The sequence below is a fragment of the Homo sapiens genome, chromosome 21 (genome assembly GCF_000001405.40).
Source record: "Homo sapiens chromosome 21, GRCh38.p14 Primary Assembly".
NCBI classification, from domain to species: Eukaryota; Metazoa; Chordata; class Mammalia; order Primates; family Hominidae; genus Homo; species Homo sapiens.
Genome location: NC_000021.9, coordinates 30,681,184 through 30,825,362, shown reverse-complemented (window position 1 = coordinate 30,825,362; position 144,179 = coordinate 30,681,184). Strand labels below are relative to the sequence as shown.

General features: G+C 36.4%; 4 protein-coding genes, 1 long non-coding RNA gene and 3 pseudogenes across 5 annotated transcripts, besides 2 other annotated features; all 8 read left to right on the top strand.

The window, feature by feature from the left end:
- The first annotated feature begins 12,088 nt into the window (after window positions 1-12,088).
- KRTAP8-1 (keratin associated protein 8-1) lies at window positions 12,089-12,666 on the top strand. Its single transcript, NM_175857.4, has one exon. It carries the CDS (start codon window positions 12,143-12,145, stop codon window positions 12,332-12,334), a length of 192 nt encoding a protein of 63 aa, NP_787053.1. The 5' UTR covers window positions 12,089-12,142; the 3' UTR covers window positions 12,335-12,666.
- KRTAP8-3P (keratin associated protein 8-3, pseudogene) lies at window positions 18,263-18,373 on the top strand (annotated as a pseudogene).
- On the top strand, window positions 22,998-23,120 carry KRTAP8-2P (keratin associated protein 8-2, pseudogene; annotated as a pseudogene).
- On the top strand, window positions 69,935-70,348 carry KRTAP21-1 (keratin associated protein 21-1). Its single transcript, NM_181619.2, has one exon. It carries the CDS (start codon window positions 69,985-69,987, stop codon window positions 70,222-70,224), a length of 240 nt encoding a protein of 79 aa, NP_853650.1. The 5' UTR covers window positions 69,935-69,984; the 3' UTR covers window positions 70,225-70,348.
- Window positions 70,349-78,103: 7,755 nt separating this feature from the next.
- KRTAP21-2 (keratin associated protein 21-2) lies at window positions 78,104-78,569 on the top strand. The gene has a single exon (NM_181617.3). It carries the CDS (start codon window positions 78,161-78,163, stop codon window positions 78,410-78,412), a length of 252 nt encoding a protein of 83 aa, NP_853648.1. The 5' UTR covers window positions 78,104-78,160; the 3' UTR covers window positions 78,413-78,569.
- Window positions 82,640-83,140: an enhancer, noted in NCBI's record as "H3K27ac hESC enhancer chr21:32114541-32115041 (GRCh37/hg19 assembly coordinates)". NCBI's record gives its function as "activates a minimal SCP1, AML or CMV promoter by ChIP-STARR-seq in naive H9 embryonic stem cells {active_cell/tissue: H9 hESC(naive)}" and the evidence as "EXISTENCE:reporter gene assay evidence [ECO:0000049][PMID:30033119]".
- KRTAP21-4P (keratin associated protein 21-4, pseudogene) lies at window positions 82,749-83,582 on the top strand (annotated as a pseudogene).
- Window positions 83,141-83,641: an enhancer, noted in NCBI's record as "H3K27ac hESC enhancer chr21:32114040-32114540 (GRCh37/hg19 assembly coordinates)". NCBI's record gives its function as "activates a minimal SCP1, AML or CMV promoter by ChIP-STARR-seq in naive H9 embryonic stem cells {active_cell/tissue: H9 hESC(naive)}" and the evidence as "EXISTENCE:reporter gene assay evidence [ECO:0000049][PMID:30033119]".
- LOC105372773 (uncharacterized) lies at window positions 99,617-121,250 on the top strand. Its single transcript, XR_937655.3, has 3 exons — window positions 99,617-99,846; window positions 103,087-103,263; window positions 118,054-121,250. It is a non-coding gene; the product is annotated as an uncharacterized LOC105372773 (long non-coding RNA).
- KRTAP21-3 (keratin associated protein 21-3) lies at window positions 106,586-106,838 on the top strand. The gene has a single exon (NM_001164435.1). The coding sequence runs from the start codon at window positions 106,604-106,606 to the stop codon at window positions 106,778-106,780; it is 177 nt and encodes a 58-aa protein (NP_001157907.1). The 5' UTR covers window positions 106,586-106,603; the 3' UTR covers window positions 106,781-106,838.
- Window positions 121,251-144,179: the final 22,929 nt, after the last annotated feature.

Sequence of the window (144,179 nt, the reverse complement as noted above, 5' to 3'; positions counted from 1 at the left end):
GCCGAGATCATGCAACTGCACCCCAGCCTGGGCGACAGAGTGAAACTCTCTCTCAAAAAAAAAAAAAAAAAAGGTAAGGGCCGGGCACGGTGGTCACGCCTGTAATCCCAGCATTTTGGGAGGCTGAGGGGGTTGGATCACTAGGTCAAGAGATTGAGACCATCCTGGCTAACATGGTGAAACCCTGTCTCTACTAAAAATACAAAAATTAGCCGGACATGGTGGCGGGCACCTGTAATCCCAGCTACTCGGGAGGCTGAGGCAGGAGAATTGCTTGAACCTGGAAGGCGGAGTTTGCAGTGAGCCGAGATTGCGCCACTGCACTCCAGCCTGGCAACAGAGTGAGACTCCATCTCAAAAAAAAAAAAAAAAGTAAGATATGGGTGCTAAGGGAGCTCACTGCTGTGCTGTCATTGCTGCGTATCATATGGTATGACAATCATTGCTATGATCCTTAATTGTCCTTTCTGATTTAAGAATGACACACTCAGAAGCTGCGCTGGAGCTCTGTGTGTGGGAACAGAATTCATTGAGGGACAGAATTTGCTTACGGTAAGAGAGAGGCTGAGCTTTTGGTAGGAGGGGAGGTCTTCAAATGCCAGAGTGTAAAGGTCCTTTGTGCTGACCAAGTGACTACACCAGTGGCCTCAGAACCCCCTGTTCTTCAACTAGATTTCGTACCACCTTTCCTCTGTTTCAGCCTTAATCCTGGCATTGATTCTTAATGTTGTGAGTCTCGGTTCTCTATGGGAGTTTGAAGGCTCACTCCTTCCTTTAGCTCCCTCTTGTCACAATTTCTGCTATGGCTCCTTTTTCTTTGTGATTTTCCTTCATCTCCTTTGCAACTTCCAGAAATGTAGTTTACCTTTATTCAATTGACATCATCCTTACAATTCTCTGTTATTGTTGGCTTCCACTCCTTCACTCCCTTACTATAATTTAATGGCTTCTGGGGAAGAAGGAGGGCGAAATCTGTAGGGTAACTCTGACATCTTGCACCTAAAAACCACGTATTCCTTGAGGAGGGTCAAGAAGGGATTAACAAGTTACAATGACAACTTGCCTTCTCTTGCAGCAACAGTGTGACAGATACAATAATAGACAATTTCACTACTTGCATAATAATTTTTAGAGGTAGATTTTATTATCCACCTATTATTGAAGAAGCCAAAATTCAGAAGTTAAATAATTTGTTTCAGGCTGTATCATTCATCTGTGAAGTAAAACACTAATATATAAGTAAGGAGGGTCTGACTCCCAATCCATTCCTCCACTTTAAAACAAACTGTACATCACTTTCCAAATTATAGAGCTGTTCCCTAGAAATATCCCTGCAGAATACCTCTTATGCCATTAATAATTATACCTCCTATGTTTACATAGTGAGTTAAAAAATACTTCCCTAGAATTTTATTTAATTCTGACAACTATCTTGGGAAATCAATATCATGAGGAAATTGATGGAGACTAAGTAATTTGCCTAAGTGGGCAAATGTTCAATAGGTGAGAAAGGTGAAGCTTGAATAAGAAGTTTTCTTTGTTCCAGTTTAGAAGTCCCATCTCTGTTTACTCTTATATCATATTCTCACACTGCACTGTTGAAGCCTGCCAACCAGGACCACCAGGAATACTCCTACAGATAAACAAAGTTGGGTTTATTAACTTGTTGCCACAACAGAGACCTTACAATAGGAGAAACAGCAAGATATCTCAATAAGATGGAGTGAGGAGGGTTTGTTACAGGATTTGGGCTTGCATTAGGTAATTTTGGAGAAGACTGTAGGAAGCCAGGTCTCTTCTAGGTTGCATACTGTATTAGTTCCAGAGCATCAAGCTGACATCTCTGATTCCTCCCATGCCCATTGTCCTGCCACTGATAACAAATGCAGAACATTGATCATGAGTCTTCCAATTTGACTTAATTAATTGTATTTGTCCATTCTCATATTGCTATAAAGAACTACCCGAGACTGAGTAATTTCTAAAGCAAAGAGGTTCAGTTGGCTCATGGTTCCATAGGCGGTATAGGAAGCATGGCTGGGGAGGCCTCAGGAAACTTACAATCATGGTGGAAGGCCAAGGGGAAGCAGTCACATCCTACATGGCTTGAGCAGGAGGAAGAGGGCAAAGGGGGAGGTGCTACATGCCTTTAAACAACTTTGAAACTCCTGAGGACTCTGTCATAAAACAGCACTAGCGGGATGGTGCTAAGTCATTGGAAACCACCTCCGTGATCCAACCACCTCCCACCAGGCCCCACCTCCAATATCTGGGATTAAAATTCAACATGAGATTTGGGTGGGGACACAGAGCCAAACTATATCACCTATTTTATCAAGATTCTCTGCCATTTTCACAAGCTTTCCAAAAAGATTTTAATAATTATTAGGCTTTATTCTTTATGTTGATACCAAGTCCTTAGATTTTCTAAGAAATCCTGTCAGGACTTCATTCCTGATATTTCTGCCTCAGTTCACACCTGCATCATTTCTTGCCTGGGTTACTAGCCCAGCTACTTATCCATTCTGCCAGGCAGTCTCCAATCCATCTTCCATGCAACAGGCACAATAATCTCTCGAAATGCAAGTCTAATTGTGTAGCTCTTTTCTGCAAACTCTTTGGTGATTTTTTTTTTATTTCTTACGGTTTTCAGGACAATGATCAAGTAGAGGCTCACAGATCTACCAAATTTTCTAGCCTTATTTCCTACTTCTCCTTAATGTGCTTCCTTTTCCCCTGCAGTGGGGACTATCACAGGTTTTTGTTCCCTTCTGCACTCTTTTCAATCTAGTGAACTCCTACAGATCCTTCAAAAGATCTTCCTCCACCCCAGGGTGCTCTCCTTTTCCCAGTTGAAAAGTCTCATCTCTGTTTACTTTGATGTCATATTGTTCACACTGCACTGTTGAAGTCCACTAACCAAGACCACCAGAAATACACCTATAGTCAAACAAGTTAGGCTTATTAACTTGTTGCCACAGTGGAGATCACAGAACATGAGAAACTGCAGGATATCTCACTAAGAGGGTGCGAGGAGGGGTTTGTTATGGGATTTGGGCTTGAATTAGGTGATTTTCCAGAAGATCGAAGGAGGCAGAGGTCTCTTCTACATTGCATACTGTATTAGTTTCCCATTGTCGTTGTCACAAATTACCACAAATTTAGTGGCTTAAAATAACACAAATGTATTCTTGTATAGTTCTGGGGGTCCGATGTTCAAAATGGGTCTTACTGGGCTCAAATCAAGGTGTTGGTAACGCTGCATTTATTCTGGATGGTCTAGAGCAGAATTCATTTCCTTGCATTTTCCACTTTCTTGAGGCTGCCTGCCGGCTGGATGTCCAGGCACCGCATTTCTTTGGCCTCAAGCTCCTCATCTGTCAAATGTATGTCCTGTTCCTGACCTGCTGCCTCTGCTTGGGGGCCAGGGTTGGGGTAAAGGGGTTTAAGAATCAAAGCTGATGCCATCCCTCCCCTGCTTAAAACCCTTTTGTGGCTCCACACTGCTCTCAAAAAAAGACATGTGTCCTGGATGTGACTGTGTGGGCTGGTCCTGCCTGCACCCCAGCCCTCCCACCCAGCCATTTCTTGGCTGTGTCCCTTCTGTCTTCAAAGGACAACCGCACGGCACCTTCCCAGCTCTCTCCTTGATTCGGATACTGATACAGGAGTCTCCTGTCTTCCCTTTCTATTTATAAGAACCCTTGTGATGACACTGGGTTTGCCCAGGTAATCCAGGATCATCTCCCTAACTTAAGGTCAGCAGATTGGCAACTTTAATTCAGACTTGCTGTATAACATACAGGATTAGAATGATGACATCTTCAGGGAACATTATTCCGCCTATCGCAGCCTAATTCTAGGATCAGCTGTTTCAAAGGATTTTATTTAGGAGGTGGAACAAGACTATGTTTGTAATTGGTAAAGAAGCAGCAGTCACCAAAGGTAACGTGTGGTCATGGTTATGGTTTGTGTAGCTCACTGCACTTGTTTTTCTCCCTTCTCAGATGTGATTACAGATGGATCTTATTTTTGTCTCACTCTGGCATCATCACAGCCTGACCTCATCTGATTTGGTGTTCTGGAAGTTGCAGATGGGAAGTTCTGGTTTACTGTTAGTGTTATTGGGGCTGCTGTTTCTCTTTCTTACTGGTGCCTTCATTAGCTGATGCCTGTGATTCCCTCATTACACGATGTATTCTGTAGGTTCTTTGAGGTCAAGCACCATGTTTTATTCAATGTTACATCACCTGTGCTTTGGATCCCAGACATTTGATAATTTTTTTTTTTTGAGACTGAGTTTCTCTCCGTCACCCAGGCTGGAGTGCAGTGGCACAATCTTGGCTCACTGCAACCTCTACCTCCCGTTTTCAAGCGATTCTTGTGCCTCAGCCTCCTGAATAGTTGAGATTACAGGCACCCACCACCACGCCCAGCTAATTTTTGTATTTTTAGTAGAGACAGGGTTTCACAGTGTTGGCCAGGCTGGTCTCTAACTCCTGACCTCAGGCAGTCCACCTGCCTTGGCCTCCCAAAGTACTGGGATTACAGGTGTGAGCCACCATGCCCAGCTGATAAATTTTTTTGAATTAATGTAATTATTTAAAACCTTAGAGAAAAAAAAGCCCATTTCCTTGTTACTTAAAATATGGCCTGCAGGCTGGGCATGGTGGCTCACACCTGTAATCTCAGCACATTGGGAGGCCAACGTGGGAGAATCACTTGAGGCCAGGAGTTTGAGAGCAGCCTGGGCAATATGATGAAACTCCATCTCTACCAACACCACCACCATCACCACCAGCACCACCACCAACAACAACAAAAACGAAAATTAGCTGGACATGGTGGTGTGCACCTGTAGCCTCAGCTACTCAGGAGTCTAAGGCTGGAGGATTGCCTGAGCCTGGGGAGGTTGAGGCTGCAATGAGACATGATCACACCACTGCACTCCAGCCTGGGCAACAAAGTGAGACCCCATCTCAAAAAAATATGATCTGCAGACAGGACACATTGGCATCACCTTGTGCTTGTTCAAAATTCAGAATCTCAGGCCTCTCCTCTATTAAATTAGACTCTACACTTTAACAAGATTCTCAGGTGATTTGTGTGCACATAAAGTTTCAGGACTGGCCCAGTTCTGTTGACTCTTATCCCAAAGGAAGTAGAAAGGGAGATAATTCTCACTGTTGATTCTTAAAATAATTGATGAAATAGTATTGACATTTTTATCAAGAAAAGAAAATTTTCTCTTTCTTATTATTTTTCCTATACTTTTGTTCATTTTTTTATTGCTATTTACAGAAAAACCAGATTATGTTTTTCATTTCCATTGAGGATAGAGGAAAAGCACTTAAAATTGTAGCAGGAGAGCCTTCTATTAGATAAAGGGACATATTTCCAGATTCTAAAGCTTGCTAGGCAGGGAACTCTTTGGGTATTCTATAAAACTAAACATGTTAAGCATTGTTGTCTCTGAAAATAAGCTGTTATTTCTCAGACTTCAATTCCTTTTTAGTGACTTGCCTCTGAGGCTTCTGACATTATCTTTGATAACGGTATTTGCACTGCTGTGTCCTGTTTCTTTTTCTTCCCTTTCCAATCATCCTTCCCTCTTAGAAATCTGCTTTGCAAGTGTGCCTTCCAATTTCCATTTTGAAGCTTCTATATCTAATGTACTAGGGTGCAACTTCAGAATTTTTAAGACTTTCCTCATGAACAACCTTAAATTTTAAGAAAGAAATCTTTGGAACTGGTCATACTTTTGGTTAAATTTAAATTTTATTTTATGTTTAGTTTTGGTCAGCAAAGACTTTGATGACATAATGCTTTGAAGTTGCCATTTGCTGTTTGGCAGTAACAGGAAGCATTATTTTAAAGGTTGTCAGAAGGATTTGCCCTCGGTCTTCCGGAGGCCAACCAGTGGGTAAATGATTTGAAGCATCATGATTCTATTCTTCAGTGAGATCATCTTCACACTGAGGGGGTACAACTGACCCTATCTGTTACCCTTTCCACTAACTCAGCTTGCAGGCTGGTGCTTTAATTTAAATTTATACACAATTCCAGTTGCTGGCTCTAACTCTGCCTTGGTGTCACAAGAAGAGGACCTTAATTCCTCTGTTTTGCATCCCCAAGAATAGAGAATAGATGTCAAAACTGACCTTCTTATCCTACCAGTGATGAAAAGCGTGCAGCAGAAACGTGCCTTCCTTTGAACTGCTTTTTCATGTTCATTATAAATCACATGTAAGGTGTTTCTGACCAGAGTCCATGAATCTACTGTGCATCCAGGCATTGTTGTGGTATCACGTTATTTCTTAAGAAAACCACATAGGTTCTGCATCAAATGAAGTTAAGCTTCATTAACCAGATGCTTGCTGTGATAATTAACCACACAGCCTCACAAACGTGGCTTATCCCTCAAAGTGCTGTGGTAGCAACGTACTGAAATTTTGTCTTAAATTAGCCTAAGTCTTGGTCAGCAAGTTCTGATCCTGTCACATGACAGGTTTTTTTTTTTTTAAATATATTTTGCCTGGCAATTTTATTTGACTTGGTGTGATTTTTGACTTCAGAGCAGGTTTCTTGACCTCAGCTCTATTGACATTTTGAGCTGGGTAATTCTTTGTATTGTGAGGGCTGTCCTGTGCATTGTAGAATGTTTGGCAGCATCCCTGGCCTCTACCCATTAGATGCTAAGTAGCACCCCTTCCAACTCTGAGTTATGACAAACAAAAATGTCTCCAGACATTGTCAAATGTCCTCTTGGGAGCACAGTTGCCCATAATGATGTCACATCAGCTCTAGTCTTAGCCATTAAACCTGGCTGAAAGAGTGTCTCTGTTTTCTCCTTCACCGTTCCACATTCATCCCATTTTATGTTGTATATTTTGCTAAAGAGGACACCTTTTCAGGTACCTTATTAAAGAGCACTGCACATTTCTCAAAGTTTGACCAAAGCACCGCCTTTATTGGAATCACCTCGTCTGCTTATTAAAAATGCAGATTCCTTGGCCCCACATGAGACCCACGGAATCAGAATCTAAAGGAATGGAGCTCAGAAATATTTGTCTAAAACAAGTATCCTGGGAGATTCTTGCACAGATTAAACTTTTAAAACTCTTATGATATTCTTGTGAAGGTTTCAATATTTCTGTGATTCCTGTCACTGCATTTTGTTTTTCAAAGTGATGGCAGCTGGAAGCTCATTAGTTTGTCTTAGTAGGAATGTGTAATAAGATGAGAAAAAGCACTCTCCATAGTCGCATGCCTAATTGACCAAATTCCAATGAGAGAGTGTTGAATTGTCATATTGACTCATCAGTGATTTTTGATGGGAGAATCATACAATGTTTAGGGTGGCAAGTCCCAGGAAGTCAACTTGTCCCATTTTTCAGTCGGGTCACGCGAGGCCCGGAAAAATGATTTGCCTCAATCCTCACAGCAAGTGAGTAGCCAAGTTAGGTTTAGAATATTCTTTCATTAATTCATTCAACTGAAACTTATGGAAAACCTATATTACGCCCAGTAGTGAGTGAGGCAGTGAGGAATCAAGGCTGATTAAAAATACTATCTTGCTCTCCTGGAAATAAGCATGTTAATGAGGCAGACAGATACCCATCACACAAGTGAAGGTTATATAGGAACTACGATTAAGTCCTACAGATACGAGGAAGAGGTTGGCCTACTGTTATGCTACAGATGGGCTCCAGCTAATCAGGAATGGCAGAAAGGCCTCCCAAAGGAAGTGATTGAGCTGGCATGTGAAGGTTGCATGGGAGTTGATCAGAAGGAGAGGAAGGAAGAGAATTCCTCACAGAACAAACGGCATGTGTCAAAGCTTAAGAGTGAGAGGAGCATGCGAAGTTTGAAGAACTAAAAGACAGCAAAACTTAACGAAGAGAGAGTTGAGAACTTTTAGGTCAGTTTAAAGATTAAAAAATATTATCCTAAAAACAATAGGAGCAATTGAAACACTTTTTTTTCTTGTTTTATTTCTAAGACTGTTACTGATTTATTCATTTGTTATGTTGAGGTACATGCCTTCTATACCTAATTTGTTGAGAATTTTTATCATGAAGGATTGTTGAATTTTGTCAAATTCTTTCTCTGCATCGATTGAGATGAACAAATAATTTTTATCCTTCATCCTATTCATGTGTAAAGTATATTACACTGATTAATTTTTGTATGCTGAACCACTCTTGCTTATCAGAGGTAAATCTACTTGATCATGTGTATGATCTTTTTAATGTGCTTTTAAATTTGGTTTGCTAGTATTTTTGCATCTATGGTCATTAGGGATATTGTCCTATCATTTTATTTTCTCATAGTGTCCTTGTCTGACTGGTATTAGAGTAATGCTGGCCTCATAAAATGAGTTTGAAAGTGTTTCTTCCTCTTTAATTGCTTGAAGGACTTTGAGAAAGATTAGTATTAGCTCTTCTTAAATGTTTTATAGAATTCAATGGTGAAGCAATCTGGCTCTGGATTTTTCTTTGTTGGAAGATATTTTATTACTGATTCAATCTCATTATTTGTTATTGGTCTGTTAAGATTTCCTATTCATGATGTATTCTTGGTAGGTGGCACGTTTCTAGGAATTTGTCCATTTATTGGAGGTTATTGAATTATTTTGGCATATAATTGTTCACAGTAGTCTCTTATGATCTTTTATATTTTTGGAGTATGTTATAATATCTCTTCTTTTATTTCTGATTTTATTTGTCTTTTCCCTTGTTTTATTAGTCTAGCTAAAGGTTTGTCAATTTTGTTTATCTTTTAAAAAACCAACTCTTAGTTTTGTTGCTCTTTTCTGTTTTTCAGATTATATTTCAGTTATTTCTGCTTTGATCTTTATTCCTTTTTTCTTGGTAACTTTGGACTTAGTTTGTTCTTTTTCTTCTAGTTCCTTCAAATATAAAATTATGTTGTTTAGTTGAAATTCTAATTTTTCTTAATGTAGAGTTTATTGCTATAAACTTCTGTCTTAGAATTTTTGCTGCATTCCAAAATTTTGGTTTTTTTTTTCTGTTTTGTGTGTGTGTGTGTGTGTGTGTGTGTGTGTGTGTGTGTGTGTGTGTGGAGATATTTTTCATTCCTCATTTGACCCACTGGCTGTTCAGGAAATGTTTAAGTTCCTCATATTTGTGAATTTTCCAGTTTTCCTCCTGTTATTGATTTCTAGTTTCATACAATTATAGTTGAAAAAGATGCTTGATATGATTTCATTCTTCTTACATTTGTTAAGACTTATTTTGTGGCCTAACGTGTGATATACACTGGAGAATGTTCTGTGTGTGCTTGAGAAGAATGTGTATTCTGTTGCTGTTGGATGGACTATCTGTACACGTCTGTTAGGTCCATTTGGTCTAAGTTCAAGTACAATGTGTCATTATTGGTTTTCTTTTTGGATTACCCATTCATTGTTGAAAATGGGGTATTGAAGCTCTGTACTATAATTATATTTCTATCTATTTCTTTTTTCAGGTCTATTAATATTTGCTTTATATATTTAGGAGTTTAATTTTTTTGTGATTTTTTGAGCATCTCAACAAATACTTTTGTACTTAATTTTATATTTATTACATTGTATACTTTTTAAGAAAAAGGGCTTTCAGCATTGTATACTTTCAGGCTTTATGAAAACCTTGCTCTTTCTTTGATAAGCCTATTATCAGAATAAAGCTTTCATAGGCTCAATATAGGATTAACTTCGCTATTAATTTTTAAATGACTTGTTGATAAATGATATGTTTCCCTAAAATTTTCTTCTGTTAGAATTTTCTGTAGACTTTCTAGAGAAAATCCAAGCCATTCTCTGTAAATAGGGCTTAAGTTTTAAAAAAGACAACATATTTTAATTACTATTCATGTTCAGAGCTAGGTTTTGTGCTGCAGAAGGCAAAGCTAGCATCTTGTCAGATTGGGTAGGCGAATGGGAGAATTCTTTTAAATAGAGCAACATAATTGACCTTTGGCAATATTAATTCAAAAATTTTAAATTATCCATTATACAATGCTATTTTTTGTCTAATTTTTCTTTTTTCCCTAACATTACCAGCTTTTCTATCATGAAACACAGCAATGTGATGCCAGTAGAAATAGTATGTAAATCATTCTATGATTTTTAGGGAATGATCTGTGGTTGAATACCTTTATGTTTTGGGAATAAATCTAATTTCAATTCCCTGAACTTGTTTAGCTATAAGCCACATATCGTGTTTGAATTTTAATTACTGAATCCCCATAGGCAGCCATCCAGGTTTGCTCACGAAGCAGGGTACTGTAGGTGTTTTCATTCTCCAGAATGTGATTATTACGCATTGCATATCTGTATCAAAACATCTTATGTACTCTATAAATATATAAACCTACCATGCACTCACAAAAACTAAAAATAAAAAAATTTAGGCCAGGCGCGGTGGCCCACGCCTGTAATCCCAGCTCTTTGGGAGGCCGAGATGTGCAGATCACTTGAGGTCAGGAGTTCGAGACCAGCCTGGCCAACATGCTGAAACCCTGTCTCTACTAAAAATACAAAAATTAGCCTGGCGCAGTGGCATGCACCTGTAATCCCAGCTACTCGGGAGGCTGAGGCAGGAGACTCGCTTGAACCAAGGAGGTGGAGGTTGCAGTGAGTCCAGATTGCACCACTGCACTCCAGCCTGGGCAATAAAGCAAGACTCTGCCTCAAAAAAAAATTATATATATATCTATATTTAAAAAAAATGCCTCTGCTGTAATTAGTCTACTGCTGGCTAGAACACTGGCATGGTTTTGAATTTTCCAAGTGTCTCATCTTGTTCTTGGATTCAGCCTTTGATTCCTAGCTGCTGATAGCAGGGAGCAAAGTTACCTCTGGGTTATGAAGTAAAATCTGGGAGAGCTCATGTGTAATACATATCTGTTTTGTGGCCTTCTAGAATGATTCCTATTATCTCTGTGCCTATTTCTGTTCCATATGCCCTCTTTGGTATTTGTTCTGTAAGTTCTCTACTAAGTGCCACTGTAAGAAATCTTAATGCAGGTGTCTGAGAATAATATATCAGGTCTTACATGATCCAAGATAGTTTTGATCAGCCTTATCCCTCCTTTAACTCATGCTTGAGAACTGACTCTCTGTTTAGAAAGGAATAACATTCCTTCTTTATCCTGGGGTGCATGATCATTGTAAAAGTGAAATAACTGATTTCATGTTGTCATCTGGCCCTTTATAATATCATCACATTTGTCAGACAATCTAGTTTCATTAGATCTAAGAGAAAAAAAATTTTAAATCTTACAATAAATTTTTTAATTCATTTTTCTGTGTTTACCTTATTAGTTTCAATGTTTAGTTTGAAATATGTTTCAGGCCAAAAAATTAAATTTGTTTGACAATTCAGTACAAGGATTAATCCAAATACTCCGTTTTAAAATCTCAATACTATTAATTCAAGTAGTCTTCTAGAAATGTGATGTTAGGTATAGTTTAGGAGGGGACTATGATTAAGATTACACTTTTAACCAGTTTCCCAAACACGGTAGCTGTAGTAGAGGAAAAAAAAAAGACTCTTTCTCATGAGTTCCATTGCACTTGTCTTTCATATTCCAAAAAAGAGAATCCTTGAAGCAGGTGAATACTAAGACATACTTTAATTTTGAGAATTTTGAGATAGACTCACTATCCATTTGTTATTTTATATATTAATGTATTTAACACATATTTATTGAATTTCAACTGTGTGTTGTGGAAATTCAGAGAGCAAGAGGACTGCATAACAGCTAACAACCTCAGAATATTTCTTGATATTATATACCTGCTTACAGAGTTATATGGGGTCTATAAGACAGAGTGCTTTGAAGTCCTGGCAATAATTTTTTTTTTTTTAGGAAGGGAAATAATTTGTTTAAAGGCATCTTCTCCCTGTATTGCATCACACGAGAGCTTTCTTAAGCCACTGTAAAGACATCATAAGCAAGAGCAAAACAAGTTAATGAGCTTTTTAGAATGTAAATTGGTGTCAAGAATGAAAATGAGGGCTTTGTGTTTTTCACCACCCACCAGAGCTGGGATATATAAAGAAGGTTCTGAGACTAGGAATCCATCCCACTGAGGAAACGCACTCTGTTGCTACCTAAGCCCTCCACTCCCGACACCATGCTCTGCGACAACTTCCCCGGGGCTGTCTTCCCAGGATGCTACTGGGGCAGCTATGGCTACCCGCTGGGATATAGCGTTGGCTGTGGCTATGGCAGCACCTACTCTCCAGTGGGCTATGGCTTCGGCTATGGCTACAACGGCTGTGGGGCTTTCGGCTACAGGAGATACTCGCCATTTGCTCTCTACTGATTGGCTGAAATCCCCGAGGTGTAGCATCTTCTCTCCCTTGAAGGCTGAGCCCCACATCTCCAGGTTCCCCCCGTATCCACTCCTTCAGTCCTCATTTGCTCATCAACCTCAGAGACACTGCTTTCCAACTTACCTCGAGTCCCAGGGGAGGAAAATGAAAAAGCAGACGCTTCCTCAAGCTGCCTCCCCTGGCTGATGTTCTCTGGGACATTTTCGGAAATTTGACCTCCCACTTGTCATGAGCTACTTTTGAATTTTCCATGACACTCATGACTTGTGATGAAGTCATGGATATGTCTATCAAAATCTCAATAAATTTGTCTCAGCTGGTATAATATTCTCATGCTAGAGCGAAGTTTCCTTTCTTGGTGTGTGCATATTTTCTGTTACATGGGTGGTGGGGGGGAAGTGAATTTATTTTTCTCATGTGGGCATTAGGAACAGCCAGAAAGCAAAGAATTACTGATCCTGTGTGATAAGCAGGTAAGAGGGTGGGTTGCAGGTAATGACTTAAAAGGTTGCCTGTTTGAACCTTCTTTAAATTTTATGATGCCCACCTCCAACCCAATGGAGCACCATTTATTGCTCGGGGTCCCCTTCTCATCTCACTACTTCTGCTCCTCCGCAAGAAAACCCAACACAGGAGGAACTTTTTCAGTCACTTCCATGTTAGTCCAAATGAAATCCACTGTGTTCCCTTTCCCAGGGACTAAGGATTATAGACTAAAGTGCCATGCCCCCTAATGAAGGATGCTGGAGCATTGAGTAATAGAGAAGCCACAGACATCCTTTGGAAATCTGAGAGTTTTTAAGGTGAAGGGATAAATCCCCTATATCAAACCATCTAAGGTGTCTATTTTGTAGCTTTGAAGCACCTGGGTTATTCACAACCATGACAAGTTTCTTAATCTTTATAGAATCAACACCAGATAGCGAGTTTCACTTAAAAGATATGAGCTGTAATGAATATTTCTGAAGATGTATCAGCTTTTCTCTGTGTTCCTTTAGGGAAGGGAGCAATTTCCTTTTATAAGCCAGATAAAAAAAGTCTCAATCCTTCTATTGAAAACATCTTATGTATAGTACAAATATTCTTGGTGGTAACAAAATTTGGCTTAACCCTGCTTTTTTATTGAATATGTGCAAGTGATTATATTGCATATGGTTCACTTCGTAGTTAAAAACATAAAGACTATTTGGCGAGGTCATTTCAGAAGAGAGTATTTTCTCCACCATACTTTATCTAATGTATATCTTTTTTAAAAAATCGGGAAATAATTGATTGTTTTCCTTTTTAGCGATAGTAGACAAGGTTACAGCCAACAAAATCTCCAGTTTGCAACTTTCTAGCAGCCATATGTTAATTCATGCTGAGAATTGTGAATTAATTAAACATGCAGGTTAAAATAGAACAGAAAAAGAAAAGTGGGATTTTTCAGAAATTAGAGCATCAGATCGAAACTAGAAGGTTATCAGTCTGTTCTGTAAAGATGACTGACTTATATAAAAATCTGGGCTTGAAGGGACCTCAGAGAGCACCTCCTCTAGTGTTTTGGAAATTTCAGTATGCAGGAGAATTACCTGAGTAGCTGACTTAAAAATTTAGATTCTTATGCCTTGCCCCTAGGGATTCTGACTCAGTACATCTGGGATCAGGTCTAGAAATCTAAACTTTTAAGATGCTCCTGATGACTTCTAGTACAGGTGGTCTGAGACCCACACTCTAAGAAGCACTGTTTCAGGTCATTACAGATGTACACTACCCACCCACCCACACCATTTATTTATGACACTGAGTCTTGATAAAGGAAAGTCTTTTACTCAAAAAGTGTCTAGCACATCTCAACAAGACAAGGACAGAGGAGAGAAGATACTTTACATCCCCAAAGGAGTACAGGAGGTACAACATCTGTGTTTAGCACTTTTCAACTTGAGTTAATGTGTGGTTGCTAGAAAGTTCCAAACTGAAGATTGCGTTGGCTGTAACAATGTCTACTATTTTTAGACAGAGAAAGGATCTATTAGGTAGATATCCAGTAGTCTGGTGCTGAAGGCTCAGATGCCATGACCTGCTAAAAGGAAAAAGTATGTTATGTAAGGATTTTATAAATTCACTTTCTCCTATTGCATAGAAGTGTACAAATTCCTAGTGTGCCTACATTACTTAATATTATTTAATGATTATTTTTAAAAACTGAAATTCAGTCTTTTTAAATGCGTATACCAAGATCCCACCCATGCACATTCTGATGGGAAGATCTATGGGGTCTGGGGATTTGTATTTAAAAAAATCCCTGTAAGTAATTTGGTTTTATGCCATCAATTTAAAACAATTACAGGGTCTGGTTTCATGGCTGTTCTTTTCTGTCTTTTTTAGTTCTCTCCTTTTATTTTGAATTTAAAAACCAAGATAATTCCTCCATATTTATATAGAATTCATAAAAAATGAAAACAGTAAGTAATATGTTACAGGTCAATTTAAGAAAAGCCTGGAATGAACACTTACTGCTACATTTAGGCTTAATGGTAGTCTGTATAGAGTGTAGTTAGGTATTTGTTTCTAATTGCTTTATCAACTTTGGTATTGATCTGAGCCCAGTTTAGTGCTCTGTACATAGTAGAAACTCAATATGTATGACAAGATTATCAGACCACTTTCCTCAATAAACACGAAAAAGATGTTAAACATCTGTTTGCTACCATCGTGCAGTGCCATTCTTTAATTCATAGCCATTTGTGAGCTGGAAGCTTGATGTCTGTGCATTTTATGACTTAGATTTATCTCACAAAGTCACACAGGAAGTATTGTTTTGATTTTCTATTTCACCATTAATTGCTTGTTTCTTCTCATTGAAAACCAGGCTGCATATCTTTAACATCTCCCTGCTTAATACAGTGTATATAACTGAGAACTTGATTTGAATATTAAGGGCATCTTATGTATAGAAGAATCTTCTAGAGAGACCCCCAGTAAGTCGAATTAAACCTCCTTTCCTTATCATTAGGCTTCCCAGTCCCTTGACTACTCTGAAGTAATAATTCACCAGTGGTAACTGAATATATATATATGTTAATTTGTATTTGCCCATTTGATTCACAGGGGAGGTTTAGAGTCCTACAGAATTTTTCATGGCTAAGTAGGATAGATAACATGTTATGTGATACCCTATTTAACATTCCTCATGTACTCTCTAAAGGCGGTTTTGAAGGGATCTGACATCTGCCCTCTGTTGCAAGGTTGGCAGAGAAACATTCTCCACGTGGCATCCTTCATGTGACCAGTGTATCTGATGACACTATCCAACAAAGGTGTTGACCATAACATTATGACATCCAAAAATGTGAAGATAGCAGAGATGTAGTGAATCTGATAAAAGCAGGGAGTCCTGTACTATATTCACATTATTCTTGCATATAAGAAATGACCAAATAATTTGCCCTTCCTCCTGTTTTTTCTTTTCCTGCACTGTCTTCCCTTCTGCTTCTGTATCTTTCTTCAAGATTATATTCTCTTCCCTTAGATCTTGTTATAGTAGGATCAGTTCCCAAGCGGATTTGAGAGCAGTTTCTCACCGAGAAGTCAGAACAAAAGAGGAGCCTTCCTAGCACAGGGTAATCTCATAGTCGTAGGAAGTCAGTTGACAAAAGAAGTCAACCTTTCCCAAATATTCATACTGGCCCTTCTTTCCAGAGCCCCCCCAAAAGCTTTCAACCACAGTGGATACCTCAGGAAGATTATCAAATGCCTTATAAATCAGAGCTCTTCTCAGTAAAGATAGAAAAGGACGCAAACATAAAACACTGAAGAATAAATACATGATGCTGGTATTTAGTAAATTTTACCCAAAGTGTAGGTCTTTTCTCATGCAGAAAAGCCTTTTCTTGCTCTTTTGTCAATAACTTTAGACACAGTAGGCAAAGCAGAAACTAAAAATGCTTCATACGCATATGGGTGATTTTTGGTTTCCCATAATTTTCCTTAAGACGAATGTTGGCCTTTCTCAGAGCCATCCAAAGTGTATAGCTTTTGCCCAGTGCACAGGTTCAACCCACAGATTTCTGATGGCACATGTGCAAGAAAATCATACTTAAAAACCAACCAGCCAACCAACTCACTCCTCTTTGTATACATCTTTAGAACAGCATAATTAATTTTGAGCTAAATGCTTGGTAAGCACATATTTTTATCTTATTAATTTCTTATGATGCAGATTATCTTCTCAATTTGGTTTATTTAAGATTTTAGGCCATCATTTCAAGTGTAGTCCAGTATAATTTTTCAGTCATTTCAAAGGCAAACATAATTAGGGAAAAGGCAAAAATAACCAATATTATTTCTGGGCCTGCAGTGGGTCATCATTACTCTTTACAACCCCATGAGGTTGGTTTTATTCCAGGTTCTATTATCCCCATTTTACACTTGAGGAAACTGGAATTCAGAAATTTCAAATGACGTGTTCATAGTCTCAAAGCTAGAATATGGCAGAATGGGGTTTCTAATCTGGGTGTGTTGGATGCTGAAGCCTTGCCACCTGCCTCTCTGCTAACCAGAATCCACTCCAGTGGCATCCTATAGAACTGAAAACACACACTCCATAAAGGGACCTGCTTTGTCGTGTTCCCAAAATAAGGCACAACATTGAACTCATACTATCTCCTCAATAAAACTATCATGAATGAAACAAAGAGGCTGCTATGTTTTTCAAATTAAGATCTTTAATCTTGGCAATGAGAGCCATGGAAATCATTTGTTTAAACCATGAACACAGCACTATTTGCCTGGGATTTTTTGTGATATCCAAGAGAGAGCCCATGAATGTGTAGACTATGAGTCCAGAAATGACTTCCCAAGATGTCAGGATAGGCTATAGATGCCATTAGGTCAGGATCCACTGAGAGTCTGAAGCAATAACATCATGCGGAAATTTTGTTTTCCCCAGCTCTCTTAGTGACATTCATTTCACTGTGTCCCTTAGATTTTAGAGATATCAAATAGAGAGTATTTGTAAGTACATTTTTTTCATAAATGTCAAAAATGACTTTATGCCTTGCCTTAGAATGATGGGATGAGTAAGCTCTTCAAAGTTGCACAGCCCAGAGATAGAAAGCCAGTGAAAAAAGAAGTAGAAAAGAGGCACGCTATAGGGCTCGTCCCAGATCTTAGTGCTTCCTCGTCAGCTGTCAAATTTTGCTTTTGTAGCTTATAAGTACTATGCCACACTCTCACTGGTTCTAACATCAGAACTTAAAGTATAATTCATCTGTGACATTTTATATATACGCAAACGACTACTATTATTCCTGCCTCACTGCATCCACTAAAGCTTTTCTAACTACGGCGTTTAGCTGCATAGACTTACGTTGACTGTAGGCTTTTCTGCTTTGCCTTTGTTTCTAATATGAAAGGTTTGTTAGGTCTACAAACTCTTTAATATCTCTACTTCAAATCCTGGTATGGGGCTTTATGAAGCATGAGGACGTTTAGTAAATTCCTGCAGACCAAAAGCACAGTTTGCTATTGCAATTGGCATTATTTTTTGTTCTTGAGACATCTAATAATTGGAGGATTCAACTTGGAGTCTATTTTAACCAAAGACTTTGAAGACACTGCAGTAACTTCTCATTACAGGAAAAAAAAAAACCCACAAAGAAGAATCCTTCTTCAGCTTTGGCAGTTAATTCAGCTCAAACTTCTTTCAAGAATAATGAGGATCTCTTTTTTTTTTTTTTTTTCAAGGAGATCTAGGAAATTAATGAGAATACTAATTCCCTTGATCTAAAAAAGGAAAGAGGTGCATTTCTTCATCACAGCCTCTGGTGAGGTTATATGAGTCACGAAGGTAAAAGGATCCTATTATGTGCTATAACTATTGAGTTTGCTGCCTGATCAAACCTTTATTCCTTGGACAATGTGATAGAACTTCTTCCCTAAGAACTTCTACCAAAATGGCTGCTGGGAAGTTATGGGTATTCCCTGGGCCACAGTGATGCCTGTGGCGATGGCAGCACCTTTTTACCTGCCGTCCTCCGCCTGTTATAGCTGCAGAGGACACCAGCTACTTGGCTATAAAAGAGACCGGCAACAGGAGTTTATTGATTAATCTGCTTATCGAATACTTTATCACTTCTGGGGCATTTTTTTTTTTTCAGTCTGATTCTACTTTTCTTTGAGTTCCAAGGTGCTCCTTGAGCAAATCCAGCCTCTGCTTACAGTGGATCAGGTTCACTTCAAGATGTGTTACTTCAGCCTGTGTCTGAACTTTTCCAGGAGTTCCTCATTTAGGCTTGTGATGTTTTTTTGAAATATGAGAATGCTTCTGTTTAAAAAAAAAAAACTTACCTGAATTAACATAGGATGGGACATGTGGTTTGAATATGTTTTCTTGTGTAAATATGTTTACAGTGGTCGTATTTTCACTTATATTTTACAATAAAAATAATATTTTAAATTTAGTAAAATGAATACTGACTTTAAAATATTACCAAAAGATGTTAACCTTGGGTTATCTGAAAGGAGAAATTGATGATGTCCAGGTAAGTTTAATTTATATATTAGTATCCAAAGCCCAATAATAAAATCAAACCAATCTACCTTGGATCTTAAATAATAAGTACAGAATGACTGTATATACTGAAGTATAATTGCATACGTGTTTAATTTGAAATTCAATTAAAAAGTTAATTGAATATTCACAAAAACATATGTGACTATGCACATATATTTTTATATCTTGCTATTCTCTTTAATTTTATCTCATCTCTAGAACCATGTTTTCCAATGTGTGGTGCCTGAATCAGCATTGAGATCAGCATTAACCGGGAACATTTTCAGAAAGCAAATTTTCAAGCTGCCTTCTTTCCTCCTCACCCATCGAGACCTGTGAAGTCAGCGATATGTGTTTTGCGAACACATAAATCTCCTTCTAGGAGATTCGGTATGTGATATACCTGTAAAACACTGCTTAGACTATTAAACATATTGATCCATCAAACAAATATGGAATAGTTTCATGAACCACTTTTATGAGTTAGATTTGGGATGGATGAAAGAAAACAATGATTTTAACATGCATTTATATTGTATTTTATGATTTCACTGTTTCTTATTAGAGCTTCAGAAAATCTCAGGAATTAGATGGGGTGGTTACATCTTCTGTACAACTTTGCAGTTGAGGCACAGAATGTGGTGTTAGTATCAAAAGTTAGACAAACAATATGTAGATTTCAGACCACAGTTCAAATCTGATTTTACTACTGTGGTCCTTCCATTGTATTACCTAGTAACCAAATTACACTCTAATAAGTGATAAAACCAGAAATGTAAGCAAGTCTATGCAAGGTTGGGTTATATTCTTGAACGTCTTATACACTTCATTGAAGAAAATAAAAAAAAACCACATTAGTAAATTTTTCACTTTTAAGGTCAACACTTTGCTCTTCTACCTAGTGTTAGATACAGCCTAATGTTAGATACAATAAGATTCTTTTTATGATTCAAATCCCTGTACTACAGTGAATTTAAGTATGATAAATAATCAATACAGGGTTAAATGAAAATCTGAATATAGTCTTTTCATTAACTCTTCCAAAATATACAACAAGCTCCATGTTATCTTCTGCTATACTTTTCTGAACAATTGGGTATTTTAAAGTATTGGGTGGCTGGGTGCTGTGGCTCATGCCTGTAATCCCAGCACCTTGGGAGGCTGAGGCAGGTGAATCACGAGGTCAGGAGCTCGAGACCATCCTTGCTAACACGGTGAAACCCTGACTCTACTAAAAATACAAAAAATTAGCCGGGTGTGGTGGGACACACCTGTAGTCCCAGCTACTCGGGAGGCTGAGGAAGGAGAATCACTTGAACCTGGCAGGCGGAGGTTGTAGTGAGCCGGGATCACACCACGGCACTCCAGCCTGGGCGACAGAGTGAGACTCCATCTCAAAAAAAAAAAAAAAAATTAGGTAACATTTTGAATAATTGTGTGTGTGTGTGTGTGTGTGTGTGTGTGTGTGTGTGCTTCATTGTACATTAAGTTCTAGGGTATATGTGTACAACCTGTAGGTTTGTCACATAAGTATACATGCGCCATGTTGGTTTGCTGCACCTATTAACTCATCATTTATATTAGGTATATCTCCTAATGCTATCCATCCCCCTGCCCCCCACTCCCTGACAGGTCCTGGTGTGTGATGTTCCCCTCCCTGTGTCCAAGTGTTCTCATTGTTCAATTCCCACCTATGAGTGAGAACATGCAGTGTTTGGTTTTCTGTCCTTGCAATAGTTTGCTCAGAATGATGGTTTCCAGCTTCCTCCATGTCCCTACAAAGGACATGAATTCATCCTTTTTTATGGCTGCATAGTATTCCATGGTGTATATGTGCCACATTTTCTTAATCCCGTCTATCATTGATGGACATTTGTGTTGGTTCCAAGTCTTTGCTATTTTGAATAGTGCCGCAATAAACATACATGTGCATGTGTCTTTATAGCAGCATGATTTATAATCCTTTGGGTATATACCCAGTAATGGGATGGCTGGGTCAAATGGTATTTCTAGTTCTAGATCCTTGAGGAATCGCCACACTGTTTTCCACAATGGTTGAACTAGTTTACAGTCCCACCAACAGTGCAAAAATGTTCCTATTCTCCACATCCTCTCCAGCACCTGTTGATTCCTGACTTTTTAATGATCGCCATTCTAACTGGTGTGAGATGGTATCTCATTGTGGTTTTGATTTGCATTTCTCTGATGGCCAGTGATGATGAGCATTTTTTCATGTGTCTGTTGGCTGCATAAATGTTTTCTTTTGAGAAGTGTCTGTTCATATCCTTTTCCCACTTTTTGATGGGGTTGTTTTTTTTCTTGTAAATTTTTTTTAAGTTCTTTGTAGATTCTGGATATTAGCCCTTTGTCAGATGGGTAGATTGCAAAGATTTTCTCCCATTCTATAAGTTGCCTGTTCACTCTGGTGATAGTTTCTTTTGCTGTGCAGAAGCTCTTTAGTTTAATTAGATCCCATTTGTTAATTTTGGCTTTTGTTGCCATTGCTTTTGGTGTTATAGTCGTGAAGTCTTTGCCCATGCCTATGTACTGAGTGGTATTGCCTAGGTTTTCTTCTAAGGTTTTTATGGGGTTAGGTCTTACATGTAAGTCTTTAATCCATCTTGAGTTAATTTTTGTATTTTGTATTAAATTTTGACTTTGATGCTGGGAGTTTTTTTTCCTATTTGTGTCATTTCACTGGGCCTTTTCCCAATAATATTGATCATATCTTAGGGAACAGTTAAAGTAGTGAAAATTAGTTGGCTTAATGTTTAATATAAGTAAGATGTAGAATGTGTTCACAGATTCTTTAAGTTTCTGTTGAAAGGCTAATGTGCATATTTCTGATGTGCTTTTCTCTTTCTGGTTATAGGACTGTAGTTAGTCAGATATAGGATGGAAACTGGAAGAGTAAGAGATTCCTCCACAAAGTCATGTTTCTTGAGAGTTGATTACTGAAGGAAACTACACTTACATTTTATCTGATGTGGCTGATTCTGTGAAACACTCCACTATTCTTATTACTTATTTTCCCATACCTGGTAGACCTTAACATCAATGTTATTTAATAAAGTTAGAGCCTAAACATGGTTCATAATTCCATGACAAAAGAGGAACATTGAAGAAACTGAAAATTAATTAAAAAGTTAGTGAAAGTAGTGTAGTGTAAGCCCAGCACTTTGGGAGGCCGAGGCAGGTGGATCACGAGGTCAGGAGATTGAGACCATCCTGGCTACCACAATGAAACCCTATCTCTACTAAAAATACAAAAAAATTAGCCAGGCATGGTGGTGGGCACCTGTAGTCCCAGCTACTTGGGAGGCTGAGGCAGGAGAATGGTGTGAACCCGGGAGGCAGAGCTTGCAGTGAGCCGAGATTGCTCCACTGCACTCCAGCCTGGGTGACAGAGCAAGACTCCGTCTCAAAAAAAAAAAAAAAGTTAGTGAAAGTAGTGGCTATTCTTGAAAATGTATTAAATACTCTTAAGTATAAAATATATTTTCTTATAATTGATAAAAATATAAAACAATCACCAAACAAAAAATAAATTACAGTTAAATTGTGGAATAAATTCTCAGTAAGAAAGAAATACTTGTGGATGACATAGAATATGATTAACAGAAGATTTGCATTAGTTTTGAAAGCAGCCGTAGTTTGCTCAATCACATATCAAAATTTCTTAGGAGAAAAATCTGCATATATTTAACCTCATAGTTTAGATAGTATTAATAATCCCTTTTGTGTGCCTCCAAATTGTCTGTAATCTCACAAGCAATGTTAGGCAATATAGTAAGAATGTTTCTAGTTGTTTAGAAGCCTGATTTTTGATGGATAAACTGGGAATCTGCTTTTACCAAAGACTTTGGTAGCATTTCTGTAGCTTCTCATTGTAGGGACTAAACTCATTAAAAGGACACTAGGCAGTCAGTCAACCTCAAACAATTTTAAGAGCAATGCGGATGCCACACCCTTTACTGGGGGTGTATGAAAAACTTCGGGCAGATGGAGTAAGTCATTCTTAGTAGTCTTTGTACTAAACACCCAACTAACAAGAAGTCCTTTGGCCTCTTCAATGATACATCTCCCCTGGCTCCTACTAGGGCAGTTGTGGTTCTCCCCTGAGATGGTGTTGGCTGTGGATGTGTTAGCACCTGTTCACCAGGGGGTGGGGACTTTGGATATGGCTATGCTGGCTTCTGGCCACTTGATGACAGAAGATATTGGACACTAGACCTCTATTAAGTTCTGACAAAGGGAACTGTATTATAATCAGTGTCCTAAGGAATCAAACTTGAAGAGATGTTTTATTGACAGCCTTCCAGGTGATAAAATGTGAATTTTAGATTCTCTCTGTATTGAACTGTGCAAAGTAGACTGATAATGAACTTTGTGGGCTGAACTTTAATAGAAGTTTTAGTTTTTCCCGATAGAATACTGTACTGTATTTTACATTCCCCCAGTGGATTTGATTTCCCCCTAACTTTAGGTGAATTTTATTTTACCGACTTCCATATTATAATAAATATGCTTAACTCAGCCATATAAATGTGATTTTCACTTTTTTTCTTTCCTCTTGATTCATTCTTTAAGGATATATTTTCCTACTGCAGTTTGCAGGAAGTTAATGGTTTGCTATTCTAAGCATTCCATCCACTAAATGGATGTTGTAAGGAAGAAGTAAATAGGCCATGGTGAATTTGCATGATGCTCTTCTTTCATTCTTCTTATTCATATTATACTCTTGAGTAAGAAATCTGGGGGTTAAAATTAGACCTAACTGCTTGGATCTCCAACATGTTATGCAACTCAATAAAGTTTTAGCTTTTGAAGAATACTTTTTGGTTTCCTGTTGTCTTTATTCTGGTTCAATGTTTATAATGCCAAATAGAAGAATCAATGCACAGAAGCTATGTTAAAATTTATAATCCTCCTCACACTGCCATTTATGACAACTTGAATGAACCTGGAAGGCATTTATGCTAAGTGAAATAAGCCAGACAAAGGAAGAAAAATATTGCATGATCTCATGGAGAAACAGAGAGTGGTTACCAGGGGAATAGAAGGGAAAGAAATGGGGAGATATAGGTCAAAAGATGCAAATTTCTAGTTATGTATGATAGATAATCCTAGAGAACTAATGTACAACCTGTGAACTATAGTTCATAAGATTGTATTATACACTGAACATTTGCTAATAGAGTAGATTTTTGATGCTTTACCACATACAAATATATACACACACAAACGTTACTATGTAAGATGATGGATATATTAAGTGGTTTGACTGTGGTAATCATTTCACTGTCTACATGTATATCAAAACATCATCATGTACACCTTAAACTTAGACAACAAAAAATTTAAAAATGCCAGATACAGTAGCTTATGTCTATAATCCCAGTGCTTTGGGAAGCTGGGGAGGGAGGATCCCTTGAGCTTGGAAATTTGAGACCTGCTTGAGCCACATAGTGAGAACCTGTCTCTACAAAAAGTTAAAAAATTGGCTGAATGTGGTGGAGGGTGCCTGTAGTCCCAGATACTCAGGAGGCTGAGGTAGAAGAATCGCTTGAGCCCAGGGGGTCAAGGTTGCAGTGAGCCATGACTGCACCACTGCACCCCAGCCTAAGCAACAGAGTGAGACCCTAGCTCAAAAATAAATAAATAAATAAATAAATAAATAAATAAATAAATAAATAAAGGCTTCTATGTCTATCATATTCTGGTTTTGGTGTATTTTATGTTTATGTGGCTTATTTCTTGAGTGTTCTGTATGACTTTAGTGGTGAAACCATTAATAACAAAAGGAGAAAGTTGTGAGTTAAAAGAAATCTCAGTGATACCAGGGTGGTATTTGCCTCACACACAAAGCTGAGAAAAATGTATTCTCTTGAGTATTCTCAATTTGCTGCATGAAGGAAGACAAAAATACATTTTAAATTATTTTAAATAGAAAAGGTCAAGAAAGGTGAATTTCATTATGGCAAATCACACTTCACACTTCACATTTGGCTTATTCCTGAATCAGCAAACTTGACACCTTAAAAATAGATATGGAAGACAAATGGCAGAGGAATTCACTTCTTCAGGTAGTCAAACCCTGGAAGCGCTGTAGTCCCCAGAATAACACTTATATTCCCCATCTCCCTAACTTTGTGCTCTCACAGCCTCTCATCCAATTAGCTGTTCTTGTGAAATAATCTTCTTTTTAGAAATTATCATCATTATCATCATCATTAAATATCATCTTAACACTGCCAGAATTAACATAATAATACGTTTCTAATGTCTAGTTTTTATAATTTATTTCGATGCCAGCCTATTGGGCAATATCAAAGCAAAATCTATTACAAGACATTTGTGGACGTAGTAAAACAATGTAATGTAGATATAAAGCTCTCTGAAAAATGTAACTTTATCCAAGAATATGATCTAGAACATCTAAATAAATGAAGAATTTTTATATCTTTGTGAAAATTCTGTATAAAATAAGATTTAAATTAAAAAATCAACACAGTGAAGTTGTATAGTTTAATATGTTTTTAAGTATATCTGTGTAACTACCATAACAATCAGAATGTAGAACAATTCTATCATCACCCTCCCCATCCCCCGCCAGAAAAAAAAACAAACAAACTCTGTCGTCCTATTCCATTTTAGTAATACTTTCTTCCCTAACTCTGAAAAGTGATTGATCTGTTCTCGATCACTATAGTTTTTGTCTTTTTGACAAGGTGATATAAGTACAATGATACAGTATATAATGCTTTGAAATAGATTTCTCTGGGTTTGTCCTATATAGGGTTTGCAAACCTTCTTGAATCTGTCTCTGCAAATAGGGTAAGAGCAGAACTTCTTCCAGAATCTGGAGTAGGGATAAACTTCTAGAATGATTAGTCTGTAATTGAAAGAGAAGTGTGGGGATAGAGAATCTAGCAGCTTCTGAAAGTAGCTTATCAATTTGGCACATATGTAAAAATATGTGAAGTTTATTTTATAATAACCTGGATTCTGTGTTTCTCAAATTTGAGCATGTGTAAGAATTCTAGCCACGCTTTTAAAGAATAAACACTCCAGAGTTCTCCCTCCATAGGTTCTGGTTCAGTAGTCTGGGGGGTGCAGCCTATTTATCTGCATTTTTAATTACTATAGTACAAGATGATTCCAAAATGAGTGATGTTTGAATTACCTTTTGAGATTCATTGATCTAGACAAAGAAATAGACATGCTCATCACACAGTTGCCTTTTTTATTCTTTTTTTTTTTTTTTTTTTTGAGGCAGGCTTGCTCTCTCACCCAGGCTGAAGTGCAGTGGTACGATCATAGCTCACTGCATCCTCTAACTCCTGGGCTCAGGCAATCCTCCTCACTCAGTCTCCAGAGAAGCTGGGACTGCAGGTGCACACCACCACCCCTGGATATATTTTTATTTTTTTTATTTTTTGTAGAGGCTGTCTTGTTGTATAGCCCTGGCTGGTCTCAAACTCCTGGCCTCAAGTGATCCTCCCACCTTGGCCTCCCAAAATGCTGAGATTATTGGCATGAACCACTGCACCTGACCACATTTTTCCAGTGTTGTGAGACCAAGTGGTATTCCCAAACCTTGAAGGTTAGAAATAGATTTTGAAGGCTACCTAAACAAGGCAATCAGCAAAAGTGAAAGTTGGCATGAGAGGAACAAGTAAGAGGCAGGGCCCGGTAAAGAATGGAGAAACACTGGCTTGGGGAAATATTTCAGAAACCAAACCATTGCACACTAGGGATGAATCAGCAACATGATGTATAATTTTAAAAAAACCCTGGTACATATGGGAGTTAATACAAGTAGGACATATGGGAGGTGATAATTCTTCCACTGTATAGCATCATTCAAACTCTTATGAGAATATTGATTCTATTTTATCATCTGAATTTTATTAAGAATATAGAAAATTAAGGAATATTCTAGAGAAAAACATTAGAAACTATTTAAAAAAAGAAATTTAGCTCCATAAGAAAAGATTACAGGAATTTGGACTCTGAGTTACTTTGGTAGAAAAATAAAAACATTCATTGTTTTTTTCTATCCATAATTGCTCATTGCAAACAGTATGGAAAACAAAGTTAGAAAAAACATACACATTATTCACTACTTAGGAGTAACTAGTATTATTTCTTTAGTAAAATAATAATTATAAAATATAGAAAAACTAATTTTTGTATTCTTTGTAATGTGATTATTTTGAATACTCCCCTATGTAATTATATATTATTTCAAAATGACTGCACCATATTATTCTGTATAAATGCAGCATGTTTTATTAATATTAACTCAATTTTTATATATTTAGGATGCTTTCAATTCTTTATCATTTAAAGTAATATTTTAATGAACATTTACTAAGTAATCAGTAACCCCATCTTTGATTATTTGCTTATTTTAGACTCCAGTTAGAGCCAGGATACTAAATCAAATGTCAGAAGTATTTTTAAGGTTCGGAACACATGTTATTCTTCAATGCTAGGCCATTGCAATTAAAATAACCTTCTTCTTTCATACCATGTCCTAATGGATTCTGAAGATACCTTTCCGAGGCCCCGTCTTCATTACCCTGTTTTATAGCATTTATTTCTAGTTAAAATTATCTTCAAAAAGTATTAATTAACATTAAAAATAATAAAAGTATTAAATGGATGATTCAAAAGTAACTTCTACAAAAAAGCAGACAACAAAAATAGAGGCTTCTTACCTTTGATTTATTCTGTGCAGTAGTAACCCACCTTCAAGTATTTTAGACTTTTTCCATACTTAATCATTTGTCCATAATAGTCTTATTCTGTACTTTTTGTTTCCTCAATTTTGCACATAATTTACTAACTTCCTATTTTGTGAAATGAGGATTTTAAAAAACATACGCTTCACCCAAGACACATGCAGTTTCCCTCTCACAATCTCCCATATGGTAATATCACAGTAGTCTTTACTGTGTATATACTGTAGTATTGGTATAGTTTGAGACCAGCCAGGGCTATATAACAAGTATTCACATACTTACCCCAAATCCTTGGTGCATTGGTATAGCATTTCCTTTCCATGAATTAATAACTGCCTAAGTTTTCCACCAAGAAACCATCTTTAAATTCATTGACAGAATTGTAAAATTCTCACTGTAGGATTATACACATTGGAAAATCCACTGGTTCCATCTCTGCGCTAGAAATATTCTTTTTGGAGCTCACTGTCCTTTTGTGCCCTGTCCAATCAGGTTTGCTGCCCTTTAGGCTGGCTGCATAGCATAGATCCTCTTTGTTTATTTATTTATTTGTTTATTTGAGCCAGGATCTCTCTCTGTCGCCCAGGCTGGAGTGCAGTGACGCGATCTCAGCTCACTGTAGCCTCTGCCTCCTGGATTCAAGCAATTCTCCTGCCTCAGCCTCCTGAGTAGCTGGGATCACAGGTGCCCACCACCACGCCTGGCTAATTTTTGTAATTTTAGTAGAGACGGGTTTCAGCCATGTTGATCAGGCTGGTCTAGAACTTCTGACCTTAAGTAATCCACCCGCCTTGGCCTCCCAAAGTGCTGAGATTACAGGCGTGAGCCACTGCGCCCTGCCTCAAATCCTCTTTGCCACTCCATTTAATATCATCCGCTGCCTGAATTTGTGTTTGTATTTGTTAATTTCTGGTGGAGCACATCCTATAGCATTTGTCTGAACTAGTAACTCTTCAGGTAAACTTTCTGAGATCCCGCATGTCTAAAAATATTTTTATTTTAACCTGACAGTTTATAGACTGACTGGATTTCTAGGTTAGAAATAATTTTCTTTCATTTTATTGAAAAACTTGCCCCCTTTTTTTTTCTGGCTTTCATTTTTGCTTTTGAGATATCTAATACCATTTTGATCTCTAGGTCTTTGTGTCCATAGTTTCTCCCCTACACTCTAGCAGAAACTTTTACTATTCTTATTATATAGGAACTGGCTTAGAAATAAATTTTCAGATAAATTTTACCACTCAATAGACCATTAAGGATATAGATTTCCATGAATAATATATAGATTTTCCTGTAGAATATCACATTTATGAATATATTTGTGTTTTGTTTTAAAAACTAATACATATTCTGAAAATCTATTTTTTAAAATTCTGTTTCTCCTAAGATTCTTGCCACTCTTCATGACCCATATCACAGCTCAACTGAAGGAAAAAAATAAAAACACTGCAATTGCCAGCAGGGTGAGAAGAAAAGGTAATCAAATGGTAGTGACCTTTCCTCTAAATTGACTGGCTGGTTGAGCTAAACATTGTTTTGTCCATCAGTAAAATGGTGACACCAACCCTTTGGGTAACATGACATACAGGTTAAACACTGCCACATGGGAAGTGAGCGGCAATAAATATTTTTCACTAATGGTTGACAAGAGTCAGGGTTGGGCAAGAGAGCAAAGAGGAAACCCACGACAGTGTTGAGGAAGATCACATTCAGATACTTGCCAAAATGTTTCTTGTAATCCTATAAATCCTGTCTCAAAACAGTTCTTTCTTTTTAATTTCAATAGCTTTAGGAGTACAGGTGGTGTGTGGTTACATGGATGAATTGTGCAGTGGTGAAGTCTGGGTTTTTGGTATATCTATCACCGAGATAGCGTGCATTGTACCCATTACTTTCACAGGTGCAAAGGTATGAAATCAACCTAAGTGCCCATTCACCAATGAGTGAATAAAGAAAATCTCATATGCACATTCCATGGTGTATATATACATTGTACCCAATTGGTAATTTTTTCCCTTCAGCCCTCCCACCATCCCGCCTTCTGAGTCTGCAGCATCCGTTATACCCTCTGCATGCCTTTGCGGACCCATAGCTTAGCTCTGACTTGTAAGTGAGGATATGCGGTATTTGGTTTTCCATTCCTAAGTTACTTCACTTAGGATAATGGCCTCCAATTCCATCGAAGTTGCTGTAAAATACATTATTTCATTTTTTTATGGCTGAGTATTAGTCCATCCTGTATATATACACTATGGAATGTGTATATGGGGTTTTCTTTATTCACTCATTGGTGAATGGGCACTTAGGTTGATTTCATACCTTTGCACCTGTGAATTGTGCTGCAGTAACTATGCATGCGCAGGCAACTTTTTGATATAATGAATTATTTTCCTTTTGGCAGTTACCCAGCAAACTACCAATGGGATTGTTGGATCAAATGGTAAATCTACTTTTAGCTCTTTGAGAAATCGCCATACCATTTTCCATAGTGGTTGTATTAATTTACATTCCCACCAGCAGTGTATAAGCATTCCCTTTTCACCACATTCACACTAACATCTATTTTTTTTAAACTTTTTAATCATGACCGTTCTGGCTGGGGTAAGGTGGTATCTCATCATGATTCTATTTTGTATTTCCCTGATGATTAATGAAGTTGAATATTTTTTCATATGTTTGTTGGCCACTTGTATATCTTCTTTTGAGAAATGTCTATTCATGTGATTTGCTCACTTTTTATTGGGATTGCTATTTTTTCCTTGCTGATTTGTTTTAGTCCCTTGTAGAATCTGTATATTAGTTTCCTTTGTTGGAACTGTAGCTTGCAAGTATTGGGTTGGTACAAAAGTAATTGTGGCTTTTGCCATTACTTTTAAATAGCAAAAACTGCAATTACTTTTACACCAATCTCTTTCTCCTATTCTGTAGGTTGTCTGTTTAATATTTTTTTATTATTTCTTTTGTAGTGCAGAAGCTTTTTGTTTAATTTGGTCCCATTTATTTATCTTCATTTTTGTTGCATTTGCTTTTGGGATCTTAGTCCTAAATTCTTTGTCTAGGCCAATGTCCAGAAAAGTTTTTCCTAAGTTTTTTTTCTAGAATTTGTATGATTTCAGGTCTTAGATTTACATCTTTAATCCACCCTGAGTTATTTTTTGACTCAAATCTTGTTTTTAATGGCTCTTTGAATACTAACAAGCTTTAATGCAGTTCTAACCCTAATTTTGACAGCCACTTCTGTAATGTACCTGGGTTTTCATATTACATATTACATATGTTTTGTTAGTGAATATAATGCTAAAAATTACCATTGGCTCTAACTTTGCCTTGAAAACAACATGGCTTTTCTTTTTATTGAATTTATTAATACATTTTTAATGATTTCTATTCACTTTTTGAACTTTTATTTATGATAGCCCAATAGTTTATCTTATGTTTGCACGGGAATTCTGGAGAATATCATTGATTGTACTAGCACTTTGGTGGTTCTTCATAAATATATCAGCACTTGGTGGTTCTTGACATAATATTAAAGCAACTAGGAAAGTAGAACTCTGGAGCTGGAATGGAAGTTTTGTAGGTTTAAAGTCCAGACCAGAGGACTATGAAGTAGATAAGGTTTGTTTATATTGTAGATTAAAGTGTGGACTATCCTTCATTTTCAGATGTGCCTCTTGAGCAGGGTTTTCATGTTTGTATTTGGGCTCTTGTGCAGGGCTTTGGTGTCTATACATGGGTTGTTAATCAATTCAGAGACTAGCAGTTTTTAAATTTAACATGATCCCTACTGAATACAGATATTCATTAAAACACCTGCACACTTTGAAAAAGCAAGTGAAGCTATTTGTTAGCTGGATGCTTTTTAAAGAGAAACACATCCTGTGGTTTCAGGACAAGGCAGTGTTAGTTAATGTTGGTATTTACCTTGCTGGAGTCTGCTAATATCTCTGGATAATACTTGTGGGCAATTGCTACATTTGGACATACCCTGCTGGCAGTTCAGCTTCATGGTAAATGACAAGTGGCAGGTGTGTGTCAGCAACATTCTAAGCGAGTGAGTCTTTTCTATCTCAAGTGAGATTTGTTCAGAAACTTCTAGTTTCTGGGGAAGGTTCACCTCATCACAGGTTTTGAGATTTTATTAGAAGGCAAAGAAATTTCAGTGTGTTTGAGCAGAGTAGAACACAGTCTAGGTACATAGCTTTAAATCTGGGGCTAAAAAGAAAAGATTTTTCACTACTTATTATAGACTGTCGATTGTACTCATTAAAGAAAACTAAATATGCTTTGAGGTTAAGTTGTAGTACTGTTGAGCCCATTTCAAAGGCTCTACTCATATAAGAGGACAAAAGATAATGAGATTTATCATTTCCTTTAAATCAGTTAATAAAATAATAAGATACAGAATTTATTTGTAGCATTCCACCCACTGCTAGGTAGATAGGAATGACCCTGAAATGATAGTGTTGTTTAACTTTGATTACTTGATTTTGGATATTAGAGGGCATCCTTCGTTCTCATTTGATGCATTATAATAATTGCTATTCTGGCTGGTACCCCTCAGGATCTTCTCAACTTTTGGACTCATTTGAATATGGTCTCTCTGGAGACTGGGTTGCAGCTGTGGCTCTGGCTATGGGTATGGGTGCGAATGTAGATGTTTCCAATGACTTGGATATAGCTGTGGATGTGTTTCTGCTTTTGGCTGATAATGTAGAAGCCCAGCTTGCTGAGGAAGATATTGGCCATCTGCACTCTACCATTTTTTACCTGGGGACTTCTACACCTTGATCACCATGACCCATCAGCTCATCCACTTGCTCAGCTCACATCTCAGCTCCAGTTATTATATTATTTTTTGGTAACTAATGTCTCTATTCTTTGTTGTACCTGGGAATCCAAATGCTAGCATTGAACTGACTTTACCTCAAAATGGATTGAATGACTTTTATTGAAGTTCCTCAGATACTCTCCCTTTAGGGATCTATTTCTTCTTTTCATGTAATATTATGCTTGGGTGACATCACATATTTAACTTCAGTTAAAGTTGGGAGCTGTTTTTCTATGTTGAGTTTTAAAAATAAGTACCTTTTCCTTAGCATAGCAATAGCTGATTCTCCTTTCTGATTTTTTGGGTGTACTTTGTTGTATTGCTGTGATTGTTATATATTTTTTCATTCTTTATTCAATTTGGGTCCCGAGTTTATATCTAAGTGCTGGATCCCGAATAGTTTATCAGAAGTGTTTGCTTACTTCTTTCCTGAATTACCCTCTCTTTGACTTATTTATTGTTTTGATTTTTAGAGATTCATATTTGGGCAGATTTATTTTATATTCTCTAAAGATATTCAAATTTGTGTACAGATTTTAGTTTTAGGACAGGATTGTCACTCTTTCAGAGTCCTCTCCATTTTATCACCGTTGAAGCACCAAAGTATTTTGACATACATGGTGTCCAGAGAGGAGCATCCCTGTGCCCTGAGATAATATAACACCTCTCCTTTGAATCCAGAGATTAAATATTAGTAGAAATTCTCCAGAACACTGAACACATTCATTGTCTGTAATAGTATATTTCTTATATTCAGTGACTATCAATGGCAAAAGAGTGAAGTCCTTATTAGCCTTCTTATTTTTCAGCTTGTTTCAACTGTGGAGTAACTGGAGGAATAAATGAATAACATATACTTGCTTGTCCTAAAATGTAGCATCAAGTGGGCTATGGGTAGCAGCCAGATAATTGTTCATTTCAGATGATATTTTCTGACTTGGTCCTGAATGTTTACAGATGACATAATTGATTAATGGAAAAACCATGTGCATTTAGAGGTTATAATTATATCTATTACATAAAGGCCTTTTAGTACATCCTGTTAATTTTGGGGGTAATAAGAATAATGTTACTTATAAAATTTATGGTATTTATATGCTATTAATTAATCTTCATAAGAAAAGCATATATAAACCACAATCTTTATATTATTATATTTAATTTTCAAGACATTGTTACAGATTATGATTAATTAGTCAATGAATCAAATTTATCAGGCTTCTACTAAATACCAGTTACTTGTAGTTGCTGTGAGACAAATACATGAATACGATTTTTGCCTTTGTTCTCTCTCTAGAAGCTGATTTAGTCGAGAAGAGAAACAAAGACACATTAAAGATTTGGTGAGAAATAAAAGATTGTGCATTACTCGGTATTATTTGTAATTTGGACTACAAGTACATTGGGATTTACACAAATTGCATATATATGAGTTATTTCAGGCCAGACGGACACTCAATTTTCTAGAAAATATTTTTTAGTATGTCATCTCCCTTTTAAATTTCTCCCTCGACTTCTCCCTTCAGAGCCACAATCTTGAAATGGCATTTCACACTGCCACTGCCTCACTTCCTACTCCCTCTTCAATTTATAGCAACTGAATCAACCTTCAACACTTCCCTGAAAACCTTTTTCTGTAAGATCATCAAAGAAATTCCAATTTATCAGATTCATTAACTATTTCTCATACCTCATGTCACTTTTTCCTCTGTAAAACACATGGAAACAGCTTTAAAAATTTTCTCTTCCCCAGAGTTCCATGATCATGATGGTCCTCATTTCCTTTTCCTCACGGATTCCCCTTCTGCATCAGCCCAGGCTAAGTTCATCTGAGGTAACCGACAACCTTAAAATTTCAGTGGCTTCTCCCAACATGAATTTATTACATATTAATGTAACATGCCCATTGCAGGATGTCAGAGGTGTGTTGTTAAAAAGTGACTTAGGAATCCCGGGGGCTGGAGACCCATCATGTACTGGCAGCATCATCTGCAAAAAGACTGACTTCCTTTGTCTTCGGTGGAAGAAAGAGAAACTAGAGAATCACTAACGCTGTTTGAAAGACGCACACATCTCTTTCCCTTATATATAACTGGCCAGAATTTGTCAAATGGCCCTATCAAATACAAGGCATTTGGGTGCCTACAATAAGAGAATATGAGATTGGTGAACACTAATAATATCTACCCTTCTCATAAATGCCTTCTCTTATTTCTTTAAGATAGTATCTAAAATATGAAATTAATATTTAATTAGATGCAAAGAATATAATTTCTGGCATATTTCAAATGTCGGCATCAGTCCGCTGTCTCACTGCTATAAAAAACTAGCAGCTGGGCACTTTATAAAGAAAAGAGTTTATACTGGCTCAGAGTTCTGCAGGCTACACAGGCTGCTGTTTCAGGGGAGGCCTCGGGAAACTTACTATCATGCTGGAAGGCTACTGGGAAGCAAGTGTGGTTTATATGGAAGGGGAACGGGGAAGAGAGAGTGAAAGGGAAGGTCCCATCGCCTCCCACTTGTTCCCACCTCCAACACTGGGGATTATAATTCAGTATGAGATTTGGTTGGGGACTGAGCCAAACCGTATCAATATTGTCACTTTAAAATAAAATTATTACCATACTTTAAAAATCTACCAGTAAAATGTAAGTATAATAGCCATTTGCTGTGCACTACTATTCATTGAAAAATCCTTAAGATCTTAAAAGAAATCTGCATCTTTTTTCTTCCTTGAACTTATCTTTCCATTGTCCTTTTCCCATAGAGTATTTTACTAATGAAATATATTTTTATAAGTATTTTATTAACTACTCTATCGTGCATCTTCTCAAAAATATTCACATAAAGATACAATTATAAATTTATAATGTATTTTTCCATACAACTTTATTTATTAATAAATTTTATTTCCTGTTCCCACAAAGCTATGTCTTAAAATTGTCCTTTTGGATTAGATTGTTGTTCAGTCAGCTAAGGCTACCGTAACAAAATTTCACAGGCTCGGTGGCTTAAACAACAGAAATTTATTTCTTACCATTCTGGAGGCTGGGAAGTCCAAGATCAAGGTGCTGGCAAGGTAGGTTTCATTCTGAGACCTCTTATCTTGGCTTGTAGATGGCCATCTTCTTGCTGTGTCCCCACATGGCAAAGGGAGAGAGAGACAGAGCGAGAGAGAGCACAACCCAGTATTCTATGAAATCTGGGCCCCCACGTTTGTCTTTATGGCCTCATTTAACCCTAATTACCTCATTACAGGGCCTCTCTCCAATGATAATAGTATTGAGGGTTAAGCCTTTAACATGTGAATTTTGGCAGGAGACACAATTCAGCCCATAGCAGTTATCATAATTATTACTACATTTCATTGATATTTAGGTGCATATGTTTTCACATTTTAATATTTTGGAAATTGTGTGCATTTAACAAGTGATGTGTGCCACTGCATTTTCTTTTTTAAAAATTTTATTGTGTGTATTTGAGGTATACAATGTAATGTTATGGGATACATGGAGAGAGTAAAATGGTACTACAGTGAAGCAAATTAACATAGCCATCATCTGACAAAAATATCCTTTTTTTTGGTGGCAAGAACAACTAAAATCTAATCATTTAGCAGAAATTCCAAGTACAGTACAATTTTATTAGCTATATTCCTCATTAATTGTTACCACAGAAGAGGGATAGAGGAAATGGGGAGAAGTAGGTCAGAGGTATAAAGTAGAGGATATGGGGGACAAACAAATCTAAAGGCCTAATGTGTACCATTGAATTTCCTTAATGGTGAATAAAATAATTGCATGCTACACATTTGGTGGAGTTTAGATTCGATAAAATGTAGCATAATGCATCATGCATCAGAGTGTCATAAAAATATTACAAATACAATAGTTACTAAAATATTAATAAAAATTGATATATAGCTCAATGATGAGACAAAAATAGATAGCTTTTTATTTAAAATTTACTATTTCACAGATTCTTGAACAACTATTCTTTGCTAGAATGAGATAAATTTCAGCATCAGTCCTACTCCTAGCTTTAGATCTCTAGATAGAAAACATCGGCGGCCTTGTTTCTACAGGTAAGCAGACAAAATGGAGGAATTTTTGTTACAGCAATTGTGCTTGATTGTTTGACCTCTCCTGAGGTGTAAGCCAAAAGTAAATAATTATCTAACAACAAAATTATTTTAAATGATCTATTAATTGAAATGCAATTATCATTCAATTTCGTTGAAAGTAAAGTTGGCAAAATAACCCATTACCTATTTATTCAGTATATGGCTACATAATTTCTGAGAATTCTGCCTGCAATGGACTAAATATTTGTATCCCCACAGAACTTATATGTTGAAATCTTAACCCCCAATGTGGTGATATTAGGAGATGGGACCTCCTTTGGGAGGTGATTAGGTCAAGATGGTGAAGCTCTCATGAATGAGATTGTTGCCTTTATAAAAGGGACTCTAGAGAAGTCATACCCTCTTTCCACTGTGTGAAGATACAATGGGAAGACTGTGGTCCACACTCCGGAAGGGGGTCCACACCGGAACCCAACCATGCTGGCACCCTGATCTCAGATTTTCAGCCTCGAGAACTGTGAGAGATAAATTTCTATTAGTCATAAGTCACCCAGTGTATGGTACTTTGTTATAGCGGGCCAAATTGACTAAGATAATGCCAAAAAAAACTTTGTTGAGACTCATCAATTGACTATTAAGTAGTCCTATTACCCTCTAATTTAGACCCTGCTCAAGGAGACAGAATTAGACAAAACAGGCACCACCCTACTCCCCATAAAATTGGCAACTATGTAGTTTAAGGTTGTTTTTACCAGTAGTTTTGAACAAAATATATTCGAATAAACCCATTTATTTTTGGGCATCTCATAATGCCCTAGAGAGGTATGACTAATAGGCAGAAACAATTATGAGAATGGCCATAGATTCGTAATTTTATTTAATGGTGAATCATTGTTAAGTTTATACTTACGAATTTCACAGAAAAAAAAGGACATATCTGTATCTGGATGACGGAATTCTTCCTGGCCGAAAGCTGCAGCGTTTTCTAGATTGTACTTTGGGAACATGTTATTCTGCACTCTTACATAAGCAGATGCTCTGTTTTATGATAAAAATTAACAGAAAAAGGAAGATAATGTATTGACTAGGTATACACAGAATAAATTTAACATTTACTTTGGCTTCAGCTTCTGGAATTCTGAAGGACCTCATGTCAACTCCAATCTTATTCTTGATATCTCTGATCTTTTCATTATTCCTGGTCATATGATGGTTCCAAGCAGTGTGACAATGTCAGTTTTACAAAGAATGTTGTTACAATTTATAGTTATTATCTGAACATTCACTTTCAAATATAAACAAGCAGTCCAAAGGTAAATTGGACTGTTCATGGTTTTTTTTTTTTTTTTTTTTTGAGACAGAGTCTGGCTCTATCGCCCAGGCTGGAGTGCAGTGGCGCTATCTCGGCTCACTGCAAGCTCCACCTCCCGGGTTCATGCCATTCTCCTGCCTCAACCTCCCGAGTAGCTGGGACTACAGGCTCCCGCCACCACGCCCGGCTAATTTTGTTTGTATTTTTAGTAGAGTCGGGGTTTCACCGTGTTAGCCAGGATGGTCTCGATCTCCTGAACTTGTGATCCGTCCGCCTCGGCCTCCCCAAAGTGCTGGGATTACAGGCGTGAGCCACCGCGTCCGGGTGTTCATGCTTTTATATATTGAAATGCTAATCTGCTAATTGGAGTATTCATGATCATAAGAGAAATATGCCACAGTAATTAGTGACAACTGTGATTTTTGAATTAAAATTATTAAGAACAGATACGTATTTAAAGAGATGCCTACATTGAGGAGTGATCCAACTATTAGGAGAGCTTATGCTATCTAAATCAATGTTTCACGAACTTTAAGGTGGATTCAAATTATGTTCAAATCAGGTTTTTGTTAAAAACCAAATTGGATTCACTGGATCTGGACTGGAGCCTGAGATTCCTCTTTTCCAACAAGCTCTCAGGAGATTTCCTTAGGTATGACCCTGAAGCACAGATTTTCTTCTAGAGTATATTTATATTTTAATTTTACTTAAATTTTTTTTCCTGAATTATATTCTGTTTGCCAAAGGATTAACAATATAACTAAATATGCTATTCCTGTATTGTGTACATTAGGAACAGTGTATATTGCATACATACAGAAACAATAAAATTTTTTTTAATTTGATAAAATGCTGAGTTAATGATGAAACTTATCATGATTTTATTTACTCCTTTGCTGATAAATCTCTACAACTCACATGATGAGCAACATTGTGAATCTGGTGGCAACATATATTTGCAGAAAGGAAACTCAGCAAGGAAAAGTGATTGCAATTGCAAGTGACAATGGAGGAAAGATGATGGAGGCCATGAGTCATTTGGTAATTATGTGCATTATGATTTCTCTTCTCATTCTTCAGTTTTGTGTTCAGGGCATAATTACAGCACTAGTAGAATAACAGAATTATTGTCCATAATCAGAGAAATAGCGAGCTAATTAAAAATCATTTTATTCTTTGGCCAAGAACAAACGATATGACATAAAGAGAATTTTGGAGATTCTTTGCTATGTGCTTATCTAAGATGCTCCAAATAAGATGGAGCATTTTTAAATGTAAGTGCGTTTATGCATATAGCATTTATAATATATAACATTTATAACATGTTAAATGGTGCTTTAAAATATTAATATTGCGCTTTGTAGATAATACCAACATAACAGGATATCCGATTGCTTGCAGATTTTTAATTCACTTGCTGGAATCTGCTACTAAAGTAACCAAATTCATGGATGTATTTCTTTCATTATATCTGCTTCCTGTCATTTTCTTCTAGAGGAGATGCTCAGTTTAGTGTGCATGCAATGAAACTGAGGTATAGATGCTTTATAAATAATTTACCTTGAAAGTCAAGAATGTTGCTCCATCACCACTCAATGTTGAAAGACAAATTTTTGTTAGTAATTGAATGAAGCAACAAGTACATGTAAATGTATTAACCGTGTCTTTTATTTTCTGTATTCTGGTGCTTTGACATGTGAGCCTTGTTGACCTTGGAGGGACTGCCCCTTCAAAGTTAGCCAATTTCTTTTTTTTTTTTTTTTTTTTTTTGGAGATGGAGTCTCGCTCTGTTGCCCAGGCTGGAGTGCAGTGGTGCGATCTCGGCTCACTGCAAGCTCCGCCTCCCGGGTTCACGCCATTCTCCTGCCTCAGCCTCCCGAGTAGCTGGGACTACAGGCACCCGCCACCACGCCTGGCTAATTTTTTATATTTTTAGTAGAGACGGGGTTAGCCAGGATGGTCTTGATCTCCTGACCTCGTGATCCACCCACTTCGGCCTCCCAAAATGCTGGGATTACAGGCGTGAGCCACAGCGCCTGGCCAAGTTAGCCAGTTTCTAGAGGTAGTAAACAAACCACCAGTGAGTGTACGTTTCAAATGCAAAGCAGCCAATTCAGAATGCACACCCCCAGCCACCTCCTTTATTGGGGTCTCACACTCTGGGCCATTATCCACCTGCTCAAATAACCCCTGGGCCAGGCCCCAGACAAGTAGGGACAGCGCCTATGCCCCAGAGCCCACTGAAATGATCCAAACTTGCCAATCCCTGCTTACCCTGCCTCGCACAGAAGCCACAGCGAAGGTTCTTTTTCACGTTTTCCTCTTCTGCCTCTGCTTTTTGATTGACTCTAGCCCTCCTCTAGGTAACTCCCTTGGGTGTGGCATGCCTCCTCATCTTGGGATCCATGTGGATAACAAACTGTCTTTTCAGTGGCCATTGTCTCCTGATCTATTGTCCTAACCGTCTCTAAATAGTAACAAAACCTATATTTTAAAATAACAAAGATGTTATGAATTAATTTAATATAAACGTGAGGACAGAAATGTTAAGTTCATCTCTAAAAACATTCAGAAAGCATCATCTTAAGTTTCAATTTATGAGATCACTTCAGCACAAGGGCATCAATGCCAGTGACCACATCTTCAAGTCGGAAGTTGGAGAGGAAAGGCTTTTTCCTTAGGTTCTGTTAGAGAGGAAGAGAAGCTTAATAACTTGGTGGCAGTGCATAATCTCCAGTACGGTACTTTGTCAGAGCTAGCAGAAAAGTACTTAGCTTCTCACTAACATGGATTGGCAGTGAATATTTACTTAGTTTTGCAGGTGTTCAGTTTAGTGACTCTGTAAGCAATATTGCTTACTTTTTTTTACAGTAGATTTTACTATATGCCATTATGCTAATTTAAATCTAATACAAACATGTTAAGGATGAACCAAATGAGCTAAAAAAGAATAATCAAATGTCTTCAAGAAGGAGAATTTGTGCCCAAATAAAATATGCATTGGCAGGATGTAAGCAAGATGGTAGAGTAAGAGATTCCATCCCTCAACCCTCCACAGAAACAACAATTTTCACAACCATGCTTGGGCAGGAATACTTCCCTGGGAACCAAGGAGTTCAGTGGAGAGATGGAGAGATTCCAGAAAAATCCAAGGATAGGTGCATCAAAGAGGGGAAGCAGGAACAGTTTCCCTTTACCCGCAGACACATATACCAACGTTACAAAAGAGAGTCTAGAAATAAGCCCATTCATATACGGTCAACTAATGTTCAACAAGCGTCCCAAGAATACATGGTAGGGAAAAGATAGTCTCTTTAATAAATGTTGTTGGGGAAACTGGATAACCACATGCAAAATAATGAAACTGGACCCTTATCTTACATCATATAAAAAATCTACTAAAAATGGTTTAAAGACTTAAATGTAAAACCTGAAACTGTAAAACTCCTAGAATAAAACATAGGGGAAAATCTTCTTGACATTGGTCTTGACAGCAGATTTGAGGATATGACACCAAAAACACAGGCAACAAAAGCAAAAATAAATAAGTGGGGCTACATCAAATTTAAAAGCTTCTGCATAGCAAAGGAAGCAACCAACAAGGTAAAAAGTAACCTATGAAATGAGAGAAAATATTTATAAATCAAATATCTGATAAGGTGTTAATATTAAAAATATATAATAGGGAACTCTTACAACTTAATAGCAAAAAGTATCAAATAACTTGATTACAAAATGTGCAAAGGACCTGAATGGCTATTTTTCCAAAGAAGACACACAGATGACCGACAGGTATATGACAAAATACTCAACTTTATTAATCTTCAGGAAAATAACAAATTAAAACCATAATTAGATATCGCCTTACACCTGTTAGGAGGACTATATTTGAAAAATTGAAAGATAACAAGCATTGGCAAAAATATGAAGAAAAGGGAACCCTTTTACACTGTTGATGGGGATGCAGATTGGTACTGCCATTATGGAAAATACTATGGAAGTTTCTAAAAAAATTAAAAACAGAGCTACCATGCAACTCAGAAATCCTACTTCTGGGTATGAATCCAAAGGAATTGAAATCAGAATCCCAAAGGACATTTACACTCCAATGTCATTGCAGCATTATTCACCATAGTCAAAATACAGAAACAAGCTACATATCCATCTACAGATAAAGAGATACAGAAAATGCAGTATATGCATAAAATGGAATAGTATTTAGCTGAAAAAGGAGACCCTTCCACTCATGAGAACATGAATGGACCTAGAGGACATTTTCCTAAAAGAAATAATCCAGGCACAAAAAGGAATACTGCATAATCTCATTTATATGTGGAATCAAAAATAGTTAAACTCATAGAAGCAGAGAGTAGAAAGGTGTTACCAGGCGAGAGGGAAGAGGTATATGGAAGGATGTTAGTGAACGGGGTACAAAGTCTCAGTTATGTAAGATAGTAAGATAAATGAGTTCTGGAGATCTAATGCTTATCACAGGTAACAACACTGTCCTATATACTTGAAATTTATTGAGGGCAATTCTAAGTCTTCTTAGGTGCCAGCCCCACCAAATAACTAGGCAAGGTAATATATATGTTAAATAACTTGCTTGTAGTAATTATTTCAAAGTGTGTGTGTATAATCATCAAGTTTTACACCTTAAACATATACAAGTAAAAGGTATTTAAACAGAGTTTTAAAATGGATTGGCAGTATCCAATATTCATTTGGAAAAGACTGTTGAAGATATTACTCATATGAGGCTGGATAAATGTCCCAAAAATGCATAACAGTATCTTACCTCCAGTATATAATAGTGATTAACTGAATGTAAATGTGCAAGTTTTTTTGTCTTCATTAAAATCACTTAATGTATGCAATAGGACATAGACCAAGATGTTTTAAACTCTCAAATATGCACTGATAAGTCCTAAATCTCTCTTTTCTGACATTAAATTTATTTTCTCTATTCAGATTGTTTTGCTTCTTTATTTGCTGAACTGTCTTCTAAGTGTACACAGATATGCCTCAAACTTATATCTCAGCTGGGTTTAACATTTTCTTTCTCAATCTTGATCATTTTCTTGTGTCCATGACTTTGGATAAACAACTTCCTGATCTGCACCATCACTCGGGCTAAAAATCGTACAACCAGCCTTGACCTATGATATCTCCTTAATGGTATTAATTCCCAAATTCTGCTGACAGTTTTTCCATTTGTCCATCTCAAAATGTCCACTTCATCTCAATGTTCACTGTCTGTCACATAGTTTGGAATACTCTCCACCGTACAAGTTATTTATTGGCTTTCTAACCATTTTCCCAATCACCAATCCCTCTCCATTCAGTTTCATTGGTTTTGTTGATACAGAATTATCTTTTCAAAACACGTACTCACTTATGCCATTCACCTGTGCTTCTGATGGCTTCCCACTGCTTGTGAGAAAGAGTCCAAATTTCCTAGCATACCATATACATAGGGTAACTATATGTTTTGGACAGTTTATGGAAGCCCTTTTTATTTATTTATTTATTTTTTTGAGATGGAGTCTCGCTCTGTCACCAGGCTGGAGTGTGGTGGCACGATCTCAGCTCACTGCAACCTCCGACTCCCTGGTTCAAGCTATTCTCCTGCTTCAGCCTCCCGAGTATCTGGGATTACAGGCACACACCACCACGCCCAGCTAATTTTTGTATTTTTAGTAAAGACAGGGTTTCACCATGTTGGCCAGGATGGTCTTGATCTGACCTCGTGATCTGCCCGCCTCGGCCGTGGAAACTCTATTAATTGAGTACTTACAAGAGAACAACAGAAACTGTCTCTGGTAAACCAGGAAGGATGAACACCCCATATGTAAATCACATCATTTTGTGAATATGGCTTAGCTTTCACATTTCATCCCTTGTGAAACTTTGCCGTACACCACGTTGACCAACTAAATTCATTCATTTAACAAATAAGTTTCAAGAATGTACTCTCTGCTGATTACTATTCTAGACAAAAATCACAGCATGTTTGGAATTTACATTTAGCTTTGGAGAGCTTAAACAAATAATAAATTTAATGTCTAATGATGAAAAGGGCTTTGGAGAAAAAGAAACGAAGTGTGATAGGGAGCACCAGGAAGGGTGCTAAAATTTAAATAAGATGATCAATGAAGTTCTCTTTGAGAATACGGCACTGAAGCGAACCTTGAAGGAGGATAAAGTGTGACTTATGTTTATCAGGGGAAAACATTGGGGGCAGAGTGAACAGCGAGTGCAATGGCTGGACTCTATTTTGTATAGAAGAAGAAAGATGCAGTGTGGCTAGCAGGCAGGGAAGGTGGTGGATAAGTAGGTGGCAGGAGATGAGGTCAGAGAACCTAAGTTAAAAGTTTTAGCTTTTATTCTAGATGAGATTCTTTTGCAGGGTCTGGAGCAGAGGAGTGACACAGTCTGGCTTCTGTCTTAACAAGCTCTCTCTGGGTAGTATGTTGATATTATCCTGCTGGGGAGCAGGAATGGACAAGAGTAGAAGCAGAAAGGCCAGCTAAAAGCCATTTGCAATTAGCTGCTGGTGATGGCAATCAAAATGATGAGCTATTTCAAAGGTAGAGTTTACTAGTTTTGCTGAATGATAGGGTGTGAGGTATAAACATAAGTGAAGTGTTAAGGGTGATTCCAAGATTTAGGCTGAATGACAGAAAAGATAGGACAGTCTTAAATGGAAGTAAAACAAACTGCAAAAGACGTGCATCTGTGGGCCAGGTGCTGTAGCTCAGGCCTGTAAACCCAGCACGTTGGGAGGCCGAGGCGGGCGGATCACCTGAGGTCTGGAGTTCGAGACCAGCCTGGCTAACTGGTGAAATCCCTGTCTCTACTAAAAATACAAAAATTAGCCAGGCATGGTGGTGCATGTCTGTAGTCCCAGCTATTCGGGAGGCTGAGGCAGGAAAATCATTTGAACCTGGGAGGTGGAAGTTGCAGTGAGCCGCTGCACTCCAGCCTGGGTGACAAAATGAGACACTGTCTCAAAAAAAGAAAAAAAAAGTGCATCTGAGGGGCAAAATGAGGAGATCAATTTTGAAGCTTTTATGTTCGAGATGCTCATCAAGAATCCAACTGGAGATGTCGATCAGGCAGATGGACATGAGTCTTGGAAGGCACCTGGGCCAGAGTTACAAATTTGGTAGTTGCCAGCAACATATATAAGTACTTAAATTCATGAGACCAGATGATATCACTAAGTGAATGCAGACAGAAAGGCAAAGTCGTCCAAAGACAGAATTCCGGGCACTTGGTGTCAAAATACCTGCTGCACCCTAACTCTATCATGCCTTTCCGTATTTTCACCCTCATACCCTTTTTCTTTCTCCTTGGAATATTTTCCTTGATTCTTTGTCTCATGAAGTTTTACTCATCCTCTTGGAACTTCCTAGAAACTTCAAGCTTCCCTTAGTGCCAGTCTCTGTGTTCTCCTTGTTACAGTATCTTGGAATTGATTACTTACATGTTTATTGTCAAATGCATGATTCTTGAGGGCAAGGACTATTTTACATTCCCAGGACTTAACCCATGAAAGATATTCAATTAATATTTATTGCACGAATGAATGTATACTTGAGTTTATTGATGCATGTGGTTACTATACAGCCATAATGAAAAACCAGAAGTTTTGATTATATAATTCAGCATGTCTTTTCTATGATATTAACTATTTGAAAGAATGTGGTCTTGTGCGACTGTAGAAAGAGCCCTATATTTAGAACAAGGAAACTTTAGCGCAATTTGTCCCTCTATTTACAATTTCAGTAACCATCTGCAAGTAATTTAGTGTCTCTAAACCTTGGTTTTCTTTTCTGTAAGACAGAATTCATAATTTTTTATTGCCATACTAGATTATATACATGAAAACACTTTGCAAACTGTAAAACACTATAAAATGTAAGATGCTGTTTTATTACTTGTCTCTCTGCAAAGACATACATTTTGAATGCGCCTTTGCCTCAGGTGTTGAGTGTTAAGATAAGGTGTGTTTTGAAACACAGCATGCTGTGTTCCAACATGCTACTTATAGCTGATGCAGCATATGGCAATTGAATTTCTATTATGGCAAATCTCCTTTCATTTCAAGAACTGTAATGCTCTACCTGGCTGCTATTACATTTTATATGTTGTCAGTTACAGCCTCTAGAGCAAAGTATCATAGTGATGTCAGCTGTAGATTAAAAGAAGGTAGTACTGGCTCTGAATAAAAGAGATTGTGATGTTCATGTGTTGGATGATTGAATTGGAATGTGTTTTCTTCCCTTGTAGCTTAACAGTACCCATTCGGAGGTGTTAAGCTGGCTTTAGCCACGGAAATCAGAACACAAGGACGTTGAGGAGTTGAGGTGAAATCAGACTCTCAAAAGAGCGAAAGTAGTGAAAGAGACTGGCTTCTTTTTCATATTTGAAATATGTAATAATTATTCTTAAATTCTCTCTTTATATTTGATCTGCCTGTATCCAAAGTGGACATCTGCCTTCAGCAATAAAAGCTCCCATGGCTTCCTCTTTTAAGGTTTATTTCTTTCTCGAATTCGGTTCAACTAGGATTCTTTACATCATCTACTGTTCTTTATTAGGCCCATGGAGAAGTGTGATTTTTTTTTTTGTCCAAGATTTTGTGGTTGTTATGGGAGGGAAGATCTTTCTTAATCATCTGTATACTACCTGGAAGTAGAAAGTTTCTTCTTTTTTCACTTGGTACCTGCAAATCAACTTAGGAGTTTTTTGGAATTTTCTGAACTTTCTGATAAAATGATTGTGACCATTTTTACTTTGCTGTATTTTTTTTTTGGCCTAATTGAAATATCTGCTGGAGAGAACTCAGAATTTTGGAGCAGTACGGGATGTAAAAATCATCTGGTCCAATTAGTGATGCTTGTCTGTGGCTCTCTCAATAATGCTGAGGTTGTGGGCGTGTGCCCCATGATTTGGGGGACTTGAGTGTAATGTCTTCTATGACCATGACTTGTCTTCTAATCCAGGTTAACCACCTTTAATCTACATGTTGCCATTTCTAAGGGGGAAAAATAAAGATTAATCATTTCAAATCTACCATTGCTTTTATAATTAATTACTCAAATACAGATTCTACTGATGACTTATTTCCATTACGGAAAGGAAAAATTATGTGAATGCTAATAGAACTAGGTAAACCTATCTAAAATATAATACATGATTTACTAAAAAATCATTTTACTTCCCATATTTAAGATTCTAGAAACATTAGTAGGCAGCCTATCAAGCCATTCTGTAAAGAAAGATCCTGGAAAGTGAATTAATTTTATTTTTCACTTTCCACAATGCTTTCATAAACCTGGGGAAAAGTATTTTTTAGTATTCTACTTTTTCTTTTCAAAAATAATATATAAAGTACTTAGTGAAAATTACCTTATTCTTATTAATAGTAACTTGTTTATATCTATCTTATCCCCAGAATTTTCTAAATGCATCCTATTTGTATTCCATGACTGTTAAACTAAAACTAATATTCACATCTAAATATTAACATTTCAATGGGCTATTAGCATACATTTTGCCTCAGGTAATATGTAGCAAAGCTAATAACTATTTCCTCCTAAAAGTTTCACAATCCCAAAGGTCCCTATTAACATTTTCCATCCTTAACGCTATATATAATCAAATAATACTGTGTTAGTTGGTTTTCTGTGTCATATTTGTTTTATTTCTGAAGTGCCATAGGCCATAGGGCATGTTGTTCTTCTCTCTCTCTGTGAATGTAATTGGTTTTAATATATACAATAATAACCACAGCTTACATTTAATAATGTAATAATAATTGTCATTTTCAGACACTGTTCTCAATGCTTTTCATATACTAATTTAATCCTTAGTACTTAACTTAGTATCCCTAATAGCAAATGAGGCAACTGAGGGTCAGAGAGGTAAAACTTGTCCAGATTTCACAAATGGTAAATGACAAAGCTAGTATTTGAACCTGGCAAGGCAGGCTGGCCCTTGAGTCATTGATTATAGGTCATTGATACAATTTATTATCCAAATTGGAATACACTTGGTAGTAAGGGGTGGCAGTATGCTTTTACCTGGGACTGCACTGTGATTACACTGCCTCTCAGTAAAACAACACTTTTAAAATGTATTATATTTATGATTTATGTTATTTCTTCATTTGGGTATGGCTGTATTTGGGTCAGTTGCCAAAAGATGGTTGATGATTGGCCATAGAAAAGGAGAAAAGGAATGAAGGGAAGGGATTTGGAGAATACATTGAAAAGTATGAAACGTATTTTACTAGATTGTGAATTTTGAATAATAGAAATATACTAAAAATCACATGAAGGATGGATAAATTATCAAAATATTATTAACAGCCAACAAGTTAGGCAGGTGAGATATTACAAAGGTAAAAATAATTTGCTTTAGTTTTCTTTTTAATTAAAAAAAATTTTTTTTAGAGACAGATTCTTGTTTTGTTACCCAGGCTAAAGTCCAGTGGCATGATCATAGCTTACTGTAACCTCACACTCCTAGGCTCAGGCAATCCTTTCACCTCTACTGCGTCTGTTTAAGTTTCAAATTTTTTGTAGAGATAGTGTCTCCCTATGTTGCCCATGCTGGTCTCGAACTCTGGGGCTGAAGCAATCCCTTCCTTGGCCTCCCAAAGTGTTGAGATTACCTGTGTGAGCCACCACACCTAGTCTAGAACATAGATTTTAATACACGGGTTAACTCTTCTCATGAATTAACTATGAATTTGGTAGCAGAGGTGGCCTAATCACCAATTATGTCTTGTTTTGAATGCGGGTAGACACAGACATAATTCTGCCTCTGTGGCTTTATGTGTTAATGGGAATATAGCTTCCTGGCCGATGTAATGCGTTAAATTGCAATGAGGAAGAAGTTGAGGTTATGGTCTTAGGTAAAATAACAGGATAATAAGAGAGGCAAAAGGGTTCGTTATAGCAGCTCTCATGTGGACAGGTGCTCACCTGAGACCTTCACCTTCACAGTAGGTGTCATGCTGCTAGTTATGGATAATAAAATCTGACAAGTATGTTCATCAAAAATGACTTATATTAGACTGAAAATTTAGTTGGGGAAAGCCAAGTTAGCAGATCAATTAAACACTTTCTTAACTGCTTTGACCAAATCTTTTCTAAGAGGACACCACAAAATAATGAAAGGCTGCTCCACAAACTGTTGGAGGTATGGAGGAGGCAGAGTCTGTATGACACATGGCCTGCCTGTTCCTGGCAGGTGAAGTGCAGGTCTTGGCATGGTGCTCTGAATAGACTATCAATCTTCCTTTACAATGCAACTGAAACCTTACATGCTGACACCATGTATTCCAATTATGACACAAACTCGTATGGGAACTGTGGATGTGGCCTTGGCTATGGCTATGATGTGGGTAGCAAAAGCTACCCAGGACTGGGCTGTAATTAAGGCTCCATATAAGTGGTGGTGACTACAGCTCAAGCTATGGCTGTAATACAACTCTGGCTATGGTTACCCTCTCTACTGAACACCCTATTTCCAAAATGCTTATTATCTTGCTGCTGACTTTTGACTTCCAGTTTTTATGCCTTTACTAGTATATCCTGTGATGAATTTCAAGAAGCCTGTGTTTATTTTCTGGTCCCTTCATCTCTTGTGTACAGTGGCAGGCAATATGACATTCCAGTTTACTCTTTGCCTCTGGGGGAGTTTCCAGCATTTTTATACAGTCATCATTTAAGCATTTGCTCTTGTACCATCAAACTATGGCTTTCCAACCCCTATCTGTATGCTGTAGTTTATATATTACAGCCTCTAAGTACATGCATTTAAATTCACATTACAGGATTTTTTTTTCTATTTGTATTCGTCAAAAACTCCCTGATTCACTTTACCATTGATAAACCAGGCCACATTTAGGAGTTTTAATAGTCCAGATGAAATGGCCTCCTTTGACAGTTGAACACAGGAGCAAACAAGGCGTTACTATTGTGTTGATTAATTGCTGTCACATGACATTGTTGTTTACTGACAAATCTCTTAAGCTATTGGTATGTATTTTAGGGAGTTCCTTATAAAATCAGCTGTAGGAGTCTTCCTGATAATTTAGAAAGTATATTTTTACCTCTGTTGTGGCTCATTGGCAATGATCATTCTTGAAATACAGCTTATATTTCTATGAGTTTAGATAAAAAAACACTTTGGGCACATAAGCTCAAATACTGGAAAACAGTAAAAACTAAAATGGGAGATTTTGTGTGTGAAAGAAGAAAAGTCATTTAATGACTCATTAAAATGTAAGAAGTGGTTTTCTTAAGGCTCTCAAAAACATCAAATGTCGATAGGCAATGAATTTCACAGCAGTTTACCTGGTAACCAGAAGTTGTGTAGGAGTAAAATTGCATTTTCTTGTATCAGTACGTTCTCTCTTTTTATTGTTACATAATATTCCGTTGTATGGATATACCACATTTATACCCATTCACCAGCTGACAGACATTTGGTTTGTTTTCATTTTTTCTGATTAATATAAATAATGCTACTACTTACATTCATATACAACTTATTGAGTGAACGTATGTTTTCATTCTCTTGGTTATATACCTATGAGCTGAATGGTAACTTTATGTTTAACATTTCGAAAAATTGTCAGGCTGTTTTTCAAAACACCTGCACCATTTTACATTCCAACCTGCAGTGTATGAGGGCTCAATTTCTCCACCAACACTTTATTATTATTAACACTAGTTATTATCTGACTTTATGATTATAGTCATTCTAATGGGTGTGAAGTGATACTGGGATTTTAATTTACATTTTTCTGATGGCTAATGATGTTGAGCATATTTTCTTATGTTTATTGGCTGTTTGTACATCCTTTTTGAGGAAATGTTCATTCAGATCCTGTGCTTATATTTGAATTGGGTTATTTGTCTTTTATCATTGAATTGCAAGTCCTTTATATATGCTAGATAAACTCCTCCATAAGATGTAGAATTTGCAAACAGTTTTTTCTACTCCATGGGTTGTCTTGATCATGTCCATTGAAAACTACAGGTTTTTAATTTGATAATGTCCAATTTATCTATTTTGCTTTTGTCACTTGTCTTTTAATTATTACAACTAAGAAGTCTTTGCCTAAGTGAAAAATTACTGCTATATTTTCTTCTAAGAGTTTTATAATGTTAGCTCTTATATTTAAGATGATCTATTTATAGTTAATATTTGTATATAGTGAGGAGGGATCCAACTTCATTCTTTTGCATGTGAATAACCAATTTTCCCAGCCCCACTTCTTAAATTGAATGTTCTTTTATAACTATGGAAAAGATATATTAGCATTGGGGTTCACAAAGTGTTCAGCTTATACATATGTAAATATGTTTAAAATAATTCTGTAATATGTCTTATATTTTACAATTTTAATTCATTCAATTATTCTCTCTCATATTCACTTAATGAATATTAGGTTTTATACAGTAGACTAAAAATAAAATAAACAATTCCTTAAAATTAACATCTAGGGGAAGCAGCCCAAAGAATTATTTATTATTTTAATATTTTAAAAATGCATTAAAATAAGAACCTAAAATTCCATAGTACTTAATTGTATAGTGAAATAGCCATGGAATTGCAAATTAGAAAGCTGTGTTGAACTCCAGCCATCTTTTTTATGATATAGACTCACTGAGATGCAGTTTCCCCATTTGTAAGATGGGATAAGGTCAACCTTGCCCATTTCCTTAGCTTATTATAAGAATTGAATAGAAGGTTTATTAGAAAAAGTTTTTTATGTTAAAAATCAAAGGCAACAGACTTTGCATCATTACAATAAAAATTATCCATACATAAACTTATTTCACTTAGTGTATGATGATTCTCTGCACTATCTATGACAGCTGGTGAACTAGCTCATTTTTCTTTTTTTTCACGTATCATAGGTTATTACAGACTCTCTGTGAGTATGACCATCTCTGATGTCCAGGGGTTGATGTTTCCTACATCCAGGGTTAGGATTCTTTGCTTCTTCCTCAGTCCTTGGCACACCTCTCTTTCCTTTCACCTGTGTTCACACGTTTCCTGGGTCTCTGGCAGTTTCCTACAGAATCCCATGTTCCTCATGCTACTCCTGGGATACATTCATAGGAGATGAGCAGAAATCTGAAAAGAAGACTGAATAATACAGTCAATAATAACTACTGTAACAAAGTCTCCACTCCTTGTAATCCTGGGAAAGGCGTATTATGTTGGTGCAAAAGTTATTACTTCTTTCAAGTTAATACTTCTTTCCCAAGATTGCAAGGAGTGGAGACTTTGTACAAATAGTTATTATTGACTTTGTTATCATTTGTGTTCCAAAGGAGCTCGTGGAAAGGACACTTGACCCAACATTAAAGTCGCTGGTTAAAACCCTATGTGTTTGTAAGACATTTCTCTTCTGTTTACTCATTGTCTGCATGCCTATTTGCTTTAGTAGTTCAGTCTCCATAGATCACCATTTATCTAGTGTGGACTGAATACCAAATGAAGTTTTCCTCCTGGAAAAAAAAAAGATATATGAGATTTAATGCATTAGATTCCCTCCTAAGCATTAAGCTGGAGTTCTTAAATTGCCAGTAAAATCAGAGAGTGCTTAATCAGATGTAATGGTCTGGTACTTGATTGGTTGCATTAATCAATGGCCTGAAGGGTTAATCAGATGGAGTGCTGTGGCTACTCCATCACATCACGTGGTCTGATTGATGGTTTTTTCTTTTTTTGGACCATGATAAATATTTGAAAATTAAAAATGTTAGAATATGTAGGAACTTGTGTATAGGAACTAAACATTCAAGTCTTTGAAATAGCTGGATTACTGTCTAATATTTTTTTCAGGTTTCAGGTATGATGTATAATCATGGGAAGGCATAGTCTGAGTATTTTTCTGCTTAACTTGGTGAAAAACACAGACGTTTCTATGAATTGGATTATATTAGGTGCCAAAGAGAGGTATAGTTTTGTACTTATTTCAATTTATTTCACATCTAAGAACCTATATTATGATATTTATTACCTGAAGTAATAGTCAAAACTTTGTAAACCTAGGCAGAGAGATGAAATCTTGTTAGTGTCATAGGGAAGAAAATAAAAATATTTCCTGCTATTAAAAAGAATGTATCTGCCAAATTGTATCAATTTATTTATAGTAGAGACATTTAAGACAGAGAGAGATGCCAAGAAGAGATCTTAAGAGATGAGAGATCTGGAAACACTTCTTTTAATTGGAAACTCTTTGAGGTCAGAGATTGCACCTCGTTTATTCTTCTCCACTGTATTTCCAGCCCAGGACACTGTCCAGCATAGATATATGGACTGAATGCATTTTTGTGAAATAAGTTTATGTATGGATAATTTGTATTGTAATGATGCAAATTGTGTTGCCTTTGATTTTTAACATAAAACACTTTTGGTAAACAACATTCTATTCAATTCTTATAATAAGCTAATAAGAAGGAATCAAAAGTATTGTTACCTGCTGAGTTCTCATTGACTGAGTATACTAGCACAAAATTCAACAGGAGTGAAAAAGATTGCATTATTTATTATATTCCTAGAGGATTTCCTAATGCAATTATTTATTACATTTTCTGTGACATGGCGAATCATTTAATTGGCTTCCTAAATATTTTCATAAAGTCTTGAACAATTTGAGTCTGCTGTTTGGTTATTCTTTTTATTCATTGTTAAGGAGATCTGGCTATCCCAAAATGATTTTGTTTACATTTTTGACAATGTTTATACTAGTTTACTTACAAGATAAATTTTAAAAAATTAAGCAATAATCTAAATCGATCTCTACCTCCTCCTAGTTTCTCCTACTCAGACATTCTATTTTTTAACTTTAAAATTTATTTCTAAAACTACTTCTGGTGGGTAGGTATTTACTCACTAATCATATAAGCCAAGGATGTCTTACAAATTAATTTGTTCTGCTTTCTGCATATAATTTTAGGTAAAAAAGCAATTAACTTTCTTCTCTTGAAGATGAAATCTGGGCAGAATCAAATTATATCCGACAAAATGTATGAAATTGTAGCTTTGCAATTTATTTGTGTATTTCCTGAATTTCAGGTCTTAAAAAATGAAAAGAAAAGTTAGGTTTGAATGAATTATTCAAACTCGTATCATGAATAGTTTAGATCGCATTGTCATGAATCTTCTTGCTGCCTGTTTTATTATAGGTCTTATTATGGACTTTAATTCTCAGGTGCACATACAATGCTTTCTATGACCTGTAGGGGCATAGTTGTGTATTCTTTGAGATGGTCTTCTTTTTCTTTCTAAATCAAATGCAGTATGTGAGTGTAGTTCTGTTCTCTTGAAAAGGCTGGGCACGGTGGCTCACGCCTGTAATCCCAGCACTTTGGGAGGCCGAGACGGGCAGATCACGAAGTCAGCAGATCGAGACCATCTTGGCTAACACGGTGAAACCCTGTCTCTACTAAAAATTCAAAAAAAAAAAAAAATAATAATTAGCTGGGCGTGGTGGCGGGCGCCTGTAGTCCCAGCTACTCGGGAGGCTGAGGCAGGAGAATGGCGTGAACCCGGGAGGTGGAGCTTGCAGTGAGCCAAGATCGCGCCACTGCACTCCAGCCTGGGCGACAGAGCAAGACTCCGTCTCAAAAAAAAAAAAAAAAAAAAAAAAAAAAAAAACCAGGGCAACTAAATTGTGTAATTGGCACAAAATATATCCTGACTAGCAAAACATCACACATGGTTTGTCATTACATCCTAATTTTAGAACGTTGGTGGTTCCAAACACAGTCTCAGTACTTATGAAGCATTGCTTGCTTTTCTAAAATCAGCATCAGCACGATTCAGGCCAATAGGCATGGCCTGCCTTGGGCTTCCGCTCTGTACAAATTGGGATCACACCCCCATACCAGCTTCCTTGGAATTCTCCTAAAATTCAGAAAAAGTAATGACCAGTTATTGTTGACATTTACATCCTCCCAGACATTTAACCAATTACACTTTGTTGGTAATTTAAAGCTTCTGAGAGAGAAACTGTCTGATATGAAATTAGTAGAGTCACTCCTAATAGGAATGCTTAGCCAGGCAGGCCCACATTTATACATTGTCATGATTACCTCACTTGCTGTTATACTAAGATGAGAAAATAAATTACGTCGTGACTATAAACTGTGTTTATAATAAGGGATTGTGGTGGTTGCAACATTAGCCATAGGTGTAAAGTTGTTAACTAGATCATTGCTTTTATGAGCTTCTCTTGAATGAGTAATACCTAGCGGAGATGAATATCAGAGTTCTCATTACTCATTTTAATCACTGTTATTGCCAAGTAATGTAAACTGGGTCATTTTCTCACAATACTTTGTGGGAATCTTTCCTTGATCCCAAAGAACTTACATGTAGAGAGCAGAAGTCAACTTAACTATAAAGAAAAGTAGTGATAAGTATTAAAATGGTGTCGCCATTGCCAAATTGAAAAGGTCTGAAAATATAACATCATCTGCTCCTCCTTTTCCTTCACTACCAGACACATTGTCTTGCCAAATTCTGTTTGTGTTCCTTATGACTAACTTCTCCTTCTTTTGAGTGTCATTTCAATTGCTCTAGGTCAGAAATTCCTGACCTTTTATGTTGTACAATAGCTTAATAAAGATTCTCTATGAGTTCAGTCTTTCTTTTGTTTAATGTAGCAAAGACATTACTGCAAGAATTACTTTCTTTTATCCAACCTGATTCAATTCAATTCAATTTAATTAAGCAAATAATTAATGACAGCCTATGAGTACAGTTGGTGCCTATGAATAGGCAATGGGAGCATAAGATGAACAAGAAAAGAAATTATACTCAAGGAATACATAGATTTTATCAGAAAACAAACAAAAAGCTACCAGTTGAAGATTATAACAAAGTTATACCCAGGATACTATTTATTTGTTTTAAATTAAGGCTTGTCTATGAATCTTTGCTTTATATACAAAATTCTAAATGAACAATAAAACAACAGATAAAAGCAACTTCTTTTCTTAAGTCATGTGTTTACTTTACTCACCTGTAAAACCATTAACTGAAAATTTCTTCACTGTTGCCCTGTGAAGTCACATTATCATGGGGGTGCTATGCCATCTCTTCTACTACATTTGGTTGGTTAGAAGGCTGTTACACGTCCTGCCTGTTATGCCCAAGGTGAGGGAATTACACGAAAGCATGGACACCAGTAGGTAGGAATCATGAGGGCCGTCTTAGAACTCTGTTGACTATGGTGTGCGATTTTGTATATTGTATGCATTTAATAAGATTGGTTTTTTGTTAAAACAACCAACAAAGTTAATTAAAAATAGCAACATTGGGCTGTGTGTGGTGGCTCAGGCCTGTAATCCCAGCACTTTGGGAGGCTGAGGCGGGCGGATCACCTGAGGTCGGGAGTTTGAGACCAGCCTGACCAACATGGAGAAACCCTGTCTCTACTAAAAATACAAAATTTGCCGGGCGTGGTCGTACATGTCTGTAATCTCAGCCACTTGGGAGGCTGAGGCAGGAGAATTGCTTGAACCCGGTGGGGTGGAGGTTTCAGTGAGCAGAGATCATGCCATTACACTGCAGCCTGGCAACAAGAGCAAAACTTTGTCTCAAAAAAAAAAAAAAAAAAAGCAACATTATAAAACTACTTGAAAGAGAAGAAATGTGATAAACAAATGCAGAAAAATTATTGGCTTCTGGCAGAATGCTGGGAGGATGGCTTTTTTTGAGGATAAAAATTATCAAAGTTTACCAATCATGATTTACTAATAAGACATTTATACAAATGAATGAGAACTTAAGGCTTTGTATTGAGTATCGATAATCGATATTGTTGAGCTTTGGTATTCCCTTTACTGTAAGAAAAACAAACTCTTGGAGTGATCCCTCTTTTTCTGTATATATTCAACTGTGATTTAACTGTCATTAGGGAACAGCAGTGATAATGATATTCTGTACCTCGGAGAAGATATACAACAATTTTGTGAGCTAGTCACAGTGATCTGCTTAGAAAACAAACTATAATTGGGTCCATAAAGATAAAAATAATAGGCAAGATATAGGAAGTACAAGGAAAGAAGTTAGCATTAAATTATCAGATATGCTGAACATTAGCATTTGAAAATAAAAGCGTGGATACTTTTCCTTACTAGGAAAAAAAACCCTGTTTTATAGTGTTTATGATTTTAAAAGTTGGAGCAGGAAACATTGCCTGTGGTGTTGTATATTTGAAGATTATAAGGTAACTGTTTTCTATTTGCTTTGTACAATTCAAGAGACCATAATCAGAATTCATGAATAGAAGATTCAATGGGTCAGACTTCTTGACATAAGAAATTCCTCTAGCCGGGTGCAATGGCTCAGGCCTGTATTCCCAGCGCTTTGGGAGGCCGAGGCGGGCGGATTATGAGGTCAAGAGATCGAGACCATCCTGGCTAACATGGTGAAAAACAATGTTTCTACTAAAAATACAAAAAATTGGCCAGGCATGGTGGCGGGCGCCTGTAGTCCCAGCTACTCAGGAGGCTGAGGCAGGAGAATCACTTGAACCTGGGAGGTGGAGGTGCAGTGAGCTGAGATTGTGCCACTGCACTCCAGCCTGGGTGACAGAGCAAGACTCTGTCTCAAAATAAAATAAAATAAAATAAAATAAAATAATAAATAAAAAGTAATTCCTTTAATAATTAGTTGCATCTGAAAAGCGGATTGATAATTTTATGGCCTACCCTGTCTCTAAAGATACTAATGCGTGGTCTCAGTCACCAATTCATGGATACTTTGTGAATGCAGTCCTGGCATCCGGGAGCTGGGCAGAGCTAACTGCCCTCTGAAGTTTCTTTTTACTCTAACCTCTGGGATTCTATGAACAAAAAGTGATTTTCAAATACAGAGGCTTGAGAAGAATGATGATGCTGAATATAGAACAGAAAAAATAACACGATTTGCCATAGAATTCTGTAATGGAGAGAGAGATCAAATATTATCAGTTAGTTTTAGAAATCTGACCACATTGTAGAGAGATATCTTCTAGAATAGAATAAATTAGAATTTCAAAGTCGGGAGCAGATAAGATTGTGTGTGTGTGTGTGTGTGTGTGTGTGTGTGTATTGATGCTATGAGGAAAGACAAAAATTCACCTTTTATGGACCAACCTCTGTTCTAGATCCTGAACTATCAATAGTCATTTATCAAACATTTATAAAATTTTATATAATGACTTTATTAGATGCTGTAGATTTAATGGCATAAGATAAAGTTCTAGACTCCAAGAAGTTTGCACCTGTGAAGTATGGGAGAGATAACAAGATCACACATTCTAATTTATATTAAAAATAAAACCTCTTAAATAGCACTTACTATTGGCTAGGTGCTATTCTAAGTGATTTACAGATATTAGCTCAAATAATCTTCACAACCCTAAGACGTAGGTACTATCATTATATTCGTTTTAAGATGAGAAAAGTGAGGCACAGACAAATGAAATGAATTGTCCAAGATTTTAGGGCTAATTAGTGGCAGAGGCAGAGTTGAAGCCAGAATCCATGTTCTTAAGTGCCACACTGAGATGCCTCCCTTGCAGCAGCATGCTAGAGCTAGCTGTGTTGGCTTGTGAAGGCTAATTGTGTATATCTCGTCTCAGCTCCACAATCAGTGACATCATGTTGGTGGTTTGAAACTGGCTAAGATGGAAGTATTTATTTATTTACTTTTTCCCAGTAAGTGCATTTACCAGCACCTTACTGGCAGGTTATGATACAGATGTTACAATATTTCTAATAGTTATGAGAGGGTGCTTTGGAAAAAAATAAAAAAAGAAACATCAAAGTCAGAGATGATGGGGAGTGGAAAGTTCCAGGAGACAAAAAGATCATCCTCGAAGGATGAATGGGAGGTAGACTGCTGGATGATTGCAGAAATGACCAGAGGGATCAAAAAAAGGAGAAGGCATCAATAACATGCCATCTTATTGACAGAGGTCTGGTCTTTACTGGAAGAGTCAGATTAGCAGAGACAGTCTGAGGCTTCCCTTGCAAATAGTCACAGAATTTGGGTAACTTGAAAGGCTTGGTTAGAAGACGTCACATCAGCTCATCTGCAGCCATCAATCAGCGTGCCATACCAGCTGGAAACTGGGAACAGGGGAGACCATTAGGAAAGGATGGTACATCAAGATTCATGAAAATTACTTTAAGAGGCACCCAGTGCAGGCAATAGTTCCACAGAGATGCTAAGTGCGTTGGGAACTATTCATTGTTGAATGTTGAGAGACTCTGAAGCATATAGGGATTTCTCTGATAGCTGGAAATTTTTTTAATGGAATGATGTTTTGGGGGGAACTAGTTATCTTTTTCTTATGACAAGTCTTCAGTAAGAGGCTGGGAAACCATCTTGCAAGACATGGGTCCAGAGAAGAGTGAGCTGTGGATCTGAAAGGTGTTATGGAGCCACTTCGGAGCTGGGAGACCTTAGGAAAAACTCATTCTTATTCAGTCTCATTTTTATCCTTTCTGTAAAACTGGAATTAAAATAACTGTGCTGCCTTTTACAGTACTTTTACAAGGATCAAATATATATATTTGATATATATATTACTATTCTATATATAATATATATTATATATTACTATTCTATATATAATGTATATTATATATTACTATTCTATATATAATATATAGAATATATATATTTGAGATATATATATATATATATTTTCACTGCATTCACAAAGTGTCCATGAATTGGTGACTGAGACCATGTGTTATATGTAACCATGTGATTGAGATATATATATAATATATATATAAAATAGTTTTGAAGACTTGCTTAATTAATTAAGCATACATATATTTTTCTGTTGGATGGTATTTTTCCTGGTATGAGAGAATGACTCAATAGGTTATTGACTTAGGTTCTTAACATCGCTGGCATTCATTGGTGAGTAGCCATAAAGAAAAAAATGTACTTAGTATCATGTCATACTGCCCTTTCTATATACTACGCATAATAATGTTTCTAGGTTAGAAGTATTTAACAGGTAACATCTGTTTCCACCACAGTTAATAAACTTTAAACTATGCCATGATGTCAAACCTAGTGACATAGTGTTGAGCATTTATGTTTGGTAATAAATTATTGTACAAAATGCTCCAGGCAATGTGACATAACACTTAACAAGGATTTGTTTATTATCTGAGTGTTTGGTCATTTTGTTTTATTTGTTATCAAAATATTAATTAAGATATATTTATAATAAAATAACCAAACTTTAAGAGACCAATTTAATAATATGTTTGGGAATATATTTGAGAATATTTTGCAGCAAGACCAGTTCAGTGGTAAGTGGAAAATATAGACTTTTGATCTGTTGTAATTTGTAAGGAATTATGTATTTTCAAGGAAAAATGATGAGGTTAGGAGTTAAAATTCAATAAGGAGATGGGGGTTTGTGTTGTGAAATGCTTCAAAGGGGTTAAATAATGCTATGGTCTATTTAGTAACCAGGCAACAAGGACATCCTTGGTGACTTATTGAGAGCAGCCTTAGTTATATGATGGGGATAGAACAGAAATTGCAATTAATTGAGAAATTAATGAGTAAAAGGATGGCAAAATTCTGGGCACAGCCTACTTGTTGAAGAAACTTGGTGGTGAAGGGAAGAAACAAGGTGGAGTGAGTGGTGGATGAGTGTGTGGGGTTAAGGACCAACTCCTGAAATATTAATGGAAACTTGAAGGTCTGAGAATGTGTGTTTTTTGCCACTTACATCCTCTCAACGAAGTCTGGAGGGCAATGGAACACGTTGGGCTTTATCTAGGGTCAGCTACATAATTCGCAGAGTCCAGTGCAAACGGAAAACGTGCTTTCTTGACATGTCATGATGCTTTTTGTTTGCTATTAATGTCATGTGCTCTTGGGCATGGGAATATCTGTTGGATGAGTCTAGATCCTCGTAGATGTTCCATCTTGACCTTTCCCATGCCTGTGTTCAGGCTCCTGCTGGGGAAAGAAGGTGGCAGCAGTCACTGAGTGAGGGAGCTGAAAACCAAAGACCTGTTCTGGGGAGGTGGGCTGGAGATGAGAGGTGGGACTGTGTGTGAATTGACACCCCATCCCAGCACCCCAGCACATGTTCCATTCCCTACAGACTTCATCAACGAACCACAAATTCAAAGATAAAAGTATTAAGAACTTAAAACTCCAAACACAGGAACCTTTTCTGAGCACTGGGCCTTATAAACTGCACGGATTGCAAACCAGTATGATTGGCTCTGATTGTTCCTTACATATGGCATGCTCTCAATCCATGATGGATAAATTGAATTGATTGGTTTAGTGACTATGTAGTGAAATATCCAATTAAATTTGTGCAAGTAAATATCACCATTGTATAATTGTCTAGGGAGAAGGCAGGGAAGAGCCTGCTATGTGGAAGGATTCATGGAATTTTAAAGAATTGCGTAGGTATTGGATTTTTTTCTTTTTTTTTTTTTTTTTAGCGCAGAAAGAAAGGCACAGACAATAGTGATGGAAGTCCAAATCTCAAGATGGCTTGTACTTCATGGCTTAATTATATATGATCATGGTTAAAGATGATATACTTTTACACAGGCTTAGACCCATAATTTGAAAAACAGAAAAAACTGTATTCATTCTCCCTTAGCCCTATCTTTACCTAACTCTTCTTTCAGGAAGAAGAATGGTAGACAGTTCTGATCCTGAGCAGCATGATTGGATGGGCAAGTGATAATGATGCCTTTTTTATTAAGGGAGACTTGGAACTCATAGAAGGCAGAGGTAGAAATGGTCAATTTGCATTTGGTTTATACAAACCTATGAAGGTCAAAATGAAATGTAAGCAAGGATCTGTTAGCATCAAAAAACAAGTCATAGATGTTCACAATTTATGGAATGGTAATATTGGCATTTCAATGTTTTTATGAAAGCTGATTTTTTGGACTCTGCTCTCTTTTTAAGTCAGACTCAAAGAATATGGAATTTGGAGTCTGATGACTAAGTTATACTTCTGTCATACAGCTGTGTGGTTCTAGCCAAGTCACCTGATTTTTTTAGAAAAAAAAAAAAAAAAAAACAACTCTAGACAAAAAAAACCCCTCTTAACAGGAATTAAAATCCCTGTTAAGTAGGATTAATATTATTCTACATATTTACATATACACATGTACACACACACGGACCCAGACAAAATCTCATGGCTACTTCATTTAGTTAGAGGACAAACCACGTATTTTGGTCTATGTTGGGTCACGAGTCACATGTGGGATGTTTTTAATAGAACAGCATTGATGAAAAAGAAGCCAGTATTGCTCCAGGCTCATTATCAACTAGAGACAAACCCCGGGTAAAAGTACATTAGAAAGAGCCTTTCTAACAATATTGGAGTGACTTCCTAACAAAACTGGAGTGCCTAGTTAAAATGAGCTACTTTGAAGCAAATTGCTATGGGACTGACCAGGTGGACTCAGTGTGTCCCACCCATCCCTGATTGCATGTGAAGGTCTGCGATTGTGGGGACCATTCAGACATGCAGAATTACCCCTTATAATTCATTGACGTTCACCTCCTAACACCGTGAATTGCTACTACTATGGAGATCCCTGTGGAGGCTGTGGATATAGCCCTGGCTCTGGCTGTGGTGATGGGTCGAGCTACGGCTGTGTCAATGGCTCTCATTCTGGCTGTGTTTGCAATGGCTAATTATCTATTTTGCTACAGAGCATGCTAGACGTCTTTCTGTTAGAAAATCACTATCAGAGCATTATTTGCTGCTGAAGTAACAATAGGATGACAGCTGTGACTCTATTTAAATCCCTTTGAAATATTTTTGCCATAGATAGGTTTGATGTTAATGGAAGAAAGATTATATGCCAACTGTTTCCTGAAATTTAACCCTTAAGTTTCATGGTTTCTTCCAATGGTGTGACTATGGCCATGAGCATTTGTGCTCTACATGGCAAATCAGTTTCCCAATAAAATACATTTTTGAATCTATCAAGTCTGTGTCATCCATCTTATTTTAAATCATCCATTACTACAGATTTTGTGATCTTCCTGTTTTATTATCATTTTATGTGTGTGGTTACCTGTGACTTTGCCATTTTTTCAGACATTTATCCAAGAATTTTTCTTCAGTAATTTACTATTTGGTGATTACTCACATCTGAAATAACAGAAACACATGCTTATATATGCAATTGCACAGGATTCAGAATTGTGTTTATGCAAACCTCTAATATCTTGTAGGATGGATTGGAGAGGAAGAGACATGAGCCTAGGAGAATTCAGGAATGACGTGATGTGGGCCTGAATTGAGTTTTGTCACTGATAAAGGGAAGAAAGTGATGGACTCATGAAACATGCTGGAGGTCAAGTATTTCAGCCTTGGACATGATGAAAGAGGAAGGTAGATGAGATGTCCAAGGAAGAGAAACTTAGTGGAAATGCATCCTTGTGATCTTTTGTGAGGAAAGATATTAGACTTGTCAGGAAGAAGTGACATGGGTTATCAAAACACATTAAAGGTTTATAATATGGCAAGAGGATTGGATTTGCTTCTTGTCTCCAGAGATCAGAATTGGGACTAATGGGCAATAGCCTCTAATTTTTTTTTACAAGTATATCCCTGAGAGCTAAATTGGCTATTCCATGGGAATATAGATGATGGAAGCTTCCCAATCACGGGTAAGACAGACAAAATCACCAGAGTGAGAACTCCAGGATAGGTGGTGACCTAGTGTTCATTCTGGTCCTGAAATTCTGTGAACTTCACATCAAGAATGACTCAGAACTGTTGAGCCTGATGAGCAGAGAAAATGATGCCGGTGCTGACAGAGACAAGAAAGTAAAGGAGAGAGGAGAGTCAGTTTTTCACAATGCAAAGTATCTTACATAAATTGAAAGACTATCATGGCTGGTGTGAAATCTCAATAATTCTTTCTTCAAATAAAATTAGGTCTTCTGTGTAGTCAGTACCCAGCACTGTCGAAAGGAGTTGTTATTCAACCTAGAGGCTAAGAAAAGAGAGAAATAGCTCATGTTATGGTAGATTTTTGGAGAATTTCCTTCCTCCCTTCCTTCCTTCCCTCCTTCCTTCCCTCCTTCCTTCCTTCCTTCCTTCCTTCCTTCCATCCATCTACCTACTTGCTTACCCATCAACTGTCTATCCAAATGGGGTCAGTCCTCAGTGAATCAGTAACCTTATTTAAGTTATATGATAATATTACAAATAGAAAGAAGTTATTGTTTTTATAGTGATAAGTATGAAAGTTTTAAAATACAGAGGGATTATTTGTGGGAAGATAGGAAAGATTTCCAAGAAGAGGTGCATTTGAATTGAAGCCTGAGGCATGAACAGGAATGGCCAGTGAGATAGGGCAGCAGAACAAAAAGCCGTCTTCTTATGCATTTATGACACTACTGGCAGAACTGCAATAACCAAGCAGATTTATAGAGGAAATTCCTAGCCTTTCTCTAGTCTAAGAAGGGTACCCAGGGAGCAGCACAGACCTCATTGATGATTTGGAGGGCCTGGTCAGGAGGGGCACTTGATGGATGACACTCATCAGCTGTGTGACTTTGGACTAGTGATTTAATAACCTTGAACTTCAGCTTCTTTCCTTAAACACTAGTTCGAGTAGCATCTGCCCTATTCATTTCACCAGATTGTGAGAATGAATTGAAGTAATGTGTGTAAAGACACTTTACAAACTACAATATAGATGGAAGGTTAGAGGGAATTTCTTCATTGTTTAATCAAAGTTTAGACAAGAAAACTCTTGGAATCGAAAGCTGGAAAAAACATACTATACAATAAGTGGGGAAATTTATGTACGTCCCAAATTATGGAAATCTCTAAAACATATTTCCTATTAATATTTAGGATTTACTGTATGATACATCCTTGATCTTCACTAAAACTCTTACTATAAGATGACACTTAATGAAGCTATCAAAACAGCCATAGTACTAAAAATAAAATATTTTTGTATTATAGGCTGATCTTTTGACTCTAGTGGTATTCCAAAAACAAAAACAAAAACAAACAACAACAACAACAACAACAAATCACATGAGCTTCCTTTACATAACACATGATTGGTAGCTAAACATGTTTTCAAGTGATATGCTTTATAAATGCAACATAAAATCATCTTGTAATTGCTAAGCTTGAAAATACACATGATGCTATTCCTAATGACATACGGATGACACTGTACGTTTAGTAATAAATTACTATACAGAATGGCTCAGTCAGGGTGTACAAAAGCTACTGGGAGGGTAATTTATTTTCTGTGAGGTTTTCTTTGTTCATCATAGAAAAATTTTAAATAAGAGCATGTGTGTATATACCATAGAACAACCTCCTTTAAATTACAAAGTTATCACATTAAATTCTGATAAAATCAGCATTTCCGTAAAAATAAGTATGGATATTCGAAAACCTATTATTAGATGAAAATTCAAAACTATGGTATGAGAAAAATGCAATCAAAGGAATAACATTTATAGAATACAGTTCCTGGCCTAAAGCACTGCATAGGCATGTAACCTATAAAAAAGGATGTGAGAATGCTTAGATTCTATTTTAGAAAGAAGAAACTGATATTCAGAGAACTTAAACATATATCCAAATATCTTATGGCTTATAAATGTCACACAAACAATGAAACATATGTTTGACTTAATCATCTTTTTTATGGTAGAGAAATATTGAGTGCAAATTATGTGCCAAACATGTATTCAGAGCTGGATTTTCAGGGAATATAGATAGTTTCTGCCCTTATGAAAGAGTGTCCAGAGATCTGAGTGGAAAGGATTAGAAGTAATGCAATCTTGATAGAAGACCTTTTCAATAACTCAGGGGTATTGTGTCCTGGAAGTGAGTATTGGCAGTAGTGTTGAAAAGCAAAGTGTCTATTCCAGGGAATGATGTGAAGTAGAATTGATAGTTTTGAATTTCAAGGATGATAGAAAAAGAAAGAAACCGAGGTAAAAGAAAACAATTGGAACAGAGATTTATTTTCTTTATGCTTATTTTTACGGATGAAACATAGCAGAGTGATCAGATAAGGCCAGTGACCGATGGCAGAAAAAATAGGAAGATTTCTCGACTGAAGGAAAAATGTCTCATAATAAAGATTATCAGAAAATGAAATTGGCAGCTTTGTGAAAATCCCTGTTGAAGGCATTTAATAAAGTGCTGGATCACCACTCATTCCTTTGTTGTCAAATTCGAGTACCCAGGAGAAGAATTGATCTTCCTGAGTATGTATTCTGTTCCAACTTGGATTTTGTGGCTGTTATAGTAAAAATAACTTAAAAGTGTAGAGTCAACCTGATTCTGAAAATGGTGATTTAAATGAAACCTAGACAAGTAAGATAAGTTAAAAACAAACAAACAAACCAGAAACAAGAAAAAACCCACCTTTTTGGACTATATGTTTGGTGATCGAAGGGTCAGATGCTGGGCATGAAGTGAGAAGAAAGGATTAGTTTCAATTAGACACCTGTAGTTTTAGAAGCCTACTTATTGATGTATAGCTATAAATCAGGGTTTCTAGACCTCAGTACTCTTTGCTGTTGGGGAGTACTCTATGCCTTCTCGGATTAGCTACTTCCCTGGTTTCTACTACTAGATGCCAGTAATGCCAGTAACTTCTCCCGCTCTCCAAGTCGTGACAAGTGAAATGTCTCCAGACATTATTAAGTGTCTCTGAGAGGGCAAAAACACCCATCACTGAGAACCACTGATATGGATGTGCACTAGCTCCATTGTGTCTGTTTTACTTGTAGTGTGGAAAGAAATGAGCCCTAAAGTAGGGGCAGTAAACCGGTAAGTTGGTCCTAAGAGGAACAGAGATCATTTTGTGGGGGAGCCACTTTATTCGTGCAGATGCTTGACCCTGAGTCAAAAACCACATGTGATCTATCTTTGAAAACTTTCAGTTCCCAAGACAACATCTTTCCTATGGCATGAGTCCAGTTAGTGTTTGTGGAATTCAGCTGAGTTGTTCAATGGATGCCTAAGAAAGCAAGCAACCAACAAAAATGTTTAAGTACATATTATAATTTAAAAACTAAAACTGGAGATGAGGAAACCCAATGTAGAAAAAGCACAGATTCTTTGTGAATCAGTGAAATCTTTGTGAATCTTTGTGAATTCAGTGAAAACTGAATGCATTTTAGTTAGAAGAGAGGAAGCAGGTAAATGGATTTGTGGTCTCATTCTTTGGATTAAACCTGATGTTAGAACTTCAGGAGTAGACTTTAGGAATACAAGGATACAGGAAAGCTGGGAAGCACTGTTGATTAAGATACCAAGGCACTGGAAGCCCTGACATTGTTTTCATCTCTCTCCACATCTAGGTTTGCTTCAAGAACCAGTCAGCTTCAGAGTTTGTAAATATTCTCTTAAATGAAGTTGATAGTGTCTCAGTGTAAGTTCTTCCAGTATGGTCATGTGAACGGGAGTGCAAAAGGAAGTGAAGAGCAGGAGCTTGCATATTTACTTAATTCCAACAGGACCATACTGCACATAGAATGTTATTGGCAGCTGTTTGCCCCACGGAAGAACCAAGGAGAGAGGGAAATCTCAGGTCAAGGCAAGCTGCTCAGTTCTGCATAGCATCTCATTTCTGCTAAGTTCTGTATCTTTCCTATAATACCAATAACTAGGAGCAGGTGTCTGTGTGATCACTTCCCACTACTCTAACTCACCTGGATTATTACAAGGACCATCAGTCATTATAAATGTCTAAAGAACCCTGATAAATGACATGGGATTCTACTCTTAATTTGTATTATGGATGGATAAATGTTTCAATCCTTTAGTGATAGGAATGCAAAGTTGAAGTTTATTGAAAAATATTTTTTCCCATGAATCCTTTGCTTATCTAAGTACTTTCAGTATACCAGATGGATATTCTGTATCCTGCAAGTGGAGAGATAAGTTGCTTGCTCATGTAAATTTGCAGTTGAGGTAATGGATGGTAACATATATATAGTTTTATACATGAATACACACATATATACATATACAACAGATACATAAGTAACAGGTCCAAGCACTAATTACAGGTATCCTCTTGCAGAATCACCATGGCCCTGCTATGACTATAAAGATAAAATTTGTAAAAATATTAGAGAAAATAAAGATGCCATACACATTAGACAATTTTGGAATGTCGTATAAATTTTATGGCTCAACACCAATTCCTGAGTTCTGACCATGTTTTCAGCCTCAGTAGAAAAAATTTTCTTTGTGGCACCAATATCATGTCTACAGTCTTACCTAGACTAGACCCAAATTGAAGCTACAGTCATATCTAGACTAGACCCAAATTGAAGCTACAGTGGCTTCAGTTTGGGTCTAGTCTTTGACTCCTATTGACTCTTAAGTTCCTCTTATGTAAAATGTGGATTGGGTCTCAGGTTTGCCTGGAATTTCTACTGTGAAAGGTATAGTCTCTTTCCTCAAGAATATCATGCTTTTATTAGTAAACAGGATAAAGTTTCACCAAAGCATGACAAATCTATTATATTCGTCTGCATATAGGAGCAAACAAGAGGATCCACTTGTGAAGTAGAATTTATAGTTTTGAATTTCAAGGATGAAAAAACAGAAAGAAACTAAAGGAAAAGAAAAAATTGAGACAGAGATCTATTTATGCTTTTTTTAAGGGACTAAACATAGCAGAGAAATGAGATGAGACGAGTGACAGATAGCAGAAAAAAAAGGAAAGATTTCCAACTGAAGGGAAAATGTAATCCACAGTAGCAATGAGGAAAGGCATCCTGTAGAAAGTGATTCCAGATCTGACTTTTGATGTATAAACAGAAGGTTTTTTTGGTTGATAATTGAGGGTGATGAGAAAAATACTAATGGCAGAAAAAATGATACTAATTTTCCTCTTTTGTATCTTGAAAAGGTAAGTGTGATAGAGAGGATTGTTGGGAAGAAGGAGGGCACCTCGGATTTCAAAATCACGATGAATATTTTTGTAGAAGATTGAGAACTTGTAATAAGTGGGTAATTGAGAATTTTGAATGAGTAGTGTGAAATGCGTGTATGGAAACGGGACAAAATTTATTTTTGTGCTACTTTATATCATAGAAGGGTTAGTTGTTAATGGTGGGCTTTTGCTGTCAGTAACCTAAAATTGTCCACTATCCTTTAGCTTCTGAAGTAAATGTCCAAGGAATAGTAGTGAAAGGAGAAGAAAAATGGTTTATTAAATTCTAGGAATGTATCTGTATTTCATCATGCAAAACTTTGATGAAATCTGTATTGGAGGAAAGAACTGAGTTTCTGGTCGAATGAATTTTTTTACTTCCTTATCCAAATGAAGCTGTTTAGTTTTAAAAAGGCTCCTCAATGACAATTACTTATATAGCTGAAGAAATGGGAGACAAAAGGAGGGCTTCTCTGCCTCCCCAGGGTCTTGGTTTGCCTGGTGGATGGAAGGAAAATGTAGGAAGCACTTGCAGATAGCATACATTCTGGCTTTGAATGATCAGATGTGAATATGTTTCTTGGGATTTGAGGGAGGTTGGACAAGGGGTAGGTGTGGAAGTGCAGAGTGAGTTGGAGAAAGAAGTCTGGCAAGAAGTTGTAATGACTCAGGAAAGGAGATAGGAGTGTCTCCTTCCCTATGGGTAGAGGTAGACATTTTAGGAAAAAAGAGAGGAAAAAAAGGATAAAATTTTGTTATTATCCTCCCAAAACTTGTTATGTAAGATATAAATTTACTGATAGGAGATTTTGAAAATTAGTATCAGCTTTATATTTGGGCACATGATTTCATTGAGGCAGTTCTTTGGCAGAGCAGATTAAAATGATGTTCCTGAAATGAAACTAGAGTCTCCAAAATAATTGGCTCATTTTAAGCAAAATATTATTGATGGTCAACAGTGACTGGCACATAATAATTGATTAAATATTTGTTGCCTAAGTCAGGGAATGAGTGATATGCTTTGGCAATTACTGACAGTATATAAAGGTCTCAGGGAAGTAGAAGACATCCACACCTCAGAAGCATCTTCTTGAAACCCATCTCAATTCTCTCCTCTTGACAACATGTGTTGCAACTACTACGGCAACTCCTGTGGCTATGGCTCCGGCTGTGGCTGTGGCTATGGCTCTGGCTCTGGCTGTGGCTGTGGCTATGGAACTGGCTATGGCTGTGGGTATGGCTGTGGGTTTGGCTCCCATTATGGCTGTGGTTATGGAACTGGCTATGGCTGTGGATATGGCTCTGGCTCTGGCTACTGTGGCTACCGGCCATTTTGCTTTAGAAGATGCTATTCTTCCTGCTAAAACATCACTGTCGGAGGACCATTTGCTTCTAAAATGACACGTCTGAAGATAATGCTGATTCAAGGATTCGTACTCCAAGATTTCTATATCCAAGAATTACATGCTTGACAGAATCTTCGACCTCTAGCCTCACATTTCTTTGAATGAAATCATGGCCATAGGATCCATGGTGTCATCTGACTGTTTTCCAAATGTTATCTTTTGCTCCCTTAATCTCTGATTCTCTGTTATGACTGTGTTAATGATCATAACATCTACAGTTGCGGAAGTCAATCATTTGTAATAAAAATGGTTCTTTATTCCTAAAAATCTTTGTGTACTTGCTTGTGAATTACTCTTTCTTGGGGTGTTTTGGAATCTCTTGAAAATTGGGCTAACAGTATGTTGGCTGAACCTTAGGTACTTCCTTGATATAACGCAATTATTTCCTCTTATGCTTGCATCATAAATAATGTCTTCTCTACCTGCTTCTCATATCCCACATGCTCAGGTTCTCACATACCCAAGCACAAATCACAGAGTATTTCAGAACTGTGCTTTGGAAATGGCACTGAGTGTCTAGAATGGAGCTGGAGGGGGAAAGGGAGGCAAAGTGACACCTATTCAGGATGTTATGACAAAAGTCTCAGGGAGGAGATATAGCCTGAGTGCTTAAAGAAGTAATATAATCCCAGCACTTTGGGAGGCTGAGGTGGGTGGATCACCTGAGGTCAGGAGTTCGAGACCAGCCTGGCCAACATTGTGAAACTCTGTTTCTACTAAAAATACAAAAATTAGCTGGGCTTGGTGGTGCGTGCCTGTAATTCCATCTACTCAGGAGGTGGAGACAGGAGAATTGCTTGAACCCTTAGGAGGTGGAGGTTGCAGTGAGCCGAGATTGCTTGGGTGACACACTGAGACTCCATCACACACACAAAAAAAAGTAATGCAATAGGAGAGATCACTTCCAGGATTGTTGAAAATTTTGAGTCAGGGTCAAGTGTTAGGCAAGAGGAAATAAAAACCTAAAAAAGGGTAAGTTCAAAGAAAAAATATACTATCAAATGTATCTACATCTGACAAAAGTACAAATATATATGTTTGCTTACATGGAGGTTGAGAAATGCTATTTAATTCACTTAAATATTTTTGAATAGACACCATCCTGAAGACACAGAAGAAAAATTATAAGCAAATGTTCTGCTCTCAGAATGTTTATAGTCTAACAGATGAAGATTTAAAGAAGCAAAAATAGGCCAGATGTGGTGGCTCATGCCTGTTAATCCCTGCACTTTGGGAGGCTGAGGCAGGTGGATCACTTGAGGTCAGGAGTTCGAGACCAGCCTGGCCAACATGGCGAAACCCCGTCTCTACTAAGAATACAAAAATTAGCCAGGCGTGGTGATGGGCGCCTGTAATCCCAGCTACTTGGGAGGCTGAGGCACGAGAATCGCTTGAACCTGGGAGATGGAGGTTGCAGTGAGCCAAGATTGCGTCATTGCACTCCAGCCCGGGCAACAAGAGCAAAACTCTGTCTAAAATAATTAATAATAATAATAATAATAATAATGAAGCAAAAACTAATTATAACAAATTCAGACAGATAATTGCTATAGAGGGAATGAAACAGCTTAATGGAGAGGAGATTAAGGTTTGAAGTACTGGAGAGACAGCTCAGGGAAGTATCTTGAGGTTATGACATTTGAGCTCATAATACAACATTTCCAGCAGCAAAGAAAGACTAAAAAGGACAGTAGCAAATGCCAAGGGGGACAGCAGTTCATTAAGTTTTGGGTATGATGAAGGTGATGACACATTTTTCAGTTAGAAAAGAGCAAGGTCTAGTATCTTAATGGAGTTCTTTTTAGATTGGGGTGGTCATAAAAATGAGATTAAAGGGTCTGTTCTAGTTTCCTGGCTGACTTTCTGATGTGGAGTGTTTACTGCTTCTTTGATTCTGATTTTAGTGTCCTTTCCTCCAGTTCTAGACCATCCAAACTCTATCACTGAAATCTTACAACAGAGAAAGTCTTCTGGATTCAGTAGAAACTTGTTATAATCAGCAGTAATAAATGTGTCCCTGTTTCATCCACACAACAGGGACCATTACACCAAGTCTGGCTCTCTGAGGTCCCTGGAGCTGGGTGACCCCACAAAATGCCTGGCTCTAAGAAAGATAGCCCTACAATCAATATCAGCCCAGGAGGAAATCTATGTCCAGGATAGAATCTGTCCGACTGATGGACAATAGGGGTTTCTTCCAAGAGCAGGATAGCTTTCCCATCTGGAGTATTTGTGAGTCAGATCTGAGGACTAACTGTGCTGTCTGGAACTCTGAAGTTATTATAGTATTACAAGCAGTGGATAACACTTAACTTATCTTCAAAACCTGAAATATTGTGATTATCTCAGTTTAAGAAAATTTTGAGACATTCAGCTTGTGTGCAATGAGAAAATGGTGATAATGTTAACAGAGACAGAGATGATAAAATTAGAGAAGGTTTGTGTGTGTGTGTGTGTGTGTGTGTGTGTGTGTGTGTGTGTGTAGATGCTCATGTAGGTGTGGCCTGTTTGGTGGAGGTTGGGAAAAACGAATATTTGAATTCACATATGTAATCACATTATGGAGGAAAGGAAAAACTATTTATATTTCACAATACTTTCTGTGGTTGGAAAATGATTTAAGCTTCAAAGCTCCTTTAAAAAAAACACAAAAGTCTTTTTTTGGGATACATTATTACATATTGTAGAGGCTCTAAATTGTAAAATCTAAATTGTAAAATTTGTTCTTTAACAAACATTAAGATTCATGTTTCAGCTATGTGCTGTGATTGGTATGGAGACAGAGAGATAAAACACATAGTCCCTTCTAAGAATTCAGAATCTTCAGCTGGGCACAAAATACTAAATCATACATAGCAGGTATGCTTGTAGGTACGATGGTGTTACCAAGAAGAGCTCAAGGGGGAAACTTAAATCAGAATGTGGAAAGAGAAGGCTCGACAAGTGTCAGAAATTGCTTCCAAAGAATGATAGGAACAGAGCCATAAAGGATGAGGTAGATTTGGTCAGTTACAAGAGACGGAAAATGGAATTCAAGGCCAAGAAATTCAAGGAAAGAAGAAAATAAGCTGTCAGTTTATTGAAAGAGTAGGAGGCCCCACTGGGAAATTTTAATCAGTGTCCACTTCCATAAAAGAATTATCAGGTCTCTTGAGTAAGCTGCACTGTCTGATATGGTGCTACTAGCCAGCTGTTGAGTTCTCAAAATGGGGATAATTCAAAATGAAATGCGCTGTAAGTGTAAAATACAGAGTAGATATCAAAGACTTAATAGAAAAAAAAGAATGAAAGTATCAAATACATTTAAATTATTTGTTATATATTAAATGATAATATTTTGAGACATTAGGGTGAATACAATATGGTATAAAATTAATTCACCTGTTTCTTTTTATCTTTTTAAAATGTGGACATTGGAAAATTTAAATTTCTCAATGTGTTTCATGGTATATTTCTATTGTAGAGTGTTGTCCTAGAGGGCCAATCATAACCAACTGGCCAGGTAAGGACACTGGCTAGAAAGAGAAGTCATGTTAGGCCACTAGCAAAGATTAGGAAGTCTAACCATGTTATCCAGGTATAAGGAGTAGATCAGCCTGAGGCAATAGGACCACAGTTGCCAGTGCTGCAGAATTCAGGGGAGGAGCAAAGTCCCTGTGTAGACAAATTTTCCATCTGGGATAGTTTATTCAGTAAATGTGTGTCTTAGTTTGTTTTATGCTGCTGCAACAGAATACCCGAGACTGGGTAATTTATGATAAACAGAAATTTATTAGCTCATAGTTCTGGTGGCTGGAAAATCCAGCATCAAAGTGGTGAGAGTCTTCCTGCTGCATCAAAACATGGCAAAAGGCATCACATGGTGAAAGACCAAGAGAGGGCAAGAGAGAGAGCAAGACGGGGTGAACCCATTCCCGCAATAACAGACTTGCTCCTGTGATAATGGTGTTAGTCCATTTATGAGGGTGGAGCCTTCAAGACCTAAACACCTCATAATGGTCCTACCTCCCAATACCTTCACAATGGCAATTAAGTTGCAACATGAATTTTGAAGGGGGCAAACATTTAAATCACAGCAATGGGATTGATCAATCTCCCATCTGTTTAGATACAATGATATAAATACCTACCTCACACTATACACATAAGAAATTCCACATTGATTAAAGTTCTGCACATGAAGGTTAAATTATGAAAGTACTAGAAGATGGTATAGAGTTTTAGGCATTTTGGCTAGGATTGTAAAGATCACAAAGAAAGAAAATCCAGATGATAGAGGTGTAAGACAAAAGTGGCAAAATATTGGCAATTTTAGTCAAATGAAGTGCATATTTTCCATTTGAAAAACTAAAGGAAAAAATAATTTATGGGTCCTTCCTGAGCTTTAATATTCTTGCAGGAGTTAAATCGATTTGACTCTACCACTAAACAGCTGAGAGTCCTTGGGCAAGTGACAACTACCTGTGGCTTCTGTTTTCACATCTGCGACGTGTGTAAAAACAAAAACCATTAGGTACATGAAAGTTGCTTTACATCAATAATCATCAGAGAAATGCAAATCAAAATCACAGTGAGCTATCACCTCATACCTGGTGTGATGGGTATTATAAAAAAGATAAGAGATAACAAGTGTTGGCGAGGAAGTGCAATAAAAGAAACATTTGTGCACTGTTTTTGATGGGAACATAAATTCATACAGCCATTATGGATAACAATATGGAGGTTCCTTAAAAAATGAAAATTAGAACTACCACACGATCTAGCCCTACTTCTGGGTTTATATGTCAAAGATACAAAATCAGTAGCTCAAAGAGATATATGCATTCCCATGTTTGTTGCAGCACTATTTACAATAGCCAAAACATGGAAACAACCTAACTGTTCACTAATGAGTGAATGAAAAAATAAATTGTGGTGTATATTTGTAATGAAATATTATAAAAAGGAAAGAAATCCTGCCATTGACAACAGCATGGATAAACATGGAAGGCATTATGCTAAGTGACAAGTCAGCCAGAGAAAGACAAATGCTGAGTAATCTTACTTATATGTGGAATCTAAAATGTAGAACTCAAAAAACAGAATGTGGAATGGTGGTTGCCAAGGGGTTGGGAGGTGGAAGAAATGGGAAGATGTTAGTTTAAGGGTACAAATCTTCAGTTACAAGAAGAATAAGTTCTGGAGATACAATTTACCACACGGTAACTAACTATAGTTAACGATACTCTATTGTATACTCGAAATTTGCTAAGGGGAGATCTTAATTGTTCTCACCATAAAACAAAACCAAAATGCTAATTATGTGATTATTGTGGTAACTTACTTGATTGTGTCAATCATTTCTCAGTAAATATGTATATCAAATCATCATATTGTATAACTTAAGCTCATATGATTATCTTTGTCCCTGATACCTCAATAAAGCTGGAAAATAATAAAAAACACAACTTACTTTACATTGTTTTTATAAGAATCAATGAAGTAATAAATGTAAGTGTGACTCAAAAATTAAAAGGGGATGTCTGCTTTGGAAAATGTCTATTCATGTTCTTTGTCCACTTTTTTCATGAAATTATTTGTGGTTTTTTTTGTTGTTTAAGTGTTTGAGTTTCTTGTACATTCTGAATGTTAGTCCCCTGTCAGATGCATAGTTTGCAAATATTTTCTCCCATTCTTCAGGTTGTCTGTTCACTCTGTTAATTATTTCTTTTGCTGTGAAGAAGCTTTTTAGTTTAATTAAGTCCCATTCATCTATTTTTGTTTTCATTGCATACTTTTGAAGTATTTGTCATGAATTCTTTGCCTTGACCAGTGTTCAGAAGAGTTTTCCCTAGGGTTTCTTCCAGTATTTTTATTGTTTCAGGTCTTACATTGCAGTCTTTAATACATCTCGAGTTGATTTTTGTATATGGTGAGAGATGGGGTCCAGTTTCATTCGTCTGCATATAGCAATCCAATTTTCCCAGCATCATTTATTGAAGAGGATATCCTTTCCCCAATGTATGTTCGTGTTGACTTAGTCAAAGAACAGCTGGCTATAAATAATATGGCTTTATTTCCGGGTTCTCTCTTCTTTTTCAATGATCTATTTATCTATATTTATACCACTACCACACTGTTTTGGTAGCCCTGTGATGTGTTCCTTGATTCTGTATTTTTACAAAACATTATTGTATAAAATGCTTCAGGCAAGGTAAACTGAGGTCAATTACATGGAAGTTCATTTTCTGAGAGCATTTGCTCACTTTTGAAAGTTTATTACGAAAACATTACTTGACATATGTATATTTACACATATGTATATCACATACTTTAAAAATAGCAAAATTAAAATTCAAATCTCAAAATTTTAGTACAACAAATAGATCAATACAAGTATATACAGAAATTTGAAAAGCTGTTACTGTTTAGGAATGCTTATATTTGGGCAAAAGAAAAGGGGAAAAGAAAGAAAAAGTTTTGTCTCCACCATGTATCAGGGTCATTGCTACACTACTTATATTGCCTGTGTATTTTCTGTAGGCCTCTTAATAAAATTTTAAATAAAAGTAATTATTTTTATTCCCATTTGGCAGTTGCAGAAACTGAGGTTCATCTAAGTTGAGGACATTTTCCATGGTCATATAATTAGGAAAAGACTCAGTCAGGAAATTAACCAATCTGTTTTCCAGGGAAAGCTATTTCTACTACAGAGCCTCTGGAACATGGAGGACATTGTACTGATTATCAATTTGTGGCCCCTCAGCATCTAATTCATCCTTCAGTATATTCTCTGTGCTGATAGATGGGATTCCTTTAAGTATTTCTCCTTCACTGTGAGCATGGCTTCAAGTTTTCTCAGGAGAGGATGCAGCAGGGACATTGCAGGAGGAAACAGAGCTCCTGCATTTTTGGGTGTGGCACAGAAGGGCAGTAGAAGGTATCAGCAGTGTGGGTTAAGGATATCCAATGAAGCTCCACCTCAGTTTTGGGTCCAGGATATGCTGGAAATTATTATTCAGTAGAAAGCACCGATGTACAGCATAAACATCAGAGTGGTCCAATTATTATGGATATCCAATTGTTAATTCGGTTCTTAAACACAAACAAACCTGTGTTTAAGAACAGAATTTAACAACTGGACATCAACAACAAAGTTGTGAACCAAGGAATTCCCCTCACTTTAAATGGAAAAATCAAAAGTTTATTCTATAAATTTTAAATGACACATATTACATAACTGACCTGTCAGACGTTTAACAAAAATTTTTTTTTCAAGCAAGAGAAGGTCATAGACTGCCTAGAAAAGGGGGGAATGGTCAAACTTTTCTTCAGAGAGAAGGAGAGGGTTTCAAGAAGTTGAGGTAGCACGTGGAAATACCCAATTCTTTGTCCAAAAACCATGATTTAGTAATTTTTAGTGACTATGATAAGAAAAGAACACCAAGGTATTAGGAAAGAATAAGAAGAAATGATGATGATGATGGTATTAAGAGCAGTGAGAACTCCTTATTAAATAGATAATTCTCAAGACCTTACAAGAACAGAAAGATAAACATACATTTATAGGTCAAACATATTTTGGTGATGTGTTATGTCATGGCTATGAAATGAAACTATGGAAAACAAAATTATGGTTGTATAAGCTTGTGTGTTTAGAACTTGTATATTTGTTTTCTTTTCAGGCATAAAAATATTCCTAGGGAAGTCATAAGCAAATTATGAATTCCAAAGAAAGTAGATGTACACAGAATGAGCTCATTTTAGGCAGATGATTATAAAATGAGCAAATAGAGCCCATGTGAGGATGACCCATGCATCCCTGGAAGTATATAAAGGTCTTAGAAGAGTAGAGGACAGTCACACTTCAGAAATATCCTCCTACACCTCAACTGAAATCTAACCTCCTGAAATCATGTGTTGCAACTACTACAGAAACTGCTGTGGGGGCTGTGGATATGGCTCTGGCTGGAGTTCCGGCTGTGGATATGGTTGTGGCTATGGCTGTGGATACGGCTCTGGCTGTAGATATGGCTCTGGCTATGGAACTGGCTGTGGCTATGGCTGTGGATACGGCTCTGGCTGTGGATATGGCTGTGGATACAGCTCTAGCTGCTGTGGCTACCGACCACTTTGCTACAGAAGATGCTATTCCTCTTGCTACTAATCATCACTACAGGTCATCCTTGGCTTTGCAATGACCTCTCCAAGATCAAGTTCAATTGAAATCTCCCCTACCCATTATCTTCACATCTAAGTAAAGGTTGACTATGGTCACCTGACTATCTGAATGCATATAAGAGAAGCTGTTGGCAGTGGATGGAGACTGAGTAGTTTCATCACATCGCTGAAGAGAGGAGATTTTATTCTGATTAATTTTCTAGTGTAATTTTCTAATGTAAGCTCTTACATCTTTTTCTGAATCTTTGTGCCATGACTATTTGCTGAAACACAAGAGGACTATATAATTGGAGCATACTAAAATGGAAAAAAAATAGAATTTTCTTAATAAAAGGCCTTACTCACTAAGAAGTCTGGTCTCCTTAATGTCTCCTTAATTTGAGGTTTTGTGGCTTCCTCAAAAGCTGTGTGACCACAACTTTAAATAAGACAACGTTATTTTATTGGTTGAATCCAAATACTTGTGTTTTACATATTTCTTAATTCCTTGTATGTTAACTCTTTACATTTTTATTTAAACATGAACACAAATATTAAGCTCAAAATTTTAAAATATGCATGAAAAAAGAATTAGAATAGAACCAAGAATGAGACAGGGGATCTACTCATGAGGTTAATGCACTAGTTCAGCAATGACTATCTTGTTTGAGCTTAAGTCAAGGTAATTAAGAGGCAACAATATTAATTTAATGTTAATAGCTTTTGAAATATGTAAAACAAGAAATCTTAGACTAAGCAGATAAGTCTCCTACAAGTGCTCAAGATGGTGAGAAAGGATCAGGGCTCTTTTATGTTCCCACTCCCCACCCTTTCTGTGTGACTTTCATACTCATGGTTTTAAAGTGGTTGCTGTGTATGACCAACATTCTGCACAAGTAAGGACAAATGATGAAGAGCATCAGGTCTTTTAAAACTTTGTCCTCTTATTTGGGAAGGGACACTCTTCCTGGAAGAATTTTGACTGCCCTTGTTTGTACACATGTGTACTGTGACCACTCTTAGCTAAAGGTGTGTAAAGAACAAAAAGGTGTTCAGGGGTTCTGCTAGTCAGCAATCATGTGTGCCCAAAGTATGTAGGTCTTTGGGATCAAGAGGAAAGGACAAAAGACTGAGGAAGCAAAACCTCAGGTAAATGGCCATATGTTCCTACAGCAATTTGAGTTTGGGAAGGGGTACAATTTATGACTTCACTCATTTTTTTCCTTCAAGTGTAGAGGTTTGAGCTTAATATACTGTCCTATTTATATCATATTACTGTTTGTCCACACATAGCTCTTTTCCCTTTTTCTATTTTTTTTTGTCTAACAGAGTAATTTATTTATTCTCTTACATTTATCTTTTATTTCCATTCTCACACTCATCTCTCATTCATAAACACCTTGTTATTTATTATTTTATATGCAATACCCCTTTTCATCTTGTCAGTATCCCCCAAAAGTTGGCCATTCTACTATATATTTTCAACCTATTTAAATTGTATTATTATATATATTTTTTAAAACCCCTTTTCTTTCAGCACAATTGCAGTGAATGATTCATTTATGCTACTACGTGTACATTTAGACTATTATTTCTCATTGCCATATGATACTTCACGTGGCTAATACACAAGATTTTGCCTTTTGCTATCTCGGTGATGCACACATAATCACACCCAGCTCTTCTTCAGCACAACATTGCTGCAATGAACACGTGACCCTTATGGGCTTCTATGAAAGTCAATCCCAAAATCTGTCCTCACATATGTAACAATATTTGTTTACTCTAACATGCTAATGTTGCTTGTTTGCACAGTGACAAAGATATCATCTTGCTGTTTTAATTTATGTATCTCTTATTATTAATGGGTGTGAACAATTTTCTTTCCATATGTGTTATCCTTAATGTTTTCTCTTCCACATCCTTTGCTCATTTTCTAAACAGAAGTGTCTGTCTCTTTCTTATTGATTTGTAGGCATTTATTGTATAATCCTAATAAAATTCCCTTGTTATTTTTGACACTGGAAAAATCTCACAAACTGTCATTTGTTTATTTTTGTTAATAGTGTGCATAATTGCACCACATTGCAAACTGTAATTTCTGACTTTTTAGTTATTTAAAAGATGATACATATTATCTTTATTTCATTGATATTCTACATCTGTCAATTGAAAATTTTTACATTTCACTCTTTGATCATTAATCCACCTGGAGTCCACCTCTATATATGGTGGTCCAGTTTCATTTTTCATTATATTAAGCTAGATTCTCCAGCACCACCTACTAAACAGCTCACCATTTGTAACTGATTGGTGGTGACCATCGTTAGTCTATGATTTTATCACATATACAAGAGTTGGTCTCTGGACTTTGTACTATGCTTGATTTATGTTTATATTTCTTAGCATTTTTAAAAGGTTTTGCAGGGAAGGTATATGTGTGATACAGAATTAGGTTTATTCTGGTTTGTTTTTTCACTGAAGACAACTAGGTCCAATGGATAGAATTTAAAGACAGGAAGACTTAAAAAAATAAGACACTTTTCAAATGGCTAACACAGTATGAAGATGGAATAAGTTGTCTTGTTAGCATCCCTATCCTGAAGTTATTGAATAATTTGTATCTCCACCCCCTAGAAAATTCTGAGTAATTCTGCACTCTGAACGTGGACCTAATTAAATTATCCACATCATTCACTTCTACTTTGAAATTCTGTGATTGTATATGTAAAGGATCATTGAATGTTAGTTGTAGGCAAGCTGGATAAGAATGATATGGCCTATAATGCCAAGAAATAATACTCAATTTTATTATAGAGTTAGGAAGAAGAATGTAAGGTTTCACATGAGTTTTGAGGCTAACCTACTGTTAGATCAAGTTTTAAATGATTTCTGGGAGTCCATGCAGAAAATGGTTTCCAAAGCAGGAGAAAGAAAGACAACAGATTAGTAATACCCTTGCAGAAGCGCTCATTAGAGTGGTAAGATATTACTGCAATAATGTGTGGGATCTATTTCAGTTATTGAAGGGATCCCAGGAAGTACTCACTGTGGAATGCATATATCAGTAGAAAAACGTTATCTAATTACAATGGAAGACAGCAGAGAGGAGGAAAGAAAAGATCTACAAAACACCCAGAAAACAAGAAAATGCTCATATATATATTCATATATATATTCATATATATATTCATATATACATTCATATATATATTCATATATACATTCATACATACGTTCATATATATATTCATACATACGTTCATATATATATATTCATATATACGTTCATATATATATGTTCATATATATGTTCGTATATATGTTCGTATATATGTTCGTATATATTCGTATATATATACGTATATATTCGTATATATACGTATATATATTCGTGTATATATACGTATATATATACGTATATATATTCGTATATATATTCGTATATATATTCGTATATATATTCATATATATATATTCGTATATATATTCATATATATATATATCCGTATATATATAAACAAAGACCCAACTAAATGTTGCCTACAAGAAACTCACGTTGCTTTTAAGGACACATATAGATTGAAAGAACAAGGATGGAAAAAGGTATTCCATGCAAATTGAAACAAAAAAAGACCATATACATATATCAAATAAATTAGACTTTGAATTAAAAAAAACTGTAAAACAAGGAAAAGAAAGTCAGTATATAATGGTAAATGGATTAACTCATCAAGAAGACATAACAATTATAAACACATATGTACCCAATGTCAAACACCTAAAAATGTAAAGCAAATATTAATATAGTTGAAGAGACATTTACAATGTAATATTACTATTATTTTATTATTGTATTTTATTATACTATTATTATTATTATTCTTTCATCAATGAACAGATTATTCAGATAGAAAATAGGTAAGTAACCATTAGATCTGAACTATACTTTAGAGCAAATGGACCTAATAGGCGTATATAGGACATTTCATCCAACAGCAGCAGAATACAATTCTGCTCAAAACACAGAAAACATGCTTCAAAAGAAGTCTTAACATATTTAAGTTTTCTTTTGTTGTTTTGAAATGTGTTTCAAAACAGGTCTTAATATATTTAGGAAGACTGTGATTATATTAAGTATCTTTTCCAACCACAATGGTTTGAATCAACAAATCAATAATGGAAGGAATTTTGGAAAATGTGCAGATATATGAAAACTAAACAACATCATCATAAACAACAAATGAGTCAAGAATAAAAAGAAAGGAAAACTAAAGATATCTTGAAACAAACGAAAATAAAAGCATAACATACCAAAACGTTGGGATGCAGCAAAGGCAGATCTAAGAGGACATATGCAGATATGGCTCTGCCTGGGGTTCTGTCTGTGGATATGATTGTGGTTCTGGATATGGTTGTGGATATGGCTCTGGCTATGGTTATGGATATGGCTATGGCTGTGGCTATGGCTATGGATATGGCTCTGGCTGTGGCTATGGCTATGGATATGGCTCTGGCTCTGGCTATGGCTATGGCTCTGGCTATGGCTATGGCTATGGCTCTGGCTCTGGCTCTGGATATGGCTCTGGCTATCAATACGGCTCTGGATATGGATCTGGCTGTGGCTATGGCTATGGATATGGCTCTGGCTCTGGCTATGGCTGTGGATATGGCTCTGGCTATGGCTGTGGATATGGCTCTGGCTCTGGCTATGGCTGTGGATATGGCTCTGGCTGTCAATACGGCTCTGGATATGGATCTGACTGTGGCTATGGTTATGGATATGGCTCTGGCTCTGGCTATGGCTGTGGATATGGCTCTGGCTCTGGCTATGGCTGTGGATATGGAACTGGCTGTGGCTATGGTTGTGGATATGGCTCTGGCTCTGGCTATGGTTGTGGATATGGCTCTGGCTCTGGCTATGGCTGTGGATATGGAACTGGCTGTGGCTATGGTTGTGGATATGGCTCTGGCTGTAGATATGGCTCCGGCTGTCAATATGGCTCTGGATATGGAACTGGCTGTGGCTATGGCTGTGGATATGGCTCTGCCTCTGGCTATGGCTGTGGATATGGCTCTGGATATGGATTCGGCTCTCCCTACGGCTGTAAATACAGCTCTGGCTGCTGGGGCTGTCGACCATTTTGCTACAGAAGATGCTATTCCTCTTGCTGCTAATCATCACCACAGATGATCCTTGCCTTAATGATGACCTCTCCAAGATCAAGTCCAGTTGAAATCTCCCCTACCCATTATCTTCACATCTAAGTAAAGATTAACTATGGTCCACTAACTATCTGAATGAACATACAAGAAGCTGTTTGCAGTGGATGGAGACTGAGTAGTTCCATCACATCACTGAAGACAGAAGATTTTATTCTGATTAATTTTCCATTGTAAATTTTTACATCATCTTCTCTGTCTTTGTATTGTGGATTTCTGAAAAAGCACAGGAGGGCCACGTAATTGGTGCATACTACAAGGGAATAAAAATGGAAGTTTCTTAATAAAAAGCCTTGTTCAGTAGGAAAACTGGTCTCATGTCAGAATCAGCATTAGTTTCAGGGTTTGTGGCTTCCTTACAAGATGGGTGATGGCAACTTAAAATAAGATAATATTTTATTGGTTGAATCCAAATATTGGCTGTTTTACGTATTTTCTAAATTCTTTGTATGTTAATTATTTACATTCATATCTAAACACAAACACAAACATCACACTAAAATATTATAATATGCATGACCAAAGGACTAAAATAAGGAGATTAGTGAGAAAAGGAATCTACTTACGAGGTTAATGCACTAGTCCTGAAATGACTGGCTGTCCTGGGCTTAAGTCACGGGAATTAAGAGGCAACATTATTAATTTAATGTTAATAGCTTTCAAAATACATAAAACAAGAAATATTGCACCAAGCAGATAAGACTACTACAAATGCTCAAGGAAGTCAGAAAACATCAGGACCCTTTTGTCTTCCCACTCCCCACTCCTGCTGTGTGACTTTCATACTCATGGTTTCAAAGTGGTTGCTGTGTATGACCAACATCCTGCACGACTAAGGATAAATGATGAACATCAGGCCTTTTAAAACTTTTTTCCTTCATTGTGGGGAAGGTGAACACTTCCTGGAAGACTTTTGACTGCCCTGTTTGGACACATGTGTTCTGCGGCCACTCTTATCTGAAGATGGGTGTAATGAAAAAAAAAAGGGGGTTGTGGACTGGGGTTGTGCTAGTCAGCCAAGAATGTGTGCCCAAATTTTATAGGTCTTGGGGATCAAGAGGAAAGGACAAAAGGCTGAGCAAGCAAAATCTTAGGTAAATTAATATATGTCCTTACATCAATTTTAGTTAGGGCAGGTGCACAACTGATGTCTTCACTAATTTTTTTCTTGAAATGTAGAGGATTAATATACTCCCCTATTCATATAATGTTATTGTTTGAACACGCATGGATCTTTATGTGTTTTAATATTTTGCTAACATAATAATTTATTTATTCTCTTTTATTTCTTTTTGGTTTCCACCTTCATCTCTCATTTATAGCCATATTGCAATTTATCTCATATGCAACCATCCTTATTCATGTTTTCAAAGTCCCAAGAAAGTCGGTCATTTTATTAAATATTTTAAATCTATGTAAATGGTGTTATTTTATATCCTCTGAAGACCTTTTCTCTCTCAGTGCTATTTGTGTTGAAAGTCTCATTTATGCTATTATGTGTAGATTTAAACTATCATTTCTAATTGTTGGTTGGTACTCCATGTGGTTAATACACAAGATTTTGTCCATTCAGTATCTCAGGGATGCACACTTAAATCACACCCAGCCTCTTCAGCACAGCACTGGTGCAATGAACATGTCCTCCATGGGCTTCTATGAGAATCAATCCAAAATGTAAATTGCTGAGACAAATGATGTGTTTATATTTTATTTTAGTAAGTACCATCAGGTTAGTCTCCAGGATGTCTGCATCAGTCCAAACTGCCAAATTGCAGCTTATATGTCCTCAAACATGTGCCAATATTGTTTTATATCACCTTTTAATGTTTTTTTGAGAAGTAAAAAGTTATCTTGCTGTTTTAATTTGCATATCTCTGATTACTAACGGGTTTGAACATTTTCATTTCTTCCAGTATGTGTTAACCTTTGTGGTTTCTCTTCCATATCCTTTGCCCATTTTTCCATTGAGATTTCTGTCTTTTTCTTACTGATTTGTAGGACTTCATTGTATATTCTTGATAAATTTCCTTGTCATTTTTAGACACTGCAAATATCGCCAAAACTATCATTTATTTTTGCTCATATCGTGCATAATTGAACAAACATTTTAAATCTATGATTTGTTATTTTTTGAGAAGATCTACCTTATTTTTATGTCAAAGATATGCTACATTTTCTTTTATTATTTTTAAAGTTTTACACTTCACACTCAGATCATTAGTCCAGCTGGAGCCTACCTTTATATGCGGTGCTCCAGTTTCCCTTTTCACTGAATTAAGCCAGCTTCTTTAACACCACCTACTAAACCCTTTGTCATTGGTTGGTGTTGCCACCTCTATTCTCCGTTATTGCTTGTAAATGAGTTTATCTCTGTACTCTGTTTCATGCTTGTTTTATGTTTAAGTTGTTTGGCATTTTTCAAAGACTTCTTGTGTGTATGTGTGAGACAGAAAATTAGGTTTATTCTGCTTTGTGTTTCCACTGAAGACCACAAGATTCAATGGGTAGAATTTAAAGACAAATAAATTTTACAAGATAAATTGTTTTTTCTGCAAAATATCATGTTTATGAAAAAAATGCAAGGATTAGCCAGGCATGATGGTGCACACCTGTAGTCCCAGCTATTCAGGAGGCTGAGGTGGGTGGGTCACTTGAGCTTGGGAGGTTGAGGTTGCAGTGAGCCATGATCGCACGACTGCACGCCAGCCTGGGCAACAGAGTGAGATCCTGTCTCAAAAAAAAAAAAAAAAAAAAAAAGCAAAAAACAAAGAAACTTGTTCTTAAAGGCTAGAATAGTGTGAAATTGGAATAGGCTGTCTTGTAAACATTTCTATCCTGAAGTTGTTGAAGAATTTGCATCTTCAGTTAGAAAAGTCTGAGTAAATATGTGCATTCAAAACTTGGGCTTAATTAATTCATTCACATTATTCACTTCTACTTTGTAATTTAGTGATTCTATAATAAAAATAATTGAAGGTTGGGTCAGGGCAACATGAATAAGAATAATGTGACCCAAAAAGAAAAAATTATGCTCGATTCTATTGCAGAGTTAGGAAGGAGTATATCACGTTCAAAGTGAGCTTTGAAGCATCTACCTACTGTTAGAGTCAGTATTTCTGGATTTCTGGGATCTGTACAGAAAATGCAACTCAAAGCAGGGAAAAGAGGAACAAGATTAGTAAAGCCATTGCAGAGGAACTCATAAATGTGTTCATGGATTAATGCTATAATGAATATGGTCTGTTTCAGTTCTTGAAGGGATATAGCAACCTACTCACACTAGGATGCAGAGAGATTAGGAGATATAATATGGTAATAGTTCAGTTGCCCTGGGAAACAGTCATCTCATTCTGGTAACTCTTCAAGGACAGTTGAGGTGATGATCATTTGCCAGGATTATGTCCTCAATGGCATATTTCTTTGCTACTTATTTCTTTTCTTACTTTGGTTTAGTAACACAATTGCTCCCTAAAACTCAGTTTTCTTACATATAACATGGGATAAAATATCTTCTCAAAGTTTTTGGGAGGTTCACATTTCATAGTATTTCCAAAGGCAATTTGCATAATGTGAATTTTTGTAAGATCTCTTCATTATAATGAATTTCTTTGCTCTATGGGAGGCTGCAAAGGGAAAGCAGTAATCAGGGTTTTAAGAGACTAATTAATACATTTATGCACAGGGCTCTCTAAGACATATTCCCTGTAATTAGTGATAGATGTTCTATAATTAACGTTTATATTTTCTTAAATCTCCAGATGTAACATCTAAAATTATGAATATAAGCAAAATAGTCATACTCTCCAACATGATCTCTTTTCCTACGATACTAATCTTTTCAGTGATATCAAAATTTGAAATAAGGATCTGAATTGTTTTCCATTTAAAATAATAAAATGTTTTCCAACCAAATGTTTTCAAGTAGCAGATACACACTTTCCATAATTGTGGAATTGAATATATGTTATGATTACAGGTCCAGTGAATTGATGCAGTGGTCTCAGCAATAATTTATCGTATAAAATGCTTTCATCACATTGCAGTTAGTTTAACATTAAGATATTTTTCTCAGGATTTGTATTTGTTTTCTTCATTAACGTTCAATTAATAGAAATTGAACAAATGATTGGGGTACATATTATCACACACATTTTTAGTTGATGCTCAATTAGTTGAAGAACGTTTCTTATGTTTGTTCAGTTTATAAATGGTGGAGCCAGGATTCTGACACAGGTCTCTCTAATTTCAAAAGATTTTCCACTTTATAAACATTTGCAGGCTGGGAGTGGTGGCTCACACCTGTAATCCCAGCACTTTGGGAGGCAAAGGCAGGTGGATCACCTGATATCAGGAGTTCGAGACCAGCCTGACCAACATGATGAAACCCTGTCTCTACTGAAAATACAAAAATTAGCCAGGCATGGTGGCGGGTGCCTGTAATCCCAGCTGCCTGAGAGGCTGAGGTGGAAGATTGCTTGAACCTGGGAGGTGGAGGTTGCAGTGAGCCAACATGGCGCCATTGCACTCCAGCCTGGGCAACAAAAGCGAAACTCCGTTCCTACCCCCGCCAAAAAAAATCGTAAATTAGTCTGAGAGTGAGAAATGTAATGTAGTTTTTAAAGATGCAAAGACTAGTGGCTATCAGAAACTTGATTACAGACAAGCTATAGAAAGTTGCCTGGGATCCATAGTGAGAAGCTGGGATAGCACTTCAGTCACTATATTTCGTAGGGGAAGTAACCATACTTAATGGGACTAAAAAGAACCTAAAAAGTTTTATAGTAATGAAAAATGCTATGAAAAATCATAACATATTTAAGTTTAGTTTTGAATTAAAATTTTCTATAAAGACATTAAATCCTGAAAGTAGAACAACCAATTTAGGAAAACTAATTTTTGCAATCTTGGCATGAGGCAAGGGAAATGAATTTTCATTGGGAAATAATTGTAACTAAAATGAAAGAAGGGCTCCAAAATAGAAAAAAACAAAAAACAAAACAGTATTCCTTAAATATTTGCAATATTCTAATTGTGGCAAATGCTGACAAGCAAGGATTTGAAAATAAGTCTGAAAATTACTACTTGGGATATTCTGAAGACAGGAGAAGCAGTACCAGTAATCAGAATGTTAAATTTACTGTAAGATCAAGAGATATAAAATGCGACTGGGATGTAAATCAATGCAATTAGACATTGCAACACTATTACAAATTTATCATGAAAATTTGTCATTGAGGACATGTTTTGAGATGAGTAGATTTCTACTGCAGAAATGCACACATTTTTCTAAGATTAATATTATGTGGCAAACAAAACACAGATATCCTTGATTAAAGTGAAAATCTTCATAACAACAATAGCTGTTTTCTGAAAATTGATATGTGCCATCCTTTTTCAAAATTCTGAAGATTGTAAGTGACATGTAAGCTTCAAATATTGGCTCAGATTGCATATTTAGGTGAGAAAAAGTCTTTGATAGAGTTAAATAATTCTTACCTTGAAATATTTGAAATAAAATACAATAGAAGAAAATTGTTTAAATATAATAAAGGATTTTAACCAAATAGCAAAAGCAGCATGTTTTTATCTACTTCAGCCAAATAATAAAGCAATTTTAGTTATTATTAAGAAGCAGACAGGGTTAGCAGCTGCCAACATCATTATCAAGTGCAAAGAGAGAAGAAAATAAAATAATAGGCAAAAACATTGGAAAAAAGAAATGATCTTTTTGATTATATCTTTGTGTGCAAAGAAAACTCAAGCTATTAAAGTAAAACAAATATAGCAAAATTAATCAGAAAATTTGTAAGATGTATGAACACCAGAAAAATAAGTTTAAAAAGATTTTCTGCTTACCTACATTTAGAAATGGAGATGATTCTGATAATGTGCTATAACTATACAATGCTCAGGAAAAGCTAGAAAGAAAGTTTCAAAGACTTATTCAATTTGCACAATACTATAATAGAATATCTTATGAAAGAAAATAAAAAGCTGAAGAAATGGAAATGCAGATGTAATCTTGACCGGAAAGATCTATCATAAAATTTAAATCTTCTAAATTGATACGTAAATTAAGACATCTACTGGATTCTTTATTCAATAAAATTATTCAAAATGTGCATAAAATACATTATCAGGACTCAAGGGAAAATTTTCTCTCATGAGAAATGAGAATATTGTTTTGGTTTAAGAATAGAAAAATAAAAAGGAATATAAACAAGAATTTAGAAACACATCTGAGTACTTTTGAGAATATAACATAAGGTAAACTTCATAGTACAACATGGTGAAAAAAAATTATTTGAGAAATAGTGCCAATACAACTGACCGTCCATCTAGAAAACAATAAAAGTGGATCTTCAGTTAAACTATCTGTAAAAAGTATTGCAGAAATATTAACAGTTTAAGTATAAAAAGTGAAGTGAAAAAACAAACAAAGCAAAATGAAAATTAAAAAAGCCCTCTGCAAAAAAGAAAAACCAAGGGAGTACACATACACATCCACACACAACACAGTCACAAATGCACACACATTATACACACACACGTCCATATACACACACACAATGGAGACCTCTATCATGAACAGAAACCCAGAGACGAATGGGGATAATACAGGAATATTAATGTCTTAATATATAGAAAGTTATATAACTCAATAGAAAAATAGGCAGATGATTATAAGTAGACATTCTATGTAAGAGAAGTACAATAGTCCAAACATATTAAGATATTCAAATCCACTCGTAGTTAGGAAAATTCAAAATAAAAAAATCCATACTATTTTAATTTTATTTATCATCAGACAGGTAACAGTTTTTACGGTTGTTGCTGGCAGAGAGGTGTGGAAACCAACCAGCGTGCTTGTGCAGTGCTGGTGAAAGTGATGCCTCTGGCTCCTGTTGAGTCTGTGGGGTAGGAGTCTTCTCTTGACGTCCATACAGTTCTAGTTGCTCTGGCTATAGACTATCTAGTGACCTAAGGTGCCAGTTATTTTTATCCCAGATTGTGAATTCCAACACATTCTGTATATTTGACTTCATCTTCTTATATATAGTTTCCTTCTTTGTCCTTGCATGTAAATACTCTTCCTCTCCATACAAGTTTGAGAGTCACTTTCAAACATTTTATTGTTAAGTACTTGCAAATCAATGAAAAGATTTCAGTTTTTAGAATTTATACCTTATTTTTGGAAGACATAAAAACTCAGACACTCAGAAAAAAAACCACTTGTATTTGTTGATTCTGCATTGTTGTGATCATAATATTCTAAGAATAGGAGCTTAGAATGAGATTTCTAATAAAGTTTCCTTTGTGATAGGAAGTCTGCTTTTTGTATATCTTAGAACATTTATTGGTTGTAATCCAATGAATGATTACCTTTTATAACATAATCATTTATTGGTTGTAAGCCAATAATAGGTTACCTTTTATAAGCGAATCAACTACAGTATTGCTTATTTGGTTTTAGGTAAAATTAAGCATCTATTCACAAACATTTCAAAATTTCTGGTTAGTTCTTGACACTTCAAAGTGGACACACATCTGCATCCACAGCAGGTTTTACAGCAGGAGACACAGTGTGTTTTGCTATTTGTTGTGCTTTGATTTTTATATTGGCAGCTTTTGTGATAAGAAATAATGGCTTATAGACACCTTTAGTATGGTGATGAAGAGAGACTGCAGTAGCAATAACATGATTTGAAATATTCGCCCTCAGAAGCCTAGCGAATTGCCTCAAGCAAATATTTCTAAATCTAAGGTCTTTTACAAGTTTCCTGGGTTTTACCATTGATTTTTAAATTCCATTTAGTACAAATTGCATAATTAGTAACAATTTTACCTAAGCCAATCAGCCTTTTCCACAAATATATAGATATCTGTATTTTTGTGAAGTAAGTCATTTATTTTTAAAATATCTTTGGCATAGTTGGAGCTATTTCAAAGCACCGAAGGAAAGGAAAAGGAAAAAATTCAGAATAAGATGGTGGTGAAATTGCAGGTTTTAATCCAGATATGGAGATGGAATGGATTCGGGTATTTCCCAGATTAACAAAAAAGACTTAATGAAAGATAGTAACCTTGAATGAACTTTCCCAAAAAGAATAAAAAACACACCACAGCATGGGACTGTTGTAAATGTTTTGCAACAACAAAGAAGATTAATATATTACTAAAAACATACACAGAACAATATTTCTGAAAATGATTTACACTAGGAACCAGAAGAAAAATTTAGAATGTATTGCTTAATACCAAAAAAAAATTAAGAAGATCAACTCAATACCAAATTAAATAAGTCACTATATTGAGATAAGAAAAGGTATTGGTAGAATTAGAAAATAAAGTGAGGGAAGAAATAATATCAGAAAAGATTTTAAAGTGAAGAAAGAAAGAAAATAATATGAATAAAAATGTATCAGTGATAGAGGATAGACATGAAAAATATAATATTGAATCCAACAAATAGTCATGGTGAACAAAGTGACCAGAAGGTGGTAGCATCCAATTAGATGTTGTCCAGAAGATGACGGCACTCCAAAACAAGCATAACAGGTATCTTCAATGAAAACAATTGAAAAAAAAAAGAAACAAAAACATTAAATGGTACAGTAGGTGAAAATTTTATTAAATTGAAAAAATTAAATCTACTGATAACAAGAGTTGTCAATGTTCATCAAGATAAATGAAAAGCAGAAACAACAAAACATAACTTACCAGGATTATTGAACTTCATGAATAAACCGAAACCTACATGGGACTAGGGAGAGCCATCTAAAGAGAACAGTAACAATTCTGTCCTTTTCTTCCATAGCTAGGAAATCAGAAGGAAATAGAATATCAACTACAATATCTTGAGGAAAAGAGTTGCTACATCAAGAATTTTAACCTTACCCCAATATTGTTCATAGATTGAGATAACATTAAATTATTTTCAAATATGCAAACCTCCAGGAAGGATTACTAATGTAACTTGGAAAATGGAAAAACAAAGCAAGGTAAAACAATTAAAAAAACCCCAAAACTACTTGAAGATATACACTACTCAACTGAAGGTTGAATAGGAACAAATAATTGATAAATAGGAGAGTTTTGGTTCCAAGGGGTAATGTTAAGTATTAAAACCATTTAAACATACAGTTTAGTATAGATAATTAACATATGTCTAAAACCTAAAGAAATAAATTAAGTGCTAAGAGTAAAAATAATTAGAAAACTAGGAAAATGTTCAGTGAATATAACAATAAAAATAAAGGTAATTTGGGGATGTCGGAAATAGAAGAAACCCAGACTATAAAACAAAATAGAGAAAATAAAGGACACAAAAAGGAAGGATGTAAAACAAAATGTTATATTAAGAGACAGAAGTAAGATACAAATATACATGACAAATTTAGCTTTTCAAATAAATACATAAATTGAGTAAATACAAAAGCAAACTACAAATACTATTACATAATTTCTATGAGACTCACATGTAAAAATAAATCAGAAGTTAAAAATTAAATGTGAAGATTAGTTATCAAATGGAACAAATATAAAAATGTTTGCAAATTTAATATGAAACTTTAAATAAATGTAACATGTTTAAACAATTACAAAGGAGGCTTATATTTTACTGAAATGTAACTCAACAAGTGACATAGTATTGAAATCTATAAAGTCAAAACCAAAGTAAATGTTGTATCTAGAGATATTGGCAGAAAATCAGTACTAGTGTGAAACTAATTGCCTCCTTTAGTCCTTAAAAGATTACATTGAACACAGATAAATGAATGGGAAATTAAAAAGATTTCAAAACTATGTAATAAACTCCATGCACTACAGAAAATCACCTTCTTTTAAGCACTTGTAAGGTTTTTTTTTTTAATTGAACATCAATATATTCCAAAAGATAGAATTAGTGTAGGTTATAGACACTGGGAACAATATTAGAAAGCTAGAAATAAATAACAGAAGAAAAATAGTGTTAAAAAATGTGAGAATAAACAATTTTGTAGTCAAAGAAGAAAATAAATTAAAATTTAATAAGCAAGGAGACTGCATATAAAAACCTCTGGTATATTGCCAAAGCTGTATTTACAGGAAAGTTATAGAATTAAGCGCCTTTATTACATTCTTATTATATAAATGTAAAAATGGAACAAAAAGCTACTGAATTTGAAAATTTATATAAAGAAAAAATAGACAAAAAAAGCAGGAGAAAATAATTTTAGCTAAAATTAATGAATAGAAAACTGAAAAGCAGTATAAAGTATAATAAATCCAAGAGCTTTTTGTACCTTGGTGATAAATATCTAAGTGGTTTTTCAAAGAAGGAAAAAAACAGGCAAGCACACAAATTAGGGATAAATAAGAAGACAAAGCCAGCTGACACAGAAGTCAAAGCTATTGGGTAATACTTTCTATTGATTTATGTTAAAAATGTTAAAATCTAGAAAAATGTATTTTCTCCAGGAAGACCTAAATTGCTGAATGTTGCTAAAATAGATAGGAAATATATGTAGTTTAGTATCTATGAAATTCTTGAGGAAATTGTTCTACACCTACCCCTAAAAGCTATCCAGATAGCTTCAAAGACTTCAAGGAAGAGACAATTCTGAAGAGTTTGAGTAATCTATAGATCACAGGAAAAGGTAGGAAAGCTTCCAAACTTGTGAAACTGAGCACATAAATAATACTTTCATTTTGATTATATAGGCAAAAAGGTAAAATGTTATAGAAAACAGTTGTATTTTACATATAGTTACAATTATATTTCAAAAGACCCTTCACTAAGTAGTGCTCATTCTAAAACTGCTGGGAGAGTGCATATTGTGAATTCACATGATTAGTTTAAAGAAGATGAAAAGTATTCATTCATGTTGCAAAGACTTTTTTAATTGATGAACTGTTAATCCATTTTGGATGTTAGTTAAAACTAATTTTTTTTATACTTTAATTTCTGGGATACATGTGCAGAACGTGAATGTTTGTTGCATAGGTATACATGTGCCATGGTTGTTAGCTGCACCCATCAACCTATCATGTACAATAGGTATTTCTCCTAATGCTATTCCTCCCCTAGTCCCCAAGCCCCGACAGGCCCTGGTATGTGACGTTCCCCTCCCTGCGTCCATGTGTTCTCATTGTTCAGCTCCCACTTGTGAGTCAGAACATGTGGTGTGTTTTTCTGTCCTGTGTTAGTTTGCTGAGAATGATGGTTTCCAGCTTCATCCATGTTCCTGCAAAGGACATGAACTCATTCTTTTTTATGGCTGCATAGTATTCCATGGTGTATATGTGACACATTTTCTTTATCCAGTCTATCATTGATGGGCATTTGAGTTGGTTTCAAGTCTTTGCTATTGTGAATAGTGCTGTAATACACATACTTGCGCATGTGTCTTTATAGTAGAATGATTTATAATCCTTTGGGTATATACCCAGTAATGGGATTGCTGGATCAAATGGTATTTCTAGTTCTAGATCCTTGAGGAATTGCCACACTATCTTCCACAATGGTTGAACTAATTTACACTCCCACCAACGGTGTAAAAGCGTTCCTATTTCCCCACATTCTCTCCAGCATCTGTTGTTTCCTGATTTTTTAATGATTGCCGTTCTAACTGGCATGAGGTGGTATCTCACTGTGGTTTTGATTTGCATTTCTCTAATGACCAGTGATGATGAGCTATTTTTCATATGTTTGTTGGCAGCATAAATGTCTTCTTTTGAAAAGTGTCTTTTTATATCCTTCACCCACTTTTTGATGTTTTTTTTTTCTTGTAAATTTGTTTAAGCTCCTTGTATATTCTGGATATTAGCTCTTTGTCAGATGGGTAGATTGAAAAAACTTTCTCCCATTCTGTAGGATGCCTGTTAACTCTGATGACAGTTTCTTTTGCTATGCAGAAGTTCTTTAATTTAATTAGATCCCATTTGTCAATTTTGGCTTTTGTCGCCATTGCTTTTGATGTTTTAGTCATGAAGTCTTTGCCCATGCCTGTGTCCTGAATGGTATGGCCTAGATTTTTTTCTAGGGTTTTTATGGTTTTAGGTCTTATGTTTAAGTCTTTAATCCGTCTTGAGTTAATTTTTGTGTAAGGTGTAAGGAAGGGGTCCAGTTTCAGTTTTCTGCATATGGCTAGCCTGTTTTCCTAACACCATTAATTAAATAGGGAATCCTTTCCCCGTTGCTTGTTTTTGTCAGGTTTGTCAAAGATCAGATGGTTGTAAACGTGTGGCATCATTTCTGAGGCCTCTGTTCTGTTCCATTGGTCTATGTATCTGTTTTGGTACCAGTACCATGCTGTGTTGTTTACTGTAGCCTTGTGGTGTACTTTGAAGTCACGTAGTGTGATGCCTCCATCTTTGTTCTTTTTGCTGAGGATTGTCCTGGCTATATACTCTCTTTTTTGGTTCCATATGAAATTTAAAGTAGTTTTTTCTAATTCTGTGAAGAAAGTCAATGGTAGCTTGATGGGGGTAGCATTGAATCTATAAATTACTTTGGGCAGTATGGCCATTTTCACGATACTGATTCTTCCTATCCATGAGCCTGGAAGGTTTTTCCGTTTGTTTGTGTCCTCTCTGATTTCCTTGAGCAGTGGTTTGTAGTTCTGTTTGAAGAGGTCCTTCACATCCCTTTTAAGTTGTATTCCTAGGTATTTTATTCTCTTTGTAGCAATTGTGAATGGGAGTTTACTATGATTTGGCTCTCTGTCTATTATTGGTGTATAGAAATGCTTGTGATTTTTGCACATTGATTTTTGTATCCTGAGACTTTGCTGAAGTTCCTTATCACTTTAAAGAGTTTTTGGGCTGAGACGATGCAGTTTTCCAAATGTACAATCACGTCATCTCCAGACAGACACAATTTGACTTCTTCTCTTCCTATTTGGATACTCTTTATTTTTTTCTCTTGCCTGATTGCCCCGGGCAGAACTTCCAACACTATGTTGAATAGGAGTGGTGAGAGAGGGCATTCTTGTCTTTTGCCAGTTTTCAAAGGGAATGCTTCCAGCTTTTGCCCATTCAGTATGATATCGGCTGCTGGTTTGTCATAAAGAGCTCTTATTATTTTGAGATACATTCCATCAATACCTAGTTTATTGAGTGCTTTTAGCATGAAGTGTGTTGAATTTTATCCAAGGCTTTTTCTGTATCTATTGAGATAATCATGTGGTTTTTGTCATTGGTTCTGTTTATGTGAAGGATTACGTTTATTGATTTGCGTATGTTGAACCAGCCTTGCATCTGAGGGATGAAGCTGACTTGATCGTGGAGGATAAGCTTTTTGATGTGTCGCTGGATTTGGTTTGCCAGTATTTTATTGAGGATTTTTGCATCAATCTTCATGAGGGATATTGGCCTGAAGTTTTCTTTTTTTGTTGTATCTCTGCCAGGTTTTGGTATCAGGATGATTCTGGCCTCATAAATGAGTTAGGGAGGAGTCCCTCTTTTTCTATAGTTAGGATTAATTTTAGAAGGAATGGTACCAGGTCCTCTTTGTACCTCTGGCAGAATTCAGCTGTTAATCCGTCTGGTTCTGGGCTTCTTTTTCGTTAGTAGGCTATCAATTACTGCCTCAATTTCAGAACTTGTTATTGGTCTATTCAGGGATTCAACTTGTTCCTGGTTTAATCTTGGGAGGGTGTGTGTGTCCAGGAATTTATCCATTTCTTCTAGACTTTCTAGTTTTTTGTGTGTAGAGATGTTTATAATATTCTCTGGTGGTGGTTTGTATTTCTGTGGGATCTGTGGTGATATCCCCTTTATCATTTTTTATTGTGTCTATTTGATGCTTCTTCTCTCTTTTCTTCTTTATCAGTCTGGCTAGCGTGCTATCTATTTTATTCATCTTTTCAAAAAACTACCTCCTGGATTCATTGATTTTTTTGAAGGGTTTTTCGTGTCTCTATCTCCTTCAGTTCTGCTCTGATTTTAGTTATTTCTTGTCTTCTGCTAGCTTTTGAATTTATTTGCTCTTGCTGCTCTAGTTCTTGTAATTGTGATGTTAGGGTGTCGATTTTAGATCTTTCCCACTTTCTTTTGTGGGTATTTAGTGCTAATAATTTTCCTCTAAACACTGATTAAGCTGTAGCCCAGAGATTCTGGTACATTGTGTCTTTGTTCTCATTGGTTTCAAAGAAATTATTTATTTCTGCCTTAATTTCATTATTTACCCAGCAGTCATTCAGGAGCACGTTGTTCAGTTTCCATGTAGTTGTGCAGTTTTGAGTGAGTTTCTTAATCCTGAGTTCTAATTTGATTACACTGTGGTCTGAGAGACTGTTTGTTATGATTTCCGTTCTTTTTAAATGAAATTCGGCGTCCATTCACAGTAAAAAAAAAAAGTGATTAGTAAAATTTGTGAGGAATATTTATCTTTTACAAGACAAATTTTAACATCAAGTTTATGGTTGAAATCCTAAAAATTCCCACAAATGAGTAAGATAATGGTGTCCACCATCACCATTTAAAAAAATTAATAAGGTAATAAGATGAAATAATGCATGCAGCTAATGTAAGACTAGGTGAGTTGGCTATTGACTCAGAAAACCTAAAAGAACAGCTAAAAATATTAAAAATAAATAATAAATTTCTCAAGGGTATTGGTTATAAATAAATACACCAAAATAAATACCAATAAAATCTCGTAGTGAATAGACTGGAAACAGGATGAAGTCAAGACAGCAGACTCTTCACTCATTTATTTTATAGCTATGGTTCTCCAGTTTCAGCATGCATAAGAATCACTGGAGACTGTGCTGAAACAGATTTCTGGGCCTCAGACATGCTGATTCCAGAGATGCTGATTCAGTTTTTCTGGGTGGGGCTTGAGAATTTGCCTTTCTAACAAGTTTACAGTGATCCTAATGCTGCTGGTTCCTGGACTATTTTTGAATAGCCTACAACTCTGTGAAGTTGAAGTCCTATCCAGCCATGTTTCACAAAAAAGCAAGCCTTGCCAAATCTTCAATACCCTTTCATGTGTGCTATCCCAGTGAAGTACACCTTCACCTCCTGAAGCCCACTCCCTCACTGGGACTTCGTAATCCAGCATTCATCTGTTTCCCACATTCACCTCTAAGTTCTGGAAGAAAACATTCACCCGTTTTCCAATTCTACCTCTAAGTTTTGGAAGAAACATGGGTCCTCCTGTTTCTTCCAAAACTTAGAAGTAGTTAGAGAACAAAGGTAAAACTCCACCATCAACCCTAATTCAATGTCATTGCCATTCCTAAAACTTAAAAGGAAGAGAAGATGGAAAAGAAAAGATAAGGAATAGAGAAAACAGATCAGAGAAGCTGAAAGGAAAGCCTCCAATGCAGCCACGCCATTGTTGGAGATGGTTTTTACCTGTAAGTTTCTCAGCCTTGCAGCATCCACTCCCCATGCCTTTCAATCCCCTTGTACCTACTCATTGCTTTTCTCAGATATTGTGCTTTCAGACTGATTTGATTTCAGATTCATTGCTTTTCTCAGATATTGCACTTTCAGATTTATTTGAAGCTTTCCTTTATTTAGAGCAGTGACTCAAATCCGAATGCATGTCAGATTCCATTAAATGGCAATACCTGAGTCCCACCTTTGAGATTTTGGTTTTATTGGTCTGAGATGGGAGTACTGGCATTTTATTAAAGTTTTCCCACGAAATACAATGCACATCCATGATTGAGAAGATATCCCTATCACCTCAAAGTTGGCTAAGAATTGTGCCCCAGACCACAGAAGTGAGAATTTTCCCCAAATTGCCAAACCATCTTTCTTTTCTTCCACCTGGAAATGTGTACTTTCCATTTGATTGAGATTAAAGTTCAAAAGTATCTCTGTAGTTAAATTTGTGTGGAGAATGCAAATTATAACAATGACTGAGGATTCAGGCAGTTCAGCTTCTGACTTACGGTTGATGACTGATTTTATGCGTCAACTTGGCTAAGCTACAAAGACCAAATGTTTGGTCGAACACCAGTCTAAAGGTTGCTATGATGATATTTTTCAGATAAGGTTGGCATTTAATCAGCAGACTTGAGAAAAGTCACGTACCTTCCATAATGTGGGTGAGCTTCCTCCAGGCAGTTGAGGGCCTTAAGAGAAAAGGGTGATGTCTACCAGAGGAAGAGGGAAATCTGCCTTCAACCTGAGTTCACATTCAAGTTGCAAGATCAGCTCTTCCCTGGGTCTCCAGCCTGCTCAGCAGATTTTGATTTTGCTAGCCCCTACAATCATGTGAGCCAATGCTTTAAAATCTGCCTCTTCTCTCGCTCTGTCTCTCTGTATCCCTCCCTCCCTTTCTCTCTCTCTCTCTTTATTGTCCCCCAATTTCTCTCCCTCTCCTTGCTTCTCTCTCTTCTCTCTCTCCCCGCTTATCTCCCTTCTGGCCTCTCTCCTCTCTACTCCTCCTCCTTTTCTCCCTCCCCACTTTTCTCTCTCTTTTCTCTCCCTCTCTACTCTCCTCTTTCTCTCTCCCCCTCACTCTCCCTCTTTTTTCTCTCTCCTCCCTCTCTTTCCCTTTCTCTCCTCTCTCTCTCATTCCTCTTTGCCTCTCTCTCCCTCACTCTTCCACCTCTTCCTTCTCTCTCTCTCTCTGTGTGTGTGTGTGTGTGTGTGTGTATGTATGTATTTCCTTCATGCATCCTGTAGGTATGTGTATACACATACTTACATGTAGACACACACATCCTACTGTTATTTTTTCTTGGGAGGACCGTAACACACCATTGAACTAGGTGGAAGTGAGATTAACTGCTAAGGCCCTGGGGTTTATGGCTTCCCTTTGGGTAACTTTGTCCCCTGAACAGAATACAGATCAACATTGAGTCCCCTGAATTTCTCTTAAACCTGAGCATGAGATAGTCTCTCTAGGGTCCTCAGCTCGAGTCTGTGATCTCTGTTCCTTATCTCACCCCTATTCAGAGCTGGTAAGATATGCATAAAAGATGGTGGATGATAAACTTAAAATCTAACATTTGGGTTCTAAAACCTTTACAAATATTCAGACTTATGTAGCAGCTAGATGATTGAGCTTTCCACAATAACCTCTGCACTTTAGATTCCAGTTTCAGAACTGCACATTAAACCAATTTTGGCGGAGGGTACAAGGCAAATGTTAGATAAAACATGGAATATTAACCTTCACAGCAAAACCTTTTAGATTCATTTAGATAACTGATTGCTCAAATAGCCTGTTTCCATTATTGTCTAAGCTTTGTGAATCACAGAAAGTACACTGCTAATCACCACTTGTCTGGTTTTAAACAGGTCAGAATGTCCTCAAAAATAAAAGCTCAGTAAGCCATTAACCTTTTGTGTTGGCCACTGCTATTTTATCTAGAGACCTTGTTATGAGGACAAGACGATTGATCTATGGCAGTGGTTCTGAAATGATAGTGTGTATTAAATTAACCAGAGTGCTTGAAAAACATAGAGTTTTTGGGTCCTACTCCTAGACCTTCTGATTTAGTAGGTTTTGGGTAGAACCTCAAAATCTGCAATTTTAACAAATTCCCAAGTGATGCTGATAACTGCTGATCCATACACTCCACTTTTAGAAACTCTAACTCTTAAAAATTGCAGTGGAGCAAATGAATTAATGGAAAATATATTTTTTCACCTGGGTTCAGTAGGTGATCAACAGGGATTTATCGAGCACTTAATATGTGTTTGGTCAGCACCATGATAGTGTTGTGTAGATGAGAATAGTTGCTGAGATCAAAGAACTAACCATCCATTTGGAAGATCAAGACTAACATACCTATTTGTAGAAAAGAACAAAACTTGAGATATAACAGCTTATGTGTCACAGATGAAAAGACTGGCAGGAGTTCATAGGAAAGGAAGATAATGAGGACTCCGGGAACTGCAGAAAGCTTCTGTCGAAGGGGAAATGAACTGGGCTTGGAAGAACTGCATTAATAGATTAGAAAATCAGAAATTCAAGGTGGGAGAGTCACTGGGGACAGAGGCAGAATGGGCATTAAATCGGCTGTTTAGGGGAAATGGTTGGTGTCTTGCACATGAATGTATTTAACAAATAATGTGATGATTACCATGACTTAGAGTGGTAAACAGATTTGGAATGGTTAGGGGAAGAGGTATATTATGAGAGATCTGTGAGCCCAGGCAGAGGATATAGAATTAGCACAGTAGGAGATTCAGAATATTAAGCAGAAGAAATGCATGATAAAAGTAATATGTAGGAAATATAAATTTAGAAACAATGTGCAGAATAGGTTGGACAGTGTGGAAACGAAAGATGCATTGAGTTCCTGGAGCTAAGGACTTATTGGGGTGGGGGGGTCCAAGAGTGAGAAGATTAGGACCAGAATTAAGCCTGTTGCAGTAAGAGTAAGAAAATAGATACCAAAATTTTGTATGGAAAATGATTTGTTTCAGTGACATAAACAAATGCATAAATGTGGTACTTTTGAATGTGGGTATTCATCAAGAAAGGAAATGTTATTAACAGGGAGAAATATTTTTAAAATTTAGTTTTGCCAGAGAGATGTATCTGGTTTTGGATATGTTGATTTGAGGTAATAATACATTCAAAAAAATTATCTAGCTAAGATTTGTATATTTAAGGAGAGTACACGACATATCAATTTGAAAGTAACTGATATTAATTTTTTATTTAAAGCTGTAAATGTGAGAGAAAATATTTACTCACACACATTTATTCCTTAAGTTTTAATGGATCACTTTCTGTAAGTCAGACATTGTAGTGGGAGTACAAATGGGAAATTAATAAGAGAATTTAGAGAGAGAAAGTCAAGGAATTGAATCTAGGAAGGGCTCCTTAGTTAGAGTTTGGGTAGAGTCAGAGGAATAAATGAAGAAAACACATGAAAGGTACAGTTGTAAAAAGAGAATGAGGATGGTGTTGAAAAGGGTTGGAAGTAGAGGAAATGATACCTTGTGGCAGCAGAGGTCAACGATAACCATGGAGAAGAAATGTGACTGGCATTGGCAAAAGAAAACATTAAAAATCTCTTAGGGAAGAGTAGGCAGAAGAAGGGAGTAGATTTGAAGAGACTGATGAAGATAGAGCCATAGAGCAATAAAAGTAGAAACAAGTTAGGATACCACGTTGGTGGAGAGCTAATAATTTGAAGGAAGAAAAAAATACCTCATCTTCTGAGACTGAAGGGAAAACACAACAGAAATATGACTTATTTTCAATACAATCTTTTTTTCAAAATTAAACATATATTTTTACATAAATCTATAATGATTAAATATTTTTTGCATATAATCTACTCTTATAAATTATATATGCATTTAAATGTGAACATTAAATGGATGCTGACTTTGAACTAAAGGTATTTCTATTAATATTATCACCGTATTTAATTTTTACATGAATATTTTGGAGAATGAGATAAATTAAATCTAACAAAGTGAATTATAAAATATCTAGTAGAATAATAAATTGCTTATTTTCTTCTTTCTATTTAAAAAAATTTGCAGGCAAATGAATGTGAACATTCACATTTTCTTTCCCCTGACGTAGAGAAATCTTCATGAGGATGGAGAACATAGGAGTTAAGCCACTTTCAGAGGTGGGAATGGAAATTTTCAGATTTGATGATGTTCCAGGTAGAGAAATAACACCATTGATTCAAGAAAGAAAAATGGGCCTAAAAGGTCAGTAGTATATTTGGTAAGAAGTAGAAAATAGCTGGGGGAAGAATATGAAACTTAATTTTACCATCACATATTTTGGAAATTTATTGGTGATTTTACAGAGAGGGCTATTATGGTCAAAGACATAGTTGTATACTTTACAAATGAAGGCTAGGGGTATACAAATTCCGAATTTTACTTAAAGTGGCACAGGGTCATCACTGCTATTAACATGAGACCTTAGCTGAGAAAATGAAAGGGAAAATATGGGAAAGATGAATAAATTTGCAATAAATTTTGCATTTGACTTAATGTGGTGAATTTTTACTAATGAAAAGCTGAAAATAATTACATAATATGTCATCAATAATCGGGAAATTAAGCAGAAACAAATTTTCAGAATACGAATGAATTCTTATATGGTTAGGAAATACTTTTCAGAGCAACTCAGCATTTTTGGGTCAAGAGAAAAATAGCAACCACAATTCCTTACAGTCACATGAAAGTCAAAAGTCTGAAAAGGAACAGATACTTAAGTGTATGAAATGATAGAAAAAAAAATCCACAATAAAATACATATTGCAGTTCTAATTTCCCTGTACAAAGTAAGATGCTTGCAGGGGTATAGAATGTACAGAGCAAAATATAAAACAAAAAATAAAAATAATAACAAGGTTCTCACTTTTAAAGAGACTGCATATATTAAAATAGGTAACATGAGACATATATGCAAAGAAACACATGATACATCATAATACGGATAATTTGCAGCAAAAGATGGTTCAAATAAAGTATCAATTAAAAACATTTTTTTTAGAAAGATGATCTCACTCTGTCACCCAGGCTAGAGTGCAGTGGTCTGATCATAGGTCACTGCAGCCTCAAATTCCTGGGCTTAAGGGATCCTCCCACCTCAGCCTCCTGAGTAGCTGGGACTATAGGCATGTGCCACCACATTCTGCTAATTTATTTTATTTTATTTTGTAGAGACAGGGTCTCATTATGTTGCCCAGGCTAGTCTGGAACTCATGCCCTTAAGTAATCCTCCTGCCTTAGCCTCCCAAAGTGGTGAAGTTACAGGTGTGAGCCACTGTGCTCAGGTACCAAATTTTAGAAGCTTTTTTCAGATTGTCTAAGATTCAATCCTCACTGAGCATCTTAAATATAGATTTTCAACTCTCATGGGCAAGAAAATACCATATTTAGGTTGAGTTGAGACTAATTTTGTAATTGAGTCCCATCAAAGGTTTATTTTCAAAATATTCAGTTTAATCTAGGCAAAACTGCTTACCCAATGGTTATTTTAAAAGATGACCTTCGAGACCATCCTGGCTAACAAGGTGAAACCCCGTCTCTACTAAAAATACAAAAAATTAGCCGGGCGCGGTGGCAGGCGCCTGTAGTCCCAGCTACTGGGGAGGCTGAGGCAGGAGAATGGCGTGAACCCGGGAAGCGGAGCTTGCAGTGAGCCGAGATTGCGCCACTGCAGTCCGCAGTCCGGCCTGGGCGACAGAGCGAGACTCCGTCTCAAAAAAAAAAAAAAAAAAAAAAAAAAGATGACCTGTTTGACTTAATGTGGCCTATTTGCTTGTGCTGTATAAAAACGCCAACAGTCTCTTTAGTGATTTGGAAACTTGAACACTCATAAGATTTTCATATTTGAACATATACTCTAAGACGATAACTTTCAAAAGAACTTAAAAGTTATTTCTCAACTTAAAAAGTTATTTTGTTACACAAATATGTTAGTTTATTGAAGAATGTCAAGCTGGTTTTCTTTACACAGTTGTCCTCCTAAGGATAATTAAAATGCTATCATGGCGTTCCAGTTTGTACTCCTACTACAATACCTGGCATTTAGGTGCAAGTAAAACTTACAGCGCATATGTAAATTGTGAATACTCTGAAGGTGTTTTTATTTTATAGTGTTTGATAGCACATTTTAAAATCTTGGAAACTCTATTTCTTGGAATACATTTTAATACCTCCCAGTCCTAGTGTTCCTGGAAACATAATTGGAAAATAAAATGCCACAAATTCAATGCAACCATGGCTAGTGCTCAAGGAAAGATCTTTGCTCAAGAGAATAATTTAGCAAATAATGGTTTCGAAGAAATAGGACATTACTAAGTACACTGGATAAATGGTTGTGATTTCTGTATCTCAAAATATTGAGCTGATTATGCCATTAATTTGCTCAAAATCTTCTCTGGTTCTCCATTACCTTTAGAATGAATTCCACACTTTTTACCTTAATATTCAAAGCTCTTTATTATTTGGCCCCAGTTTATTATACTTTTTTAAAATCTATTTTATTCCCTAAAGAAAAAAAGAAATTCCTGCCTTCACAGATATCCTATATTCCAGTGAGAAAAACAGTCAACAAAATTAGTAAAATGCAAGTCTATCATATGGTGATAAATGGCTTGATAAATGCTAAGTAGAGAATAAAGATATATCTGTGGGAGGGTGCTAGCTATAAATAATACTGTTCAGGGAGGGCCTCCTTGAGTGACATTTGAACACACTCTGATGGCAATGAGGGAATGAGTCATAGATATGGGTGTTAAATTGTAAAAACTGCAGGTGAAAGCCCAGCATGGATGAAGGCCCTAAGTGGACCTGGTCTGGATTGTTTTGAGGTCTATTTCATAGGATTTCTCTTTCCTTTTTCTCTAACCGCATCAATCTGAGACTTTTTTTGTGTAAATGTTTCTCTTCCTTACTAAGCTGGGAGTTCATTGAAGGTCTGTTCTTGGTCTTATTTATGTTTTTCATTTTTATTTTTATGTTATTTTCAGCAGTGCCTACTGTCATGTTCTGTTTTTTAGGAAAGTTCTCAATAAATTCTAATATTATAGAATTGAACGCATGTTTCTCAATTTAGCCTTCCTATGCCTATCCTCTCCTGAGTAGTACAGTTGTGGATTGGATGGTAATACTGGTGGCACCTGAAAAGGTAGGAATCACTAAGCCCCTTCCTTTCTCTAGGAGGCTGGGGATGGGGATTCTCAATGTTTTGGGTTAGAGCTGAGGGAAGTACTTCCCTGCAAGATTTAGCATCATGATATTTGTGGAGTGTACATTTGGGGCTCACTGAGAACATGTATACAGAGTGTACAAATTACTTTTTACAGTCTATGATTAACTTGCAGGAATTAAATGAAGGTCTAAAATGAGAGGCTTTCTTAGGACACAGAATAAAACAACAACAAGCTTGTTAAATATAAATTCTTGTGGGAATGAGAAGGCAAAGTAGGGATGGCACACACTTTGCAGACCTCTTATTATATAGAAAGATCCCAAGGGTTCCAAACTCCAGAAATGCTGTTACCTGGCTGAATTCTCATCTCCTGACACTATGTATTTCAATTACAAAAGTGTGTGTGGGAGCTGTGGATTTGGCTCTTGCTATGGTTGTGGGTATGGCTGTATACACAGCACCCACTGTGGCTGTAACGGTTATTATGGTTGTTATGAAAATAAATATTCTGTTATAGATGATCTGATATTTTTTGCTTCTAAGAAATGCCATTGAGCATTGTTTCTTATTTAGTTTCTCAAAGATCTGTTCTGCTTTAATCACCTTCAATCCTGATAGTTCTCCGTTAGAGAAAAATGACTCATCTGGTGAAAACTCCATTTGTCTTCAAAGTACCTGTTAGTCATAGACATAATGTGGTTTCACTGAGAGATGGAAAATATGACTATTTTGAAATTTTGAAAAATATAAAATGCTCTTTGTGTGCGTGTGTGAGTCAACACCAATTTGGGGCATGTTTTACCCCCTTGAAAGCCAGACCACTATGTAGATTAGTTGATCCTTAGCTTCTTAGAAATTTCTTCTTAACTTTCAATAACTCTTTTTCTCTTTATCTTTTCTACTCTACATAAAACTTGAGTTATTTAATTGTCAGTATCCACCACATATTTAATATTAAATAAATATGTACCTGTTAATTAGATATACTTCTAAATATACAAAATGAAGAAAGGAAGTGGAATGATATCATCCTTAGTGTAGAATAGTAGATTATTATCAGCCAAAGAAAAGGGAGGAGGAGAGAGAATCACTGAAACATTTTTTTTTTTTTTCGAGATGGAGTCTCGCTCTGTCACCCAGGCTGGAGTGCAGTGGCGCGATCTTGGCTCACTGCAACCTCCGCCTCCCAGGTTCAAGTGATTCTCCTGCTTCAGCCTCCCAAGTAGCTGGGATTGAGGCACCCGCCACCGCGCCTGGCTAATTTTTGTATTTTTAGTAGAGACGGGGTTTCACCATGTTGGCCAGGCTGGTCTCGAACTCCTGACCTTATAATCCACCCGCCTTGGCTACACACACACACACACACACACACACACGAACACAATGATTCTAATTCTAATTCCGTCGGCCTTTTCTCAAACATTCTCATAGACAGTTCTGTCACTTTTTTTGGGATTCTGGTTAATATGAACTCCTTAGGAGACTTTGCCTAACATTCCACTTGAAATAGAAATGACATTCTTACACTATTTCCCTGTTCATCACCTTGCATCTACTTCTCCTCTTCCTCCTCTTCTCCCTTCTCCTCCTCCTTCTACTTCTCCTCATATCTTTCTCTCTCTCAAAATCAAAGTCAAAAATCAGTTGTTTTTTTCTTCAGTTATATTTGTTACATAATTATAAAATTATTTAAGAAAGCCCGGTGACAGAGTGAGACTCATCTAAAAAAAAAAAAAATTCCTGACTCCATTCCTGTGGTGGCGAAGGAATTGCTCTATGAGACTGCTATGTATGATAAAGTGAGTCTAGGACTATTTATATGGGGATATCAAACAATTCTCCTCTATGGCAAAGTGTAGTCACAACATTTCTCTTTCTTAAAAAGCACAGGCTTTGGGGCAACAGAGAGTGACATTAGATGCCAATGTTCCCATTCCTAGCTGTGCATGTGTCAGAAAACTTCTTAATCTTCATATTTCATAAGTCTCCTCTTCCATTCAAACAAAAAGGTTATAAACACTGATGTCAGAGGACTGTTGCCATAGTTAATGAGATAGTATACTTAGCATGTAGCATGATACGTAATAATAGGATTTTGTTTTTGTTGGCAAATGACTCCTTATGTATGTTGTTTTGCAGCAAACAATGTAATGCTTCATCTATGCTAACTTTTGAGAGGTAGCAGCCTCCAAATTAAGTCATCTGATTTTATTATTCTTTCCTTTTTTTTTTTTTTTTTTGGTCTCATGCTTTTGTTGGAATTCATGGAGTACATAAAAATTACTAGAGCAACCGAACTCTAAGGATTTCCCTGTTTTTATTTAGCTCTTACTTTTTTTTTTTTTTTTTTTCTCTTTCTGAGACAGAGTCTTGCTCTGTCACCCAGGCTGGAGTGCAGTGGTGTGATCTCCGCTCACTGCAACCTCTGCCTCTCGGGTTCAAGCAATTCTCCTGCCTCAGCCTCCTGAGTAGCTGGGATTACAGGCACCTGCCACCATGCCAGGCTAATTTTTGTATTTTTGTTAGAGACAGTTTCCCCATGTTTGGCCAGGGTGGTCTCGAACTCCTGACTTTTAGTGATCTGCCTGCCTCTGCCTCCCAAAGTGCTGGAATTACAGGTGTGAGCCACCACACCTGGCCTGTTTTTACTTAGTTCTAAATATACAGATACTTAGAAGCATGTGTGAGATTTTAAATTTTAGTAGTTAGAAATTACTTGGAGTTATTTTGGTTTTCTTATTTAAAAAATAATATATATCAAAATAATATGTATATTCATTTTACTTAAGAACAAAAAGGATAACATCATCTCACACTACATATGTGCTGTATCATCTTCACTCATAGGCTTCATGTAGTCCTCTAACCTCTACTGAACTCTATTTGAGAACTTCATCATAGAAAAAGTAATAACTTTAGAATCTTGACTGCAAAGCAGAGTGTGACATACTGGAGTATACCGTTACATTGCTTGAGTGATTTTTTAAAATAATTACTGTATTTTTTGAGTATTTTGCAATAGTGTTTTCAAATTAAAGCCCAACAAAATGGTGAAATGCCTCTGAGAAAATGGATTATACAAAAACGAGGCCAGGCATGGTGGTTCACGCCTGTAATCCCAGCACTTTGGGAGGTCAAGGCGGATGGATCACAAGGTCAGGAGTTCAAGACCAGCCTGGCCAACATGATGAAACCCAGTCTCTACTAAAAATACAAAAATTAGCTGGGCATGGTGGTGGTGCCTGTAGTCCCGGCTACTGGGGAGGCTGAGGCAGGATAATCGCTTGAACCCAGGAGGTGGAGCTTGCAGTAAGCCGAGATCACACCATTGCATTCCAGCCTGGGCGACAGAGCATGACTCCGTCTCAAAAAAAAAAAAAAAAAAAAGAAAGAAACATTTCATTACCATTTGAGATTATTTACCAATGCAAGATCAGAAATATGGTCCTTTTAAACTCTAAATCATTACAAATAATCTTCACTCTCAACAACAGCAACGACCAAAAGTAGACAAGGTGATTGCACTCCATTGTCGATAAAATCAACTTAAGGCTATGTTGTCTTACATCATTTTTCCTTGATATTTGTATTCACTAGAAACTACGAATATGTAAAATAAGAATTTGATGTATAGAATTATCATCTATCAATTAGAATATCAAATTTTCCTGTGAAATCAAACAACAATAATACAAACTTCAATTTTAAATAGAAAATGTAATGTTAACAGTTTATAAATGGAAACAAATTTGCTGGTTGCTGTGTTATCCATAGTGTAACTTCAGTTATACAGCAATGAAAATGCTGCAATAAAAAGTATCTGCTTTTCTTGCTGGTGAATCATATACATTGCACTTTTCAAGGAGGAAACAGTATTTTCAAATGGGAATAGAAGTAAATATCAGCTAAGGTAAGAAAATACATAGTTAAAGCCCATCCCACGCCCACCATTGTCTGTTAAAATTCCACACATATTTTTCCAATTGTGTACCAAGAATCTAAGTAACGCAAAGTGATGCAAAACCTAAATGGTTTAGGTCATCATATATTAATATAAATTACACAGTTAATTCATACATTATTACAATCAACTGTGATGACTTGGTTATGAATGTTCTTTTAATAAGATAATAGGAAAAACATTACTGTGGTGGAGGCAAAGTAGAAAGGAAAATGGTAAATAGAATCAGAAATTTGTATTCACCATTATCTTCACTTTCCTCTCCTTCACTGACTTTTTATTTCAAAGAACAGAGTGCCTAACTCTCTTTTTCTAAAATGTCCTTTCTAGTTAGATGGTTTATCAAAGGGAACACCACATAGGAAACACAGGGATATATATTCCAGGCCACAAATTTTCTCCCTGGAAAATTTATGTCTGTGGATCCCTGTTCTCTTCTTTTCCCTTTGTATGAGTCAGCTGTAACTTACTGCACTTTTGGTGTTCTTTCGACTCATGCCCCCTTCTTAGGACAGATGGCATGTTCCCGCACTCTCTAGCATCAGAGAATTATGGCCTCCTCTTCAGCTAGAGGGCAGTAAAAAGTCACTCCAAGGGACAAATGATAGAAGAGTTGACTCAAAACAAAACGAGACCTCAGCTTTTAACTATACTATATGGGAATGAAAATCAAACAACCAAAACCAAACAGACAAATTCAATTAACCTTATATCCTTTTTCAGTCCAGACTGACATAGTTGAAGGTCATCTTCTTCCACAGAGGATCTGTTGCTTGAGGTACAACCACATGGAGATGCTAATTCTATCATTATTACGTTTTCATAAGATTTAAGGCCCTCCAAGTCAGAAATGATCTAACAAGCTGACTTATGAGAACTTGGCAGAAAAGTAATTTAAAAAAGATGTGATAGTAGTCTTCAAATCTCAAAAGGTATTAACGAAAATAAAATGAATTACTTAAGAGAAACTTTGAGATGGCCTTAAATGTCATTCCCTCAAAGCGTTCTTTATATAAGTCAATTTAGATAATGACCACTTGAATGTTCCGCCCAAAGCTGAACAGTTGGTTTGTGGTAGAGAGACGAGGAAAAGTTACAAACAGGAACTGAATGCTTATGGTAAGCACTAGGAAAACAAACAGGTATAAGACATGGAACTGATCATTCAAGACAGCACAGTGCACTGGCAAAATTGGAATCTGTATCTACAACTCAAATGTCATGGGGGCAATGCTAAAACTGCAAGTAATCTTTATGATTCACACATGCCAAGAAGACCACACAGAAGTTTGGAGTCAGAGCCATAAATTGTAATAAACTATTTCCCTGAAAATTCTCATCTGCATTCTCTCTAGAGAACTTTAGAGGGCTGATTGAGGATGCAAGCGCATGGGGTCCTGGACATCTCTAGCTTTCATTGTACCCATTATGTATCTTTAAATAATCGAAGTGATTCCCACCATTAGTAAAATCCATACTTTGTTTTTTTATTTATTTTCAGTTTTTATGGATACATAATAGTTATACATATTTATAGTTGCATGTGATATTTTGATCCATGAATACTATGTGTAATGATCAAATCAGGGTAGTTGGAATATCCATCACTTGAAACATTTATTATTACTTTGTGTTGAGATTATTCCGATTTCACTCTTCTAGCTATTTCGAAATATAAAATAAATAATTGTTAACTATAATTGCCCTATTTTCCTATCAAATGCTAGATCTTATTCCTTCTATCTAACTGTATCTTTGTACTCATTGTCCAACCCTTCTTTATCCTTCCTCTCCAGCGCTGTTCTCAGTCTCTGGTAGCCATCATTGAACTCTTGAGATCAATTATTTTAGCTCCTACTTATGGGTGAGAACATGCTCTTTTTGTATTTTTGTGTCTGGCTTATTTTATGTATCATAATGTCCTCCAATTCCATCCATATTATTACAAATGCTAGGATTTATTTATTTTCTTTTTCTTATCTTTTTTTTTCGGTTTTCTTTCTTTTTTTAAATTGGGTCTTTCTCAGTTACCTAGGCTGGAGTGCATTGGGACTATCACAGCTCATTGCAGCCTCGATCTCCTGGGTTCAAGTGATCCTCCTGTGCCTCAGCCTCCCAAGCGGCTGGAACTACAAGCATGCATCACTGTTTTTTTTTTTTTGGAGAGACAGGGTCTCTCTCTGTGTTGCCTAGGCTGGTCTCAAACTCCTAGGCTTAGGCAATCCATTCATCAATTTTGATGGACACTTAGTTTTATTCAATATTTTAATTATTATAAATAGTGCTGCAATAAACATGGGAGTGCAGATATCTCTTGGCTATATGAACTTCCTTTCTTTTGGATATATACCTAGCAGTGGGATTGCTGTAATTTATGGCAGTTTTATTTTTGTTTTTTTGAGACACCTCCACACTTTTTCCCATAGTAGCTATGCTAATTTACATTCTTCACAGAAATAGAAACATAATCCTAAAATTTATATAGAACCATAAAAGATCCAGAATAGCCAAAGCAATTCTTAGCAACAACAACAACAACAAACAAACAAAAAAACAAAACAAAGCTGAAGGCTTTACATTACTTGACTTCAAATTATACTACAAAGCCATAGTAACTAAAACAGCACGGTAGTGTCATAAAAACAGACACATTGAACAACGGAACAAAGTTGAAAAACCAGAAATAAATTCATGAATGTAATCTAAGAATTTATAGTCAATGTATTTTTGACAAAAATGTCAAGAACATACATTGGGGAAAGGACAGAGTATTCAAAAGTATATACTTTGACTTACTTTCTGGGAAAAAATGTAGCTGTTTTACTGGCTTTCATAGTTTCATTCTTTAGTATCTTGTTGTATACACAAAATATACTTATGTAAAGGCAGTCTAAGACCAAAAACTCAAGGAACTTCTGCGAGAATCCAACAAAAAGAATAAAATATAAACATTAAAATTTTGCCTCACACATTTTATAGGTTTGAATTAGGCTTTACACAACTTCTAATATTGATTTTATATTGCGTAATGCAAAACCAAATTGCCACTTCAGGTAAAGAAAGTGGAGGAATAAACATCTGTAAAAAAACAGTGTAAAAAATAGTGTAAAAATAGTGTAAAAAATAGCTAATAGAAAATTTCATCTGTAAATTTATTATAATTTACATCTCATCAGATGTAATGCTTATACTTCAAAGGTAACATCAAAATCCATAAATTTTTGCTAGTGATGGTCATGAAAGACTTTGTCATTACATTAGCCCATGATGTGGTTTTGAAATCCATTGGCTAAGTTGTGTAGGCCAAGTATGGAGTGCAGAAATCTTTGCTGAAGCTAGGAATTTAGCATAATTCTGCTATCTTCTTTGAGACCTTGCTAACTTTTTAGTGTCCTGGAGTGGTACATAGCTTCTTGCTGCTCCAGGGACAGAACTCATGCTTCTTTCTTTGTAAGGGCGTTAGGTGAAACTTCTCTCTGTTTCTTTTTTACTCTTTTGTATTCCTACTCTGCTCCCTCAACAATATTAAAACCCTTTATTCTCTCTATTTTCAAGACACTTAGATTTTAACAAATAAATATGCTCCATCTAAATTTTCTCCTATGTGACTGTTTTTGATGAGGGAAGGTACAATATAGAAAGAACAAACCAAACACATTTCCTATAACTTTTCTTGCCCAGTGCCCTTCCTCAGACACTGCAGAGTGCCTGGGAGGTTGTGGGGTACTGGCAAATAGCAGTGGTTCTATAAAAAGTAAAGGTGCTAACAGTCAATGATCTCGGATTTTCACTGAGCAAATCCTGTTTAATTAGAAAATCTATACACTTCTTCAGGGAGACTGTGTAACATGTCTCCTCATGTGCTGAGCGACAACATTGACCTCCTCCTTCTCAGTCTGTCTGTTCACCTTTCACGGTATTGCCTGTCAACACCCTGTGGGCCACACGTGAGGCCATGTCACCAGCTGTGCATTCTGTCAAATATTCTTTTAAGAAAGTAAATGGATAAAGAACACATCTGAATGGCAACTTTTTTTTTTTTTACAGATGTTTATTCCTCCACTTTCTTTACCTGAAGAAATCCTTCTCATGAATTAGGATTTAATTATCTTTATTGGTATTTTTCACCTATTTTTAGTTTTCTGGTTTCATAGTATCCCATGAACATGCCTATTATATTACCTAACCTTTTTGTATTCTTTCCTTCTCTTCTTCTTTTCTCGTCCCCTTCTTGCCTCTCCTTTCCCTTCCCCTCCTCTTTCCTCTCCTCCTCTTCCTCTCCTCTCCCCTTCGTTTCCTGATATAGTTTGGCTGTGTCCCCACCCAAATCTCTATTGAATTGTAGCTCTCATAATTCCCAAGTGTCATAGGAGAAACCTGGTGGAGGTAGTTGAATCATGAGGGTGGGTTTTTCCCATGCTGTTCTCATGATAGTGAATAACACTCATGAGATCTGATGGAATTCCCCTAGAGGCAAGCTGTCTCTTGCCTGCTGTCATGGAAGACGTGACTTTGCTCCTCATTGACCTTCTGACACGATTGTGAGACCTCCCCAGCTGTCTGTAACTGTGAGTCAATTAAACCTCTTTCCTTTATAAATTACCCAGTCTTGGGTATGTCTTTATTAGCAGTCTGAGAATGGACTAATACATTTCCCTTCTCTTTTACTTGCATGCACATACTTGTTTCCCTTACAGCATGATAGCACGCCTCATGGACACAATGTGAAGAGTATGGTAATATATGATTTATATTTGTTAAATGAAACACTGAACATGTTAGTAACTGGATAAAATGGGCAAAATAAGCAATTCTGGCTTTACTGTTGAACTATACTATCTTTGGCTGAAATGTTTATTGTAAGTAAAATTTTACCCCTTTCATCTGAGAAAATAGTTGTTCAATATAACAGCACTACTTACATATTTATCCACTCATAGGTAGCTTTTGTTTATCTTTTGGAAAGCCTTGATTCAGAAGATAAGAGAATCAGAATTTGTCTGGCCTAAGGCTTCTTTTCTCGTGTTTGTCATTGCTTCCTACAGCTCAGTAGGTTTGGGAGGCTGTTTCTAGATAAAACTATACAATCTGTATAAAAACACAAACTATTTGGACAAAAAATTTATAAAGGGTCCTCAGAAGAGCAGAATGAGAAAGCAAAGAGAGCCCTAATGAACTCACATGGAAATGGGATTCATTAAAGTTGGAGAGAAAGGCATACATCAATTTCAGAAGCTAGTGAAGATGTTTGGAATCCACAAGGCTAAATTATGAGTAGAAATTTCAAAATTCATGAAAAGATGTGCATCAGTAAAATTTAAAACTAAATTATTTTATATAAATATATGAAATATAGTAAATATAACAAAAGATCTAAAATTTCTAACAAAGAGTTAAGGGTTTGTAAAACTTGGATGATTAGGAGGAAAATTTGAGTCACACAAAACATCTCTTGTAGCATTCATTTTTGCCTTCTAAGCTGTAGTTAAACATCACTTCAGAAAAAGCACGAAATATCATAATTAGTTCCCTTCATGCACAGTTAAGGAGATGGACTCTAGCAGATGAAGGGAGGGTTGCTGTGTGCTTCATTATCATTATTTTTGAGTAATATTAATTAAGCCACCTTCTGTGCTAATGGTGGAACTTAGTGGTCCACAGTAGAAATGAAACAGATGTCGTCCTTGACCTTATAAATCACAGGAATAAAACATATGGCATTGTTTTATATATGCCCAGAATAAGAAGCAACTAAATATAACATGATGCTTACAAATCTATAATTGTTCAGCAGAAAAATGTTTATCACGTTATTTAGCATAAAAGCACTGTGATGATACACTTCCTTGTAAGTATTATTGACTGGTGCTTTGATTTCCATAGGGTAGAAATTGCCAGCTTTCTCTCCAGCAGTTTTGTAGTATTTCAGATTCCCACCAGCAAGGTATAAAAGTGCTGATCTTGGGAAATGTTCTCAAGCACTGGATATTATTGATCCATTTTAGTTTTTTCCAATATAATTGGTCAACAATACAGTGATGGCAAATGCTATGGTATATCAGTATTTTTCAATATTAGGTAGGCATAGAAAATAATGAGTTGTAACTTTTTATATTGATATGAAAATGATGTCTACATAAAGCAAAAGATTGTGAACTGAGAAAATGAAATAGGGATATGTAAACTTTATAAATTTTGAACCCCCTGATTCCAGTGTCTAAAATAACAATCCAAGCATCACAGCTAAAACAGCCAAAACACAGCATAAATGACAAAATATAAGCTTTAGCTATGTTTCTCCCCCAAAACATTAAAGAGAATTAAATTCATAGCCTGCCGCAAGTCCCTAATAAAGTGAAGGTGTCATTATCTAAATCTCCTAGTAATTCCCACAGCTTCTCACTGCTTCTGCTCTCTTGTCACTTTAGTGCTTGTCTAAATGGAGTGACTATTCTTTTCTGTAAGTCCTTCCTTTCCATCTATAGCTTCACTATTCGAGTCAATCTTTCTTCATACTCTGACTCAGCTTCACAGAGGTCCCACTGAGGATGGTCAACAAAAGAGAAACAGATGACAGACAACTTCTTATGTGGAAAGTATTTACAAGTTAATAATTTTTGAAATCGTTGCATAATGCCATTCTTGTTAAGTAAATAAAAATAAAAAACCCAAAGTGTGTTAATTCTGTTTTGGATACATATAGAAAAGGGAAACCCTAAAGTGTCAACATTGGTTAGCAGAAATAGAGAATAATGGGGAAATTAACTTAATAAAAATTAAAATAATATCTGTTTGCAATGCATTACTTTTGTAATTAAAACAAAAATGAAATACAAGAAGGAAGGTATATGGAAATGGAAGAATTAATTTGTTGGCTTGTGTGTTTTAGACCTCAGATACATAGGATTAATTTAGTGGCTCAGTATAAAAATATTTTCCAGCCAGGCACGGTAGCTCACGCCTGTAATCCCAGCACTTTGGGAGGCCGAGGTGAGAGGACAACTTGAGGTCAGCAGTTCGAGACCAGCCTGGCCAACATGGTGAAACCCTGTCTCTACTAAAAATACAAAAATTAGCTGGGTGTGATGGCCCATGCCTGTAGTCCCAGCTACTTGGAAGGCTGAGGCAGAAGGATTGCTTAAATCTGGGAGGCGGAGGTTGCAGTGAGCCGAGATTGCACCGCTACACTCCAGCCTGGGCGACAGAGTGAGACTCTGTCTCCAAACAAACAAACAAAAAATATAATAATAAAAATATTTCCCTTAACATATCTTCTCCTGTTTTATTTTATAATATTATTATACAGATTATCCCTAATCTCTATCCCATTACCTCCTTGTTTCTTCCTTGTATGTATTATAATTGTGGAATAGCTTGAATATTTCAAAAATATACATTGTGTTTTTTGGGATGTGAATGTGATCCTCATTTTAAAACAAACAGTGTATTTACTGTCACTCTGACACAGTCATGTGTCACTTAACAACAGGGATATGTTCTGAGAAATGCACTGTTAGGTGATTTTGTGGTTGTACACAGAATGTGAGTACAGCCTAGGGTGTACTCACAAACCTGGATGATACAGCCTACTACATACCCAGGCTATATGGTATAATTTATCATTCCTAGGCCACAAACCTGTGCAGCACATTACTGTGCTGAATATTGTAGGTGACTGTAATACAATGGTAAGTATTTGTGTATCTAAACATGTCTAAATATAGAAAAGGTATACTAAAAATATGGTATTGTAATCTTATGTGACTACCATCATATAGGTGATCTGTCATTGAATAAAATGTTGCTCTGTGGTACATGACTGTATTCTACTTAAAACTACGGTGGTTTGTTTTGTTTTGTTTTTCAGACGGAGTTTCACTCTTGTTGCCCAGGCTGGAGTGCAGTGGCCTGATCTCGGCTCACAGCAACCTCCACCTCCCGGATTCAAGCCATTCTTCTGCCTCAGCCTCCGGAGTAGCTAGGATTACAGGCATATGCCACCACGCCTGGCTAATTTTGTATTTTTAGTAGAGACGGGGTTTCTCCATGTTGGTCAGGCTGGTCTCGAACTCCGGACCTCAGGTGATCCGCCCGCCTCGGCCTCCCAGAGTGCTGGGATTACAGGCGTGAGCCACTGCGCCTGGCCAGACTATGTTTTTAAAAGCCATCCCATGTGGCTAGATGCAAGCGTGATAGTAAAAATACTTAATATTTTTAATATGCTATGGATATTGATTAGTGAAATCAGACATTGGCATAAATAACTGCTGTAATTATACCTACGCAAATCAGCTTAACATTAGCTCAGGATACATGTACACCTAATGAATTGTTTCTAGCCCTTACATAGCATTTCACCATATTCTGTAGTATTCCATGCATCATAGCTGTGGCTACTTGTATTGTCTTCTAATCTCTTCTTCCATAAACAATACAGCGGTGAACATTGTTGTGAATGTCTTTTTGTGGATCTATGTGATAAATCCTCTGGTTTATGTTCCCTAGCATAAAATTAATGCATCATGGGTTACATGCATTTTCATTTCAGTAAGTACTGTCAAATCATCACCTAGAAGTGTTATCCATATACACAACAACAGTGTATGAGATCTCGATATTCCTCTAAACTTTCCTAATACTTACCTCACTGCCTACTTTTTACATAATTTATGAGTGGAAAAAGATATCATTGTTTTACATACAATCAAATTTGAGTTAATTTGATAATTTCCTAAGAAGTTGCTTAATATTTTGGATGTATCTTGAGGAGGAAGATTGATCTGCAATCTTCCTTTGCGTCAAGACTTTGGTTTTGAAATCAAGGTTATTCTAGGAATACAGCTAATCAGGGAGGTGAAAGTGCTCTATGTCAAAAATTACAAAACACTGCTCAAAGTAATCAGAGATGACACAAGCAAATGGAAAAACATTCCATTCTCATGGATAGGAAGATTCAATGTTGTTTAAATGGCCATACTGTTCAGAGAAATTTACGGATTCAATGCTATTCCTATTAAACTACCAATGATACTCTTCACAAAATTAGAAAAAAACTATTAAAAACTTCATATGGAACCAAGGCAATTCTAAACAAAAAGAACAAAGCCAGAGGCATTATGCCTGACTTCAAACTATGCTACAAGACTACAGTGACCAAAACAGCATGGTACTGGTATAAAAACAGACTCATAGACCAATGAAACAGAATAGAGAGCCCAGAAATGAGCCATACACCTATAACCATCTATCTTCAACAAGTAGACAAAAACAAGTAATGGGGAAAGGACTGCCTATTCAATGAATGGTTCTGGGATAACTGGCCACCCACATGCAGATTGAAACTAGACACCTTCCTTACACCATATACAAAAACCAACTCAAGATAGATTAAATACTTAAATGTAAACCTCAAAGTATAAAAGCCCTGGAAAGTAACCTAAGAAATACCATTCTGGACATCTGATGTGGCAAAGATTTCATGATGAAGATGCCATAGCAACTGCAACAAAAACAAAAATTGACAAATGGGACCTAGTTAAACCGAAGAGCTTCTGCACAGCAAAAGAAACTATCAACAGAATAAACAGACAACCTATAGAATGGGAGTAAATACTTGCAAACTAATCAACGGATAAAGGTCTAACACCCATAATCTATAAGAAACTTAAACTAATCAACAAGCAAAACAAACAAAAAACAAACAAAAAACCCATTAAAAAGTGGACAAAGGACATGCACAGATACTTCTCAAAAGAAGACATACATGTAGCCAACAAGCATATGAAAAATGCTCAACATCACTAATCATTATAGAAATGCAAATCAAAACTACAGTGAGATACCATCTCACAACAGTCAGAATGGCTACTACATAAAAGTCAAAAAGTATCAGATGCTGGCAAGGCTGCAGAGAACAGGGAACACTTAAAAACTACTGGTGGAAATGTAAATTAGTTCAGCCACTGCGGAAGCAATTTGGCGATTTCTCAAAAAACTCAAAGCAGAATTACCATTCAACCCATCAATCTCATTATTGGGTATATACCCAAAGGAATATAAATTATTCTATCATAAAGACACATCTATGTTTATGTTCATTGTAGCACTATTCACAATATCAAAGACATCAGATCAATCTAAATGCCCACCAGTGGTAGACTGGATTAGGAGAATGTGGTACATATACTTCATGGAATGATACATAGCCATAAAAGGAATGAGATCTTTCTTGTCCTTTGTAACAACATAAATGGAGCTGGAGGTCATTATCCTAAGTGAACTAAGACAAGAACAGAAAACCAAATAGTGCATGTTTCCACTTATAAATGGGAAGTAAACATTGAGTATATATAGACACAAAGAAGGGAGCAATAGACAATGGGGTCTAATTGAGGGTGGAGGGAGAGAGGAGAGTGAGGATTTAAAAAAACTACCTATCCGGTACTATGCTTATTACCTGAGTGGTGAAAGAATCTGTACACAAAACCCCTGTGACATGCAATTTACCTATATAACAATCCTGCACTTATACCTCTGAACCTAAAATAGAGGTTGAAAAGTAAAATCAAGGCTATTATGACCATTGCTATCCTCTTTTTCTATAATCTAGTTTAGTTTACATTAGGTTGGCATTATTTCTCCCTTGAGTGATTGAGAATATAGCCCATTGAAGCCCTTTAGGCCTGATATTACCTTATGAGATGTTTTAAATTAAAGATTCACTTTTTGTAATAGATATAGAATTATTTAAGTGTTGTATTTCCTCTTTTATTACTTTCAAGTCATGTCTATTTCTTTATATTTTCAAATGCACTGGTATAAGGTTACCTAGAATGATTTCTTATTACATTTATGTTCTGCAGAATATATTGTCATATATCTATTACTAGCAATAGTGGTAATTTATTTGTTTTTTTCTATTCCTTTGATAGTACAAAGTTTGTTCATTTTATTAGTGTTTCAAAAGAATAAACTTTTAGCTTTAATACCTTTCTACTGTATTTTTATTTTGAAGATAAAATAATAATGTTTTATGAAATAAATAAATGTTGTTCTCTGCCCTCATGAAGGCTTAATTCATTCATAGACTTATGAATTAATGGACTGATGGGTTAATGAATTAATAGGTTATCATGGCATGGAACTGGTGGCTTTATAAGAAAGGAAGAGATCTGACCTAGCCCATTGAGTCACCCTGTCTTGTGATGCCCTTTGCCGCCTTGGAACTCTGAGGAGAGTCCCCACCAGCAAGAATATCTCACCAGAAGTGGACCAGTGACCTTGGACTTCTCAGCCTCCATAAGTGTCAGAAATAAATTTCTTTTCTTTATATATTACCCAGTTTCAAGTATTCTGTTATAAATGACAGAAAATGAACTAAAACATTTACACTTGATTTTAAAAATAAATTTCAATTCTCTGGTAGAATTCTTACTCTTTTCATCTACTTTTTGATCCTATTAATCGCTAGTATTTTATATATCACAACTGATGTTTATGCTATCTGGATTGCCTCTGGGTCTTGATCTATTGTGTTATTTTCTCTTAGTCTTGTTTCTTGCATTCATAGTAATTTTTTGAGTACTAAACATTGTATATTTAGAAAACTGTTGAAGAACTGTATAATATTTTTCCTACTGATATGATTAGTTCTACCTTCCAACAGCTTGCATAAAGACAGATTTCCTCAGTTCAATCAGGAAATTAACTAACCCGGATTTTACACTTTGTAAAACTTTCTCTACCTCTGATTTAACCACTTTCCCTAAGATATAGCCTTCTAGGCGTATCAGGTGAGACAGCTTTGACTTTTTAGTAAAATTTCTCTTTTAGCAAATTCTCAAATGTACTTTTCTTCTATTGAGTGCCTGGTGACCACTGAAAGCTCTGCTCAGCTTTTCAGTCTTTTTTAGCTCTTCTTTTAAAGTTGTCATCCTTGACATTTAAAGGCATTTGCAAAAAAATTAATAAAAAGAACATAAAGGTAAGATTTGTATTACCAGATATTAAGACATGTAGTAAAGGTATAGTGACTGGAATTATATTTTGGAAGATGAATTGATAGATTAATGAAGTGAATGAAGTAGAACATGCAGAAATGGACTTACAGTAAAAGAAATATTTGGTATGTAATAAATGTGGCAATTACAATTCAATTAAAAAATCGGAACCAAACCTAATATATTCCCCAATAGATTAAAGTTCTAAAAATAAAATTTAGCAACTAGAAAACATTAACAAAATATGGAAACTGTGGAAGAGAAGAAAGAGAAGCAACCCTTGAGTAGGTGTGGTATTTCCTTTTGGGTTGATGAAAATATTTTGGAACTTGATAGAAGTGGTGATTGCACAGCACTGTCAGTGCACTAAATTACACTCCAAATAATTAATTTTATATTATGTAAATTTCACCTTAATTAAAAAAGAAAACATAGAAGAATATCTTACGAATTTATAGGTCAATTAAAGATTGTCTTAAGAAAAAAGTAAAATATAAGATAATTTGACTAAAAGAAAACACATAATAAAGTTAATGTAGCAACTTTGAGAAAATATTTCTATTGTATTTAATAAACAAATAATTATTATGCTAAAGAGTGAAACATGACCCTGTGGAAGCTACACTGTATGGAAAACTGAGAATTTAAGCATAAATCACAACTTATAAAACATATCCTGAGTCACACACATCATGACCAGATTAAGTTATACGTATATTACAGACTAAGTTCAAAATGTTTTAACACCATTTTAATGAAATTTAAATAGTTTAAGATAAGACCACAGACAAATTTGTCTAAAAGTGACTTTACAGAGATTATATATTCTAAAGAAAGCCATTGAATATTCCAGTAACATCCTAATTTACAAATCATACCAATTCTTGCCAATGCAATCTGATGATGTAATATCAGCCCTCAAAACTTTATAAATATTCTTCCTCAACGGGTGATGTCTTAGTCTGTTTGAGCTGCTATAACAAAATATCATAGGCTGGGTAGATTATTAAAAAACAGACATTTATTTCTCACAGCTCTAGAGGCTGAGAAGTCCAAGATTCACATTACCAGCAGATTTAGTAGGAGCCATCTGCCACATTCATGGATGATGCCTTCCTGCTGTACCATCATGTTGCAGAAGGAGTGAGGAAGGTCTCTGGAATCTTTTTAAATAAGAGCACTAATCCCATTCATGAGGGTTCCACTTTTATAATCAAATCACTTTCTTCAGATCCCATCTCCTAATACCATCACATTAGGGGTCGGGATATCAACATATAAATTTTGTTGGGGGACACAGATATTCAGTCCATAACACTTGACCTTCCCCCATCTTTTGTGATGCTCAAAGATAACTTCCCACCGCCTCAACACACACACACACACACACTCACACACACACACACACATTATATACTCTTTGTTGATGCTGCAAATTAATAGATCTAACTTTGTTTTACTACAGGTGGTTTTTGAGCAGTGGAATTTATCAATCAAGAATATATTACTAATATCTATAGTCATAAAGATAATAAGAAAAGACAACTCAATAATGAATGAGCAAAGGCTTTGAATATATTATGCTAAGTGAAACAAGCCAGATGCAAATGGGTAAACAAAGTATTGTATGATTCCACATATATAAGGTATCTATAATAGCCAAATTCATGGAAACAGAAAGTAAAATAGTAGTTGCCAGGGCCTGGGGGAGAGGGAATTGGTAATTTAGTGTTTATTAAGTTCAGAGTTTCAGTTTGGGATAATGAAAATGGTCTAGAGATGGAGAGTGGTGATGGATACACAACAAATTGAGTGTACATAATGACACTGAACTGTTCATTTAAAAATGGCTAAGATAGTAGAATTTATGTTATGTATATTCTACAGCAATAAAAAATTAAAACTCAAAAAACAAATAAGCAAAGGATTTGAAGAGAAATTTAAAGAAGTGAAAATTCAAGTATCCAGAAAAATTAAAATGATGCTCAAGTTCACCAATAATGGGGTAATGCAAATTAAGAGATTAACAAACCATTTTCACCAATCGCATTTATTAAAATTAAAACTTCCTCATATATTAAGCAAAAGTGTGGGTGAATGAGTATTCTCATACATTGTGAATTAGAGTATAATAAGAGAATCAGAGAACATTCTTTTTAGTATCTATTTTTAAAAATGTACATGCCCTACAACACAAAATGTTTTTTTAAAAATATATATGTTGTACAGAACACTAAAAACTACTCTGAGACATATATAGAGTGATATGGTTTGGCTGTGTCCCTACCCAAATCTCATCTTGAATTCCTACATGTTGTGGGAGGCAACCGGTGAAGTGTAATTGAATCATGGGGGCAGGTCTTTCCTGTGCTGTTCTTGTGATAGCGAATAAGTCTCACCAGATCTGATGGTTCTATAAGGGGGAGTTTCTCTGCACAAGCTCTCTCTTGCTTCCCACCAATGTAAGACATGCATTTCACCTTCCGCCATGATTGTGAGGCCTCCCCAGCCACGTGGAATGGTAAGTCCATTAAACCCCTTTCCTGTATAAATTACCCAGTCTCAGGTATGTCTTTATGGGCAGTGTGAAAATGAACTAATAGAGTAAATTGGAACCAGTAGAGTGGGGACCTGCAGAAAAGATACCTGAAAACGTGGAAGTGACTTTGGAACTGGGTAACAGGCAGGGTTGGAACAGTTTGGAGGGCTCAGAAGAAGATAGGAAAATGTGGGAACGTTGGAACTCCCTAGAGACCTGTTGAATGGCTTTGACCAAAATGTTGATAATGATATGGACAATGAAATCCAGGTTGAGGAGGTCTCAGATGGAGATGAGGAACTTGTTGGGAAATGGAGCAAAAGCGACTCTTGCTATGTTTTAGCAAAGAGGCTGGCAGCATTTTGCCCCTGCCCTAGACTTGCAGAACTTTTAACTTGAGAGAGATGATTTAGGGTATCTGGCAGAAGACATTTCTAAGCAGCAAAGCATTCAAGAGGTGACTTGGGTGCTGTTAAAGGCATTCAGTTTTATAAGAGAAGCAGAGCATAAAAGATTGAAAAATTTGCAGCCTGACAATGCAATAGAAAAGAAAATTTCATTTTCTCAAGAGATATTCAAGCCAGCTGCAGAAATTTGCATCAGTAATGAGGAACCAAATGTTAATCCCCAAGACAATGGGGAAAATGTCTCCAGGACATGTCAGAGACCTTTGTGGCAGCCCCTCCAATCACAGGCCCAGAAGCCTAGGGGAAAAGAATGATTTCATGGACTGGTCCCAGGACTCCCATGCTCTGTGCAGCCTAGGAACTTGGTGCCCTGTGTCTCAGCTGCTCCAGCCACAGCTAAAAGGGGCCAAGGTACAGCTTGGGCTGTTGCTTCAGAGGGGCAAGTTTCAAGCCTTGGCAGCTTGCATGTGGTGCTGAGCCTGTGGGTGCATGGAAGTCAAAAATTGAGGTTTGGGGAACTTTACCTAGATTTCAGAGGATATATGGAAACACTTGAATGCCCAGGCAGAAGTTTGCTGTGGGAGTGAGGCCCTCATGGTGAACCTCCACTAGACCAGTGTGAAAGGGAAATGTGGGGTCAGAGACCCCATACAGAATCCCTACTGGGGCACCACCTAGTGGACCTGCGAGAAGAGGGCCACCATCCCCCCAACCCCAGAATAGTACATCCACCAACAGCTTGTATTGTGTGCTTGGAAATGTACTCAACGCCATTCCATGAAAGCAGCCAGGATGGCGATGGGGGCTATACCCTGCAAAGCCACAGAGGCAGAGCTGTCCAAGGCCATGAGAGCCTATCTGTTGCATAAGTGTGACCTGGATGTGAGACATGGTTTCAAAGGAGATCATTTTGGAGCTTTAAAATTTGACTGCCCTGCTGGATTTTAGACTTGCACAGGCCCTGTAACCCCTTTGTTTTGGCCAATTTCTCCCATTTGGAATGGCTTCATTTACCCAATGCCTGTACCCCCATTGTATCTGGGAAGTAACTAACCTGCTTTTGATTTTACAGGCTCATAGGCAGAAGGGAAGGAAGGAAGCCTTGTCTCAGATAAGACTTTGGACTGTGGACTTTTGAGTTAATGCTGAAATGAGTTAAGACTTTGGGGACTGTTGAGAAGGTGTGATTGGTTTTGAAATGTGAGGACATGAGGTCTAGGAGGGGCCAGTGGTGGAATGATATGGTTTGGCTGTGTCCCTACCCAAATCACATCTTGATTTCCCACATATTGTGGGAGTGACCCAGTGGGAGGTAATTGAATCATGGGAGCAGGATTTCCTGTGCTGTTCTCGTGGTAGTGAAAAAAATCTGACAAGATCTGATGGTTCTATAAGGGAGAGTTTCTCTGCACAAGCTCTCTCTTTTCCAGCAGCCATCCATGTAAGATGTGACTTGCTCCTCCTTGCCTTCTGCCATGATTGTGAGGCCTCCTCAGTCATGCGGAACTCTAAGTCTATTAAAATCTTTTTCCTGTATAAATTACCCAGTCTAGGGTGTCTTTATCAGCAGCATGGAAGCAAACTAATACATAGAATTTCACATTTGTAACACAATGTAATAGTGTTTCTGACAGGGAAAAATTACAAATAACCTACATGTTTAGCAATATAAGTGTGTATAAACTATTAATATGACATATTCATGCTATGTAATTCTATGCAATGCCTTATTGTTTTGATTTTTAATGAGAGACATAGCTAGAAAGATTTTTAAAGGTATTTTAAGAGGAAAACTTAATGGGAGAATTGTACATAATATTTCATTTGGGGTTAAAGTATACCACTTCCTAATGTATTTTCTAAAGCTAGTTATTTATATGTTAAATGCAGAGAAGAAGAAAAATAAGTTTTGCAGTAAGTTTTCCAATTGGTAAATTAGTTTGCTTTATTTGCAGAGGAGGAGGGGACATTGATTAGTAGTCATTTTCAAAATGGTCTTTGGCTTTTTCTGTAATGATCTATTTGTTTTAAATTATATGCTCATGAATTATTTATGAAGTAAAAAATAATGAAATTTATTGTAAAAATAAAAAGAAAAGGGATATGGTAAAGGAAAATACAAGGCAAAGAGGAAATTGTTCTTAAGATGGAAAATATTTCGGCATAGTAAATTTAGAAAATGCTGAGACAGAGAATCAGTCATCAGTGAAAATGAAGGGGAACAGAGGTATAAATTGCTATCCATATCTCTGACTAGTATGTTTAATTTTTATTGTGACTTAACATAGGTCATTTATGCTTCTTTTTTTAGATTAAAAAAATGAGACTCAGAGTAATTTTTAAAGAGGCTGAATACAGTTAAAATGGTGGACTCTCCCAAAGAAGGGATACATTCTATTTTTGTGTACTGGCACAGGAGTTTAGAAACATAATACACTGATTCAAATAATGAAAACGTGTTTTTCACATTCGAGTTTGTGGGCCAAGATTTCTACCACCTACATACACGTTCAAATTCTGACCTTCACTGGTACTTTTTTTTTTTAATTTTAAAGCACTTATTATCCACTTTCACTGGTACAAATGTGATCTCCAATACTCTCAAGTATTTTTCCAATATTAAAAGATCATTGCATATAGTAAAACTACCCTCTCTGTACATAAAACAACACGAGGGAAATGCAATGTGCTTGCCATTATGTGTAATTGCGCCAATTGTCCTAGGGTCTTGAGTAAGATACAGTTATGAATATAATTTCTAATTTATTTATGGCCATAACTTCAACCACGATTCAGTAAAATAATGAACCAAACATTTTCCTCCCATTTGTCCTTATGTACTTTAAATGGAGGTAAGTTTCTGTGCTTTTTCCTTTAAGGTATTATTTTTAAATATTTTAAAGTAATTTGCTTGCTAGCAAAGAATGTCTTGTGGCCAGCCAACATACTGAATACAGATTATGTCCTTGATCAGGAAAAGTTTAAATATGAAAACTGATGGCTTGTTACTGTGCATAGCATAATGAAATGAAACAAATCTCCAATGTTATATTTATACTTTAAAAAGTATCTGGAAACATGGTGGTTTTGTCATAGGACGGTAGGTCTTTTTCAATGCCAGTATTCTCAATGTCATGAGTTTAGGTAATCAGAATGAAAGATATTCCTTTGGTGTCTTCTGTTTCCATTTCTTTTGCATTTTGTTTAGAAGATATAACGTGGTCACTTAGTGATATCCTCAGTAAGAATGTGAGATTTGAATGACTTTAAAAGGAAGAACAAAATGGTTGTTAGTGAAGTCAAATAGAGATGGTATTAAAACAATCCATAGCACATATTTGTGTAAGGTTTGAAATACAGAGTGCAGATTTGATTTCAAAGTTAATGGATGTCAAGTAAATGAGAAAATAAGCCACAGAATGGGAGAAAATATTTGCTAAGACACAACTGATAAAGGGCTCTTATCCAAAATACACAAAACTTTCTTAAAATTCAACAATAAGAAATGAATGACTAGATTCAAAAGTAGACAAAAGACCTGAACAAACACCTCATTGAAGAATATGTACAGATGGCAAATAGGCATATGAAAAGATGCTCAACATCATATTTCATTAGGGAGTTGCAAATTAAAACTATAATGAGGTATTAGCAAAAACCGACTAGAATGGTCATTGACAATGCCAAACGTTGACAAGGATGTAGAGCAACAGGAACTCTCACCTACCAGATGGTGAGAATGCCAAATTGTGGTTTCTTTGAAAGACAATTTGGTGGTATCTTACAAAACTAAACATACTCTTATCACATAACCCAGTAATAACACCCTTTATCATTTGCATAAAGGAATTGAAAATATATGTCCATACAAAAACTTGCACACTAATGTTTATGGCAGATTTATTCATAATTGTTAAAGCTTGGAAGCAAACCAGATGTCCTTCATCCTTCAATAGGTGAATTGATAAATAAACTGTTCTACATTTAGACAACGAAATACTATCCAGGACTTAAAAGAAATGAGCTGTCAAGAACTTAAAAGAAATGAGCTGTCCAGTCCTGAAAAGACCTGGAGAAGCTGAAATGCAAATTACTGAGTGAAAGCAACCAATCTGAAAAGGCTGTATACTGTATCATTCCAACCCCATGACAATCTGGAAAAGGCAAAACTATAAAGACAGTTAAGAGCTCATTAGTTGCCAGGAATTGAGGGGAGGGAGAAATGAATAGATGGAGCACAGAGGAGATTTAGGGCAGTGAAACTATTCTGTATATTTAGTGGTGGCTACATGTCATTATATATTTTTCAAAATCCATAGAATGTACAACACCATGAATAAACCCTAATGTAAATTATGGAATTTTGGTGATGATGTGTCAATATAGGTTCATCAATTGTAGCAAATGTACCACCCTGGTGGGGATGTTCATAATGGGGGTGCATAGGTGAGGGAAGGGTATGTATAGGAACTCTGTGCTCTGCTCAGTTTTTTTGTGAATGTAGAACTACTTTAAAAATAAATTTTATTAAGTAATTTATATATGCTCCCCCATAAATTAATAAAATAACTGTAGTTTTTTAAAGAAAGGATAAATCTAAAAGTAAGACTATATGACATGTGGTTTGTTTGTTTGTTTGTTTGAGATGGAGTCTCATGCTGTTGCCTAGGCTGGAGTGCAGTGGTGCCATCTCGGCTCACTGCAGCTTCCGCCTCCCAGGTTCAAGTGATTCTCTTGCCTCAGCCTCCTGAATAGCTGGGATTACAGGCGCACACCATGCTCAGCTAATTTCTGTATTTTTAGTAGAGAAGGGGTTTCACTATGTTGGCCAGGCTGGTCTCAAACTCCTGACCTTGTGATCCACCTGCCTCGGCCTCCCGAAGTTCTGGGATTACAGGTGTGAGCTACCTTGTTCGGCCTATATGACAGGTTTTATGGAGTCTATAAAATATAACACAAAGCAGTATTTTTCAAACTCACTTTTAGCCATAGAAATCTAACTTCTAATAAAATATTACCAACAAGTTCATAGTGTTAAATGGAAAAAAGCTGAGCTGCTATCAATTAAATTTATGTTCTCTGAAAATAGAGCTTCCCAGCATAATGTTACAATGATTCTACTTGCTTACTATTTCAAGGGATTAAAACATGATAATTTGCAAAACGCTGAAAAAAAAATCTTCAAGCTATAACTGAACCTAGTTTTATTAATTTACTAGAAGTATTCAAATTTAGCCAAACTAGCTAATATAAAAATAAAAGTTGCTTTTTGTGTAAATGTTTAACAGGGTCATTTTTAAAAAGCTGATTTAAAAAATTTTTTGGCCAAATTCAACTAAGTTTCCAAGCCGAATTTTCTGAGTATTAATGTCTTCAACCTAATGTAAAATAAAAGATAACTTTGGAAAGTTATAATGAGTCATAACATCTTATATTTGTATGAAGCCTTATAATTTACAATGAGTTTTTTATTTCTTCTCCTAAAAACTACCACGTGAAGCAGTTATTAAAATAATTCCTGATAAATTGCTAAATCAAAAATTGTGAAAGGACAAGGTATACAGAATTTATTCAAAGTTAATTGCCAATATCAGTTGTCTGTATAAACATGGGTTTATTTTTGGGGTCTCTCTTTTATTTCATTTTTTTATTTGCTTGTTTTTGAGACAGTGTCTCACTCTGTCACCCAGGCTGGAGTGCAGTGGCGTGATATTAGCTCACTGCAACCTCCACCTCTTGGGTTCTAGGGATTCTCCTGCCTGAGCTTCCTGAATAACTGACACTACAGGCATGCTCCACCATGCCTAGCTAACTTTTCTATTTTAGGAAAGACGGGGTTTTGCCATGTTGGCCAGACTGGTCTCAAACTCCTGGTCTCAGGTAATCCACCCACCTCCGCCCTCCAAGTGCTGGGATTACAGGCGTGAGCACCACACCTGGCCTGTTTCATTGGTTTATATGTCTTTGTTATGCCATCTCATACTGTTTTAATTATTGTATTTTTATAATATATTTTGAAATCAGAAATTGTGATGCCTCTAGCTTTGTTCTTTTTTCTCAAAATTGCTTTGGGTGTTTTGGGTCCTTTGTGGTTTTATATTAATTTCAGAATTGTTTTTCTTATCTCTATGAAAACTGTCACTGGGATTTTATAGGTACTGCATTAAAATTGGTATTGGTAGACCACTTTGGGTAATATGGACATTTTAATAATATTGTTATCCAATTCGTAAACATCAGAAATCTTTCCATTTATTTTGTCTAATTTCTTTCATACATGCTTTGTAGCTTTCAATGCACAAATCTTTCATCTTCTTAAATTTATTCCTATTTTATTCTTTTTGATACTATCACAAATAGGATTATTTTCTTAATTTCCATTTTAGATAGTTTGTTGTCAGTGTATATAAACACGACTGACTTTTGTATGTTGATTTTGTATCCTGAACCTTTACTGAAGTTTTTGATTTTCTTGTAACAGCTTTTCTGTGAAGTCTTTAGGGTTTTCTGTGCATAAGATCATGCCGTTTGTAGCGATAATTTTACTTCTTCCTTTCCGATGTGTATGACTTTTATTTATTTTTATTGTCTAATTATTCTGTCTAGAACTTCAAGTAGCATTTTAAATATAAATGGCCAGAATGAGCATCCTTGACTTGTTCTTGACCTTAGAGGAAAACCTTTCCATTTTTTTTACAATTGAGTATGTTAGTTGTGGGCTTTTCATACGTGACCATCATAGTATTGTGGTAAATTCCTTCTATACCTGGTCTTTTGGGAGTTGTCATATTGTGGCAAGAATATACAATGGGGAAAGCAGTCCCTTCAAGGAACAATGTTGGAAGAACTGGATAGCTACATGAAAAAGAATAACATCAGACCCTTAATTTATATTATATATGAAAATCAACTCAAAATGGATTAAAGACTAACCTAAGACCTGAAACTGTAAAACATGTAGAAGAAAACATAGGAGAAAAGCTTCATGACATCATTGGTCTTGGCTATGATACCTTGGATATGACACCAAAAGCATAAGCAAAAAAAGCATAATAGACAAGTGGTACTATATCAAACTAAAGAGCTTCTTCACAGCAAGGGAAATAACCAACAACATTGAAAGGTAACTTATGCAGTCAGAGGCAATATTTTCAAATCATATATATGTTAAGAGATTAACAATCACAATATATACAACCTAATAACTAAATTAAAAAAACCCAAACAAATAATTAAAAATGGGCAAAAGACCTTAACAGGCATTTCTCCAGAGAAGAGATATAAATGACCAACAGGTACATGAAAAGATGCTCAACATCACTAATTATCAGGGGAATGCAAATCAAAACCACAATGAGATACCATCTCATACCTATTATGATGGCTATTATAAAAAAGACAACCATTGATGAGGACATGGAGAAATTGGAACCTCTGTACACTGTTGGTGGAAATGTAAAATATGGTGCAGCCAGTATGGATAATGGTATGAACATTCCTCAAAAAATTAAAATGTAAAGCTACCATATGATTCAGCCATCACACTTCTGGGCACCTATTTAAAATAATGGAAATCAGGAACTTAAGAGATATTTGCACTCCTATCTTTGTTGCAGCATTATTCAAAATGGCCAAGATATGAAAACTACCTAAATGTTTATTGGCTGATCAATAAATAAAGAAAATGTAGTATATATATACAATGGAATATTTTTCAGCCTTAAAAAGGAAGAAAATCCTGGCATATATAACAATATGGATGAACCTGGAAGACATTATGCTAAGTGAAATAAGCCAATAAGTATGATTCTACTTACATGAGGTATTTAAAATAGGCAAACTTATAGTAGCAGAAAGTAGAATGGTGGTTGCCAGGGGCTGAAGGAAGGGAGAACTGGGAAATTGCTACTCAATGGGTATAAAGTGTCAGTAATGCAAGAAGAATAAGCTCTGAGATCTGCTGTACAACATAATGCCTATATTTACCTATGCTGTGTTGTGCACTTAAAAATTTGTTAAGAGAGTTAATTTCATGTTAAGTGTTTTTACAGCAACTAAAAAAATAAATAAATTACAGGTCTTCCAGGAAAAGAAAATAAAGTAGAAACCAAAAATACAAAGTTGTTTCCAAATAAATTCAAGACATGAGTTGGCTCTAGAGAAAAAGGTGAATGAGGTTTTTAGTTATGAGAACAATCTCATCATTTGCATTGACTGAAAGATCAGGTGTATAATTAGAGAACCACAGCACACTCAGGTTGCTTGTGACTGTCATGAATACATTTCAGTGAAGACAAGGACATTGAGGACGTGGAATTCACTGCTCATTAAATGCACAAAACTGATTTGTGGAAATGCCTAACTCCCCAGAAAACTCAAAGGGAACACTTTTACAATCACAAAAGAATCCTGTTATGTAAGAGGCCAAGATAATAAATGCTTTTGTATAGATTATTGTGGAGATTTAGGAGAGTGAATAAAAGAGATATGCTTTCATAAGTATTAGTGGTATGGATTCTTGGAGAGGTGGTGACATGTGACTTAAGAATAGTTATCAGTGATTCTCCAAATCCTATTACCAGGTATGGCACCTATTGTATAAACACCTTTAGATACTGGAATTATGCTCCTGGCGATAGCTGCGGAGGTGAAGGTTTAGGAGACCATCCTAAATCTTCCAAATCCTATTACCATACATGGAACCTATTGTATAAACACCTTTAATGCTGGAATTATGTCCCCGGCTGTAGCTATAGAGGTGAAGGTTTAGGAGACCATAAGATTGGCTGTAGTTCTGACCATGGCTGGTTACTACTACGGGATCTGACAAAAGCTATGGTTGTAGCTGACCTTTTCTAAAAGACAACTATATGCTTATTATTACTGAATACTTCAAGAATACACAAAATGTGAAGAGCTCCCTGCTGGCTGATAAAAAGAGAACCTAGCAGCGTTAATAGAAACAGAGCAAATGCTTATTTCCGAATCTTTTCAGCTTGCTGTATCATGCTACTGCATTTCTAGTACTCTTCCCTTTACCTCATTTCAGTTTTTACTTTAAATTGGATCATGGAAAAATATTTCATCATAATTAAATGTACTTAGTTTTATATGTAATTTAAAAAAAACTATCTGCTTCTTTTATGCACAAAAACATACCTGCTTTAGGGCATGATATGTTACCTTCTGTTATGATTTTTACTATAATATTTCTGATTGAGACCAGAAAAATATATGTTGCCATATTCAAGACTTTAAGTCTCTCTTTTTAGCCAAAAAGTTAGCAAAATTTTATTAAAATTGTGCTGGCCATTTTTCTTTTCTTTTCATTTTTTTTTAAATTTCAAATAAACTGCTCTCAAGCTCCCTTGATAGTATAAACTAGAAATTTGCTTTATCCTGTAAAGATCTCTTTTTCATATAACTCACCCTAAAGTGCAAGCCATGAGCCAAGTTTGGTTATGTTCTGGTTTCCTATATCAATTCCATGCATTTTGATGCAGATATAATTACCTGTGGAGACCTGACACTACAATTGCATGACAAGGAGATGCAGCACTTTTGGAAGTTGATTCAAAATAAAAGACTGTGTCCCTGTGGGTATTTTCAGGAGAAACAGATATGCTAAATTTAAAGGGAAACATTTTCTCCAAATGTATTTATAAATAGTTTTGGTGTTCTTGAATGACATACCTGGAAGAAATTCCACATATAACTTTTTCCCTAATACCACTATAACAGAATGTAGCAGCAGTTCATAAGTATGGGGTGAGACTTTGGGGGTCCCCATGTTTCTCCTAGAGTGCTAGTTTTATAGGTCAAAATTAATCTTATAATAATATTAGGACATTATTTGCTTTATTTACTCTCATTGTCTCATGAGTATGTAGTTTAGTTTTCCAGAAGGTACATGAAATATGATGATATCCTTTTTCTGAAGGCCAATGTGTTTTGTAGAATTTTCTAAGGCAGTCAGTTTAGCATATAAATTTGTGCATTTTGAATAAATAGCTCAGTTTGTTTTAAGTACTTCTGTGCTTTTAACCAGTGGTCTTTAGCAATACTTGCTACAATTTCTGCCTATCGTGATACTGAAGCAGGATATTTCCCTGGCTGCTTTGCAGGTTGGAACTGGAGTACAGGGGTGCTGGAAACAGCCTGCCCCTTTGGTGCTGGCAGGGATGAATTCCATTCACTCAGACCCGCTGTGCTTCACACCTCGTGGGAAAGGGAATGCAGGTGAGCGGGTGCAGGACTTGAGGTGAGCGCTTTTGGGTGTCGGTGGGAGCAAAACTGCTCATGCTCTTTTAGCTCTGCTGTCTACAGACGGCTTAAGTGTTAACAGCTCAGTGGAGTGTCAGTGTGACAGTCTTTTGCACCCATACCCAAGTTCTTGTCTGGTGTTCAGGAGGAATGAGGTCACATGAACAAATTAAAGATGGTAAATGCAGGGGATTTTATTGCTGATGAAAGTGGCTCTCAGCAGGAAGAGAAACTGAAAAGGGGACAGAGAGGGAAGGTAATCTTCCCCTGAAGTCTGCCCATCCCCTGGTTGGACTCCTCTGCAAAGCTACACCATTAAGTCATCCCTCTGAAGTCAAGCCACTTCTCCCTGACATCCAATCACAGTCTCTAACATCCTGCTGCTTCTCCTCTCTGCTGGCTGAACCTGGGGTTTATATAGGTACAGGATAGGGGATGGGGCAGGCCATGGTGGTTTTGGAAAATGCAACGTTCAAGCAGGAAAACAGGTATGTAAGTTCTCACTTTGGGCTGCAGTTCCAGGCTTAAGGGTGGGGCACTCCCTGGGAACCTGCCCTCTTCTGCCCAGAATGTCCCTGCCTCCTTTCCCTACCAATACTGATAAATGCAGAAACATTTTATAAAATTCAGCAATTTTCTGAATTTTAGGTGGAGAAGGAAACTGTGTTAGCTTTCTAGAACTTCTGGAACAAATTACTGCAAACTTGTTGGTTTGAAACAACAGAAAGTTCTTTCACAGTTCTGAAGACCAGAATAATGAAATCAAGGTGTCAGAAAGACCACACTCACTCTGAAAGCTTTAGGGGAGAATCTTTTCTTCCCTCTTTAAGCTTCTAATGGCCCCTAGTATTTCTTGGCTTGTGGCAGCAACACTTCAATCTGGTTTTACATGGCTTTCTTCCTTGTGTCTCTGTGTCTCCTTTCCTATCTCTCTCATCATGTTATATAGATCCTATGTGAATCCAGGATGATCTCATGATGAGATTCTTACTTTAATTACATCTGAGGTTTTCAATGAACATATTGTGGACAGGCACAATTTAACCCATCACACTGTCTTAACTTGACAAAGAGTAACTGCCAAAAACCCACATGAAACTTCATTCTTCATGGGGTGTATTAGTTAAGGTTCCTCCAGAGAAACGGAACACATAGACTCATAGCATATATAGATATGGAGCCAGAGATACATGTAGAGAGTTTCATTTTAAGGAATTGACTCACATAGCTCTGTGGGCTGGCAAGTCTGAGATGTATAAAGCTGGAAAGTAGGCTAGAAATTCTTGCAGGCATTGATGTTGCAGTCTTGTGTCTGAAGCAGCCTGTGAGCAGAATTCCTTCCTCTTTGGGGGACCTCAGTCTTTTCTCTTAAGGCCTTCAACTGATTGGATGAGAACCGCCCAGGCTACAGAGGGTAACCTGCTCTACTTAAAGTCTTCTGATTTAGATGTTAATTATATTTAATATCACCTTCACAGCAACATCTAGACTGATGTTTGAACAAGAAACTGACTACTATAACCTAGCCAAGTTGAGAAAATTGATCAAAACACAGGGCAAAGTTGGAAACTTCTGTTTTAAATTTGGGGCTTCATTACCACTTCTATTCAGTGATGGTTTGTACATTGTAACCAGGACAATACCAAAACAACAACAAAAAAGAAATAAGAAGCGTAAAGATTAGACAAGCAGAGACAAAACTCATAAAGTGTAGTTTATATGATTGTATTTATAAAAATAGCACAAATAAGCCTATAAACAAGTTATAAGAAGTAGTAAGTATTAAGATGGCTAGATATAAGTTTGATTTACAATAAGCTATTGCATGTCTATATGCCAATCACAGTAGAAAAAAATTAAAAATATATTATTTACAATAGCAAAAATATGACAATTTGGAATAAATCTAATAAATGAGGCATACATCATTTTGTGGGACATTTTATTGAATGGCATTAATGACTTTAAAATATCTAATGCTGCTGGGCATGGTGGCGCATAACTGTAATCCCAGCAATTTGGGAGGCTGAGGGAGGAGAATCACTTGAACCTGAGAGGCGGAGGTTGCAGTGAGTCAAGATCGTGCCACTGCACTCCAGCCTGGGTGACAGAGGAAGACTCCGTCTCAAAACAAACAAACAAACAAAAAGCAAAAAAAAATTAGCCAGACATGGTGGCATGTGCCTGTAGTCCCAGCTACTTGGTAGGTTGAAGTGGGAGAAGCACTGGAGCTGGGAAGGTCGAGGCTGCAGTGAGCTGATATCGCACCACTGCATTCCAGCTTGGGTGACAGAGCCAGACTTCCCCTTTCTCTCTCTGGATGACAAATGTTTCCATCCAGGAGACATTTGTCAATGCCTAGACACATTTGTTGTTGTCACCAGTGGCAGTGGGTTGCTACTGGCATTGAGTGGGTTGAGGCTAGTGATGCTGCATGATATCCTAAAGTGTCCAGGACAACCCCATAAACAAAGAATTATTCAGCCCAAAATATTATGGTGCCAAGGTTGAGAGATGCTGCAATACAATAAATGCAAGTCAAATTGGAGTTAAAGTGAAAGTCATAAACTTAAAGCTGTCAGAAGAAAATATAGGATATCTCCATACTGAAGATTGAATTTTTTCAATTACATAGGGCATTAGAACACAAAATAAATTATTGATACATTTTATTTTACTAGAATTGAAATTTTTTCCCACCAATTATGCTGGACAACAGTGAAAAAAAGTAAAAACAAATACCTATAAATTGGGAGAAATTACTGGTGTCATATATAAATGACTTAGATCAAATATCTAGGAAAAATATACTAATGTGACACATAAACATGTGTATATAACATATATATGTATGTGTATAGATGACACATAAAAACATGTAAGAATGAGCTAAAGACAGGAACAGGTATTTTACAGAGGTGAAAACGTGCAAGACAAATAAACATTTTAAAAGATGCTCAAACTTATGAATAAACAGAAACATGAAGACCACAATGATATATATTTAAAACTAAAAAGATAATTCTAAGAGTTGTTGAGAAGGTAAAGCAATGAAAACGTCTATGTCATGTAGGTGGGAGTGTAAATTGATACTACTGCTTTGGATCACAATTTAGCATTGTTTCCTGAAACTAGATCTGAACATACTTTATGAAAACCTTCAATTCTCCCCCTGGGTAAACACTCCGGTGCTTAGAGACATGTGGAAGACCCTTTAGAGCAGTATTATTTGAAACTGCAAAATAACACATCTCTTGTGGGCATACATAGAGGTATTTGGATGAGGTCAGATCACACAGGCTAATTCAATGGTATGGTTAAAATTCTAGCTCATACAGTGAGTGGTGTGTTCATTATTATGCTTCAGAACTCATGTATAAATTACATATATTCCTTTGTAAGCATACACACTACTTAATTAAAAATAACAACAAAACTTTGTCTGTGAATATGGATCAATAGAAAAGAATCTGGAGACCGTGAATATTTGTTTGATGTTCCAGAATTTTCTTTTAATGAAAACATCCTAGTTCTATTTAAAGGTGCAGTCAATATTCCTTCAGATGAGAACCTTGATTAGCCTCCTAAAGGTTTACAATGAGGTGCCAGTCCTACTATCCCCCCTGGTTTATGTAACTTAGCAAAAGGGAGACCCCAGAAATTCATGCCTCGTGTTATAACTGAATTGTATCTTCCTCCCCTAAACCTCCAATTCAGATGATGAAACCCTCATCCCTAATATGACTGTATTTGGAGGTAGGGCCTTTAAAGAGGTAAGTAATGTTAAATGGGGTTATAATCCACAAGTGGGGCCCTAGTCCAGAAGTATTGGTGGCCTTATAAGAAGAGGAAGAGACAGTAACAGTGAAAAGGCCACATGAAGACACAGCAAGAAAGTAGTCATCTCTAAGCCAGGGAGAGAGGCCTCGCCGGAAACCTAGCTTGCTGGCACCTTGATCTTGGACTTAGAGCCTCCAGAAATGTAAGGAAATAAATTTCTGTTGTTTAAGCCACCTAGTCTGTGGTATTCTGTTACGGGAACTTGAGCTTGCTAATACAACACCTCTATGGTAGATGTCAGGAAATTTGAAGAAAAATTCAGAGATGCCTGTAATGGTTATGTAGTTTCTTGTGACCAGCATCCCCATGGTGAAATATTACTCCTAGTACTGTCTTTGCATTTGACATCTTATCTGGTCCAGATTATTTTACACATTTTCCTCCAGAATCATCATATTTTTAAAGCTGCTTGAAAGCTTTTATGGAAAAAGCAGGATTAAACAATCCATAAAGTTTATCATCTTATGTGTTAAGCCAGGAAGTTACTACAGTGGAAAATAGCCATTGCTGTGCCAGAGGGAGAATGATACAAAGCCTGTGCAGGGCTACCCATTCTGCCTCTGTTCCTGTCTCTGTGCATTTGTGTCTATGTGAGAAAGTATGGCCGGGAGCGGTGGCTCACGCCTGTAATCCCAGCACTATGGGAGGCCGAGGGAGATGGATCACTTGAGGTCAGGAGTTCGAGACTAGCGTGGCCAACATGGTGAAACCCTGTCTCTACTAAAAATACAAAAATTAGCCAGGGATGGTGGCGCCCGCTTGTAGTTCCTGCTACTCTGGAGGCTGAGGCAGGAGAATCGCTTGAACCTAGGAGGCGGAGGTTGCAGTGAGCAGAGATCGCACCACTGCATTCCAGCCTAGATGACACAGCGAGACTCTGTCAAAGAAACAAAGAAAGAAACAATGAAATTAGGAAAGAAAGAAGGAAAGAAAGAAAGAAAGAGAGAAAGAAAGAAATTGGAGTACTTTTTAAAATTCTGTGGAGTTATTCCAAATTATCCTCATCACACTTTGCCCTGCCAGAGATCGATATAATTTTGCTTCCATTGTTCTATTCACTATGGACTGGCCATCTAGGCCAGGATAAGGAGGTGACCCTTGACAATGCCTCCATAAGGGTGAATCTCTCATCAGTGTTCAAATTCACACAGCTGTGTTTGTAGAGCAAAGCATCTAGTCTGATGATACTCGAGCTTGCAGAAAATAAATCAAACATCTGGAAAATCATGAGAGAAACATATGCACTTTAAGTAGAAAAGAGCCACTTAGCTCTTTTTTTCTGTAGAACTACCTAAAGAGGCAAATTATGAACTCTACAGCAAATGAGATATTATCTTACGCTTAGGCAGAACGGTTTAGTGGAATGATTGCTGATCCATGACTCAGAAGAGTCTCAAACTCATTGCAGTCAGCTTTTTGCCCACAGTTGCCTGCCAAATCCGATCCTGTGTACTTTATCTATAATGCCTTCCGCTAAATAACGAAGATCAGTTCTCTGTTCTCAACTTACTTGACCTATCACGAGCCTTTGCCAGTCCATTATTCATTTCTCTTTGAACATCTTTCTTCCTTTGACCTACAAGTCTCCATCCTTTCTTGCCTTTCCCTGTTTCCTTGGCCAAGCTTTCTCGGTCTCCTTTCTCCTATCTCTATTTTCTCTGACATTTGAATGTTAAGATGCCTCTGTCCCAGTCTTAGACCTCTTGATTTCTCCATTTCTATCTGCTTCACTGTCATCCTAAAAGCTCATTTGGTCTCACAACTTTTAGTAGCGAGAATGCTGCAAGCCAGCTGCCCCTTAAAGGCTGGACTCCGGCTGCTCCTGTCTGCTGCTTGGAAGCTCTTCCTGCAAGTATCAGTGAGGTCTACTCCTTTTTCTCCTTCTTTTTGCTCAATGAAGCTTATCCAAAGAAAGTACTTTAAAAGGTAATTTCTTCCTCTCTCTATCCTCCAACTCCTGGAATCATTGGTCCCTTTACCATCTTCTACATTTCCCCCTAAGTCCCTTATCACCATCTAATTACCATATCTTTTTTTTGAGACAGAGTCTCGCTCTGTTGCCCAGGCTGGAGTGCAATGGCACGATCTGGGCTCACTGCAACCTCCCTTTCCTGGGCTCAAGTGTATATCAATTTTCTCTATCTTTTTCTTTTTTTTTTGAGACGTTGTCTCTCTCTGTCTCCCAGCCTGGAGTGCAGTGGCGCAATCTCGGCTCCCTACAACCTCCGCTGCCCAGACTCAAGAGATTCTCCTGCCTTAGCCTCTCGAGAAGCTGGGACTACAGGCGTGTGCCATCACTCCCAGCTAATTTTTGTATTTTTCAGTAAAGACGGGGTTTCACCATGTTGGCCAGGCTAGTCTCGAACTCCTGACCTCAAGTGATCTGCCTGCCTTGGCCTCCCAAAGTGCTGGGATTACAGGCGTGAACCACTGTTCTTGGCCTGACTACTATATTATTTATTTATCACTTGGTGAATTGCGCGTTTCCATTGCCGTGGCAGGCTGAATAACGCCCCTGAAGACACCAGGTCCTAATGCCCAGAACCTAAGAAATGTTACCTTGTTTGGAAAAATGATCTCTGCAGATGTGATTAAATTAAGGATCTTAGGAAGGAGAGATTATCTTATATTATCTACATAGGCTCTAAATGCAGCTATGAGTGTTCCTGTAAGAGAGAAGCAGATGGAAATTTGATGGACATAAGTGGGAGCAATGCGACCACAGAGGCAGAGACTAGAGTGATGTGGGCACAAGCCAGGGAATAATTGTAGACACCAGAAGCTGGAAGACGCAAGGAACAGATTCTCCCCTAGATCCTCTGGAGGGAATGAGGTGTTGGAGACTCCTTGATTTCCTTGATTTGGGACCAATTATACTGATTTCAGACTTCTGGCTTCCAGAACTGTGAGAAAATAAATTTGTGCTTTTAAGCTTTCAAGATAGTAGTAATTTGTTACAACAGATATAGAAAATGAATGCAATTGCTACAGTATAAACTCCATGAGAGCATGGGTCTTTGTAAGTTTGATTCACTGACATATCTCAAATGCCTGGAGCATAGTAAGCCACCTTGCTTACTTTTTAGGGATGTTTTAAAACTTTATGAATCTTCTGTGTTCTTACTATCCATAAAGTGTTTTTTGACACTTTCTAGTTAACAGTAGACTTTAGCAAAAATGTTCCTGCTTATGCTCAAATGATGTCCTTGATCATTTTCAGGTGCCCATCAATGGTAGACTGGGTAAAGAAAATGTGATATCACACACACACACACACACCGCAGAATACTATGCAGCCATAAAAAAGAATGAAATCATATCCATAAGAGCTAAACATTGAGCACACGTGGACATAAATGTGGGAACAATACACACTGAGGATTACTAGAGTGGGGAAGGGGGCAGGAAGAAGGGGAGTATGGATTGAAATATTAGTATCTATCAGGTACTATGCTTACTACCTGCGTGAGGGGATCTGTACCTCAAACCTCAGAATCATGCAATATTCCCATGTAATAAGCCTGTACATGTATCCCCATATCTAAAATAAAAGTTGAAAAATTTAAAAGTTATGTATTAATTTTATCTGTGCTATCTAATGATAATCACAAAATAGGTAGTAGCTATATTTTAAAAAGATGGCATCCAATTTTGAGCAAGAATGAAAAATAAAAAACTACTATACACAATCAAAACTTTTCCTACTAATTTTCAACCATTACTGATCATTGCTTTGAATAGCCCTCCAACATTTCTGTCTAGCATTGAACATACCGTTCTTAGTATTAGAGCCAGCATTTGTCTGTAGCTTGGAGACCTCTCTGAGCTTTGTGCATAAAGTCTTCTCAGGATGCTTCAAAGCAGCCTTTTATCTTTTCTTTAGTAAGAAACGTCTGTCTCCTTACTACAAAGGGAAATTTCCATTTGCCCTTTCAAGTTTTATGCTTATGCCTCTATTCCTCTTGTAGACTCCTACTTCTAGTGCCTAAGCAAAATCAAAAATAAATTTCCGACAATGTGATCTGGCATATGCCATTATTATTGTTTCTAATCAATGATTTCCCTGCAAGGCTCAATTCTTCTACATGTCTATCCACCTTCAAGTAATTCTTCCAGGGAAACACACTTTACCCTTGTAATTCTATTACTCTTGGATTTAAATATTAAACTAAATCTGTTATAGACTTATTTAGATATACAGACTTTTTTTGAGGCACTTGGTATTACCAAACCAAGCTATAAGCTTTATTATATTTTAAGTGCAAAAAGAAATGCTGTCAATTAAACCAATAAACCCATACTACCTCCACATTATCACAGAACTTTTACTTTTTGTATATCCTCTCTTGTTTATGTGGATAAATGAAGTATGCATGCATCAGTTATGTACTCACAAAAATATGTGTATAATTTTTTTAAAATATTGAATGAGCTGAAACCACCTTGATTCTATCCTTCTTTGGTACAGCCCCACTTATTCGATTTTAGTTTTTTCTTGTCCTGGACAAGTTCTTATTATGCTTTTCCTGGATTATGCCCACAGAATCGCCTCTTCCTTCCCCTAAGCCATCTTGCCTCTTGTCTGGTTCCTCTCCCATCCATCTTCCAGATGGTGACAAGGTGATCTTTTCAAAGCATAAAAAATCACATTTATCCACTGTTAAGGCTCCTTCCTATTTATGGAAATATGCTCAGTCTTTAACTTGCCATGCAAAGTCCTTAATCACAGGTTTCTTGCTATCATTCTCCCCCTTCCCTCTACTCTTCCTGCTCACCCATGCTTCATGCCTGCCACACATTCGTACCTATGGATTTTCTGCAATGCTTCATGCTGCTGAACCTCCCCTGCTTCTCTCAGGCTGTTCCTTCAGGGCAGGGAATAGATAGCCCTTTCTCATCTAACCAACTGACCCTTAACATCTCAGTTTAAGCCTCATCTTCACCA

Bases quoted from the DNA above. Each gene is read 5' to 3' on its own strand.
- KRTAP21-2 (NM_181617.3), top strand. From the start codon at position 78,161: ATGTGTTGCAACTACTACAGAAACTGCTGTGGGGGCTGTGGATATGGC.
- KRTAP21-1 (NM_181619.2), top strand. From the start codon at position 69,985: ATGTGTTGCAACTACTACGGCAACTCCTGTGGCTATGGCTCCGGCTGT.
- KRTAP8-1 (NM_175857.4), top strand. From the start codon at position 12,143: ATGCTCTGCGACAACTTCCCCGGGGCTGTCTTCCCAGGATGCTACTGG.
- KRTAP21-3 (NM_001164435.1), top strand. From the start codon at position 106,604: ATGTATTTCAATTACAAAAGTGTGTGTGGGAGCTGTGGATTTGGCTCT.